Source organism: Uloborus diversus, chromosome 9 (assembly GCF_026930045.1).
Source record: "Uloborus diversus isolate 005 chromosome 9, Udiv.v.3.1, whole genome shotgun sequence".
In the NCBI taxonomy this organism is placed as follows: domain Eukaryota; kingdom Metazoa; phylum Arthropoda; class Arachnida; order Araneae; family Uloboridae; genus Uloborus; species Uloborus diversus.
The window spans coordinates 59475934-59620112 of NC_072739.1; the positions used below are offsets into that span (position 1 = coordinate 59475934).

General features: G+C 32.4%; 1 protein-coding gene across 1 annotated transcript; it reads right to left on the reverse strand.

Annotated features, from left to right (window-relative positions):
- Positions 1-52007: 52007 nt before the first annotated feature.
- Positions 52008-111468, reverse strand: LOC129230253 (dorsal root ganglia homeobox protein-like). The gene is made up of 7 exons (XM_054864654.1): positions 111372-111468; positions 101613-101704; positions 98489-98590; positions 74725-75114; positions 61073-61293; positions 54223-54356; positions 52008-52207 (listed from the first exon to the last, which is right to left on the reverse strand). Exons 1-7 carry the CDS (start codon positions 111466-111468, stop codon positions 52008-52010), a joined length of 1236 nt encoding a protein of 411 aa, XP_054720629.1.
- Positions 111469-144179: the final 32711 nt, after the last annotated feature.

Here is a 144179-nt window from a genome sequence, read left to right on the forward strand (position 1 = left end):
ATGAAAATATTGCCTAAAAGACTTAGAAAGAATATATTATGTTAAAAATCATTATATAAAATGATTTGGAGCTGTGCTAATAACATTCGAAATTTATATTTACATTAGAAAATTGGCCGTCGCATAGTTCTAAGTAAAGTCTAGAGACGTAATGTGATAAGTAATAGATGGATTAGCACAGGTGATTTAAATACCGTGTTACGTGTGGAAATCTTAATTTAAAGTGCCGAAAAGTATATCTTAAGTAAAAAAAAATATTACATAAAGTGATAAGCTTAAGCTATGCTAATAATAGAGATTATCACATGCAATTGATTCACGGTATTATGCATGAAAATCTTATCTAAAAGTGTTGGAAAGGATATGTATTGTAAAAAATCGTTATATAAAACTGATAAAGCTACGCTGATAATATTAAAATTTGTTTTTACATTTAGATATTGACCGCCGCATATTTCCAACTGATAAGTTAAGATCTAGAGATGTAATATGTTAAGCTGGAGACGTACAGATGGATTAGCACATGTTCTTTAAGTGCCGTGTTACATGTGAAAATCTTGTAAAAAGTGCCAGAAAGGATATGTAAAGGGGAAAAAATCTTATACCGTTCTAAAAATACGTTTAAGTAAAGATGTCGATTTGTAAGATTGTCAAAGTATGTGCTTTCCAAGATTAAAACTAATTAAAGGAGTTTATGCTTTAATTTTTCCAAGTAGTTAGTTTAGCTTTATGTCGTAACGAAAATCTGATGTGAAAACTACATGACTTCTTTGTGCGTGTACTAAATAATCCATATTTCTAACAACTAAATCTAAGATTGGATACGTCTTAAAACGCACGTATGATCACACGCACTCACTTAGTTTTCCCCACATATTAAAAAAAAAAGAGTAAGGCTAAAGAAATTGTAGAAGGGAAGTCTGTGGCCGGCTTGCGTAGAGAAGACCCCATTGCACCTGAAGCCTTGAAATTTTCTACAAAATGACTTCGAGCCCCGAGGATGTGCGTCTGGGGTTTTATATTTTAAATTTTGAATTAGTTTTTTCTTTGGTCATCAATCTTTTAAGCTTAAATTTCACGTAAATTGCCTATTAAAGGTATGAAAGATTTACCATACCCCTTAACATACGATGTCGTTAAAAAGAGATTTTTTTCTGAATCAAATCAAGCTTGTTCTAACTTTCTGAATCAATTTGAGCAGCATATAGAGTTTTTTTTCTTTAAACGGAAAATCCAAGGCTGAACTCAATTCAAGTCCTTAACTAAAGAGCAAAACATATTACTAGAGACCACGAAATTGAAAGCGACCTTTCGATCGTACAAAACTGCCGTTTTGCAATGCTAAGGAGCACCTTAGCACCTATAGCCGTGCAAGTTGGTACAAGTTAGTTTGGAACTTGGGAAAGGGGGGGGGGGGCTCTTCAAAGAATTTTTTTCTTCAATTTGTCTTTTTGTTGGAGCAGTATTGTGTTCTAATTATGAACTCTTTTCTTAAATTCCATTTTATACGGCAGGGAGAGGGGGATTTTCATTTTGTTCGAAATTGGAACTCGGAACGCGGTTTTTTTTCCTGATTCTTTCTCATAGATGATTTAAATCTTTGTAAATCAAATAAGATTGCGAAGCAATCTTCGGGGGTTGGTGAGCGTCAGTCAGTAGGGGGTGGAGCTTCCTAGTAGTTATCAAAAGTTATAAATTATTTAATATTCGTGCAAATAATTTTGGTGCATATGGGTGCTGCTTATTTCAAACTAAAGATGAAATTTCGTCTTAAAAAAAAGGTTGGCGGATTTCTGTCCTTTAATCTTCAATAATCCTCATATAAATAATAGCCGATGATCGAGCAACCCGCGTGCTTCAACAATGAAATTTCGGCATGATAATTTGATAATATGTTTTGGTAATGTCTGACATGCAGGGAAAGGTTTTGTTGCGACAAGGCTAAACTCGATCCAGTAATTTAACTTTTTTTATTGGTAAGACTGTATTTCAGGGGAATGAAGAAACTAAAAAACGGTCAACAAAATGAACTCTACCTACTGGAGTTTAGGGCTAATCCACTGGAGTTAGGGTTACAAGTTCAACTATCAAAATAGCATCAAACAGGCAATGGCTTCGTTCAAATGTAGAAGCAATTCTCACCCGTCATACCTTGACGGGCGACTTTTTAGTAATAATAATAATAACAATGATAATATTAAATAATAATAATAAACAATAACAATACCAATAATAACAACAGCAATAGTAACGGTAATAGTAATAGTGATTATAGTAATAAAGTAATAATAATAGTAGTAATAGTAATAATAATAATAATAGTAGTAGTAATATTAATAGTAATAGTAATAAATAATAATAGTAATAATAACAATAGTAGTAATAACAATAGAAATAATAATAATAATCATAGAAATCATAGTAATAATAATAATTTATGTAATAAATAGTAATAACAATAATAATAATCGCAATAATAAAAATAAATTCTAATTAAAAACCTCTTAATTGCAGGATGGAAATTCGTCAGTAGATTTTCTTTAAAAAGGCGAAATTCCATCTTCAGTACTGAAAAGTCGCACTCATATACATGACGCGGTAATGGTATTGATTTTTGTTATTAATTTTTTCCTATGTCATGAAACCAAAAATTGAAAATTAATTCAGAATCTGCACAAATTTTTCGATTTTTGGTGCCAAAAAAGTATGTTTTCCTGCCGTCAAACTCTTAGATAAAATGGTTTGAAATTCAGCCATAGGTGTTAGTGTTAAACAAAATCTGAATTTTTCAAAAAATACCCTTAAAATAGCCAAATCGAAAAAAAAAATCTTCAGAGGAAGGTGAGGTGCAGCGAGACGAAAAGTATAAAATTAAAGACATTTGAATACTTTGATTCGTTAAGAAAATTTTTTGGTGGATTTATAATGCTGCTTAAGCATACAAACTTTTGAGACACAAAAACATTTCATTAATATTTAAAGTTTTTGAGATAATAAAAAAAAAGGAAACGTAAAATTTTGCCTCACTGTACCCCACGCCTGGGGCACAGCATACGGGTACAGAGAGGTAGCATACAAGGCACTAGGCAGACAGCATGTAGGGTTGAGTGAAACTTATATGTTCAACGTTTAAAATCAAATTTAAATCACAACGAAAAAAAATATTCCAGTTTTATCGTACATCTAAATAAAAATCGATACTTTCAAAACACAAAAAAGATTCATTCCGCTTTGTATCGTTTCTTTTCGTAGGAGCTGTTATCAACCATTTATTATTTTTATTCGGAACAGATGCAACATCTGGTACAGATGGTCAATTAAAACGAGTCAAAATGGTTTTACTTTTGTGCAAAAACTAATGTACAAGTCTCCATCGTTATAAGCTACTATTAGGACAGTTTCAACGTAAAAGTATTTCTATTTAACGGCAAATTCTATCAGAACAAAGTCTCGTTCAAGTCTCACACGATATAACTTTTCAAAAACAGAAAGTATATTTTCGCATGTGTCAATATGGTCAGATAAAATGTCAGATCCAACAATTAATTTCTTTACCTCATCAGTTGTCTTAAAAAAGGCCTAGATCTGTTCAATACTTTTTGATTTTTTTTCTTTAAAGTTTCTAGTTTTATGTTTTCTAATTCAAAAATTTGCTTTTCTGGAGAATCAATTGCAATGATACTATTATACCCTTTTCTACACTTTCTTCATTACTCAACCTTTTCTCTCTTCGGTTTGTGGCTATCCTCTGAAACTCTACGAAAATACTCACTGCTACACTGAAACAAGAGGGCTCTTTGTATCAGCTTTATCTATAATTTGAAAGTTATTATGATCTACTTTATCTGAAATGCCACTTGAAATTAGAAGGTGAGTTACAAATGAATTTCTCAAAGAATTTCCAAAAAATGTCCCTATTTTCACCTTACGTGGTTTAATTCGCATTTTTTTTTTCTTTTTGATGAGGTTCAAGCTGGGGCACAGTGGGACAGTCTCACCCTACCCCAACTACGACTGTCTCATTGCACCCCACTCCGCGTTTTTCTTCTAATTCGACATTTTAAGGTGTTCTTTTAGAGCATATCCTAAGTATTTTGAATAAAAATTAGCTACATAGGAAATCAATGAAAGTGATCAGATGGCTCATTTTTATTCATAAAAGAAAATTTTATAAATCGATGCATGCGGAAGTGAAAAAAAAAAAAAAAAAAAACCGGTTATTTAATTGCAAACACAAGCAACAACTTTATGTCCCAGAATCCATCGATTATAATTAAAAACATCCAAAAAATAGCTTTGTCTCAGTGTGTCCCACCCTCCCCTAAGTGTTCTTTTTCAATATTTTTTTTTCAACCAATTTTATTCTAAGCATATCCGTCCTTAAGTTCGGAATCTATATTTACCTTAAATTTCCCTACAGGCACTAATGTTTTCTTGAACGGATCAAAATTAAATTAAAAAAAAATCAATGAAATAGGGGCAGGAAGTATCTTTGCCGAGATCTTTCGAACAAAAATAAAGTTCGCTCGAACCGAACTATTCCCTCAATAGTTGTTAAGAAACAGGTATACAGACCGACAGACTGACTGACACACATTTTCCCCATCTCGAAACTCTACTTTCCCATTTTAAATTTTTCTATATTTGTTCAATAATTTTATTTATTTATTTATCATTTTTTTCGTTCTTTGCGATAGATCTTTGCTCAACTTCTATTCCTTTTTTCCCCCTCAAGCGTGGCATTTTTTTTTTTTTTTGTGCAATTTTGATTTTTTACTTGCTGCTTCGCCTCACGTTTCATGGGCTACATCGAAAATAAAAGTGATGTCAGGTGACACATGATCAACACTCATGCCTAAAGTAAAAAGAAGTTGAGTTTAAAATTTCTAGTATATAAAAATCGTTATAGTCCCCAAAATCGCAGGTAGAATAAGGATCTTAGTCCCTAAAACATTCCCTTTCGAACAATTAAAACGGTTCCTAACCTTCCTACCAGGGAATATCAAGCATAGTGTAATAATGCAATAAATAAATAAACAAGTAGCAATCAAAAGTGCTTAGTGATACATATTTTGACACATAAAATATTTGCCGCTATTTCCACATTATCGAGATATAGGGTCTTAAAATATGGCTACATTTTGAGAACTTTCGCCTAATTTGTCAGCTTTTGGTGAAGCGTAACGTTCTGGAAACTGATTAAACTGTCAATATCTTTAATATTAACAAAGTTACGGTAACAGTTTTAGAATATCCCATTCTTGGCAATGTAAAAAAGTCTCGATTACTGCATAAAGCAAATGAAATCAAAGGTTTAAGATAAGAACCGAGTTTAGTTTGTAATGCAGCAGTAGCTTTTCTTCTTATGAGTCAGAAATTCCTTGAGTTCCGGTGTTTCCGGTACAACACGAATTTATCGTCTGTCTCTGCAGGACACTTCATTCTTATTTTAGCCTCTGTGTAAAGCATGTGTTATACTGCCGTGCTAAGCACAGATGTGGTATCTGCAGTAGAGCTCAAAATGAGAAATTGATGATTAAAGTTTTACAACTCGTTTCTTCGATTTATGACTTAATTAAATGCTCAACTTGCGGTAGTTGTTTCGTAAATAACTTATCTAAAAACCGTAAGAGAGTATTTTTGCAAAAATCTTAATTTAAAATTAATAAATGTAGTTACGACAAATTTTCTTTTCAAAACCTTTTCATATACTAAGCTATTTTCACCGTTAGTCACAATTACTAGGCATTTTTAGGGGTATCTGCACAGATACGACAAAAATAGATAAGTAAAACGTACTCAATGTATCATTAAATAATACTGAAAACATCTGTTTTCTTTGGACTTAGTTGTTTCGCTTTATTTTTTTAATATAAATCTATCAGAAACTAGCTTCTGAAAGATACCATTTTCAAACCTCTGGACAGTTAAAACTGTAATCCATAACAATTTTTTGTTTCTTATATTCAAAGAATGTGTTTTTCATAATGTTTTATTTTCTAGATTCATTTTTACCGAGCATGAAGATAATTTTGACAGCAGACGATACCTAAATAAAAATATTACTGGCCGTAGAATAAAATGCGTTTTTTTTTTTTTTTTTTGCATGAAAGAATTAGATATGAATATTTTACATGCATTTCATTTTTAGAATTTGCATTTTAAATAAACATTTAAACAGAAAAAGCTGAATATTTACTTTAACAATTATGCAAAGTTGTATTAATTTTTATTATCAACCTGTATCAACTATTCGACGGTAAACAATTTTAATATTCTGTGTTACAATATACCGCTACATTATTAAATATGCTGCTTTACGAAGGTATAAAAGTCGTATCTACAAATTACTAAGTAAAAAAGTGGTAACTGCGCAGATACCACTTTCAAGGCTTAATATTTGTCACTTACGTTCAAATTGCCTTAGCAAATTAAGCAAATTTGCAGTTACGACTTTTTTCTTAAAGCTTTTTTTTAATATTTCGCGTTCACAAATCGCCAAAAAAACTTGACATTTAGGTAAATTAAAATACTAACGACCACCTGGTGACAATAACTCAATTTTGATAAACTGTGCAGATACCACATTTGTGCTTAGCACGGCAGTATAGTGAGAGCTGATTAATCCTTTATTTTGTTGTTCTGAAGTAATCAGTCACAATCACCACCATTGTAGTTTCTGCACTAGATTTATTCGTGTAGGGGAATGTGGGACAAGTGACATAGCGGGGAAAAGTGAAAAGGTGAAACATTTTCTCTGCTTTTAGCGCCTTCTATCTAGTAATATTTTAACAATGTGGTAAGATATGTAGTCTATTCCAGTCAAGAAAAAATTATTTCTGAAAATCAAAGAATATAATAATATAAGCCATTTTCATTAAGTGATACTCCTATTATAATATTTTGTAGTAAGTCAAAAATTATTTTTGTTATTATTAAATCATAAAGTTCTTGTGATTAACATTTTAAATGTTAATTGAGACCTACTAACACTCAATACAGTATTTATTTGTTTAATATTAAGCTTTTTTGTATTTTATATGCTTTGTAGAGTTAGTCAAGTGGATGTGGCAAAGTGAAACGATTTGATTCATTTACTTGTTGATTCTTTTGTCAAATCTCTTACGCAATTATTTATTATTAATTCTTTTATTTTCGTTCCTTCATTAAATAATTTTCTTATTTATTCATTCATTCACTTATTTATTCATTCGTTCACTTATTTTCTTATTCAATCACTATTTTATTAACTGATTTAATTTTTCTCACTTATTAACTTACTAATTAATTTATTTACTCGTTTATTATCTCATTTAATCATTATTTCTATTTTTACTCCTTTATTTGACCAAAAATATCTTTAACCATCGAATAAAAATATTTCATCAAAAAAATATTTTTATTTTTCACTTTGCCCCACGAAAAGAAAAAAAATTTCCACTTTTTTTGGAGGTATACTTTTACTGTCAAAAATAAAAAACAATGTTTCAATGCAAGTTGTATCATAAAATATGTTGTTCTTTCTTTACGTACCGTAAGTTTTAGAGCGAATTTCCAAATAGTTAATTTTGAGAAAAGTCGGTTAACCATTTCCCATTTCCTCACATTCCCCTGCATGAAATATTCGTGGTGCCACATTTTTCTATGTTTCAATCTTGTTTTGTTTTTTTTTTCAGTATAATACTCGCCAGAAGTATTATTTTTGTTTGTTTGATTTTTTAAATTTTTAAATTACTACATCTATTATTTGCATTTGTTTTAATCTGATTCTTCAAATTTTAAAAATAAAAATAGTAAGTTTCTTCTACATTTATATTACCTTAAATAACGTAGAAAACTCTAAGATTCTGTACTTCGATAACATAGAGATGCAGACAAATATCTCATGCGTCCAAATGCATGTCTTACTGTGCTTTTTTGTTTGCCTCTTATGTTTAGATTATTACATTAAAAGTATGTTTTTATCTTTACTAATAATAAAGCTCTAAGTCTCTCTGTCTGGAGAATGTCTGTAGGATATCTGCATCTCTGACGCGCATAGCGCCTGGACCGTTCGGTCGATTTTCATGAAATTTGGCCCAAAGTTAGTTTGTAGCATGGAGTTGTGCACCTTGAAGCGATTTTTCAAAAATTCGATTTTGTTCTTTTTCTATTTCAATTTTAAGACCATTTTCCGGAGCAAAATTATCATAAGATGGATGAGTAAATTACAAAATTATCATGACGTGGAGTGGGAGAGCGAATGAACATAGCCAATTGGCGAGATATTCGTCATCAATTATTTGTAAATATACAGGCGAACCGAATGACCTTTTAATTTTAAACTACGGGCAAAGCCGTGCGGGTACCACTAGTGATAAATAAAGTCAACACTCTATTTAAAAATCCTAACACCAATAAGACTGTACTCAGCGTTTGTCTCGCTATCTTATTTCTTGGCATTAAAAAGAATTGAGGACAAGTGAAGTGTGGTAACATTTTTCTTTGGTAACATTTTCCCTGAAAAAAAAAAGGAAAAAAGACTAGTCTCTTGTACGTTCCTCCATACGAGCTTCATAGAATGAGAACAAAAAACCCCAAATGGAAAAAAAACCCTTTAGAATCACAGCATTTGTTTCAAAAAAAAAAAAAAACCTCATTAAAGTAGGGAAAACAATCTTTAAAAATCCCCACCACAGTGATAACAACAGTCCTTAAAAGTCACCATCAGAATGAAAACAGAATTTCTTAAATAACTCCAACGGTTCCTATCAAAAATCCCAATCAGATTCAACGCAATAATTTCCGAAAATTCCCATTTGAATGAAAGCAAAAGTCCCCATAAGTTTCCATTAGAAAAAAAATAAACAGCTCATAAATTTCCCATTAATATAAAGAAGTTAGATACTGATAGAATAAAGGGGGAAGTTTCCGAACATCTTCAACAGTTCGTTTGGCAGGGAAGGAAAATAGTTTTCAAAATCCTCTCGCAAAAAAAAAAAAAATTTTTTTAAATAAAAATAACATTAGCAGTTTCTCTAAAAACAACAAAAGAATAAGGGCAACATTCCTTAAATAATTTCCTTTTGAATAAAGACAAGACTCTCCAAAAGTCTCCATTCAACCCCTAAAATAATCATCTGAATCATCAATTCTAAAAATACTTAATCCTCTTCAGTAAAAAAAAATATTTAGAAATTTCTTATAGCAATTTTTTTTTATCTTGCTTCTTAACACATGCATTTAATTTAAATGACATATTTTAATTAGAACAAGCTCTACGTAGATTTAAAACGGTTACATATTTTACAACTACTCTGTGCACATATTTTTTATTTATAAACGCTTAAAAATAATTTTAAAGATCTAGTAAGGTCTCTCCATTTTTGATTTTATCAAATTTTTAAAATACATTTCATATTTACAATGCTGCGTGCTCAAGTTTTCTAGTTTTTAGTTGTTGGTAAAGAAAGGTATTTCGCTTTTATTTTATAATGTACTCTAGATTCCACTCTGCATGCATACAGTGGTAGTGGTATACATATTTCATGAAGACAAATTATAAAACGGATGGCTTCGTTTTCCTTTTGGAGCACTTTAAATTAAAAGAAAGAAAATCAGGAAAATAAATGCTTGCAGTTTTTCGATGAGTTTTCTTGATTGAAAGTAATTTCAAATATCAGCTGAGATGAATCTGGAACGAACGTAAATCTTAAAGCATTCCCCATCTTGAGGAGATTCGCTTATTTCAAATTACTTTCCGATTAACTCCAAGAATTTAGCAGTGCGAAAAAATGTTTCTGAAAATGTTGTTTTATGACCACTTTTATTAATATGAAGGGGTGCCGGATGTTTATATCAATATCGAAGCAACTGCGGCGGAAAAGCGGCCCCATTATCGTATCAGGGAATTAGAAAGACTGCTCATCCAAATCTACTTCCGCTATAATTCCATTTGGCTACCTAATTCGATTTGCAGGTGGCGCTGCCGTCTATTAGAGAGAGTTAATTTGCGTGCGCAACGCCGCGCCTATGCAAATGAGACAACCGCAGTGCATATTTAATGAGGCTGCCTTCCAATTAACTTCGGCTGCGAGGCACTAATGCCTTGAATCATTTAACAATTTGATCGTCTGCTCTGCAAAAAGAAGACTGCCTACCGTATTAATTGGCAGCATTATTAAAGTTGCAACAGCTAGTGCTTTACAAATTGAGTTTTTGTACGTCGTTCTTTTTTAACCGTATTTAATCGTCAGGAATATTTTTTTCTACAAGCCGAAAATTGATCAGAATGCTTCTAAAAATACTTTTATAACATTAAAGACAATTATTACTTTCCATTTTTTCATTACTTCTTAAGTTTTCCAAATACACTAATCAGCCGAAAGAAATGATTTGTTCTTTTTTCCCTTTCTCGCAGACGATATTTTTTACTCTTTTCCGTTTTTTCATTATTACTTAAAGTTTCACGGTACGAGTGGCAACGCTGAGCAAAACTTATAAAAAGACGACCTCATGCTTACAAAGAACAACAAAATCTGGTTTTCGAAGGAGAAAAAAAGCAAAACGACATGCTTTTTTTTCACAAAAAGCTTTAAGTAACTTAAGCTTTAAAAAGAAAAATAACATTTCTTTTCGGAAGATAATGTGGTTATTGAAAAAGAAAGTTTCGTTCCGGTAGAGGTTTTAAAACATACCTGACAGTGAAATCTCCAGTTTTATATGGTTAGTGTCACTTTTTTATTTATGTGCACAGAAATGGAATCCATTATGCTCAAGATTATGACAGGTTGAATACTGCAGTATTTACGCAGACGTTAATGTTTGGTGCTCAGAAAAAAAACGCTATTTAATTTTTTTGTGACTTAGCATGAATATTTATAGAAAAATACGAAAAAAGCTTAGACTTTGACTTTGAAATATTGTATTTACTGCTGCGATTCTGAATAAAAGTTGTGCAACTGTTTTTGAAGAGAAATAAGGAAAGAGAAAAGAAATAAAAATAAATAACCGTTAATTTAACATTTAAATCGTTTTTTAAAGTTTTGACATTAGTATGGGCTCAATTATATCAATTGTACATAAATCAAACTTTTAGATGCATCAAAAGACTCATAAATTCTTTAATTATCTTTGGCCTTTTCTTTTCTTTATTTTTTTTTCTTCAATATTTCAAATCAATGCTTTTAACATTTTCGAGGAAACAAGCGATTTCTTTTGAAAAATGAATAATTCATAAATTCATTTCATTTCAAATAATTTCTCAAATATTAATTAGAACCAACTAAAAATATCAAAATATTAAATTTATTATAATTTATTAGTGACAGCATTCATTGCGATCGTCACCTTAGTCACCGTCTTTGCCATGAATTTCTACTTTTCCTCCTCATAATCATCATTAATATTATCAATTAATTTGTTTGTTTATTTTCTCTTGTTTTCGCTAGCTGATAAGTATCTGGGAAAAGTTATTGAAATATCAACAGGAAATAAAACTTAAAAAATAAACGGACAGGGAAAACGTTTCCGCCTAGTTAGTACACTTGCAACAAAGCAACTTTTACAGATTAGAAATTTTTCAAATTTCGTTGAGGATAAGGTAATAAAATTAATAACTTTGACAATGTTACTATTTTAGTGTGATATGTTTGGCATTAAGTACAACAAAAATTTTATTTCATCTTGAATATTTTACCAATATTCAAGATGACCAAGATGTGTTGGGTCATACATGATATAATTCATGTATGACCCAACACATTTTAGAACTTCACAATTATCAAGTAGGAGAAATAAAATAATAACAGTAATAATAATATTGATAACAATAAATCGTGATTGAAATTTAAAAGTAAAAATATTACTGAAAAAATATCGAAATATGACTTGAAATAAAATTGAAATAAAAAAAATAATAAAAACAAATAAGGAAAGCTTACTACTGAAATCTACTTGATCTTACATCTAATTCAAGTAACACATTTTTTCTATTTGACCATGGTTGAGTTCTCTGTGTTCGAAAATATTTTGGGTCATACCTGAGGATTAGATAAATAGATAGAAAATAAAATAAAATCTTAGTTTCACTTGATGTCAAATATTACCCACAAATATAGTCATAGTGCAGTGGAACCTGTGTAAATTGACCACTTGCGGTGCAGTATTTTGGTGGTCAACATAGACAGGTGGTCAACTTATAGAAGGTAGTATTGAAAACTTTTTTTTTTTTGTCATTTCTTGCCCCATGCATTCATTTTTTAACTAATTAGAATACTTCAAACTCACTTTCATTGTTTAACATTACTTTAAAACAATAAGAAAAAATGCTGTTTAAATATTTTTAGAGATTATTTACCAGAATGACGTGTAAAGTATCATACTAATTTAAAACTTCTGAAAAATGGATCAAAAAAAAAAAAGAAAGAAAGAAAAAATTGTCTTATTGCTTATGAAAAACTTACTTACTTCATATTAACAATTCATAACAAATCAAAAGTGACTCAAATTCTTCATTTGATTTTTTCTTGTACATTTGTAACCGTGTTAATCTACTTTTCAACAAAATAACTCCTTATTGAAGTTAGGCGTATTTTCTGGGACTTAACGTTAGCCCAATGTTTTTCGATGGCAACATAAATATTCACAGGTTTTTTCTTAAATGTTTGGTTGCTTATTTGAGGCAGTGAGGCATAACTGATTAAACTTTTAGTACAATCTAATGATTCTATCAAGTGGTCAATTTACAAAGGTTTTTTATAATACTCCAAACCAAAGCTGGTGTATATTAGTGGTCAAGATAGAGAGGTGGTCAAGTTACAGAGGTTTTCCTTCATTATGTAAGATAGGACTAATTCCGTTCTTGACAAAAGCGGTCAACTTAGACAAGTGGTCAACTTTACAGGCTTTACTGTATCCTATTATCAAAGCAACGTGCAAAAGCGTCCAAAATTTCAAATCTGTAAATGTTGCTTTGTTGCAAGGGTCCTAACTATGCGGTTAAGCCAAGCTTTCTTTCTAGTATTTAGAAAAGAAAAGTATTATCTGTCAAACAGCATATCAATGCAAATATAGAAAAAAAAAAGAGTTGACACGTTTTAAGATTACAAGAGATACTTCTATTTATAAAAGGCAAGCTGCATGAAACAAATTCAAAACATTTAAGATATACTATAATACGTTAAAATTTTTCCTGTTATTATAATAACTATTATTATAGTTATTTTTATTATTATTAGTATTATTTTTATAGTTCATTATTATTATGTTTATTATTAATATTATTATAGCTATTATTAGTATTATTACAGTTATTATTATAGTTATTATTTTTATAGTTATTATTATTGTTGTTTTTGCTATTATTATTTTTTTCTATTATTATTATTGCTATTATTATTATTATTATTATTATTATCGTTTTTGTTATTGCTGCTATTATTAGTAAAAAATAAATATTATTGTTATTTTTTTTATTGTTGTTATTATTATCTTTATTGTTTTTATTGTTGCTATTATTAGTATTATTAAAATTATTGTTATTGTTATTATTATTATTATTGCTACTATTATTATTATTATTAAAAATATTATTGCTATCATATTATTTTTGCTATTATTATCTTTTTTATATTATTATTATTATTATTATTATTATTATTATTATTATTATTATTATTATTATTATTTAGCAATCAACAAAAGAACTGTTTATTACTCTAACTTGAACAAGTTGATGTTCCTTTGATTTGTGGATCCGTGCTCTCTGCGAGTACCACCTATACCTGCAGGTGTTACTCTTTTGATCCTAAGTCTAAACCAGCAGTACTCTTCACTGGAATTCGCTCCACCTGAGCGGTAGCGTCCATGTCCTGCACACTCATGCCTACACACACACACACACACACACACGCCTACACACACACACACACACACACACACACGCCTAACACACCTCTGTCCAGGAGCAAGGACATGCTCGAGGCCCCTGGAACAGAGGACATTGACGTCACTTCTCAGAGAGAGGGGGACATACTCTCAAATTTTTTATGTGCTGGACGCAATTTTTGTCTAAAAGAGTATTGCGCAAAATCGAGAGGTCGCGTATTATTAAAGTCGATTGCTGCGGGGGGGGGGGGGTAGCACGAACCGTTGTAGAACAATAAACCCAACAAATTGCAATTTGATGGGTTTATTTTCACAATAAAAACAAAACTGCAAAGTAGGGGCCTTTTGCAACTCGTCATTCGAAAAACATACATAATTGAAATTCAATATATCTGTTTAAAATTAGATTTTATATTTATATTTTCATTTCAATTATTATCATTATTATTATTACTACTACTACCGCTTTCATAAAAATTCTTTCTCAGTAAAACCTGCTTCAGCTATTAAAAGGATCTCCCAGAGTTTGGAAAAAAAAATCCCACGTAATGTTTACTTATTTATTTATCACACTAAAATGCATGCGTATCATGAGTTCTCTACTTGAAATGAATTTTCCTCAAATTCACTTTCTTAAATCAACTCTGTTAGAACGTTACATTTGCAGTAATCAAAGTATTTTTCAAGTGCAGAGAAAAAGCAGAACTAATTTAATTTTTTTAAATTTATTGATTTATAAGGATCAATAATTTGTTGTAAATATCTTTATGTTCGGAGAACTGAATTAATGCATCATGATTAAGCTCTTTCTTATTTTATCTCCCCTAAAGTACAGTTCATACAATTATCATTATACTTACGAGGAAGTTAATTACTTTGTTTAAAAATAACACGTCATTAAATATTTTTCGTGCCAATCTGTATGACTTTTGAATTATTTTCTGTGGTTCTGAGGAATGATTCCTAAACTTTAGTAAAACACTCATCTGTTTGGGTTGCATTGGTTCTAGATTGCTTGCTGCTTGAGTTTTCATTAACTTCAAGAAGAAACGCCGCACCACGAAAAAATGTGTTAAGAAAATTTAAAACCCTCAGAAGCCGCATAACCGTAAACGCCGCACTTAAAATCGATGATTAACTCATTCAAGGTATTTCAGAGCTGAAAATACCCATTAAAAAGCGTATTAAAAACAATGAACTTACAGTACATACTTGCGTATTCAACAAATTCCAAAGAGAAAATTAGCAAAAAAAGGGGGGGGGGGATCTTGCGTTTAACTCGATTTTTGTTTTTTGGAGAAAAATCGTTTAACGTTTTGCCGCGTTTATTTATTTATTTATTTGCAAATAAACTCTGGACAAAGAAAGAAAATGCAATTTTATAACCATGTTTACAATCTAGATCGAATAATAATAATATTTCTGTATGAAAAGTTCGTTTCGCGATTTTGTTTCAAATGTTTCGTTTTCACAAATTTCTGTTATGTGTCACTTTTATTCTATACTAGTGGTACCCGCACGGCTTTACCCGTAGTAGAAAATTAAGAGGTCATTTGGTTCACCTGTATATTTACAAATAATGGATGATGAATTTCTCGCCAATTGGCTATGTTCATTTGCTCGCCCATGTTACGGTTCCACGTTATGATAATTTCGTAATCTGCTCTTCCACGTTATGATAATTTGCTGGGTAAAATGTTCTTAAAATTGGAATAGAAAAGGAACAAAATCGAATTTACGAAAAATCTTTTTGAGGTGCACACCCCCATGCTACAAACTAACTTTGTGCCAAATTTCATGAAAATGGCCGAACGATCTAGGCGCTATGCGCGTCACAGAGATCCAGATACCCTGACAGAGAGACTTTCAGCTTTATTATTAGTGAAGACTAACATCAATAAAATATGTACAGGTTTTTTATCTTTTGCTTATTTAAATTCCTTTCAAGGTTTTACAGAACCTTCTTCTTCAATAAACGAGGTCCCTTTTATTTGTAATCAACTATACGAAAAATTCAGAAAAACTTCCTTTTTCGAAATGTTACTCGTATAAATATAATAGTTTCTTTGAGGAATTTTTTTTTGGATATGATTGAAAAAAGTTGAGAAGAAAAATCTGATATCATTCAATGACGTTTGATATTGGTTTAGAATTACTGCCAGATAGATCTTTGATTATGATCAATAATGGTATTTTCATCGAGTTCAAACGGAAAAATCAGACTTTTTGAAGAAAACCGAAACAGCTTCGATCAAGACGAGACGAAACATCCAAAAAAGGAATAAGACGAAAACTTCAAATCTACGATTCACCCCCGCCTACCCCCCCCCCCACACGTGCGCTGCCCTGCTGGTAGACGAAAAAAATCGGGGCAAACGAAAATCGCGCGCTGCCTTCGGAGTTCGAGGAGCGGGGATGGGGTGGTAAATTGATTTGCTCCCCATTGAGCGAGCCCAAATGAGGTGACATGCAGAAGAAATCGAATCACCTGTGGCTGACGATAGTGCTGGCCTGAGCTGGAAGGGTTATAGGAAAAAGTCGCCACGGCGCCAGTATGTTCGCCAATTTATAGAACGTATTGTCAATTTTTATCTATCTACTTAAAGGATGAGAAACATATTTGTTACCAAATACACATTTCTATTATTTTTAATAATCAATTAGTTAAATTTAAAATATTACTACTTTAAAAAGGGGTTAGAGAAAAGGGGGCACTTGTAAACATTTTTTTTACATTATTTGAAAAATATTATCCATTCTTCAGCGTAAAAAATGTCCTCTTGATTGAATAATATTTTCTTTGCTTCATGAAATGTTTAAAGATTTTTTCAAAAATTATTTCTCTACTTTATGGTATATTTAAAAAAAATCTTCAGTTGTTCACATGTGCTCCTATAGGGGGCACATGTGAAAACCTGGGGCACATATGTACACGATTAAAAAATGCTGGATAAGAATCTTATTAAAAAAAAAATTTTGTACGAAATATAGGGGAGGGTGGCCCAAAGCGAGTAGGTTTTCGAAGAACGCTATAAAATTGTAGTTTTTGGATTTTAATAACAACAATTTCGGTTTTATTTCCTAGCAGGGTTCTTGAACTTCAAAATAAAAAGTGATTTTTGTATTATTTCCAACCCAATGTTTATATATTATCAAACTTAACAAACATGTGAAAAACCTGCTTTGCCCTACCATTCAGCCCACAGCGGGTAAGCTTAACTAATTGTGGTTTGGTACATTTTCCAATCAAATATAAAGTTATAAATGATTAAAATAGTTGACTAGCTAATTTATATAAAAAATACAAAACAGTTGTAATTATCTAATTTAAAGTCAGTACATTTGTTTATAAAACATGAAGAAATAACTGAGTTAATTAATAGACTAGTTAATTGTCCTCCGAAAAAATAACTTTTTGAAGTTATACTTATCCTATTGAAAGAGAAAATCTAAGTCAGCACACGAATCAAGAAATTTTAAATAAATATATGATTAAATCCTATATCCGCTTTGCCCAACCCGCTTTGCCCAAAGGTACGTTTTTTATTTCAATAATTATAACCTTAAATTAATAATTAAAAAAACGAAATGACCATCGTAGTACACAAGTTACAAAACTTTTTTTTAATGTATCATGTTTTTTTAATTCAAAGCCTGATTGCGCCATTCCGCTTCACTGCTGCTTCGCTGGGACTGATGATAACTCGGGGGTGTTTCGATAAACACGACGTACGTATTCATCGCCGCTAACACACCATCGCGGGGGGGGGGGGGAAATACCCACATTGGGCCACCCTCTCCTATACGCATCTACCAATTGCATTGAAAGACTTTTAACCTATATTATATCAATTTAAATTGTGTAGTAAAGGTGCCATAGGGATTTTTTTTTTCAAATATAACTTTACTCACTGTAAAATTTTAAAGTCTCGTAGTGTGTTCTGATTACTAGGTCGACACGAAAAAACCAATAAGACTACATAGTACAAAAAATAGTTTATTACGTAAAGATTGTTTTTATTATATATTTGTTTTAAGCTTCAGATAAGGTATGATAGTGCATTTGAAATTGAATTTAAACTGCAGTTTTTAATTGAATGAAAATATTTTGCGCATTTTCATTTCTATTGTAAGTATTATTTATTAACACTAATTGTATGATCATCTTCAGTGTATCCCGCAATGGCATTATGATTTCATCAAATCCTCTCAATTTCTGTCTTCCTTATAATTGCACGATCTCTTCAATTGGTTTGTGGTTTTGGAGAGCTGACTGATGCTCTTGATTCCTGGAAGAAGCTCATATTTTGATTGAACATTTTAATATTGCACAAAGATCTCCACCCTGCTCCTTTCGCCAGCTTTAAGGTAAGTCTTCAGTAGCTGATTGATATTTGTGAACGATATTGGGCATATTTCGATAAATTTGGCGGTATAGTTGCCTTTAAGTTCCTAAGCTGCCATCAACGGCAGTGACTTGGAAATAAATCGCCAAATTTGAAGTCAGAAGGGCAATTTCTCCCTCAAATTTAGCACGTGACTTGGCTACACGTCACCAAATTTGGTGCTACCTGGATAATATTTAATAATGTTAATGGCATAATTTTTGACTAATATCTACTGAATGTGAGGACATAAAGGGATGAGTCTAGGTGAAATGGCTTCCTCTGAATGTCTTTTATGCAACATAAATGGAGTAAATATTGTTTAAGGCTAGACAGAATAAAATGTGAGCACATTCTTAAATCCCTACTTGCTAGACTACAGCTAACTAAAATATGGTGAGAGAGAGCAACGAGCTGAGATCGTGACACGCCGAAATTTCAACTTCTAGTGGCACATTGTTTATTTGCAATTGCATTTGATAGCGCTCATATGACAATAACCCTCTGATTTTAACTAAAAATGTTCTCCGACGGGAATTTTGGAAGATGCTTAGTGCAGCCCATGTTGTTTTGTTTCAGACCTTTTTTTTTAACTCCTGATATTTTCCTACGTAATATCGTTTACTGAAAATTGAAGAAAAACGAGCTGATGTGTGCATCACATGACTTCCTTTTACTCCAATTTTCCCATTATTGGCACTTTTAATGTGATTCAATAGTTTACTCCCTAAATATCACCAACAGTGGTCAAATTGAAACCAGATTTTAAAAAAAATCGCCAAATTTGTTGTCAACTTGGCGAAAAATTTGGATTTCAAATTTTGTCAAAGTGGATATTTTACGTGTCTATAGGTTCTTAGGCACTTATCCACGTGTGATCGACTCGAAAAAAAAAAAACTCTACTTTGAATTCCGAAACTTTGAATTCAAATTATGTTTTTCGCAATCACGAGTTGCGACAAGACTCTACTGGTTAGAGTTATTGTTTCTAGAAATGGCTCCCCCGCCCAAGCATGTCCCTCCTCCTGGGTGCTTACGTGTATATAGTTGTGTGCGTGTGTGTGTAGGCTTACGTGTGTGCACGTAGGCGTGTGTATGTGTGTAAAGGCGTGCGCGCGTAAGCGAGTGTGTATGCGCATGCGTGTGTAGGACATGGACGCCACCGCCCAGCAAAAGTGGATTCCGGGGGACGGTGCTCAGGACCAGCCGCGCCGCCGCCGGTGGACGGTGGTGCTGCAGGCCTGGTCCTAGCTGAAAAAGGAACCGGAACATCAAGGACTGTCAAGTGAGAACAATAAGCAATCGTGATTGCTCAAAAAAAAAAAAAAAAACTCAACATTTATTCGGGAGTGAGTAAAATGAAAGTTAAGGTCGATTTTTGAGTGAAAATTCTTTTGCGAATACAGTACTTCCTTTTTTGTAAAAGGAAGTAAGAAAAGGCTCTAATGATTTAATTTATCCAAGCCTTTTAAAACTGTAAATTGATTTACTTAAAAGCTTTTTGTCTGGTGACATAAATTCAACTCATTTTCAATACAAATTACAACCTAAAACAAACAAAAGTTTCGTCAACAATAATTTTGATTTAGGTTTAATTGTAGAAATCTGCTGTGTTTGGCGACTAAACTATATATAATGTCATAGAAAACAGAAAAATACGGTAATCATTTTTAAAAATGAAAAGATCAGTTGAAACTACAAAACCAATTCAACGTTGGTAAGCACAAATTATGTGAAAATGAAACGTTACTCCTCTTTCTTCCTGTGTAAAAGAGACATATATCTCTAAATTGAATTCCTACTTTGACACTGCAAGTATTGCATTAGATAATACGTATTTTGGTTCAACGGTAATCACTCATAAAAGAGTTATTGACAAGAAAATAGAAAAAAAAACTTAATAAAAAATATTCTTTAATCACAAATCAAATCCTAGTTATAAGGAATATTTTAAACTCTGTTTTTAGAGTAATGATTTTGACTTTCTCCCACGATTAGTCCGATATAAATTCCATTGGTAGCTGTGTATTATGGAAAGAGAGGCGTGCTTTTTGATTCTGAATCCAAACATAAAAGTTATAAATTCATTGACTAAACGGAGCAACAGGATCTGAGGAAAATGTTTTTCTAAATCCATAGAAATGGATCGGAATTTTTTTATATTTTTATCCACGAAAAAGACTCTGACAAACGAGAATGTTTTGAATATTTAGACATTTTGAAATTTGACGATGGATTTGCTGCGAATTTCTTTTTACCCTTTGTCGATGACAAGCCAAATTTGAAGCCAAAAATGATATTTCAAATTGAATGTCAGCTTGCAATATTTGTCAACAACTCCATGGAACATCATGATAAAACCTTAGATGACAAATCCTATTAAAAATTCCCGTAAAAGTTTTTCTTGCTAATAACTGTCGAGAAACTTTAGACCTTGGCAATGAATTGGCTGACCATTTGGCTATATGTCACTAACTTCGGCTTCAAAAATGATATTCCAAATCCAGTGTTCAAGAATAATCAAGAGACTACCAGGTTTGGACACAGATTAAGAGACCATTCGACAGTATGTCGTCAGGTTTAGTTATTATTTGCCGATATATCGCCCCATCTGATGGATTTTTCACCATATCAAGCCAAAATTCGAAGGCTACAAATGATGTTTCAAATCCAAAAGATAGCTTGGCGATATATGGCGCATATTCACTTCGGGATCCGTAGAATCCCATGTCTTCGCGCACAATGTATGTCAAAAAATCTTCCAATAAAGTTTTTACAGAGCAAATCCGCCTTTTATTTCTAGATTTGTATATGCTTTAAATTTTTATGAAGGAACTAATGTTAGTTTTGTTCTGAACTATAAAAATAATAAGCATATAAGTAAAAAACATATCAATCTTTTTTTTTGGGGGGGGGGGGCACATTTTACCTCAATTAATTCTTTTCTTTTGCGCTTGTTCGAAGCAAATCCACCATTCAGTTCGGGACTTGTGTCTTAAATTCCAGAGAAGGCGTTTATGTTATTGAATATTTTTATTAACAGTTCAAAATTGAACTAAAATTGTTAAAAGAAATGTAAAATTGAGATATCAAGATCGCTTTTATAAGTATCGCCTTTTATCAGTCGCCTTTGTAAAATGCACTGTATAGAGTGCGAAACAAAAAATGGAAAAGCCTAGTATCCGTAGTAGCCGTCAACATGAATCATGTTAAGATGACATCCAAATGTATCCCCCCCCCTCCCAAATCAAAATATTGCCTGAGATTGTTTGACATTTTTTTGCTGCTATGAGATTATGATTAGGTGTGGCAAGCTATCAATAACTTTGTCATGCATTTTGTCTACCCTAAGTCGAAAAAAAGTCATTTCCATGCCACTTTTAAATCGCTATCAACATCATAACTCCAAATGGACAGTTCTTGAACCTACATTATAATGTTTCCACCCTAATCCCCCAGATTACCTCATGAGAAGTTATGCAGGTGGTTGATTATAAGTGACTTTTTAGCTCAAATATCGGTATGGGTGTAACAATATGGTACACCACAATAAAGTAATATTTACACGTTGTGTAAGTAAGTACCAGAGATGCAGCCAAGATTTATTTCAAGGTGGTAAATACTCTTTGGCAATTTTAAAGGAATTAAAATTTATTTTGGAGGAGTTAAATATATGAAAACAGTGAAGACCATAATAATGATCAATTACAGCAAGTACTCTCTCTAAGGACAAAATCGAATGTGTCAAGATGTACTATTTGTTTTTAATGATTTTAAATGTTTAACAGTTTAAATGAAAAAAGATATTGAAATGTAATATTTTTAAAAATTCAGTTCCTTTTTTTATTTCCATTTCCTACGATTCTAAATTCTTAATTATAATAAAACGAGAGGAAAACTCTTGAGTAACTATTCGAGGCATATTTCAGATTTTTATTGCATGAAATACGCTTGCAGTGGCGTGAAAAATACCTCTGCTAAGTTTTATTGCAGCACGGTTAAAATAAATCAAATATTGTATTTTAAATTTATAAAGTTCGCTTTTTTTGCAGTAAGAATGTATGTTCTTTATTTTTTAAACAAGATAATAAATAAATAAATGAATATTAGTTTTGTCGTCGTCAGTACGCCAAAGAAGGAGAGATTCGGTGCCAAAAAATGACCTCGGCAGCCGTTCCAACGTAGCTCCAATGGCCTGATTTGATTTCTAACCCGGACGGGAGCGAGAGAAGGAGAGGGCTGGAGAGGGAACGAAGGAAAAAGCGAGGCCAATTTCATCACGGACCCTGACGTTCCCATTTGGAGGCGCTTGATCGAGTCAATGAAGGCAATTTGGGCTGCAAATTTGTTTTGAGAGCAGTGCAAAACGATGATTGAATTTGTGATTCAATTTGCCCGCGAAGCACAGAAGAAAATGCCCGCTCCCAGAAATACGATCAAGGAATTGATAGATAGTATTAGGGACCGTCCGTTTGTGCGCGTTCCTCTATGCTCCATGCTTGGTCCGAACCTGGCCCCTGCCACTGCGGACTCCCTTTCTTACTTCGTATTTTCGTTTTTTTTTTTCCCCTTCTTTTTTTTTTCTTTTTCTTTGCTCTCTGCAGTGAGAGAAAAATAAATCCGTTCTAAGCATTTTTATTTTGTCATTTCAAGACTTGAGTTCACTTTTTTTTTGCATGAATTGTTTTTCTGACATTTATTTTAGGTTTAAAATCCGTTAGTATTATCAATAAAATTTTCATCATTAAATAAATAGAAAAAAAGCCATACGATAATTTTTTTTCATACATAGAAAAATAAAAATTACATTGTTGAGGCAATCTTGTGTTTTCTTTCCCCACAACTTGAAAGACATGTTATTCAAAATACGGAGACAGAATGATTCGATCATTTTAAAGCTTGTTTTGCACAGTTGATGTTTTAATGTTTCACCCCAAACCAGATTTTTTTTTCCAAAAAAGTCAAAGCATTTTGTTCTATAGTAATAGCGTAAATTTAGAGCTTAGCACAAAGTCAGGCTTTTTTCACACAGAAAATAAAATGACTTTTCCCTTTGGACTCGCCGCGCCGGTCAGGTCAATCTAGCCTCAAAAGCAAAATAGAAAAGTACCATAAGTCCAGTCTCTGAGCATTAAGATAAATAAAAAAATAATGAAAACGTGCTCATCTCTGACGGCTTCTAAAATAGGGGCCGAAAAATTATATTATTGTTTTAAATAAATAATTTTTAGCAAATACTCATATTTTTTCCCATTACATTATGTCTATGTATTAAGTATTGGTTTATAATTATTGATCAAGTTTATAGAATAGAATCTTAAGTATAGTACAGAAAGAAAAAAAAAACTAGTTAAAAGACTTGAAAAAAAAGTGTTTTATCATGAAAAATATATTAAAATTTTCTAACTAATAAAAGCCATTTTGGTTATTTCATAATATGGTCCAGTGGCGACTTATGAGGAGTACTGCAATATACAATATATATATTTTTGTTTTGAGACGTCCACGGAGTGTTGCTGTCAATATCTCATTTGTTCATAAAAATAAATAAAAATTTTGTAGATTGCTCTTCAAATGCTACTTTATTATAAAGTAATTATAACAATAAATATTTACTAACTGTATCGTCAAAATAAATTATCGAAATTATGAGTTATCATTTGTATCGAATTAACTCACCCCCCCCCCCCCCTTAAATTCCTCTTGTTTTCCTTGCAGCGTAAGTTCTTTACGACGTTCAAAGAGTACCATGTGAAAATAAAATATTGTTTTTTCGTTTTTAAAAAAAAGTAGTTCATTATTTATGCTTATGATGAAAATCACTTAATTTTACAAAACATGTAAAATGATTTTGCAAGAAAGCCTGACGTGATAACAGTAAACAGTTTGAAAATTTAGATTCACAACACCTATATTATGTAAAAACACTTTTAGTGTTACATGCAAAAATCAAAAAGTTGGAATTCACTGACCAGAGGTTTGTTACGATTCGGTAAAACCGCTTCGGCGCAGATGTTTTGGCGCTAAATTTTTGCAGTCTGAACTTTTTGAATTTCAGAAATATTAGTTTAAAAAAATTAGGGGGAAGGGGGGTGGGGCACTGGTGAAAGTGGTATGTTATACGAAACCATGATACACGTTGCCACGATAACTAAATGTACTAACTAAACGTACTGGGACTTCCATTACTTGAGAATGGAAATTGGGGCACTGGTGAAAGTGGTATGTTATACGAAACTATGATACACGTTGCCACGATAACTAAATGTACTAAATAAACGTACTGGGACTTCCATTCTCAAGCAATGGAAGTCCCAGTCCTACCTCCGTGTAAAACTGCAATGCTGAGCCATATTGTGTTTCTGTGGTGATACCTTCCTTGTTCAAGCAGTCGTGGTAAATAATTTCATCACTGCCGTCTTCAATTTAAAACCCTTTTTAAACTAATTAAAAAGCTAAATTTCATTATTAAAAACCATTGTATGAACGTTCAGGTAATTGCAGAACAATGTTTGAATTATTTTAAATTGAGTAAAGAATTATTTATTTTTGAAAGTTATTTTTAAACATTTTAAGTTATTATTTTTATATGGCCAATTTATAAATTCATTGTTGATTACCGCTTAATTTATTTTTATTTATCTTCATTTGTTTACTTATTATAGGAATTATTATTTTTTGAGTTACTAAAATAGTTTGTCGAAAAGCGAAGTGAATAAAAAGGCGCAAAATATTTTATTTAAAACAAAAAGTTTAAAATCATTTTCAATAGCTTATCTTACTCTTTTTGAAGAGTAAAAGCAATATATATTAGAATAATTTTTGAAACTTTAAAACTTGAAAGTAAACAAGGTTATATTCAGTAAGATACCGCCCTGTAGCCGGGCTAAGGCAGAAATACATGAAATACACCGCCAGCTCAGTCAATTCCAGCCGAGGACTGCAGTTTCGTGCTTATTAGCACTCATCAGCCCTGCATAGGAGTGACTGAGCTGGAGGTAGAAAACCTCAAAGGAAGCCTAGAGTGCCAAACAAACTGGTAGCTAATACAGAATTAGCACTGACCAGAGGATTGACCGAAACAATGATTCGGTTCAACTCAAGGTTTTCCACATACAGCTCAGTCACTCCTATGCCGGGCTGATGAGTGCTAATAAGCACGAAACTGCTGTCCTCAGCTGGAATTGACCGAGCTGGCGGTGTATTTCAAGGTTATATGTTTCGCAAAAAAATATTTTATTATTGACACATTCCTTTTCAATTTAAACTGACACAATATGGGTTAGAAATCCTTCATTGTAATTCGTATCTGCGTAAAAGTTTCATATTATTAATGTGTTTTCTTGGAAATATGATAATTGTCCTGTTTTTTTGACCTTGTTCATGTGTGTCCAAGTTTATTCACACGTTCTTCTTACAGAGGCACATGTGAACAATTGAAAACATTTATTAAAATAATATTAAGTAAAGAAACATATATATATATTTTTAATTTAACAAAAAATCCAAGGCACAAAGAAAAAACTATTCAATCCTTGGGACATTTTGGCTCACAGTAATTTATAATATTTTTTGAAAAATAAAGAAATGAAAAAAAAAATAATTCACATATGCCTCCCTTTATCCCACATATCGTCGCCTCATCGCAACTCTAAGACATCTAATCCCAGGAATAATAGTAAGATGTCCGACAGTTGCTCTGAGGCGACTATATGTACAAAATTAAGTTCAGGAAAAATATCGTTTTAATAAATTATTTTCTTCAGCAGATTTCTGATACAAATTTCCATGAATATATAATCTGAGATATAGTTCTTTTATTATTAAAATTAGGAAACAGGACATTAGTTTTAATTTGGTAAATCGTAGTATAATTTTTTTTCAAACATTATAACTAAATAGAGGCATCAGTTTCTAATTTATTTTGTTCCTTTATAAAGCTTTAGCGTATAGCACACCGAAATAGAAGTATACTAGCCCAGTTTGTTACAGTGTCATGTTAATACTACGAAAGTCGGGAAATCCATCCTCTCACGGACCAGAAAATTTAGATTTTGAGCGACTAATTTTCTTCAACTAAATTCTGATTGAAATTTCCAGAATTATAGTCTAAGCTTATTGAGGGCAGGAATCTAGACCACAGTTGTGTTGTTAAGTTAAACTCAAAAAAAAAAGTTTTTTTTTTTTTGAACAATCACGATTACTTACTGTTATTATTTGACTGTCTGAATTCCTATCATTTTATTTTCCCACCAGCATTCTCTGCCAGCACCACCGTCGCGTCGATCGGCCTAACGATGCTGCTCCTCTTGCGAAAACCGTCTCCAGGTTGCGTCCAACACGCATACACACACATACGCATATACACACTCTCATGCCTGCGCACAGACACAAACACACACTCATGCCTGCGCACAGACACAAACACGCACTCATACACACACACACATACACACTCATGCCTGCACACAGACACAAGCACATATGCCTACATACACACACACACACAGGCACCCACACACATGCGCCGACACAAATACAGACACATACGCCTACACACACGCGCATTCATACGCACACACTCTCGTGATTGCGAAAAACATAATTTGAATTCAAGATGCCAAAAACTCAAATATATATATATATATATATATATATATATATATATATATATATATATATATATATATATATATATATATATATATATATATATATATATATATATATATATATATATATATATATATATATATATATATATATATATATATATTTAACATAGCAATTTGCAGTATGATATATATTATTCCTCAAAGATGTTTTTTGGTGAGTACGCCATAACTTGCTTAATTTTTCATCAAACTTCAAGCGTAAGACATTATTTAAAGATTTTGTCACTGCTATAAGCGAAAAATAAACAAGTCATATGTTTGCTTTTATTCAAAGAATTATTATAAAATCGTTTTTCTGCTTCTTAAATTCATTTTGGCGAGTTCGAATGCTTTGCACGGGTCAGTTACGATTTTTTTTCATGTAATGAAGACATCAGAATCTCAGTATCAGCACGAAAAAAAGATATATTGTAATTGTTTTCTTTTTTTTTTTTTTTTTGAAAACTTCTCAAAACTACAATACTCTACTTTGTAGCTTATGAACTTCCAAAGGTGAGGACCCAACAAGTGGCAAAGGGCGATCTAAAGTTGGTATCAAAATAGTAGAAAGGGGAAAAAAAAGAAAAAAAGAAACAAAATACTAAACATAGGTCCATCCAGAAAATGCTTTAATTCTAGAACACTAGATCAAATAACTACACATAAAATTGAAACAATCATAAGATATGAACATATGTCAAAATTACTAGTAAAGAGCGATAACAAGGTGCACTAATTGGATCTAAACAAGGCCTTAAATGTCGGAAACTTGAACCATAATTGCATGAAAAGTCTTGCATTCGGTTTCCAGTTATTGAGCCACTTATAAATCAGTAAGTTTGTTTTTATTCTGAAGTCTCGTTTACGTCAGAAAAAAAATCGCTTTTTACTTTTCTTCCCCATGTCTCTTGGTAACTTTAATCCATATATAAACTAGTTTTATGTCGAATTTCAGAGGTCACTTTCCGACGAACTAATAGGGGCAATGTGAGAATATCATAACATTGATGCCTGCTAATACACTATTAGCGAATTGCATCGTTCCGTCAAGAGTAAATCAATACTTTTCTAGTCCGATGTGTTGACGATTGCTCCGTTAATGGAAACTTCGTCTTGAAATTTATATTAGTGCATGTTTTAGAAATTAACATTTTATTTTTGAGCAATCCTAAATTTTTCATCTTCGATTTTCTAAATAAAGAGGAAGCTTATGGCACTACCTTAATTAACGCATTTGAAAAAAAAGCGCCCTAGAAAGTTTCAGAGTAATTCTAGGGCTTGATTTTAACTTTCTAGGATTATACGTTCTAAGTTGTTACTTTCTAGATACTTGAACTCCTGTTTAACTTAGTATCGTACAATTGATCTCTCAATTATTTTCAATGCTTGGACCACACTAATTACTTCATGGTATGGCATTAATTAATGTATTTGAAAATAAAATGTCCTATGAAGTTCTAGTGACTTTTTAGGGTTGTGCATTCAAGGTTGTTACATTCTTGATAGTTGAACTTCTGTTCAGCTAAGTTTTGTACAATTGAACTCTCAATCATTTTCAATGCTTCGACCATACTAATTGTCTGGCCTCCTTTCCCCCCCCCCTTACTAAAGGCCCCTATGAACATTCCCCTGAAAGGCCCCTATTACATTGCCCCTATGAACATTAATTTTCATCAAATCGCTAAAAATCTTGGTAGGCAATATGCAAATATTAAGATGTTAATAGCATTTTGAAAGCAATGTGTGAATGAGCATTGCATTGACTTTTCGTTTGTTGGAGTTTAAATGTAAATTTTCTGATTTAATAAGAGCCGAATGAAGAGGATTATTAGAGTTTCAATGCGGAATCCTAGCTAGAGCGAGGACTCATGATTGTCCATTGAAATATTGGAAATTTTTGATGAATTCAACGTTTTTTGATCCACATTGTCAAAAGCACCGATAATAATATACTGGGGTTGCACAAAACAATGGAAAACCCACGCGAAAAAAATGTTTTTCTCCTAATATATAGAGCGAGTTTCTTGGGCAATTAAAAGCGCTTGAATCTTCTTTGGAATGGACATAAACAAGGTTTGGATGGTGGTAAGTGGAATGATGTACCATTTTTCAAGGAGGAACTGCTCTTGCTCCTGGAGAGACACAGGAGTATAACGGGATCTTTCTCTGTTTTCCAGAGCAGACCACAAGGGCTCTATTGGGGGGCTCCAGGGGGGCTAAATCTGTTTTCTGCGTGAATTTGACCATATTGTTGAAATAAAGTCAATGATTTTTTTTTTAATTGGTTCTGCCATTTCTGGGCGCATGTTTTTGTTTTTTAACGTAAATTTAGGACAAAACTTTTTATAATTAAGTTTTCAAACATGAACATTTCCCGTTTTTATTAACGTACTTACCCGTGAATATCAATAAAAGAAAAGCAGTCATGAGATAAAGCTTAATTTATCCCAAAAATATCGCTAAAACGAAAAAAAACGTCAGAAATAAATAAAATAATCAAATAAATGTTGAAAAATTATAAATTGGAAAGTAGGGTTTTGAGGTCGGGAAAATTTCTGTCTGTCAGTCTCTGCCTCCTCCCCAATAACTTTTAAATGACTAGTCCGATTCGAACTTACTTTTTTTTTTGTTCGAATGATTTCGAGGTAGACAAATCACTGCCATGTCATCCCTTTTTTATTTGAACAATATCTCGTTCAATTTTGATCAGTTCAAAGAAACTTAATATAAGAGATTACGGGCAAAATTAAGGCAAACAAAGATCCCTAACTTAAAGACAGATTTGTTTCAAACAACCTATGTTGGAAAAAGCTTTTGATGAAGAACATGTATAGAAAATATCTTTTGAACATGCATAGAAAATATCCTTTTGATTTGAGCAAATTTTCGTTCACTTTTGAACAGTTTAAAAAACCTCAACATTAGTGCCTTCGGAGAAACTTAAGGTCAGTATTGATCCCGAAATTAAAGGTGGATTTGCTTCAAACTGGCGGATTGCAAACCGATCGATTTTTCAGGACCTTGTTTTTCAGCAAATGTTAACTGCTAATCATCCAAAAACCTAGCCTAACACAATCCTTTTTGATTCAAAATTTTTGCCCCGAGTGAGTTGCAAAAGCTTTGCAACTCACTTAGCTTTGACTCTGAAATTAAATCAGTAATACGTGGTCAAATTGTAAGATTTTTATTGTTAGTATCACCTTTGAAAACTCATTTTTCAGCAAACCAGAGGTAAGTGTAATTTATACGACTTACCTTTTTTCCAAGATCTAAAATTCTCTACAACTGTTTTCGTCCATCCCTTGACAGTTATTTTCCTTCTTTCTATTTCTTGTATACTATATAGTTTTATAATAAATTTTTTCTTTAAGAAAAAAAAATAGCGCAAAATTAGGAAGGAGAAAAAATCAGTTTCGAATAGCAAAGATAAACTAAAGAAGTGATTCAATTAAAATGGTTAAATATATGACTCGGTGGTTGCGCATTGTGCGTCCACGCCACAGGCCCGGGTTTAATTCCCGGCTTCGGCACAGTGGACTACCACGGTGATGTAGATGACTGGTGGTTGGGCGTGGTGATGATGTTCAAGCATCTAACAAAAGTTGTTGTTTTTTTTTATCTACCGGATGCAATTCCTCAAGATTTTTTTTTCTGAATTAAAAAAAAAAAGAAAATCCCTACTCAGCACGTACCTGAGAAAAAATAATCACTACCTATCGTAGTTTTTGTTAAATGTGTGTTCGCATATGTTTTTTTTTTTTTTTTTTGAGTAGGAAAAGAGGTTTCCTGTAACCTCAAAGTACGTGATTGCAGTTCTTATTGGTATTTGTGCAACCTTAACGGATTATAATGGTTGTAATAAAACGGTAAGCAAGTATTCGTAACTCTAAAGGTTCGTTACACAGTATGAATATGATAAGAAGACATCTGACCTTGATCGAGTTTTTTTCTGCTTGAGGAGAAAAAGCAGGAGGTATTATGCAGAAAACCGATAATTATCACGGTACTAGCAATGCGTTCCTCCTTTTTAACACGCTTTATTAGCTTCACCTGTATGTATGTATGTATGTACGTATCTTGTGACGGAATCTTGCACAACTTCAACTTTACCCACTTCCTGCGATCGGATTCTTTTGAAATTTGGCACGCGACCTCAGACCCGATGACAATGCAATATTCTATAATCAAATTAATTAACTATTAATTGTTAGTTTGTTCCAATTTTAATCAATATTTTGGCCTTAATTCCAACAATGAAAAAGAAAAATGAAAAAAATATGTATTAAAAAATGCTCGCAAAAATTATTTAAAAATATCTATAAAAAAACTTTGATTTTTCTGCATCAGTCAAAATTGGTTTCATTGTTCCAAGGTAATTAGAACATGAATTATTATTGTTTTTAACTAACTTCATGCTGAAACTTGGGTGAGCCTTCAATTGTCAATTCATTGCTGATCGGGCCACTGTTGAACAATACTTTTATTAAAATGTGTCTCAAATTTTCAAAGTAATGTAAATATAATTTCCGCACATATACATCTGTGACTGAGATGGATTAGCTGGATTAGACAATTACTCGAAAGGCAGTTTATCAGGGCAGTTGAATGTTTTTAGAGCTCGGCTATTTTTTCCCAATTTCCATAAATGAAATCGTTTAATACTCCGTCCATCGAAGTTGAAGTTATCAGAGTCAAACTATACATGTGTTTCTGTTTACATGCTAACTGTTATTCATGATTTCCAATAAATTATATGCACCTAGTTGAAATTTATAATTATGTAACTTGACGAGTAGCTCATGTCTGGAAAGGGAGCCGCACCACACCCCAGTGCAATATCGGTATGGCCCCGTCGCTCAGCAATGGCGTAAAAAAGTAGTTCCAAGACGAACAACTGTCAGCCGCCGGACGGAAGCGCGGAAGAACGGAGCCTGCTAGAATGGAGGACAACTTATTTTAGCCGAAGAGAAATGCCATTCTCTGCTCTCTACGAACAAGAAACTAATGGCCTCCCAATTTCTATTCTATTCCATTTTTAGGGGGCCGGAAAATGCGTTTTTAGCTTCTTTCCGTTCTGCGAACTTAAGGAAAACCCATTTAAATTCCATTCGAATGTAAATACGCCTCTATTTGAAGACGTTCTATTATGTTCCAGTCCCTTAGTTTAGGGAGATGTCGGGTTGGAATCTTTTTTCTTATGAAAAGAAATCGCGTCCCAGCTAAATTTGAGCTCTTTTGTGTCGGTTTTTATTCGAATATGTTCTCTTTATTATTTTTCCGATTGTCGAATGTTATGGTATGCATGATTACGTGAGTAAACATGCATATATGGATTGGAACATTCCGCGTACAATGGAAGCGACTTGAATGGAATTTAAGAACGCGGTCTGTTGGAAAAGTTGACAAATAATCGATATTCTATACAAAAGAATTGGAAGCTCCATTTAAGGAACTGAAGATTTAATCATTGCCGCAATAACGTTTTTATGAATGCCTCTCAGTGAATCGTAACATGCTAGAGAAGATGTATTGAATTCTGGGACAGAAATTAAGTTTCAAAGTACTACTTTAGGGCGTATTTCCAAATTTCGATTGTTTTCTATAAAACTAATTTCATACTAATGTTAAATGAATCAATTAACCAACATTGCGATGCACAAAAGTTGCAAATTGCTGCAGGCACGTGTTTCAGTACATAAAGTACATAAAATACACCGCCAGCTCAGGCATTCCATCCGAGGACTGCAGTTTCGTGCTTATTAGCACTCATCAGCCCATAATAGGAAGGGACTGAGCTGGAGTTGGAAAACCTCTTAATGGAGCTAAGATAGCCAAACAAACTGGTAGCTAATGTAGAATTAGCACAGACCAGACGAGTGATCGAAACAATGGTTCGGTTCAACTCGAAGATTGAAGGCAAGGCATGATAACAAGACGAGTTGCCATTGTTTCGGTTACTCGTCTGGTCAGTGCTAATTTTATATTAGCTACCAGTTTGTTGGGTTATCTTGGCACCATTAAGAGGTTTTCCACTTCCAGCTCAGTCACTTCCTATTCCGGGCTAACGAGTGCTAATAAGCACGAAAAAGCAGTCCTCGGCTCGAATGACTGAGCTGGCGGTGTATTTCATGTATTTCTGCCTTAGCCCTGGCTATAGGGCTGTAACTTTCTGAAAATACGTGTTTCGGTGTCACAAGGCAACTTTTTACAATGCAAAGAAGTGTGAGCTTTTGGATGAAAAATCATCTGAGGATGTACTTTTCTAGGATGACTTTTCATCCGAAAGCTCACACTTCTTTGCATAGAAAAGGTGTTCCTTGTAACACCAAAACACGTGTCTGCAGTAATTTTCAATTTTTGTACATCAAAATGTTGGTTATTTGATTCATTTAATTTTCGATCACAAAGATATTTTTTCCTTACATATTAATGTATTAGTAGTTCAACTACAATGTAGAAAAGGAAATTATTTGCAATTCTTGCTACTACTTAATTTCACATAGCATCCTAAATGAATGAGAGTTTTGTGGGTGACAGTTGGTGTTCCAAAAGAATTAAGGAACCATTTTTATGAGTCAAAAATGACTTCCCAAAATCCAATTAGATAATATTTTATGGGTGATGCATAATTTTCTAAGAATATTGCAAGCTGGACTTTGTACTGGTGAAATTCCTTTTTTTCTGAAATTTTATAGATTTACATTTCAGAGCTAAAAAAATTCCAATGAATAGTTTTTTATTTAAAGCTTATCTTTTTTAGTTTAAAAAAGTGATAAAAACCTTCAGTCAGTTAGATAATACACCTTTTGAGAATTTTTTTTTTTTTTATAAGTGGTACATAATTGATGAAGGGCAATGCCACGGAAAGTGATTCTGACACACCAAAAATATTTTTTCACATAATATAGAAACAAACCCTATTTGTTGACAAAAAAAGAAAAAAAATCTGCTCTTTTCAATTCCAGCATTAATTTTGAGTTGAAAATATATTTTAATTTCTGATTTTAGCCTTATTTAATAACATTTAGACGAAGTAAAAAAAAAAGCATTAATAGTGAAATAAATGTAAGAGCAATTTTTTTACTTTACGGAAGTCTTTTCGTCCATGAGCTCATTTCTTTTGCTTCGAAAAAGGCGTTCCTTGTACCGCCGACATACGAGTCTGCAGTAATCCGCAGTTTGTGTTTTTTGACGAAGTTATTTCTTATTTTACTTTTTATGTGCAAAGGGATTTATTTAACTTAGAGTATTTCAGTGTTGTGAGTGATAGCAAATGGGACCTTAAATCTCAGTATGCACGGATACCTTTCTAATATGCAGAAATGCATTTGCAGGGATAGCTTCCTTTTTTCTAATGTGCAGACTTGTCAATGTGTAGAAATTTCCAATGAGTAGGAACGCCTATGAAGAAGTACTTTCAAATAGGTTCATATTCTGAAGTCTTTGACTGAGTGTAGAAAAAAATATCCTATAAATACATTTCATGAACGGCGTTTTAATCATTATGGCATTCTACTTTTCGTAGAACTTAAGCTTTAAAGCTATAAAATTCTTGTGACTTGAGATAGACTATCTTTATGCGTCAGTTAAAACTATTTTCTTATTTATTTATTTGCTTTAGTAATTAATTTTTCTTACCATATTCATTATGCTTAATTAATTTTTTCTCCACTCATTTATTTTATTTCATTTTATTATGTAATTGCTGTTCGTGTTTGAAATGGGAAAACTAGAACACGAATGCAAAAAAAATGACAGAAAAAACACGATTAGATAAAAATACAATAGATTTAACAGAAAAAAAAACGAAAAAAAAAATCCTAATCAGACAAACGTAGTTCCTTCGAAATTCGACGGGCAAAAAAGCATAAAATTTATTCCCGAGATGGCGTTTTTCTCCTATTCTAACTATTGCTATTGCCAGATCCTAAAACATTATTATCCTTCCACTAGAAACAAAGGAAGAAAAAACGTGGCCCATCCGCTAACACACGTCCGCGGCTGCCAGTTAAGAAACCGGCGCTTCCTTTCTGCGATTGGCCATTGAATTGCGTGGAGGGTTTCTATGTGATCGAATTCCGGCGATCTGGGTAATTCGCGTTGCCCTTTATTGCGACGTCCGTCCGTCCTGTCTCCGGAGGATCTAATCGAATGAGGGACGCCAAATTACTCCCGTGTCAAGCGATCAATGTGTCCTGATTCAATTGTGCTTTCGAATTAGGCTTCGGCCTGCCCTGCGACGTCACCTGGGGAAGAGGCGGGCCTGATGTTTCAGTTTTTTCTCGTTCTATTTCGCGGCATTTTCCAGACAGACAGTTCAATCCTTTCACAAACGCATCTAAACTTGCTAAGATAGAGTTCATGTGCACTACGTATTGCGTGTTTTTATGACCAAGCAATATTTAGCCCCTTGAAGCACCGATTTTATTTCGGAAAAGCTGGCAAAAAATGATCGATTTTCATTTGGAGAAAAAAAAAATATATACATATTTATATATAAATGTACGTTATTTTTTACAATTTCAGCTGTAGGAGGGAGATGACTTAAGTACATACTGATTTCATAGCATTTTAATTTTGAATTTCCAACTACTGGAATCAAATCAAATTGTTATACTTGCAATCATTAGAATTGCTAAAAATTCGGTTTGGCAATAAAAATTGACGCTCACAAGAGGCTTCTTTCCTTAGAATTTATAAAAAGCAGCTGTTTAATTGATTGACAACCGAGTGCCCCTTTCTTCATATAATTTTAGCATATGTTTTATCTGTGCATTTTGAATTGAAAAGGTCAATGTTTGCATTTATATAAACTTCACCATTTATGAAGAACAGACTAACACGGAAAGTTTCTTTGGACAAAATTGAGGCAAACATTTTCATTTAATTTTGTTCCAAACTTTGTTTTAAAGAAATCAAATGATACTAATGTGGGTATCAGAAAGCTAAAACTGAAATCTCCTATATGGGAATTAACCAAGACAAAGTTCTGTAATTTTTACTGCCGTAAAAATTCCTTCACTTCTCGTACACGTAGCAAATATTTAAACACATAACTTTTCAAATGACGACGTAAGGCTTCAGATCTATGTCGGTTGGTTGGTATGTCCGACCCTTCCCTCAATAAATTTTGATGTCCTATTCTTTTTTTAAAAAAAAGGGTTTTCTTTTTTTAAATTTTTTCTTTTATGTATTTTTACCCGGAACAAAGAGCTGCAAATGATTTTATTTTGATGAACATTATTTATTTAAGTAGACTTATATTTATTTATTTATTTATCCTCCAAAATTACAACTTTTTTAAAATTAGATATATTAGATCTATTTATTATTAGATATAGAAATTTTTGGTTGGAAAGCCAACGTATTAGTTGTTTTTGTATGGTTTGAAAGGTACTTCTACTTCGTTAATTTATTTATTTTTTATTGATTCAGATTTGAAATTGCAAGTTGGGAGAAATATTTTTCTGTAATTTTGTTCTCCAGCTTCATTTCCCTTGTGATGTTGTACCCTTAAATATTAGACAATAGAAGCAATAAATTCTACGGTAGCAAATCGATTTTTTTAACTATGAGACGCATGTTTTATGTTTATAAATCAGCCAATAAATATTAAAAAGTTATGTTTCATGTAATTTGCTTCCAAATCTAATTACGAAAATATTGATCCGATTCTAGAAAATCGTTGTTGTTAGGCGGGTAGGTAGACTTGTTTAGCTCCTGAAAGAACTTTTTGCTCAAAAAGTCTAACTTTTCAACAGCAAAAAATTAAATTTAGTCTCTACTATAAAATCCCAGTCCTTTATAACTCCTGATCTAACAGAGAGATTTGCTTTGGGCATCTTTTATCAGAAAGAATTCACACACACACACACAAAAAGAAACGTACACAGAATAGAACATTTTTGAGAAATTCAAAAATATTTAACATTATCGTCTACGGATTAAATTTAGACCTTTTTAACTTATTCATCCGTAGCTCTGTAGAGGAAAAAAAGCGAATGGGGAATTACAAGTAGCCAGTCATAGAACAGACGACCTCCTAATATTTAAAAAAATTTTATGTTTAGTTAACATAGTGTGACTTTATTAACATGATATAAAAATTGACTCAAAGAAATTGGATGAAATTTTGAAAATATTTTGGGAAAATCAGGAATGTGGAGAAAAATAAATGTTCTCTCAGAAATAAACTAGTAACTATTTATAAGTTGTAAATTATAAGAGAAAAATAATGATGAAAAAATTGATAGCATTAAAAATAATCGTTATGATCATTAATCGGCTCTGCCAAGTAATCGAACGATTATCAATAGCCTATTATTTGGAAATCGGCCAGTTTGCTTATTGGCACATCTCTAGTGTATATATATATATATATATAACCGACAAAACGACAAGTAGGAAGGCTTAAGGCTTAATGTGTCATAAAATTCTCTCAAAAAAAACAAAAAAATGTCAGAGATAGATAAAATAATTAAGTTATTGTTATTTGACTACCAGGCCAAAATTTTTGCTATCGATACCCCACTATCCTTTTAATTTTCTTACGACGATTTAAAAATTTAACCCGAATTTTCTGCGTCAGAACGTGTCAACGATTTTATTGGATGCTGCGGCACTGTCATAAAATGTTTGTTATGAAACTCACGTTGAGTTGTAACTTTACAGCAGATATGTGAAGTCGCAACTGACCGACTGTTTCGTGGATCTAATTAGTTAATAGAATTTATAAATAGTTACTAGTTTATTTCTGAGAGAATATTTATTTTTCTCCACTTTCCTAATTTTCCCAAAATATTTTAAAAATTTCATTCCATTTCTTTGAGTCAATTTTTATATTATGTTAATAAAGTTACACTATGCTAACTAAACATGATTTTTTTAAAAATATTAGGAGATCGTCTGTTCTATAACTGGCTACTAGTAATCACCCCATTCGCTTTTTTTCCTTTACAGAGCTACGGATGAATAAGTTAAAAAGGTCTAATTTAATCCGTGGACTATAATGTTAAACATTTTTTAATTTCTAAAAAAAAAGTTATGTTCTGTGTATGTTCCTTTTTTTGTGTGTGAATTCCTTCTGATAAAAGATGCCTAAAGCAAATCTCCCAGTTAGAGTAGGAGTTGTAAAGGATTGGGATTTTGTAGTAGAGACTAAATTTAATCTTTTGCTGTTGAAAAGTGAAAGAATGATTTTTTGAGTATTAAAAATTGGATTAAAAATTATAAGGTTATTTAAAAGTCCTATGCTATAGGAGAAAAATATCGACTCAAATATAATAGCATTACTTCAACCATCATTTAAAAATATAATAACAATAAGATTAGTAGGGGAACACGGGGCGAATTGAAATAGCGGAACAAAGTGAAATGGTGAAATATTTACTCTGCTTTTAGCTCCACCTATCTGGTATTAATTTAACTATGTAGTGCTATATGTAGTCTATTTCAGCCAGGAAAAAAAAAACGCCGAGGTAATACAGGCAATTAAAAAAAATAATACTCATATTGTAATATTTTGTTGTGGGTCAAAAATTATTTTCGTTACTATAAAATGAAAAAGTTCTTGTTGTTAACATTTTAAACATTAATTGAAACCTCCTAATATTCAAAGGAGTAAAAATTTAGTCAATATTGAGCTTATTTGTATTTTCAATAAATTGTACTATTAGTCAAATACATACGGGGCTACCGGGCAAAGTGGATGGGGCAAAGTGAAATAGTTTGTTTTATTTACTCACTCAATCGTTTAATATAAATCATTTACGTTTTCATTTATTAATTAATTCATTTACATTCCTTCATTTAGTAATTCACTTATTTATTCATTTATTGCCTCATTTTCTTATTCATTCATTCTTTTACTCGCTCATTGATTTTTCTTCATATATTAATCGATTTATTCATTTAAGAATTCGTTTATTCATTCATTATCTCTTCATTTATTCATGCAAACTTTTATTTACTGATTCTTTTGATCAAAAATACGTTTTATGATCAAACTGAAAATATTTCAATCGAAAAATATTTTATTTCTCACTTTGCCCCATGGAAAAAAACCGTGAAATATTTCCACGTTCTTTTTGACGACTCAAATTTACTGCCAGAAATTAAATATGCTGTTTTAACGCGAGTTTTATTATAAAATTCAATGTTCTTTCTTTATGTACTGTAATTTTCAAAAGAAATTTCCGATTTGTTCATTTTGAAAAAAAACTCAGTCATCTTAACCATTTCACTTTGCCATACGTTCCCATACATATTTTTTAAAAAAATCAAATGATTTTTAATAACAATTATTATTTGGTTGAGTAAAAAAATAAATAACCTAAATAATAAGTTGTAAAATGTATGATGTATCATACAGTGGCTCCCAAAAGTGTTCGTACACTTTGAAATTCTTTAGTAAACCAAAATAACGTTAAACTAAATTCGAATATGAAGTCCAATATTTTTTCACATCATTCCTATGTCATTCTAAATACAACCCAGTAGTATTTTCAAAATAGTGACGGATTTTATTTTTGAAATGAGTGAAAAAAAGAAGAGACAGAGAAATAACACGCCACAAAAGTCATCGTACACTCAAATATTTTCGAATAAATTCATGATTAAAATTATCATACGCCGTTTTTTCAACATTTTTGCATTGTGCTGACCCTTATAAGTCATTTGGCTTTAATTTTTTGCTTATTTATTCCTTAATATTATGCTTATTACTTTAAAATGGCTGCTATTCGTGAAAAACAACAAACACCATTCGAAATTTGAATTTTTTTCCTCACTGTAGCGGTAAATTGGTTTGAAATGTCTCTAAATTAGTTAATTTATTCCATTGCATAGTTAAGTGCTTGATAAAATGCTTTAAAGAAAATAATCGGACCGAAAACAAGGGAAGAAAAGGTCAACCGGCAAAGTTGACAAAGCGTGATCGGAGATTTAAAGTTAAAAAAATTATGAAAATTACACATTTGAGTGCTGTAAAAGTTTCTGCAGTGTTAAATGAAAATTTGTACATTTAATTTTCACCTAAAATTGTTCGCCAAGTTCTCTGGTTAGCTGGATTAAATTGCACCTCTTCCCGCAGAAATTTTCTTGGTCGTGCGAAAAAAAGAAAGCTTACGCTTTTCGTAGCAAAATCAATGATAAATAAGCTCAAAACAATTTATAATTACGTTTTACTTACAGATAAAAATGAATTCAACTTTTTTGGTTAAATTGTTGTATAATTGTAAATAGAAGAAAAAATTAGGAACTGAATCTTAAGATTTAGTTGAATCAGTTAATCAGGACGGTGCAGGTGTTCTAGTGTGAGGGTGAATATCAGCATCAGGACTTCGTAGTTCGGAATTTTTCGATAAAATAACGAATCATGCTATTCCTTTAAATATTTTAAAAACCAATTTTGAACTTTTAGCCAAAAATTTGGATATTGGAAACAACTTTTTTTTTAATCAAGATAACGATAAGAAGCACACGGTTTTCAACGTTCGCATCTAGTGCCTCGAAAATTGTCCTAAAGTTTAGAAAATACCCTCTCAATCTCCAGATTTTAACTTAATGTAACATTTTTAGAGATATCTGAAGGCTAGATTACGAAAATACGGCTTTAAAACGAAAATAGAGTTATAAAACGTAAGACTCGAAGTGTGGTTGAACACTTACTAAAAAATTACGCAAAAAAAGAAAGAAAAAGAATGAAATTAATCCCAGACGTTCAAAAGATGTGATTGATACTGCATGATATTCCACTAAATAATAACTTAATAAAGAGTTAGATTATTCAATAATTTATAGACATTTTTTAAAGTGTACGAAGGTTTTTGTGAGATAAAATTTCCGGCACTTTTTCGTTTTTCATTTTTAAAAAATTAAGTTTTAATATTTTTAAAAGACTTTTCATGTAGTTTTGTTAAAAATTGATCATAGATCTTATAATTAAATACCTATTCCGAAATATTAATTCTAAGCAGTGGATAGGGGACTATTTCACTGAAAGTCGTAGGTGTAAGAAAACTTTTGGGAGCCACTGTATGTATATTTAGAAGGAACAAAATAGCTGGAAAAAAATGTGCCATCAAAGGCTGATATTTTAATATTTCATTTTAGTTTTAAGAACTTTCTAAACTATTTGTTTTGTTTTTACTCTGTGCACTTTCATACTACATGTTATAGTAATGTTTGCAGGAAATTACATTTATTTAACGTTAACAAATGGATTCATTACAGTTTCTTGTTGAAAGTAAGAAGGTAAGGACTAAAAAAATATATTTTGGAAAATATTTTTTCAACCGATTAGTTGGCAAAATGTATCCGATTATAAACAATCGGCAAAGTGGCCGATTATGACCGAATAAATGGCACATCCATAATAAAAATATACCCACGGGGAAATGGACGAAAAAAAGGGAAATTGTTGCTTAATGGATAGAAAAAGATGGTATCCTCTGTAAAGTTGTTTTCTTTTCGAGGGAACTACACTTGCAGTATAATAACATTTACGGATTACCTTGCCCCGTTTCTAATTCTCCACTTGTTTCGGATATTATTTGTACGACGTTGATTAATAAGTACATTGTGTGAGTAACTTTTGTACTACAAAAATTTTTAGTACTAAGTACTTTGTAATTTTTTAATACTCTTTTTCATATTTATCTTTTCTTCACAATATTATATGCAGCGTACTAATTATTCGTACTCTAAATCAGTTAATGCTTTAACTTTCTAAAGGTTACACTAGTCAACAAAAAATAACTTTTTTTCTACATCCTGGGTTTAAACAATCAATTCCTACTAATTTTGGGTCGAGAAAAACCTGGATTTTTTTATTACCGCTTGTTTTCAAGATACATAAAAGCTCACTGAAGAAAGAAACACAATAATCCCACATTGATTTAAAGGAAATGTTAAAAAGGAAAAAAAAAATCCTGTGCAATAAATATTATCAAATCGGTCCTGTTTTATTAAACAATGCTTATTTTTGGAAAGCAGTGGTTACTTTCGGCTTATTGCTGTAAACGCTTCATTTTCAATTGTTTTTTGTGCGTCAAAGAAGGACTATCTCTTGTAAGAGTTCAGCAGCCTTTGGTGAGCAGTAACTCAACCCAATGACCCTGATATCTGCGTTACATTGGAAAGATATCTCAGAGAAACCTTTCCTCAAGCTCACTGCTGACAGCTTTAGTTTTTAAACAAAATATCCTAGAATTATATGCTTTCTAGAAGAAGTAAACAAAATAGAGTTCCAGAGGCACATCATTCATCAACGGTCAAGGAACTTCCGCAGGGAAACCAACTGTTTTTAGCTCTCGTCTTCTCTGCTGCTTAGAAATACTTGTAATATACCCTTAAAGGCTTCTTGGGTGTTTTTTTTTCTCCCCCTAGCAATTAAAAAAAATTTAAAACACTGATTTTTATAATTTCGTGTATTTGAAAGGCCGTTAAAAATTCTCTCCTTAACCCTAGCTTCAATATATCTTGGAAATTTCCGTCGAAGGTATTGCAAAATTGTCTTTGCTCACAGCTTTCACGAAGTTCTTCATTATTCCCAGCAGAATGAGCATGGGTGGAAGCAGAAATGTGTGAATCTACCTAGAACTCCAAATTTTGGCTGATTTTGGGCATTTCTCTTCCCAGAATTTAAATTTATTGTAGTCCATTTCGTTTTCCACGTAGTGAGATTTTCTATCCCAAGCTAGGGGCGAAGTTTAGAGGACAGTCAGCCCCTTGGGGGGTGTTTCTATCTGCTAGGAAAAAAAGAGCATTAGTGAGAATTCACTATCCTAGTTGGTCCTGTATCTTTAGAACTGGAGCTAATCTCAACTTTTTAGGGTGATTTTCATGTTTAGCGATGCAAAATACTTTGGAAATAGCTATTTTTGAGCTGGATGCATTTTTGGCGTTGACTAGTGTTATTATTTATCACGTACGATATTTTTGAGTACGTAATAACTCGTTTCTGTTTGTTTAATTGAGGTGCGGTATTTCCGGGTCGACAGACTAATAGACAGGCCGAGATACGTACATATCCCAATCTCAATACAATATTTTCATTTTCTAATATTTATTTTATGTATATCTGACTCTTTTGTGTGTTTTTAGAAATACTTATCATAAAACTAAATAGTAAATTTAGAAACACTTATTTTTACTTTTACAATTAAGGTATTTAGTTTGTTCTTGTTTCTAGATGTATCGCACCTCCTCAAAGAAAGCGTCACAACTCAAAAAGAAAAACAGCATTCGGGAAAATCAAAGTCTTACGCAATAGTTGTTTTAAGCAATTTATTCCGAAACATTACAATACGAGAAAAAACATTATGTGATATTTACTGGTTAATCTTTGTTGTCTAAACTAGTAATTCATTCTTAAAGTTCTAAATTTTTTCTTCTAAATTATGAAATTTAAATGATGTTTCACTATTGATTTTATCACTTTTACGCCACCACGCACTAGGTATGTTAGCTAACATCGTGCGAGTTTTCGGCAAAAAAAAAGCATTAAATTTAAATTTTAAATCAATAGATAGTACGTTTTCCCCAAATTTTGAATTATGTCATTTTCCCTGGTGCGGTGTGGTAGATTGGGATTATAGCAAAAAAAAAATGTTTTTAGTTTTGAAATTGGAACCAAATTAATTTTTTGCAAACTAAATTTGTTTATGCTCATTGTTATGGTATGAAAAATTTAACTGTTGATAAACATTCCTCTGAAATCATTACTAACTGGTAAAAACGTTTGGTTTTAGTATAGACTTGTTGTAGATCATCCAAAAAACTGTTCTTCGTAAAAAAAAAAAAAAAGTGCGTCACGAGACGCTCGGCAGAAGTGATAACTTTCATAGGATTAAATTATTATCATTATTTAATCCTATGAAAGTAACAATTGGCTTATGGTAGCTATAATAAGCAACGAAATTTTTGCATTGTATGTTATCTAAAAATCTTGCAAAGACTGCATCAAGTACAGTTCCGTGACTTGTAGTGGTTTCTTCTGGCTTATTAATCATTTGTAATTGTAATTTGGATTGTAGAAAAGATAGTAAATTTGTAGCTCGATCAGAAGCAAAATTAACATTAAAATCTCCGGTTAAAATTAAAGGAATTGTACAATAATCTTCAACTAAAACGGAACCTTCTTATGTATAATTTAAAAGCTGTTTATGAATAAATTGAATAATACTTGAAATACTTTTATTTGGAGATATATATATGTTGGCAATAAAAATTTGTTGCTTTGCTTCATTGAGACGACTTCAAAACTGCTCTAAATGAAAAATAGTTTTATTTTTTGATCACCATTCAGACTACTTTTAAACATATGTCTTAATGTCGGCATAAAAGCAATAGATTAAATAACGCGTCGTTTCTAAATATTTCGTTTATCAGAAAAAACACTCAAACTTACGAAGCATTTTAGATTTTACTCTGTGATGAACAAATTAAATGTTTACTTATTATTTTTGTTTTCTCGGCTGTCTCCTAACCTCGCGTTGCGGAGTCTGCGAGGATGTACCGTATTACTCCGCATTAGCCGACATGCCGGAAAAAATCGAGGTGGACCAGCGTGCCGGGAAATTCGAATTTCCGGCATACTGTATAATTCAAAGTTTATTTTGAAACTACACAAAAGTAAATTTTCCCCTCTGTTTCAACCACAAAGCAAACTCTACAAGGAGAAATAATAATAAATTCCCAAAGTAATCTCCTTTTCAAAAACGAACCAATAAATTTCAGATCGTCGACATGAAAAAGTTTGTGGTAGTAGTGATGATGCGTTATCTTACTATAGGTAATAAATATTTGTACAAAATTAAACTGTTTAAAACTCGCCTATACTGCCGGGCTAAGCACAAAAATGGAATCTGCAGCTGAGCTCAAAATGAGAAATCACTTTTTAAATTTTTATGCCTCCATGTATTTTATTTAGATGCCACTTTTTCAGGAATTTTATTTTAATATTTCCCATTCACAAATATTCATAAAACAATGTATTTAGGTAGTGTATGTTACAAAGAATCACCTAGTGACAATAATTTGAATAAAAAGTGTAGATACGAATTATACTCATTCGCTTAACACACCAGTATAGAACTTATATTATTTTTTAAAAAAAGTTAAATATATATTTGTTATAGTATTAAATTGTTATATATATGATTCTTTTAACCTTGTTTTTTCCGGCATGCCTGAAAGAGTTGTTAAAAATCTGGTGACCCACATATTTTGCGGCATGCCGGCAAATGCGGGGCATTACGGAAGTTTGTTCTAATTATGTACACCTTTTCACAGTTCAAAACTCTTAATGAAACGAGATACTTTTAGTGTAACTAATCGCAACAATATTTTTGTTTTGAAAAAAAATTAAAGATTTAATACTGTTTTAAAATGTTAATTGTAAATAAGCGTTATTACCATAAACAAACCACAAGGTTAAGCTTAAATCTGAAACTATAAAATTGGCGTATTATTACGACCAGGTTAGGATCTATATTTGCCCCCCCCCTGCAAAAATCACTAGGGCCCGTAACCGCACACTTTATTGGAATCCCCCCCCCCTCTAAATAACTAACTTTTTGACGAGTGATTGTTTTAAAGTTAAATTCAGTTTAGATTTTATTCTGTGATGCACAAATTGAATGATTGTTTATTATTTTTTGTTTTCTCGGCCGTCCTTAACCCCCGCGTTACGGAGTCTGCGAGGATGAAGTTTGTTAAAAATATGTACACCTTATCACAGTTCAAAACCCTAAATGAAGCGAGATATTTTTAGAATAACTAATCGCAAAAATGTTTTGTTTTGAAAATAAATTTAAAGATTAAATGCTGTTTTGAATATATATTGTTTACAATGTTATTGGTATTATATTGTATTGTTAAACTCACCTTTCTTTAGGAGATTGCGTTATGTGACGACGATCATCCATCTTCTGTCAGTTTCATTACTTTTCCTACTATCACTTAACGCTTAAAGCTCACCCAAAGAGTAAAGAAACAGAATTTCCCCGAGCATGCGCGCTTCTGTCGTATGCGCGAACGAAAGGAATGCCAGACGAGAGTTGCGCCGTTACGCGTTATGTCACTAGTCGGTTTACCCTCCCATAAGAAGTCATTACTTCAAAAGTCGGGGGGGGGGGGGAGGACACGTTGAACCAAAGTATGGAGTTATTTTGATGGATGAAAATGATGGTCATATTTTTACTACATTTTGTTGCAAGAGACACAGGCGAGTACTAAATCTTGCGTATGTTGCACCAAAATATGTTAAAAATTATGCATCATCCTATGGAGCAAACAAACACACAGTGTAGAAATGTAAGAATAAAGTTTAAAGTTATATTTATTATGTCGTATTTTCTGAAGTGGAGCAATTAGGGGCTTAACTAAATGCTATATGATATTGTTACAAATTAATGTTAATTTCGTTTAATCTAGTTAAATTTGTTAATCTTGCTAAATTTGGTATTTATTTCTTTAATTTCCATTCAGAACTACTACGATTTTTGAAACTTTACTTATGTGTTGTTTTCCCTGCTTTGACTGACACCGGTTTAATGTGGGAGTGTATGAGCTTAGTGAGAAGGTTATGAGATATCGGCTAGTTGATATCAATGATGGTAACTTGTTTCTGACGCCAAACTTGGCAAGGAATTGCTAAGTGTTATCTAGTTTGTCAGCATTTGGCGACTTATAGAACATATATTATTACATGATTGTATATTCTTTTGGAGTTTTCCAGTGTTTACTGTCCGATTGATAATCAACGGTAGATAATCATTGATATTATTTCTTTAACAAAATAATAAACAAAAAAATACTATTTTCTTTTCATTTATATTTTTTTGTTTAAGTTTACATTAATTTTGGAAGTCAATTTAATACAAATTAATAGCCTGTTTTTGAGGTATTTTCGAAACGAACTTTTTCCCCCCAAATGCTTCTATTTATTAAAATTTTTTCTTTCAGATTTTTTTTAGTTTACCAACTTACTTGTTTATTACAGTTAAGTCGTATTCAACCCTTTTATTTACTTTTATTTTTATCGGAAAGTAGACGAAAAAGAAAACGAAGTTTAAAAAAAAAAAAACTTTAAAAAAATGTTTTTTTGCGTAATTTTGCTTTGACAAATTTTTTCTGCTAGGTTAACCAACATTGCTTGACTTTGCTCTAGGTAATGACTTGTTTTATAGCAAATGACCGTATTTTCAGATTTTCGTTAGGAAAAAAAATATTAAAAGCATGTTACCAATATACAGAATTAAGAAACTAGAAGAAGAAAAATAAGAAGCCTTGGGAAAAATTTCTTCGCCAGCTCAGAACGACAGAACTCCAATCTCATAAACATATAATAGCCAAGTCACTGATCGAGTAACTCTGACGTCACGAACAATGAAAATCGTGCATAGCATGATAATTTGATAACACTTTCTGGCAAAGTTTGACATCCAGGGAAATGCTTTATTTTTACAAGGCTGAACTGGATCCAGTCACTGAACTGTTTTACTGGTAAGACTGTCATTTCAAGAGAATGAAGAAACGAAAAAGTGGTCCACAATAAAAGCTATCTACTGGAACTGGGGGTTAATGCACTGGAGTTACGCTTAAAATGCCAACGTTCAAGATATCATCAAACAGGTAATGACTTCGTTCAAATGTAGAAGCAATTTTCACACTTCATACCTTGACGGGCGATTTCCTAGTCTTGATAAGAAACATGAAAACAAAATCAGTATGGTTCTGAAAGTGTGTAGTATGGTTTTAAGCGAAAAAAGCTGATGAATTAACGAGACAGTGCGAATGAAAACAACAACAAAGCAGTATCTCAAACATGTGAAGAATTTATTAAACAGATATAACGAATATCTAGGGATTGGTTTATATACAAATACTTAACAAGATTCTTACGAATAAACACTGAGTATTAATTACACTTTATGATTCAACAGGAAATGATCGAACATTTACTAAGTATGATAATAAAAATGTTTCAAGTACAAAACTTTTATACTACAAAAAAGAATACCTTTATATATTTTTTCGAAACAATTTTTGGTCTAATCACAGGAAAGAGCAAAATAGCATGAAAAAAAATTGGCAAGTTTCAATTTCAAGAAAAATTTAGTCCATGCGTTAACATTCGTTGCCTCTGTTGTCTTGATGTTTCAATCATAAACAAAATTCCTACACTAAAAATAACGTAAAATGTTGTAATAATTTAGGTTTACTATTTGATATGACAATTAATGGAAATGTAGGCATGAATATAAAGTTTTGTTCATTAACATAAATGACTAGAAAACAAGAAAGCACTGAACAATTACATTTTCAATCAAAAATTTCAACAAAATACAGCTGATAGCAATTAATTGTTTACGTGAACATACAAATAAACTATTTAAAAAATTAACAAATTTTCAGAATGTGTTTCATCACATGACTATATATGTTTTCAAATAATTAATACACGAAATATTTGCGCGTTTTTTCACTCACATTTTTAACACTCACTGAAAAGTACATGGAACAAATATTTAAAAAATAAATAAATGAAATCTAAGTGGACAGAGCATGCTTAATCGTAAATCAATAGGGGTAATTGATCATTGCCAATGCACGTACCAGGATGTTCAATAAATTTTAATAAGTCAAAAGCTGGTTTGTGATTGAAATCAACATCAACTAAATTATCACCATTCAGTTTCTGCGCCTGCGCAAATTTTTAAAGCTAGAATATTGAAAACAGTATGAAAAAGGAAGCCTAGAGTGACAAAGCTTTTTCCCGCTATCGCTTCTAACCGAGAATCAGCTTAAGAATGACGCAAATCCTTAATTAATCTTTTTAAAACTATTGTAAGGTATACCTTCTTTTGTTTATCAATCATGTATGCGGGGCAAATTTGTACTGGAAGATAATGTACTTAATATTTTCATACTTAATTTACTATACCATAATCAAAAGTGAGAGTTAAAGGTAAATCAATTAATTAATTATCAAAATCAATTTTTGTGTCTTTCTGACTTAAAAAGGACAAGCTTGACGTGCCCATCTACAAGGCTTTAAAAAAAATCAACCAATTTTAATAGAATGGTGACTTTGTACATTGCAATTTTCAGCTTTGTAATTAGAGTTTATAAATCATCCTGGAATATTTTCATTGATTTTTTGACCTGGTATTCAAAATAGCAAACTCCGACTGGATTAAAAGGAAAACAGTTTACAAGAATAAATGTACGTAGGGTTAAAAGAAATAAAATAAGTAGATATTTCAATGAGTTGCTCGTTAAAGCTCGACATTTTCGCATTATTTGAAACATATTTTACAATCCCTATAAGTTTATACCTTTTCAAAAAGCATTAAGTCAAAATTTTAGTTTATAAAAATAACAAATGTGTAAAAGAGGAAACGAATAAACATTAACAAACTAACTTAAACAAAAACATTATTGCACCTCAATAAAAATCATATTTTACACGATGCAATAGAAGTTTGACTTCTCAAAGTAGATGACATAAATTCAATTTAAGAATTTCTAATTAAATATAATCAGAACTGAACTTTACATTGAATAAAAGTTTTTAATTTATATTTTCATTATTACATCGACTCTCTACCAAATATTACGCGGTATTTTCATGAAAAATTATCTCTATTTATGATAGTTTTAGAAAATGTGATTATTCAAAGGGCGGTTGTAATAAGCAATTGACTTAAACAAATTTACCCTGCTTAGTAATTTAACTCCATAGTAATTCGAATTCTATTGAAACGATATGTAATATTTAAGATTTGCATTTAAGTACAGTTTTAATTTAGTTATTTATATCGATTTTGTTTAATTGCACCGCTGTTGTTTTGAGTTATCATATCAATGTTAATATAATATTTGAAACGGTTTAAACTATTTTTTATTTATGTAATTCTCGATCAGACATGTTTAGAGTATTGAGAGACCAGGCGGGACCTGTCTAAACGCCTTCATTAATGATGAGAATTCAGAAACATTATTAACACCAATTGCGTCCATAAATAGATTAGGGACAATTACTGGCGTTTCTATTTATAATGCATGTTAGAAATTTAAGTATTCGATATCAGCCTCAACAAATACAATAATAGACGCTTTCTGATCATACATATAGCAGATTAACAAATTATAGTATTTTTAATAACAAAACTGAACGTCACTGCAGGTGAAAAGAGCCATTACTGGACAAACTTTGATGCTAAAATCAGGCTTGTGGCTTTAAAGATTTTCTGGGCTTAGTTTTCTTTAAAAAATGCAAAAAAAGAAACGTATGTTATGAAATTTTTTTCAGTGTGTACGCTCTCCATAGGCCAAAGTCTGTTTTCCGGTAATTGGTTGAAGATCCTGCTCTAGAGTAAGGTCTTAAACTTGATCTCTGCAGAACCCTAGGTTTTCCCGTTTCTTTGAGAGAGGTTCAACAAACGATCTCTATTTGCTTACTCAAAGTGCCAAAAGATTCATCAAAATTTGAAGTTTTATTTTATAAGGGTGTGGAGCTGGCCTTGTTAGGCAGGATCTTTAATGACTTTTCAATACGTAGTTTACTACAAAATATTCAGATCTGCCGGTGATATTGAAAAACCGTAACAACTATTTGGTCGAGAAGTCGTAGCCAACTAATGAAAGGAAAATTCAAAAGTTTTGTTCTAAAATATTAATTTTGGTTCTTGGAAGTTTACTGTATTACATTATATTCGTCGTTGTGAAGAAATACTCATTGATTCCTTATGGACGTCCAATCGTAATTAAAGAGTCTAATTTGTATGAAAAAAAAAACTCCATAATGTTTATTGCAATGTAATAGTTAAAACCTCAAATGTTAACACTTTTCTGAGTAATTTTTCACTGTGTTATAAATGTTCAGTAAAAACTTTTCAAGTTAAAGCAAACAGAGGGGAGATAAATAAACTGTCATCAACACATTAAACCTCCATCCATCGTTTCGAAGAGAAATAGAAAAACGATGCATACTGTTTCATACTATATAAGGAGAATTAGTTAACTTTACAATTTACAAGTGCCTTAAGATACGAGTAGAGGCTACTTTTATGGGATAAAATACTAAACCACATAATTAATAAGTTTGAATTGCTGGATTAAAAATTTAGACCACATTTATTTAATAAAAAGTATTTATTTTAACACAAGTCTTTGTAATCTGTATGAATCACTTAAAAGCAAAAGGGTGCAAGTTCCGAGATAAAAAGTTTGGAGATAATTAGTACACATGGTAGAAGAAATTCTCATATGTTTTAATAGTGGCCAGAGATGGTACTAGTAGCAGTAGTAGGTGCTACTACACAGCATAACTTAGAAAAAAAATTAATGAGGGTCTGCCTACGGTCTGAATTTTGAACGCGCTTTGCTCATACTTTAAGAAGTACATTCGTCCCTTTGCTTCTCATTGCGTCACACATTCTACTGCACTAGAGCAAAAATACTTCATTGAAGAAATTTGCACTGAATTTGATATGATTAGTAACAGTTAGTTTATTGAAAGCAAAGGTGAAAAAAAATGCGTGCGTACGAAGTAAATTCTGCCATGTGGTAGAACATGACGCTACCACGTGACTGATAACTGATTTTTCCTCGAGTACTTCAAAAGTGATTTGATATTATTGTAAACTAACCCATTTCATCGGCATTCACATGACCTATTTTAGATGTGCCATCAAAACGCCAATTTTAGTAATATTTCTTTGCCTCGAAACGATGGATCAGGGGTCCGTGTACTTAAAGGTTCGTAGTACCAGAAATATCAGCTTGAATATCACTACAATTGAAAGAAAATCCTCCTAGTGAGAAGTCTAGATGTTTTAAGGAACATCAGTCGATGCCTGGAACTGAGCAAGCGAAATATTTCACCAAGAGTCCTTTAGTCAGTGTGGATTAGTCCATTTGGGATGGTGTGACGCAAGTCTTATCCCACATCCTAAAAAAATCTCGCTTTGTATCCTCTGTTACTAAATATGAAAGAATTCAAATGTTCGGCTGGAATTTATTCACTATCAGACTGTTCCATCAGGCAAAGGCTCGGGGAAACCCATATAGCGGGATTCCCAGGAATCGGGCGTCATGCTGGATCTTGTTGGTGGTGGTGGTTGTTGCTGCTGCTGTTCAGGATAGCGGATTGCAGTAAGGCCTGGGAATGCTCCCTCGCCTTTCTGCGCAAGTCTGTAACGCTAGTGGACGTCACGTCCGGTGACGAACTTTGTGATGTCACTGTGGAGGAAGTCACGGGTTTTGGAAGACAACACGCGCAGAAGGGAAATGCTGTGGAGGAAGAGAAACAAATTCTTAGAAAGTACCTTAAGTAGCAGATATAATTCGAAACAAATGCAAATAAATTTAAGAACTCATAACATTATTTAATAATGATGACATGTGTGATTGTCTCTAGATGATAATTGATATGAAAATATGACAATAATTTCGTATTTTAACCAGATGGACAATAGCTTGATGATATTTAGCATCCATGACAGTAACAGTTGCTTGAAAAATATTCTGTACAAGCAGGCGATGTTGTGGATACTATAATTTCATTCATAAAAAATAATTGAGGCAGTGAGAAACAAAGGAACGTAAGTGAACATTTTCAAGTTTTCAGTAAAACGTGTTTAAAGTTGCGATCCTAGGTAGACTTTCATTGAAAAGTTTTTTTTTTTAATTATGCATAGCAGCATCCACCAGAGCTACTAGTAACATCGCTTGCTCCAAAACAGAGTAGAGGCTCGCCTACTATTTGTACTAGTTATCTCCAAATTTTTAATTGTGGTACTTATATACTTTGCTTCTCACTGCCTCAATTATAAAGTATTTGCCATTTCCAGGACAAGTTTTAAGCAGAAAAAAGTTCATTTTCCTCGAAGCAATAAAGCATTTCTTTTCCCTTTCGGTGATAAGTCATCCTGCTAACCAAGTTTTAGTTACAGTAAATTTAATAAGAAAACTCACTAAAGCCTTTTAGAGGCTAATTTGTTTCATAATTGTTCACGCATGCGACCTTTCTAGGATGGGACTTCATATTTACACTTATGGTGTCATTTAACTCTAGACTTGGAATAGTTCCATACTTCGTAAGTTAACTGAGTGTAAATATTTAAAATACATATTTTTCAGTTTTATAAATAGTTTTATGCATGTAAAGAGTTCTGCATTAACTTGCAATTCAGTAGAAACGGAATGTAGACATATTTTAATAGTTTAACATGAGTTACGGATTTAAAGGATAATTTTGCAAAAGGTTGCCAACATAAATTTTTAAAAGTATTCATTTAACTGTGGTATTTATAATGACAACAAAATATTTTTTAAGAGTATAATTTTAAAAATTTTAGTTGTCCCTATTTTTTGAGAAAGCGTACTTAAAAAAAAATGAAGTATAGATAATTAGTTATTAAATTTTAATTCATAAAATTTAGTTTTCAGTACTTAAGTTCTTATTTATAATTTTAATTTATAAATCCTTCTATATGTTAATGCGTTAAAGGATGAATATACATCAAGTTGACTCTTTTTTTCCACTTTTTAACGCAGAACTCTACAATTTGAAATTTAGTATATACCATAAAAAAATCACCCAAAAGGTTTTCAAGCAATTGTGAAGTCTAAAAACACTTAAATAGGTTTCGATAATTGAAATGTCGACGAAAAACCATATAACAATTCATATAACAATTTCATCTTGAACATACAACCGACACTCACATAGCGAGTAAATCAACGCGGGTGGAATGCATGTTTGAATATTTATCATCAAACGCTTTGTCGAGACACCAAATCGTAGAAAAATATTGCGTTTTAAAAACTTTTCGATGAAGTAGTGATTCTGCGAGACGGTTTTGGGGTCGATTCCCCGCGAGCATTTGGTTTGAACGAATGTCACCACTCCTAATAAGGTAGTTTATAAACACACATGAAATATTATGACCCCCCTCCCCTCTCCTGAAGGTAAATTCTCGTTGTGCCAATGCCATGAAGCATACTCCAAAATAAAATCTTTCTAAATTTATCACCTTAAATGGCTTTTAATGATCATCTTTGAAGAAAATGGAACAGCTCGTTTGCTGGTAACAACATAATGCATCACTTCCCAAAAAGATGAAATGCAAAATGCTCGAGTGCCACTACTAAAGCACTGGCCACTACTGGTGTGTTTAGCTTACAGCGTTATCAAATAAGTTTTATGAATTAAAAATTGTTCAATAGAATTTCACAAAGTATTTAAAATCAAAGGGAATAGGATGATGAAGTATAGTTGGGGATACGTACACAGTTCCACTGACCTTTGAAGGGCAGACTAGTGGGTGCAAACTGGTGGCTCAGATGATGAGGAAAGTACATGGGAGGCAATGGAAACCTCCCGTGATTAGCTGGGTTCATCATGCTTTCCATGCAAGCTTGACTGCTCAAAGGACCCCTAAGAAGAAAACAGTCCGTACGTCTATGAAAGGTCCAATACAAGTCGTTAATAAAAATATTTATAATAATAATATTATGTACATTTCATCGCAATATTGTTTAATCATCATACATATAATAGCCAATGATCGAGTATCCCGCTAGTTTCAACAATGAAACTCGCGCCACGGCATGATCATTTGATAATATGTTTTGGTAATGTTTAACATGCAGGGAAAATCTTTATTGTGACAAGGCTGAACTCGATCCGGTCACTTAACTGTTTTACTGGTAAGACTGTGTCATTTCAGGAGAATGAAGAAACGAGAAAAAGGTTAACAATGAACGCTTTCTACTGGAGTTTAGGGCTCCTCCACTGGAGTTAGGTTTACATTTTCAACTATCAAAATATCACCAAACAGTAATGGCTTCGTTCACTGTTTTACTGGTAAGACTGTGTCATTTCAGGAGAATGAAGAAACAAAAAAAAAGGTCAACAATGAACTCTTTCTACTGGAGTTTAGGATTCCTCCACTGGAGTTAGGTTTACATTTTCAACCATCAAAATATCACCAAACAGGCAATGGCTTCGTTCAAATGTAGAAGCAATTTTAACCCATCATACCTTGACGGGCGATTTTCTAGTATAATAATAATTATTATTATTTAATATTGTAGTAATGACAAAAGTTATTGTAGTCGAAGGTACCACAATACATTTTCACCACACCCCTGTTTTTAAACAAAACACTTCTTTAATACTTATGATTAGAGAACCATGTTTCTGCCAGGTTGTCGATCAAAATATGGAAGGAAGCGGAGGAACTCGCACCGCCATGTTGGATTTTAGGGCCGTGTTTACAGTTTTCGTTTCACTTCCAGGGCCGAATCTAGGGTAGGGCATGGCGGAACCCTTTCCTCAGACGGCAAACTTACTCTAGTTCTGTGTTTCCGTTGATTCCGTTAACTCGATCGAAAAATTTGAAAAAAGATGGGTAAACGGTGGCAGTTTCAAGTTTTTTCCTCTTCTCTGAAAAATCGTAGATCCGGCAATGTTCACTTCTCAAAAACAATTTATTTGAAAATATTAAAGAACGTAAAATTACCTTTAAAAAGGTGTTTTTATTTGTTGTAGTTGTAGCAGGTGCGGGATTTTTTAGTTTTAAAGTTTGAGAACTAAGAAGTGGAGTAACCGAGCTAAAAAGAAAATTATTTTGTAATCCTTTCGCAGTGTCTCAAAAATAAAACTGGGAAAGGGGGGGGGGCGGAGGGTAGTAAATTTTTCAGTAATTCACGTAATTTGAAATTTAATATCTCTTCAGCTCTTACACCTACAATACAAAAACAAACACCGTTTTAAAGGTAGTTTTATGTCCTTCCATTTGTCCACAAACAAGTTTAATTGCAAGTAAATACTTTTTGAGATATTAAACGGAATGGAAAAAATTAACCTAAAATTCAAGATGGAGGGGCGGATCCCCCCCCCCCCTTTGTCGAGCCATATTTTGGCAAACAACAAGGCAAAAACATATTCATTTTCTCATAAATATTTATAAAAATTGCATTTTATTAAAAAAAAACAAAAACAGATGGGCTGTAATATTACAAATTATATAACAAAAGTCCGACGCATTGCATTACTTTCATTGACTAAACTCTGAAATTATTAACCAGTGGGGGGGGTTTTCAAACGCTCTAACGAAGTAATGAAGAGCTTCAGCACTGTGCAATAAATAAAATCTAATTGATTATTATTGATATTTCTGCGTAGAAAAGTTTTAATTTTTTAAAAATGTTAACTGAAACTGTGAAGTAATACAGTTTTCAAAAATATTTTATTGTGTGCACTGAGTTATACTTTTCTATAAATACAATTTTAAATTTTCAATTAATCAAAATACTTTTCTACCGAGAAATTTAGAAAATTTTTTGTTTCTTTAAAACGTATTAATATGTTCAATAATATATTTCAAAGACGCTTTTCACTGTAAATGAATAAAGTTGCTTATATATTAACTACTCTCACAGTGACAAACAATATCATCAAAACTATGATGGAAAACTAATTTAAAATTCTTAAGTAACTACATTTTTTTAAAAAAAATTTTATGTGATGGTTCATTTTTTTGTATACGTGTATGTAGCTTTTAAAAAAAGCAAAAATTATGAGTTCTGAATCAGTGTACTTCTCAAATAAATAATTTCATTTCTGAAACTTATTCATAAATTTCTTTGTAGAAGTTACTAATTTATTACTTTTCTTATGTAAATAAATGTATACAAAATAAATTCAATTGCTCATACACTGAGCATTTTTGTCTGAGAAAAAAAAAATAATCTCTGAAAAATTTCCAGTCAATTTAATAAGCCGCTTTTTAACAACATTATCTGAGTTAAATATTTTTATCGCGATATAAACTTCTTATAATTGAAATTAACAGACGTTAATTTAAATAGCTCGCCAATATTTTTGATTTTCCGTGCTAAATAAAATCTAAATACACGAAGAGCAATTCGATACTCTAATGCAAAGAATTACGATACAATTAGGTAGCTACAAAGTTAAGCTTTAATAAAAACCGTCTGCGACCAAATGCCGAGAAAGTTAAAAGTTTTGATAAAAGCCTGAATGGAATACTCTTTAATAAATCACCTTACGAAAGTCTGGAAATAAAGCAATCCTCGCTTCTTTCAAAACATTTTCTTTGAAAATGAAAAATTCCTTGAACACGAAGTTAAAAGGAAAAGTACATAATGAAAAATCCATTTGCAGCAAGCGGCCTAATGCTCGTGTTTTAATTCGATTAATTGAGGGTTATTTACGACTATGTACTTCCTTTAATTACCACAAAGAGCAGCTTTGCTTGCTTTTTTCCCACCTCTACACGTTCCATTATGCCTCCCCGACCTTAAGCCTTATTCTTGTTAGGGCGCGCTGAAGAAAACAAACGGAATCAAGTTAAGAGAGTGCAAAGTCTTAATTCGATTCAATTAAAAATACTTCGCCTTTTCCCCTTGTTCCGCGATAATTGCGTTGCCATTCGCCGGCGAGCAAAACATCGTGGAGTTCTCGATTTTTGGAAGAAGCGACCGAATTAGAATGTGATTGAAAGTCGAGCCGCCCGTCCTGACGCGTAGGGCTGTCAAAACGAAGATGATTCCAAGATACAGAAAACATCGACAGCGAAAAGAAACAGTTCTGGGGGAGGATAATGGAATTAGAACAACAGAGAAGGGCACATTAATGTTCCGTCGAACACGGCAGAAATTTTCATTGACTAATAGGAATCGAAGAGATTACGTTACTTGCTGAGAGGTGCATTACCAGCAAAATTTTGAAGCTCTGCTATCATTTCGTAGAAGAATACTTCACTCGATATGTTATTTTAAGGACATCTATGAAGATCCTTTTTAGTCAATTATACTTTTAGGAACAAATTCAAAATGATATGTATTAGTGTTCCTTTTTAATAATAGATCTGCTTCCGAGATTTCTACGCAAGTCTCATTTGTATAGAACATATTAGTACTGGGAGAGTTGAGATGTTTAAAATGGATATTCATTTACTTCGTAAAGCAGGCGTTAGATAAAATATGTTTTCAGATCTTTCATTCGACTATAAAGGAAACTAGAATAATAGAATGTGTTGAATACGTTCGTGAGTTAATCTTCCATATTCACGAATTCGTTTTATAATGGATATACTATTTCCTTTAATTATTTAAAATATTGCAAACATATCTGAATTTTGTTTATTATTTATCTGTATGGAACAAAAGGGTTAGGTTTACAGGCTAAAATAAGACACTTGCTAAATCTTAAGTACGATATGGTTGCCGGATGTTGTCATTTAAATGACGAAAAGAATTCGTACGATATGTGCTAATGAACTAAAGATAATTTCTTGAACATCTACTTATATGAAGAATTAACACAAATACGATTCAATATTGCATGCAAAAATCCACATTATTTATAAATTACTTTTTTTCAGAAATTGGGAAATGCATTCGGTTTTTAATTTTGCTTTAATTATTTTTCAAGGTTTTTTTTTTTTTTTCATCGTTTAACTTTTTTTCAGTTCAACTGAATATAATTCTGCGTACAGCTCTATGATCACCATCGTAAAGAAAACAAACCAAATTAAGTTTGGTAATTTGGTTGTGAACGTGAAGAAAAAAGTTTTGCGAAAAGTACTATTTAACCACCTTCAAGTTCAGTGGCATAAAGAGGGAAAAAATTCGGAGGTGGGGGGATATGTTGGAATTTCGGTGGAGGATATGGGATAAATTTTGTCGTTTTCTATGGTCAAGCAAGAAAAATTTCTGAGTTTAGGAAAGGAGTGTATCCTCAAATCTATCCCCATGGATACGCCACAATTGAAGTTCATGAAAAGATATCCCACTTTACTGTTCAATTTCTTGAAAAGATATCTCGCAGATAGGCTTCCTAACCCTTTGAAGACCTTACGATTTGAATTAGAATATTGAATGCGGGGTTTTTGAATATCATCATCATAGCTGACTAAATAGTCCACTTATGGATCAATGCCTTCCTTTGAAGATTTTCCCATAATGACCTCTGATTATTCTTTGATTTCCAGTACTTTTCATTGATTGCGAAAAAATCAGATTCTACCGAATCAACCCATCTCAACCGCAGTCTTTAAAGCCTTCTAGTTAGAGTTTGTCTAAAAAGCAATTCCCTTTTTATCGTACTGTCAACATGCATTCAAATCACATTGGCCATTCAGTTCATTCTATTTACTTTAATATATTTAAGAATGTCATGTTGTTTATATATATATAGGGTAGACCGGAGCACGTTTACGTGGATTTTTTTCAATGAATTTTCTGATGTTTATGCTTTAACTTAGGAAAGTTTCGACATGGCGATTTTATGAAGCAGTTAATGGAGTCAAAACTGGTACATTCAATTGTTGCTCAGTTTGTGTTTTTAACAGTTAAAAAAAAATATTTTTGAGCCCAAGTCGTTTGCTTAACATGCCCCGGATACGGGGCACGTTTACACATTGTATTTATTTTGACACCTAATGTGGTTCTGTTAGTGTTTTGAACATAATATCTTACTATCCTTAAAGTAAAGCAAATTTGTTACAGACTGAATAGCGTAAAAAGTTGAAACTGAAAGGGCATGAGAACAGCATTATATGATTGTAACCTATAAGGTACAAATTTTTAACTCAATTAAAAAAAAATATATTGATTTTCAAAAATAAATAGCCTGAAAATACTAAAAATGTTTGAGACATGTTCGGATCAAAAAAAGCGCTAGGGCACGTTTAGAAGTAAGACACCGTAAGAAAGTGCGTAAAGGTGCTCCGACGTCAACGCGTAAACTTGCCTCGCCGCCAAGTTAGGATTTATTTTTAACATGAAAAAAAAAATATATATATATATATATATATATAAAATTTCAGTTCATACAAGTACAATTCTCAAGAAAAGGATAACATTCTGCTAGTTTTTATGTATTTGTTCTTTTGTAACTAAGTATTATTTGTTCACAATAAGCTTTAAAACGTTCAACGCAAAACTTACTCAGCTTGGTAGAAAACAGATTCTTATTTCTGCATGTTAGACCGAAGCTCGACTGATGCTCAAAAACTTGAAATGACTGTTGGCTCACCAGTTATTATTATTCGTTGGGAAAAAAGGGCACCGCGTAAAGGTGCTCTACGCGTAAACGTGCCCCGGTCTACCCTGCTACATAGTTCAAAATTGAATCTTCCTTCCCAATTACCAATTTCATCTATACCACCAAGTACACTACCACTCTTTACTTACGCTTGAGCAGATCTGTATCTGCCCAGTGGCTATCGAGTGGAACAGTGAGTAGGCAATGGGCACCACCGGAGTCAGGTCTGTACCTGGGTCCACGGTGTCTAGAGTCGTAAGTGGTTTAGATCTCGTTCCCTTATGGGTAAGGGGGCCCCGGCCGAAAGGTCCGTTCTCTGGAAGCCCCAGATGGCATAGCAGAGCGGGGTTCCCTATTGTGTACCACCAAGTACACATCACAGAATCTTCCTTTCAAAACTGCAATTGTGCTTATTTTTAAAGATAGAGTATTTTTTTAGTACAATAAACTTTTTTTTTGCCACTAATGATGTTTGATAAACATGTAAAAAAATAATAATTTATAAATTATTTGTATCCAAAAATTTACGAAAGAAACTCGAACTGAAGAGCCATATACGTCCCATAATGGGATTTAACTGGTTAAAGAACACATACATATTTTTAAAATCTCCAGAAAACACAAAAGGCTTATCTTCAAGGAAAAACCATAATTTTGTCAATCAAAATGGAAGTCAACTTACGTGGTACATCCTAAGAGGAAGTATTTGAGTATAGAGAGAAATTCTTATTTGGAATCGCGAGAAAACACCGCGAAGATCTGTCATTTTTTTCATTCTTACGGGACAAGTCTTCGCAATCACTTAGCACAGAAATTCATTGTTAATTATTAATGAGTTAACTGCGTCAACTCGTTTTATTCAAAATATTTCTCGCTAAAAATGGGATATATATCACTCTAACTTCATTGGAAAATGTCACATGACAATCAAACAAAAACCCATTTTGTGTTCGCGACTGAAATAGCAAACATTAACTTTCTCTACAAGGTACCTGTTCGCACTATGTGAGATTAATTAAACTGATTTTTTTTTTTTTTTTTTTAACGTTGAATAAGAAAATTATTGAGATTCTTACCCAGAAGATAATGACGAAAATAGGGATGACCTAAGGAAGGAGCCAGGCCTTAAGCACCCAGAGGGATCCTTCAGAAGGTTTGAATCAGCAAAAGATGCCATAGGAGACCGAGACAGAAGAAGGGACGGGAAATCACCTAGGTGGTCGGATGTTCCACCCAAGAGCAAGGAAGACTCCGCAGACGAAGAGGAAGATGTTTTGGACAGTAAAGCTAAGGATCCCTAAAGAGGAAAAAAACAGCAAATTAATCTATTTAAAATCCAACCAGAGTAAATGTTTGGCTCTTTCTAGTTGTAATACAATACATAGGATTAAATGCTGAAATTGAACCGTTCATTTCAAAAACCAGTCAAGCGCCAAGCTTAAAATTTCGAAAAAGCATTTTTACCATCAATTTAAAATAATTTGATAAGGATTAGAATATTTTCATCTGAAAGGGATACACACACACATACATTTTTAGGCATATTTGTTTTCAATAAAGCATCGTAGTTCCAATTGAATAATTTGATATAATAAGATATTTTTTTTTTTTGCATGAAATTAGAAATTTTAGCGTTTGAGCGGTGTTTGAAATAAATGATTCAATGAAGCGTGAGAAAAACCGAGAAATTTTGTGAAAAAAATATCCATGTTTATATAGTTAGAACTATTATTGCACAAAAGGCGAACGAAAAACAAGGTTTGCCGTAAGGGCCAGTCCATAAATGAAGTCACACTTTTTTTCAATGTTTCAAGCCCCCGCCCCACTCTCTCCTTTGTCAAATAATGTCACACCCTTACTCCCCCCCCCAACCATCCCTCTTTGTCTGACGTCACGCTATTTTATTTAAGCATATTCTTCTCTAAAAAGTATGTGATGTCACATTTTTTACTATTCCCTTCCTCCCCCTTGCCACATAATGTCACGATATCGCAAACCTCCCTCCCCTTCTCAGAACGTGACATTATTTGCAGATAGTCCAAATGATTCATCTGGTTTCAAAGAACTGTTTATTTACAAGTGTACAATTGACCCGTACAAACATTTGTCATGCATGCAAAGATACATACTCCCCAAGTTTCTGGTATATGCTACAAATGTTCAATATGTTCGACCCATTGCACACATCAAGCAGGTGTTTCATTTGTCTTCAAATGTTCAGCAGCATGTCCCCACACGGCATCATTGAAACGTCCCTTCAGTTCTTGTATGTGATTTTTTCCTTAACGTTTTGTGAAAGACAATGTTTTAGCACCGCCAATGCCTACCCTGCTGTTAAGTACTACATTAACGCAACAGCACATATGTGTCGTACATGGACCGAAATATGATATTGGATGTTTGCAGGAAGCTTAATTAATGTTGGAATGCGTGCTAGGTATACAAAGATAAATACATTGAACATTTGTAGTTTGTACCAGAAACTTTTTATGTCGGATTTCACCAGATCTTTTCATGCATTATTTAGTTTTGTACGTCGTGTACTTGTAAAGAATAATTCTTTGGAGCCAGATTAATCATTCAGGCAAACCTTGTAGCGTTGGTTTGATTAGAAAAAAAAAACATTAAAACTCGTTTTCTGTTCAAAAACATTTAGAAAGCTCTAAAGTATCCTATGTTTAGTAGAATTTATTACCTTTTTATTTCGTTTCTGGGTATAGTGAACTAAAAAAAGTATTATATTCAAAAATATACCGCACACACTCACACACACAAAAGGAAGAAAGAAAGAAAAGTGCCCATTATATCGCCTCCTTAGAGCAACAGTAAGACATCTAATTCTAAGAATAACAGTAAGATATCCTGTTGTTGCTTTGAAGCACACGATATACAAAAATCAATTGAAATGTAATGAACGATTTCATAGTTCCTTGCTAATAACGTAGATGATGATAACTGAAATCTGCTAGAATAGCAATTCCTGTTCTAATTGCTTGTTTTCTCTAAGAAAAAATGAACTCTCTAAAAGTTGTGCCTCCTCTTATTAAAGTCAGGTGACAATCAAGTTAGAAAGGGGAATTTTTTTTTTCCAAAGAAGTGGGTTTAGTTAGTTGCATTGCAAACAAAGCTGTGATCCTTACAAATAGCGGTATTCAAATGTTAAAAAAATAAGCTCATTGCAGAACCATTCTTTTTCGATCCATCACATTTTTTACAATCTTGAACGACTTTGTAACTAATAATTTGTTTAGGTCGTATGAAGAAAATTAAATCGATCATACAACCTACAGCACATTGAAATTGAACATGTAATTTTTATTTACAAAATAAAGAAGTCAAGTTTATTTATTTTTGAAAATAAACAGTAATAAACTACTTCATTTCTTTGTTTAAGACTAATAAGTGGTATATTTCAATAAATAACTGTAACTTTCTCCGCACAAGAATGAGAAAAATCCCAACTGGGAATTCCATTAGAATCATCTAACGCGAATTAGGTTTATTAAAACGAATAAGAAGGAAGAAGTTGATTTTTAGAAGATTGCTAATGAACTTGATTAGAACAGATCAACAGAATGACTAACTGGATTAGCGGGAGATGGCAGAGCAAATCGACTGATAAAAACTGTTCTAATTATGTTACAGTAATTTGCATTATTCCATTGGCTCATCGTGCCATTTCGCCAGTGAAGGATTATTAATGTTGCAAACGTAAGCTGCCTCAATGAATGCCATTTAAAGGAGGTTGAGGTTTTGGAATGAATGCACGAACTTTTGCCGTAAACACCGATGTGGTTTTAATGTATTAAATTAATTTTGGAAACAAATAATAGCAATGTAATTGGATCAATTTTTGCAGTTGAATAGGTGATTAGCGTTCGTTTAAAAACGGTTATATTTCAAGTAAGCACCATTAATTGTGTGCATTATAACATGAAATAATTGTGACACGTTAAGTTAGAGGAAGACTTTCATGTTTAATTATAAAAATTAATTAAATAATAACAATAATGACAATTATAATGAATGATAAATTAATGAAACAGAAAAATAAAATAAGGAAATGAAGATATGGTTTAATGATGCCCTGAATATATTTAATTAAATATTATCTGAATATTGAAGTATAAAATATAGTCCTAATTTATTATTAAAAATTATTTAGAAAAATCCATTCATTCAGGAACATTATGTTCTAACTTCAACTTTAATTTGTACCTCAGAGCCAGACTAACTTAAGTCTAAAAATGGCAATTTTTAGTTTATTAATGCATCGTATGTCGAATCCTATTCCGCATCAACCCCTAAGAACGTAATTCTATATGTTAAAAAAATCCCTCACAATTATTTACCAGTGTTATAAGAGCTTGTGTATCAACCATTTTATGCACCAGACGATTGTTTTTACGCTGTCCTGAAAGGTAGTGATGCTGTGACTTACGTTAGTCTGACTTTGAGGTACAGAAATTAAGGCGACGGGTTTTTCATTATTGATCAAGCTATTTATATCGATATTTGCGTGATAGATAGCTTTAATAATTTTAAAAGTTGAAACCTTCTGTTAATGTTTTTACACAAATAATTAGTTTAATAACTTTTATAGTTTGAAAGAAATTTTCTGAACAATTGTTCCTTGCATGGATATTACCATACAGTTGAATTTTTTACATAATTTATGTTCCACTTTCCCTTAGTTCTCCCTCTATGACAATATTCGTCACAGCTCATGTCCTATGTCTCTGTAATGAGCCGAATTTTTTTAATTGACAGCCCCACAACACACTGTTAGTTAACAACACACTGTTGAGTACATTATGCTCTGTTCATGGAAAAGATGGATCAAAAGTAAATAAGTAGGTTTCCAGAAGGTTTGCCACTATGCCACTTTTGGGATCTTCTCTGAAATAAAAAACTTTACCAATAGTTTTGCATTCGTTTTCTGCTTGGCACCAATTTGTTCGTGTCCAAGGCATACACGTAACTGACGTCATCAAATGACGCATTTTACTTTGTTTACATCTCGTCCATCTTTCCCGTGAATGTAATATAGTTGATTGGTGTGCAGAGTGAAGATAAGTGTTCTTTTAGTTGATTCAACTAATCGAAATGGGCACGTAAGTGGCACATGTGCTTAATGTACTGGGCGAGTTGACTGCACGCGAAACGGTTCAACTATTCTTTTTTACATTTTTCTTAAAGCATATAGGACGCCATTTAGAAAACAACGCTCAGTGATTTTTAACCAAAATATCTGAACGCCACAAAGAGAGAGATGAAGATGGGAAGGAAAATTTAAATGCGAAATTTCTAAGAGATTTTTTCCATTTGGACCCACAACATGAGGAAAAAGATTTCACTTCACTTCATTTCGGTGCGAAAGCGCAGTATTAATGAAATTAAGCGGTCAGATTTAAAAAACAAATAGGAAAGGGGGTGGGGTAGGTAAACGACGAAAGAAAAAACTATTTTCATACAAATACAGGAAAATAAACGATAGAAAAATCTAAAATTTTGCTGTGTGCTTTTGAAATTCAAACATTTGTTTTTCACGTGACTTTCAAATAATGTTTCATTATTAGAAAAAGGTGTCTTTCGTGCACATTTATCTATCCGTTCTTCAAGGGCTTGTTTCTTTAAAAAGTATGCTTTTATTATTTATTTCATTTGCATTTTGTTCCATTGAAACGAAAGCGTTAACTCCTTCTTTCATAGGACAAAGTATAACAAAGCAGTTTATTTGATTTTAGTGAATGGCAACATTTTATAAGCAATAGGTTTTTCACAAATTTACCGTTTATGTCCTGAGGTTTTTAAATTCGTCTTTCATTTCGGCTGAAGCAAAAATAATCATGTTCTAAGTTCGGAAATTTCAACTTTCTATTATCTCTATTTTTTAAATAGTAGTTTCAAGATTCGAAACAGAAGTTAATTAAAACAAATAACTACAAGAATTTCTTTGAATAAACAATGAAATTCTGATACAAGAGTTGCAAACATTTTGTGAGCAATTTTTTCATTTATATTACATGTATTTATTTACTTCTATTCCTTTTAATAACATTTTTTACTCATGCTTAATTTCTAAGAATTTGCTTAAAACAATTCTTTAATTTTATGAAAACAAAACAGAACTAACTTTACATTTCTATTTCAAAAAACTAAAACATAAAACACCAAGTTGCTATTAGGAAATATTTATTTACTTAAAAAAGAAAACTGCTGCGAAACTAATATCTTGCCTGTTAAAGATGCAGTTAACGCCACTTACTGTTCATGACAAAGAAAACATATTTTAACCGTTCTAATCGCGGTTAAATTTATTTCTAAACAGTCTTATTGTATTAAATCTTAAAAATTGAATTTCCTTTTATTAAATTTTGCTTTCTTCAATGAACGAAACCTAAAAAATCTCCATTTATTTACTTTGCCGATCAATGTGCCTTCGAATTCATCTCAACAAAGACTCGTTACATTCAAAATCTTTAATATTATAACTGACAATAAGTCAACTTCTTTTTCAGAGAAATGAGGTATGAGAATCAATGCAACATTATTTTCCCAAACAATAAAAAGATTACGCTATTCAATAAAAATCGCGAAATTTAACCGCACATATTTCCTTTTACAATTAAGAAAATATCTTTATTGAATGCTTACACAAGCGTAGTTTAGGGAATTGAAGATGTTTATGCAGATAATATTCACTTTTTAAAAAAGGTTTCAAAAGCTCTAAGCGGCTCAGTTATTTTGGTTTCAGTAGCACTAATTTTTGGTAAAAGAGAAACACATTGAATTATTTTTATTAAATCTTACCTATCTAAATTTTAGCAAAATGGAGTTACTCCAAATAAATATTATGAATGTTTTTAATAATTAAATAATTGTTTGGTACTGTTTCATTATTGAAAATGTTTCTTCTTTGTTAAATATTATGTCATCATTAAAATATTCATTTCCTTTTATTATAGCAACAATTCTTTCTCTCTGAAAAACTTTTCTTCATTTTTTGCTTTCATGTGTGTTAAAAAATTTATAGCTGTGATGTAATAGAAAACCTCTAAATACGAAGAATAATGGGGCACGAAATTATAGTCCATTATAAACTAAGTAAGGGAAGAAAAAGTTTATGTGTTTAATGTTCTAAGGGGGAGAAGAAAATGTTGGTAGCTTCATTAGAAGATATATAGATAGAAGGATAGTAGGAGAGAGTCCAGAAGGGTGGAACACCTAGAATTACGTTAAAAACAAATGTTATTTTTAAGTTCTGCCTGTTTTATCAGATGGAACATAGCACCATATTTGTTGTAGTAAATCATTTTAGCTACATGGTTCTGCAAAATTAATTTAAGAAAAGATTATTTCACATCACCAAAAGTAAATATCTACTTCTTTTTCAATGTAAGATTTTCAGCTCCTTTACTAACGCTAACGTAACTGATATTAATGTATTATACAGCTAACAATAAGTTAAGCCAAAGCTATAGCATACTTCTATAGTAAGAAGTCGTTTTATTGAAATGTTGTGCAAAAGGAGGAATGGCACGGTGTGGTTCGGGGAGGTCCAATTATTCCTCATCCAATTAAACTGAGTCTGAATTATGTTTTATTATACTATTTATTGATTTAAAAAATTATTTCAAAGTTAAGCATATTTTTAAACAAGTTAAAATGTTTTAATTCAAAGTTCTGAAATTTACAATGTTGTAGCAATATGAATAATCTCTAAAAAACATTTTTATCAAAATTGTTCCATCCCTTCCGAGTCTCCCCTACTGTAAGTGTAAAAACCCATGCATGCCTTGCCTCATAGCTCCTAAATGAATAAACCGATTTTGATAATTCCTTAACATATTAGTACCAATTGAATGAGCGAATTTTTCTGCGCGTGATGGGATTCGTTTGGAACTTCCAAGTTATATAAAGCAGGAATTATATAACCTTTGTACTAGATTTTGAGTGCAGTTCTTAGTCTTTATTCACGCAATTGCTAATGATTTCATTATTGACAGATATGGAGAGAAAAAGATATCAAAGATTTAAAATGCTGATCTGTTGTCATTTTCTAATTGTTAGATAAAATGAAATACTTGTGGTATTATAGTACATAAAATTAAAGCTTTTAAATTGACTTTGAATTTTTCCTTTTGATTCAGTTTTTGTGACTACCAATACTTAGTAGCACAGTCGAGTCCTGACTTACGCGAGGGATGAGTTCCAAGACTCCTCGCGTAAGTCGAAATTTCGCGTTGTAGAAAAATGTATGTATACAATTTTTTTTAGAAACATACCAAATTCTTTTAGACACTGTTAAACACCTTTTAACTGCTTTAAAGCATTCCTCAACTATACATTACAGTTTCTTACATAAAGAGCTGACCTTTTATTATTTTTAAAAAACAAAAAAGCCGTTTTATTCAGCATGAAATACTGTAAGATGCACTAAATTAATAATCAATGGGAGAGAAAGACATAAAATAAAACACGGTACGCGCACAATATGTAATAATCGTAAAAGCTGCACTTTAGTAGTACTGTACAGTAGATACAATAATAATATTCATGAGTTGAAAAATAAAGATGGTGGTGATTTATGTTCCATGATCAGGTCGTTATTCTTTTTTAATACATTTTTAATTAGGATTGCTTCGCCTTTTCTTTTATTACGTTTCCATTTATGCAATAACCCCTCTCCCCGATCGCTTTAATGTACAAGATCAGCTTCCATTTTCATAATACATATTTACTTTGCTTAGACACTACTCTGCAAGCTTCAATATTGAAACTAAGTTCTGAATTTTTACGGATATCTTTTTGTTTTGACTTTTAATTGTACGAATAGAAGATTCATTCGTACTTATTCTAGTGCTGCCGTAGATGTTTTGTGTTTAAAAGCATATTGAGAATCGTCAACTTTTTTTTATTTGGGGCAGAAAGTTTCTTTTTCTTTCCATTTTCAAACTTTGGATGAAACAGCGTACTACGGTGTCATTATATTTCATCAACTTTAATAATTATAATGAAAAAAATAAATAAATTAAAGATGTTGAGTGGTTATTTGATGCACTAACAACGCGATGCGAAGACAAGTTTGGTGTGAGAACTTTCGCTGTCAGTGATGCTGAAGAGATGTAATAACACTTCATGAAATCAATATTTAGTAGCCGATAACAAAGCCGATACTTTCTTCCAAAAAAATTCGCGTTGTCGACGAGGAACTCACGTCAGCTCTCAAATTCGTTACTCATGAAAAATTCGTGTTATAGCCCTTTCACGTCAGTTGAATCGCGTTGTAGCGGGAGTCGACTGCAGTAATAATCTAAACCTTTCCGTGCTTTCCTTAGTTATCTAGAAAAATATTAAATATTATAAAATTGTAATTGTGAGCCAGCTCGTAAGGTTCATTTTAACAAGAAGCAAAGCGCTCAGAATCTGTGTTTTTTTTTTTCTTTAAAGTTTTTAATTTAATATTTGCTCTTGTTACTCAAAGAAATTTTTCTAAATACGTATCCTTTCAGTTTAAAAATTGAAATCTTTCTTCAAAAATTTTAACATAAGTGCGAAAATGCTTCTTCAAATTTTTATAGAGTTTGATATGATGTTTGATTTTTTTCTAAAATAGACGGTTCAGTTAATTTTAGCCCAAATTTTGCAACTGCTTAAATTATTTAATTACCACTTCCTTAGCAAATTACTTAGTAATTTTAAGATTTCCCACTATTCTTGTGTTACTCATTGCGGTTTTTATTTTTCCTTAAGTGCAATTAAATTCTCTGAAAAATCGAGAATTGGCAAAATTATCCATTTTAATCGTAATATATTATTATATTTTTAAAAAGAGATTAGTACGTAGATTACTTATTAATAACTCTCGGAATTTCCTACTGCGCATTAATTTTCTTTTTTTGTAACATACACAATATATATCATACACTATTTTTTCATACACAAATTACTTTGAGTTTTTAACACAAGTGCTAAAAAAAATGATTCTTTTGGAATTTAATTATCTCAGAAAGTGTTTCGTTTTGTACATCTAAATAACATCAAAATAGTAGATTACCAGAAACATAGGCTAAATGGGTTTTGTTACTAAGAGTATCAAAGTCGGTTAAAATATGAAACTATTTCAATTATAACCTAGGTGCTGACAATATGTGCGTCACATTTTCTCTGGAATTTAGCTAGTATTTTATGAGCAGCCACCTGGTCCTTATCAGAGAGGATGTAAGAGCGACTGCTCAAAAAATTATACTCTGTTACTCAAGAAAAGTAATAAACGGCTGGATGACTTTTTTAAATGTCTCCTTTTGTTATTTTATGTAAAGCAACTGGTACACTTTTCGACGAGAAAAGGAAAAAGAAAGAAAAACTAGAACAGCACATTTTGTTTACTTCTCGTGTCTCCCGGTAGTTTAATTTTTTAACCAAATTTTACAAATTTAAATTTTTATTGAAATATATCTTCTTTTCAAGTCGACAAAGAGCTAAAGAACATTTGGCTTGAAAGCCTCCGACTTGGTAAACGCAAATGATAAATGTCGAATTTAAACTCTGCAAATTGAAACTAAACACAACTTGCTGTTAAAAGAAAAATGCAGGGTGTGCGAAAAGAATTGACCCAATTTAAAAATTCATAGAAAAGCAGAAAACTGAAGCATAAATATGCGGTTTGCGCTACTATACTTCAGAAGTTCAAGAATTTTTTATAACATCGCAAAAAAAGGAAAAGAAAAATAGAAAAAATGTAATAATAAGTAATCGTTGTATCGTCGCAGAAAAAAAAACATATAAAAATTTCTTTAAAAATTTTTTAAAAAAAAACATGATTTGAGGTGTTTAATCATTTTAATCTTTTTATTTAACAAAAAGCAATACCTTTCATTGCCAGAGTTCAATGTGTTTACCGTTTGTAGACATGGGATGAACTTGACGACCGTTTTGAATGTGGTGTGAGCAACGTACAGAGCACACATTGAACTATGGCAATGAAAGGTTTCGTTTTCTGTTAAATGAAATGATTTAACACCTCACACAACGTTTGTTTTCCTTACTGTGAAAATACAACGATTAGTTATAATTATATATATTTTTTCTTTTTTTCCGCTTTGTTACGATGCCATAAAAAATTTTTGAACCTGTGAAGCATTATGGCCAAAACTGCATATTCATACGACAATTTGTTTCTTTTCTGTGAATTTTTAAATATATCAAGGACTTTTTGGACACCCTGTACATTTCTATTTCTTTGTACCATAATGGTAATCGTTCTAAATATTTACAACGATTTTACTACAAAAATGCAGACATTAAGCATTGGTGATTTCTTTTTCCAATGTTAAACTTTTAGCTTAAGCCTTAAGCAGGAGGAACTGATAAAAATTAATTTTCCGAAAGTTAAAACTTGTTTTCTTATCCTTATACAGTGACTCGTGCGCACTAGCGCATGAGTCACTGTATAAGGACAGAAGATATTATGTATATAGAAGATATTATGTATATATGAAGATATATTATATCCAGAATTTATGTGTGTGCGGGGGGGAGGGGGAGTGAGAAGCTCATAAAAGTCCTTAAATGTTAATGAAACGAATAATAAGATTGAAAATATGTATTGAAACTAAGGGTCCCAGGGAGGGTTGAACCCCCCCCCCTCCTTGCTTCACGCCTGTGACCCCGACCAATTTAATTTTATCAGGTTAAAATGCTAAAACAAGCTGTATCAAGTGGGGAAATGAAACTTCCACAAATTATTCAAGGCCCTGAAAGGGGAGGGGCATCCTGAGTAACCTGCACCCAAAGCGAGCAACTGCCCCAGGATTTTCAGACCCAAAGATTTCACGAGCACGTGCTCCGAAGCATTCGGAGATTCTTTGACATTTTAGGGCTATGAACTCGGAAACATCCAATTCAGCACCTTATCCTCTAGAATCCATACGCTTGTGTGTTATCTGGTGAGTTTTTTGCTTCAGGGTGAGAAAATCATTGCAAGTATTGAAGAACGCAACATATATTGAAATGATTTGCTAATAGTTAGACGATTACTACTATAAACTGATGAAAATTTCTTGTTAGGATAGAAACAGCTGTGCGAAATTAAGGGACAAATTCAGATAGATTTGATCAGAGCGCGTTTTTTTAGCGCGTCTAGTACAAGCATTAAAAATCGGAATAACGACCCAAAGATTTGGTCAAGAATATTTTCACGGTTTGGATTTTTAGTAAAATTTAGCATCATGGAAAATGGGGATAAAAAAAATTGGAAAATTTACTTTATTACATTTGAATATTTTCCCTTTTTTTAAAGCAAAATATCTAGCAATGTGAAAAATTTGTATAGCTAGTATCTCTTGTTTCTCTATCATCTTCTATTTCATACTTGGAAAGTTTTACAATGGAATTGGTCACCTGTATGATCTTCTCAGTTTTTGTATACAATGAAATCCTGCTACAACGAATACCAATACTACAAAATAAATTTTCAGTCCCAATTTTTCTATTACATTGTTTGAATTCCATTGCAATGAAACAAATTTGCGGTCCCTTCTAGTTTGTTGTTACTGGACTTCACTCCTTCAAAATAAATATCAATCCCTTAAAACATATCAAGGAGTGTTTTTCCGATGCCTTGAAGAAAATCCTAGCAGTATCTATGAGTTTGATTGCACGTGCAAAAATGTTCCCCTCTCAAAATTATTTTGAATGATTCGTATGGCAAACGACACTTATAACAATATTGAAGTACGTGGTGGTATGATCGGCAAGTTGTTGAACTCGTAACTGGTTAATAGAATTCCTGGTTGGATACCAGCCATATTGAAAATCCTACGTGTTCTCTAACAGTGCCTGAGACACGCTAAATACGGGGTTAGCATAAAAGAATATCCCAGTTTCAAAAATTTATATTTCATAAATTATTACACTTAGCAATATAAATGATATATAGAAATAAAGATAAACTGGAAGTTTTTTTTTCCACTAACAATTGTACGATGCATGTACCTTTCGTAACGCGTCTACGTCTAACATACATTTTGGAATGTTTCACTCAAAATTTTTCGTATTGCCACACAAATGCGATCTTTCAATTCTTGCAATGTTGTTGTCAATTGTGGTGTATAAACTGTCTTTCACGAAACTTCACTAAAAAAAATCACATGGGGTTAGTTTAGGGGATCTGGCTGGACAACGCATAAAGGGTAAATCATCATCACCTGCACGGCCAATCCAAAGTTACGGAACGTCAGTGGCGCAGCAAAGTGGGGGGGGGATAAAAGTACCCCCTCAGAGGTCTTGGTTTTAACATGTTTGCCAATCCTAATACAGTAGTTAATACACGTGTAAGGACTGTTGTGACCACAAAACCCCTTCCAGAAGGAATTTCTAACTGCGATAGTGCGGAACGTGCACGTTTAAGTAGTTACCTAGGATCGAAAAACTTGGACAGTTTGTCTTTATTTTTATGTATCGTTTATAGTGGTGTAATAATTAATGAAATATAAATTTTTAAAACCAGGATATTCTTTTATACTAACCCTGTATATTATGATCCCACTGCACATTTAACTATATGTAGTAGTCATATGAGATAGTGAGAAGCAAAGAGATGCAAGTGGCAAAATTAACAATTTGAGATAACCAGTACAAATGGTAGGTGAACCCCTCCTCTGTCTTGGGGCAAGAGATAGTACTAGAAGTCCTAGTTGGTGCTGTTGTACAGCATGATTTAGAAAAAAAAAATCAATGAAAGCCTACCTAGGAGGTAATCTTTATACGCGTTTTACTCAAAACTTGAAAATGTCCACTTTCATCCCTTTGCTTCTCACTGCCTCATATGAAATTGTGAGTTCTCATTCCAAATCAATACCTCTAGGGTGTTGAAGAAGGAGTTGTTCCGCTTCTAATTTGGATCAAAACTATTGAAATATTGATATATAGTACTTCCATCTCTATTGCGCTGCCTTGGATAAATCGGACTTCTACCTTAGTGGTGCTCTGTAAACGGAAACCGTATCTTTCTGCCTTAACTCATGTGGCAATGTCTGCTTGGGCATGGATACCCGAGAGGCTTAAGCAATAACAACAAATTAAAAAAAGAATTTAGGTCATAGGTAACGTGTTTCATTATACGAAAAGGCATGAAATGCACAATCATTTTGAAATGAACAGTTTCTGCATTCAAAACAATAAGAAATCATTCTGTGTCAGTATAAACAGCGTTCCAACAAGATAGTTTCTGTAAAAGAAATGCTTGTCTCCTTTTTGCACGAAGTTTTTCTGTTCTTAGTCTTCTAAACCAGAGGTTCCTAAACTTCAGGCCTACGCGGCCTCCCCCCCCCCCCCCCGGCGCGAAAAGAAAATGTCACAGTTAAATTAATTTCTTTCAAATATATTTTTACGCTTTTTTTTCCTTTTTTTATTTTTTTTTATTCATTGTTCTGCATATTTTTATTAATATGTAGTTACTTCGGAGATTTCCAGGGGGTGGGGGAGGCTGCATGTACTTAAGCAAGAACTTTTTTATTACTCATAAATGTGCTTTCTTTTTGATCGTTACTCGTTCTACAATTTTAATTATATATAAAGTTTTAGTTAACTACCACCACGGACCCCCTGGTATGGACTCGCATACTCTGGGGGTCCGCGGACCACAGTTTGGGAAACCCTGTTCTAACCGACAGCAGCAAAACATCGATCAGTGAAAAAAAAAAATAATAAATCTCCATCTCACCTCCACGCTCGCGTCTCCTGCGGCCACCGCAGCGTCGTCCCCGGACGCCGCGGCTGTTCCCCCGGCGCCGGCCGCAGCGGCCGCTGCGGGTCTCTCCGCCGGCGACAACAACAAGTCGTCCTCCCTTCCGCTGCCGCCGCCGCTCTCCGCATCCTCGTCGTCGCTCAGGTGGCGGAGGGGGGAGTTGGGGGAGGACGAGGACCCGGGCTTGTCCGCCAGGAGGAGGCCGGAAGGGTCGTCCGAGGGGTCCTCCGCCCCCGGAGAAGACACGTCACGGTCGTCCGATGCCTGGGGCCCGCCTTCGGAGGTCGGCAGGCGATCTTTTTCCTCGCGCTCCTTGCGCAGTCGTTCTGCCTTGCGCCACTTGGCCCTCCGATTTTGGAACCATACCTGGGGGAAGAAAAGTCAAAATAACTCTCAATTTCTTGAACACCGCCGGCAACAATATGACGTGTTTTTTACATGAACCTTTAACTGCCGTTTTTCCCCGAAAACAAGATCCAATCAGCAAACTTGTTTTAGTTTTAGCTCTACCACCCCTAAAATAAACCCAAGTTAAAAATTGTCACTCAAAAGAACACCTGTAACCTGACAGCACGGCGGGCGACTTGACAAATTAAATATAAATAAAATAAATGTAAATCTAAATTATTATGCAGTGAAAAAGTCATTCCTTTAAAAGTAAGCCCTAGCGTATCTTTTGCAACAAAAATTAATGTAAGACCAGGTTTTACTTTCAGGGAAACACGGCAGTGAGGTTTTTTTTTCTTTTTTTATATTACTTAAGTGGTGAATTGGTTGGTTTATTAATTTTTTTCTGGCGCAAGAGCCCTTGAGGGTTATACTGCGCCAAACGATTTTTTGAAATAAGTTATATAGATAAATGTAAAGTCAGGATATGATAAAAGTAAGCGCGTTTTCAGGAGAAAGGTGTAAACATGGGTAGTTTAAAATAAGTAGTAAAAAAACATGTAGACATTAAAAACATTTAAATAAACGTATGAAACAATATGTTGACAAAAAACCTTGAATAACAAGAAAAGGAAAAATCACATTTTGGCGGCACAGACACTAAATTAAAAAGGAGAATCCAATCTCCTGGAGAAAGGAGCATAAATTCGAAAATTAGCAAACTACGAGCTAGAAACTTTCTTTTTTTTAAACCATTTCTTAGTATAATATCCAAGTTGCAAGTGAAACCGTATTGGGAATGACTTACAATGCGCCATTTTTGTAAACATTTGAATGCAAACACTCAATTCTTCTGACGTGTAAAACATCCCATCTCCCTCTGTAAGAGTTCAGAATTCGGCAAAGACATAGTGCTCTTAAAATAAATATATATTCAGCAATCCCTCGTATAACACGGTTAATTTGCTCCGTGTAGTGTGGAAACTGTGTTATACGAGACTTATAAAAATAATGTGAATTCATGGATGTGTACCGTGTTACATCGAAACCAAGTTTCAAAAAACCAAGTAAAAACTTATTACAGTTATTATCAAACATTAACAAAATGTATTAAACAAAGATGAAATTCCATTTTTTTTAAAAATATCTTTCGTGTTATGTCAAAACCATGAAGTTTTGAATTCACGTTTCGTACCGTGTAATATCGAAACCGTGCTGTACATGTACCGTGTTATACGAGGGACGCGTGTATATATAAAAAAATATATTCCCCCAGCCCAATAAAAAAAAAAAAAATTAGGAGCCCAAAATCTAGAGACGTTTTACTTCATATAATTACAATAACAACATAACTGTTATTTTTTTTTAAATAAACAAATAATATTAAAATTAAACAATTTACGCTTTAAAAAACACTTGATTATATAGCAATTAAAAACGTAATAGAACTTTTTAAGCATTTTTTTTTTTTTTCATTTTTTCACATTGAAATCTATAAGAAAATGTATGAATATTCTATTTAGCTTTTTACTGGCGGACCTGTGTTATCTGTATAATTAACAAGAACACCAATGCGTTAATTAAATAAATTAAAACTAAGTAGCTAAAAAAATCGAACTATCGATTTAATTAAAAGTATAAACCGAACAATTACCAAGCTGTGAACTAATTTTACGAGCTAAATTCTAACTGCTCAACAGTAAAGTGAAAATAAAACTTCTTAATTAGGGATTTTCCTTTCGTTCGGTAATTAAGATATCTGTTCTACTTTCCGCTTAACGTATCGGAATCCCCTGCTAGAGAAACAGTGCTATTGAAGTAGGTTTGATAATTAAGAGCTTCTATTTGCAAAGGACGGAATTAGGTAATTGAGATGATTACACACTAATGTGTAATCATTTCAATAATTGAAATCATATATTAGGAATAAATGATTTCAATTGATAAAATTTATAACTTATTGTAACATTTTGAAACAAAAGTGTCTGTTTTTTCCCCATCGGGTTACTGTGTAAAAGCACTAATGGGGTTGTTTCAATCAGTCAACAGTACTACTTTTAGTCTCTGAAGTTGATAGAATGAGCAAAAAAAAAAAAAAAAAGTGGAGCGAAAAAAATCTTTTGTATTCAAAACGTTTAATTTTCAATTAATTTTTTTAAATGTTCGATTTTTCAAATAATCCGTGGTCTTTATGATGTCACAAGTGATGAATTTTGACACCCTACTCCACTGGCGAACTGAATGCTTACGCGTGCTGTCTACCGTGTTTCCACATTATGATAATTAAGAAGCTATTTAAATATTGTCCTCTACGCTAATGGCATCAGTGAATGGCAGTTCATCACTTGTGATGTAATGCGCAGAAGCGCAAAAAATAAAATTAAATCTGCGCGCCAAACAGAATAATTTTTCAAAAATATTAAACTTTGTCAATTTTTTTTAAAAGTGGTCAAATTCTATGTTTTAAACATGCTCTTTCAGAAAAAAATACTTTTAAAATTTTTGAAACAACCCCATTGATGAATTTATAATTTATTGTAATATTTTGAAAAAAAAATACCTATTTTACCCCGTCGGGTTACTTCCTTAAAGTGTACGAAAGGCGTAACTAGTTAGCAAAATCCTTTCCTCCAAAGCCAAGACGCAGCCTATTTTATAAACCTAATGTGGCAATAAAATATTCAATAGTTTTCATCTTCCACAAATTAAAAAATACGACGTTTAGCCCTTTGAGGTTAAAAAAAAAGTGACGACTAATTAAAAAACGTGACTACTAATAAAATTATTTCTACTGAACACTGGCGAAAGAGTAATTCTACTTAGCTTCGCCCTATATTTATCAATCACTTAATTGCTTATTTCAAAACATTTCGTTATAGTTAAAATTTCCGAGTTGAATGGTTTACTTACCTTAAGTAACGCTGCCATAAATTACCTTCGGGGTGGGGTTTTTTGTCACAACCGCCTTGATATGTATATCAGGGTGTCCCAAAAAATGAAAGTTGATTTTTCAAGTCGAACAGCCTCTTATATTTTTCCTTTTATGTCAAAATAAATCTAAAAATAGTTTCCTTTTATTTGAACAGCGGCAACTAGTGCCTATTGCGCCTGAAAGTAAACCAGCTTTGTGTACTAGGCAGAATCCTTTTTTTTTCTTCCGGAAGTTCGAAATTTCATGTTGGTTAAACATTGCCCCTCAAACCCCACATGTACCGAAAAACATTTATGCAAATTAAAAAAAAAAAAAAAAAAAAGGTGTCCCGCAAAAGGTCTAAAATTTAAAATTTTCTTTAAAAATAGATATTTTTCTTTTTTTTTAAATATAAGATAAATTTTAAGAAATTATCCAGCTGAAAAATTAAAATAGTAAAGTAGGTAGTTAGCGTTAAATAGAAATATTTGTTATCTTGCAATATTTAATCTCCTACACAGTACACAAAGATATGGATTTTTATTATTTATTTGCATTATTTGTTTATTATTCAAGATTTCTAAGTAAGGGAATGTGGGGCAAAGTGTAATGGTGAAATATTTACTGTTTTTAGTGCCACCTATCTGGTAATATTTTAATTATGTAGTAACACATGTAATCTATTCCAATCAAGAAAAAGAAATCTGTGAAGATCAAGGAATATGATAGTACAAGCAATCTTTAAAAATGGATTCTCGTGTTTATATATTCTCGTGTGTAATATTTTGTTGCGTGATAAAAATTATTTTTTTTTATAAAAAATGACAAAGTTCTTACTATTTATATTTAAAATACTAATTACGTTCTTCAAATATTTGGTGTAGCATTTGTTTATTTAATGTTAAGTTAATTTTTATTTTGAATGTTTAGTACAATTAGTCAAGTGCATTCAGGGGAAAGTTATAGCTCAATTTTTTTACATTCCTTTGCTTAATAATTCACTTATATTCATTCATTTATTTATTTATTTATTTATTATTTTCTTCCCGCATTTTTTTCTCTCACTTATTGATTAATTATTTTATTCATTTTTTTTATCTTCCTTATTTATTCATTATTCTTTCATGTCATTCATGTGATTATGTCATATATGAACTGTTTTATTAGAAAAAATTTCCTTTTTCAGTTTTCCCCAAGAAAAAATATTGAAAAATTTCCACTATTTTTATGATGCATATTTACTGCCAAAATATCAAAAGCATTATTTCAATAAAAGTTTTATCACAAAATTTATTCTTCTTTCTTTAAGTACTGTAATTTCCCAAACAAATTTCTATTTTTTTTCATTTTGAAACAAGAAGTTCCGTCCAAAACTAAACGCACCTACTTTCACTTGTACCAATATCGATTTTCTAGTATCTGATCAATATTCTCAAAATTATCAAAAATCGCAAATTTTTTCAAACGTAACTTTTTAACATTTTAACCTGATTTCTAGATATAAAGTATACTTTGCTAATCTGAAGAAAGCAATGCATAAAAAATAAATAAACGAAAAAATAAAGTAGAAGCACCTTTTAAACAAAGCTGCTAATATATTTTTCCATCCATAAAATCTTTAATCACTTTTAAAAGGAAAAAAATTAAAAAAAAGACTGAAAAAATAATAAGCTCATTAAAACAAATACATTACGTCAAAAAAAATCGTTTGTTTTTACTCTGATGCCAAAAATAATTTAAAAAATTAATAAATGTACTTCTTTACTAATAATAAAACTCAAAGTCTCTCTGTCTGGATATCTGTATAGGATGTTTGGATCTCTGTGACGCGCATAGCGGCTAGACCGTTCGGCCGATTTTCATGAAATTTAGCACAAAGTTATTTGAAGCATGAGGGTATGCACTTCGAAGCAATTTTTCAAAAATTCGATTTTGTTCTTTTTTTGTTTCAATTTTTAGAACATTTTCCGGAGCAAAATTATCATAAGATGGACAAGTAAATTACGAAATTATCATGACGTGGAATGGGAGAGCGAATGAACATAGCCAATTGGCGAGAAATTCGTCATCCATTATTTGTAAATATACAGGCTAACCGAATGACCTTTTAATTTTCAAGTACGGGCAAAGCCGTGCGTGTACCACTAGTTCAAAATAATTAATAAACAACAAAATGTCTGCTTAAAAGAATAGTTTTTATAAAACGTCTGCGTATAGCCTTATGTGGAAACATAAAGGATTCCGAATTTCTCCGCCAAACACTGAATACATAAACTAAAACTTAAATGTTAAATTAGAAACAAATCATATCAAGAATATTTGTTTCAAAGTAAAAACCCTGACTTAGGAGTCGGAGTTAATCTCATTTTAAGGTAACAGAGTCAGATTCGGGAGTCGAAGGATTTTAATTTAAAGACTCGGAGTCGGAATCGGTTATTTTCCTTAATTTCCGCAACTCTGCCAAAGTTTGCGAAGTCAAGTCGGCCTTATTTTGGGATAAAGTGACTAAACTTTCCCGAATCAGACTGTTCACTCAAAAATTATTGGGGGGGGGGGGATACAGACCGACAGACATTTTTCTCCATCTCAGTACTCTATACTTTCGAATTTTTAATTTTTCGATATTATTTTATTTTTTTTAATTTATTTTTTCCTTTTTTTTTCTTTTTATTGTTTTTCGCGATACTTTAAAGATGCATTAAGCCTTCTTTCATGCTTTTTTCTTCCTTCTTTGACTTTTACTAAAAAAATAGGGAAAAAAGTAAGTTATATTAACTTTTTCACTTTGCCCCACATTCCCTTACGAATCATGGAACACTCAACACAATTCACAAATCACAAATAGTGAGACTAAAAACTTGATCCAATGGTTTTTCCTCCGTGAGCTAATTTTTCGCTCCTAACGCGTGTATACAATTCTTGTGGCCATATGTGTTATTCTAACATCCTTGTCATACTTTAAACTTATCATACAAAAGTAAACATTTCATGTTTAATTAAATTCTAATTTAAATTTCATTAAAGAAATCTTTATTTTATACTTTTTCTCTCGTCACCTGATTAAAGTTTTTAGTTGTCAACTTATAAGCACGCTAACCCAGGACATGTTTACAGAAATAAATATATCAAAAATATGCTCGCTGCTCCAGAGACAATAGTTCAGTTGCTCCCTCGTGGAATTCTCCTCCCCCTTTTATACAATTAAGTCTAATTTCATTAGAGTTAATTCTGTAAAATTAAAGTCTAATGCAATTACAATTGCAATAAAGTCTATTGTCTTGCTATGCCAACAAAGCTTTGGTACGAAATTTAATAATACATTTTGAGAATGTTGACATAACGTTTAGCAATTTTATTCATCAAATTGAAAATCTCGTATTTATACTTCACAAAAGTAGGTAAATGAATTACTTTAAATTACCTTCACATAACGCTGTGTACTTTCATGTCTGAAAAGTTGCTTAAATGAATATATATAATAGTAAACTAAATTATTATTTTAAGTATGGTGAAACTATCATCTATCTTGCAGTCAAACAAAGGTTCTACGATGATATTGCTTCATTAATTTTTGAAATAACTACGCAATTAGGCTCTTTGAGAAAGTTTCGTTCAAAAAATTCTTCATGAGGTTCTACGACGGATCCACTAACACTTTAATAGAACCATTATAAGAAATACACGAGGCAGTAAGAAGCAAAGGGGTTTAGGAGAACTTTTTAAAATTTGAGCAAAAACACGTTTAATGTTCAGATCTTAAAGTAAGCTTTCATTATTACTTTCTTTTACAAAAAAGGAAGTATTGTATTCGCGAAAAAATTTTCACTCAAAAATCGCCCTTAATTTTCATTTTGCTCACCCACGAATGAATGTTGAGGTTTTTTTTTCGACTCGACCACACGTGGATCAGTGCCAAAGAAGGTATAGACACGCGAAATATCCATTTTGACGATTCCCGAATTTCTTACAACGAGTTTTCTCGTGACATCTGTATGTACTTATGCATGTGCGTATGTGTGTCGCATAACGCAAGAACGGTATGTCCTAGAAAGTTGAAATTTGGTACGTAGACTCCTAGTGGGATCTAGTTGTGCACCTCCCCTTTTGGTTGCATTCTGGTGTTTCTAAAGGGGTCTTTTGCCCCTTTTCGGGGGGAAATCATTGTTAATCACTCAAGTGGTGTTATAATTTGGCGGACACTTGGCGATATATCGCCAGTCTTTCGGTCGCCAAGTTTTGTTGCCAAATTGGCGACAAATTTGGCGATGTTTTTTTAAAATCTGGTTTGAATTTAGCCACTGTTGGTGATATTTAGAGAGTAAAGTATTGAATCACATTAAAATTACCAATAATTGGAAAATTACATTAAATTGGAGTAAAAGGAAGTCATGTGAGGCACACATCAGCTCGTTTTTTTTTCTAAATCCTGCTGTATAGCAGCATCTACCAGAGCTACTAGTACCATACATTGTCGTAAAACAGAGGAGAGATTCTCCTAGCATTAGCATTGATTAGCTCCTTTTTTTTAATTTTGGCACTTACATCCCTTGACTTCTCACATGTCTACTAAGTTCAAGCCCATTTTATAAATTATTGAAAACAAGTAATTTGTAAATTACATTTTTTCATGATAATACGACATCAGAGTTAATATTAGCAGCAAAAAAAAAAAAGTTAAATACAGTATTTTTTTCCTTTCGAAAATCTGAAAAGGTCAATCTTTTACTTCAAAGCTTATGATCTTCAAAGGGTTAGTAAAACCTGATTAAGCATTCTTTAATCAAACTTCATTAGGAACTTTTGAACAAGGTTTGAATAAAAATCTTTTAATAAGTGTTAATGAAATAACCTTCCAAAAAGTTACAATACTGTCTTTTAATTTTTATTTATTTTATTTTATTTTTATTTATTTATTTATTTTTTTGTTATCGGCTCATTTAGGACATTTTTAGTAAAACTCGGTTGGGGTTTTTAAAAAAAACTACGACTTCATTAAATCTCCTCACATAGGGTTTTTTTAATTAACGGTCAATTAGAGCTTTTAAAATATGGCTCGATGAAAGATTTTTTAAGCAATTCCAATTTAGAAGTACTTTATGAGGATTGGTTGCACACTCTTAGAAGTTTTGTTAAGATCTTCTTTTAATAATGCAAGACTCAATAAAGTCTAGTTTAATAAGGCTCGAGTAAATGAGGCTCACCAAAATAAGTATAATAATGCTTGTTTTTGAATTACACTCAATAAATTCTTTAATATGACAATATTCTTTGATTAGATTCGATTAAGTCTAAATTAGTTACGTGTAGCTAGATAAGTTTCCTTTAACAATGTACGATTTTAAATCCTGTAAAGAGATTCCTTCGAAAATACTGCAAAATGATTATATTGTCATCCTCAATACGGTTCAATTAAGGCTCATTTCTTGAGTTGCGTCATCGTAGGATGCTCCACTACTTTGGTTTAGATTTCATAACTTCATAAAAAGTGGTCTAGTTTCAAAAGATAAAGGATATTAAAATAGAAATCTTTAAAATGTTTGCTTCCTTACCAGAAGATTTTTTAGTTAAATTTCATTGTGTTTTTCCACTGAGTCATCATTTTTTTGGCTTCAATATTACTCTATACTGCTGTGGGCAGGTAACTGCAAATTTTTAATTTTAACTTTTTTTTTAATTTTTAATTTTTAATTTCTTAAAATTTTGTTATTATTATTAGTTGTTGTTATTATTATTATTATTATTATTATTATTATTATTATTGAATTTTTGTCAACTATTGTACGTTAGCTTTACTGCACAAGATAGCTCATTTGGATAACTCTAAGAAAAAAGTGCGAGAAAAACCGTCTAATTCCAACATTTCCCTATTGTTAGTATTGAATTCCAAGTGCGTTTCTTCAAATGTCTGGAAAACTAATTTCTGCAGATACTGCCGTTTACCGGACCACAGTATACTAAACTTACCATTTTTTCACTTTAAGTTTTTATTAAGTGGATTTGTTTTTAGATTTTCAACTTGCTCTATAAATCTTGCTGTTCTTACCTCTTTTAAGATCTATTTACATTAATAATCATAAAATTTTAAATAACCCTCACCGGCTCCAAATGACGCAAATAATCTGTCGCGTCACTTTCCAAATATTTGTCCCGAAGCTACATCATACCGTTTGCAATGATTATATAAAAGTAAACATTTATTATCATTATTAACTGCCCAAACACTGAAATACAAATCTTGCGAATGTAGCAATCATAATACATTTAAATTCGTTTCAGAAAACTAATAGATTGTTAATGAACCAAGATACATTGATCAACACAAAATTACATTAATGGATTGTATTACTAAATTTCGTATACAATAATATTCAAATTCAGCGTAATTCCTAATGTACAACTGTTGACTTGTGTTCCTAATTAGCAATTTATATTGTACATACAAATTTTCGTAGTTTGTGCTATGGTTGTCTACGCAACCCTGGTTTTAAATATTTTAATACTCGCAGCTGTACGAAAATTTTGAGTTGTTAAATGCAAGGTAAACGTAGTGATTTGAGGGAAAAAAATAACCTTTAATCGCATAATCTGAAGTAATGGGGTCGTTTCCAAAATTTTAAAAGTATTTTTTTCTGAAACAGCATTCTTAAAAATAAAGGATCTGGCCATTTTTTTAAAACTTGTTCAAGTTTAATATTTAAAAAAAATTATTTAAATCGGCGCGCTTTCATTGTTTACGTTTCTGTCGTGTGACATCACAAATGATGAAATGCCATTCAGTGTTGCCATTCATGGAGAAAAATATTTAATTCGCGTCTTTACTCACGTGTATTTGCAACGATATGGATGATAGCAAGCGTAGAGCGCATAGACTAATAATAAGAATAGACCGAGCTATGGCAACCCTTTTGCTGCTCATAAACCAAACCATGTGACTGGTGGATATCCTAGCGACAGCGGGCGTTGATCGTAGCAGTCGATCAACGGCCGCGAGAAATAAAATAAATAGAATTGATGGAACACGGAAGAATGATCTTTTATGGAGTCCGATTTGTAAATTTGTTATTCTAAGTTGTAAATAGTTTGGTAATGTAGTGAGTTTTTCGTTTAGATAGTACTGTGCCTTTTCTTTAGTCAATTTCAAAAACTGTCTAAGCAATTAAAGATGCAAGCGGCCAAAAAGAATCGGCAAAAGGTAAGATTTTTTCCTACAATTTCAATTAAAGACACCGATTAGTACATTTTTGCGTTAACGCAAAACGTTCACGCCATTACGTTCACGCCAACGCTGCCGTAGCAGTTCCCAATGAAATAAAAGTTACTGAAAACTGTGATCAAAAACTAAATACTAATGTCAAAAAAATGCATAACTAAAAGAAAAACAGTTCAATCTCTGCACCTGGAAAAAAATTATAATGAAAACACATTACGTCTTAAAATACATGTCGGGTGCCAAACTATAGATAATGTTGCCATCTAGCAACCATGATGGCATAGTTTTCGCCAAGCCTTCCACCAGTCACATGATGTATCCATGAACCAATTTTTTCATCAGCAAGTCTGGGAAAGCTCGGTCTATTCTTATTATTAGTCTATGGTAGAGCGCAATGTTAATTCGCTGCTTGATTACCATAACGTGGAAACGTAGTAGAAAGATGCGGAAAAGTGCATCATTTGTGACGTCATAAAGACCACGCCTTTTTTTCAAAATCGGACATTTTAAAAAATTAATTTAAAAAATAACTGTTGAGAAACTAAAAAACATTTCTGGGTCCATGTTATTTTTTTTAATCATTCTATCAATTTCAGCGACTAAAAGTAGTACTTTTGACTGAAGGAAACAACCCCATTCCAAGAGACTTATAATAGTTTCTAAAAACTAAAATCCGGATGTCGAACGGAAAGCGCAAAATGATAAAAATCAACGTGATCTATTGCAACAAAGAAATGATTATTGTGAATCAAAGAATTTCTTTTCATATTCTATGTTCTTTCATTATTATACCGCTCTACCCTGCCCTTTCCCCGATGTAAACGCTGTTTTTGTTCTTTTTTCAAAGGAACTTAGCCCTTTTGTTTTTTAACAATAATAATAAAAAATAACATTATCATTATTATTACATAAGTATGTTGTTATTACTGCTATTGTAATTATAATTATTGTTGTTATAATTAGTATATTGTTATTATTGTTGTTGTTGATGTTATTATTACATGAAGTATGTTGTTATTACTGTTATTACTATTGAAATAATTATTTTTGTTATTATGATTATTATTATTGTTAGTTATTATTATTTTTAAGAGTAGTATATTAATATTACTAAGTTTAATATATTATTATTGTTATCTTTAGTATGTTGTTATTATTGTTATTGTTATTATCTTTATTACTGTTATTATCTTTATTACTGTTATTATTATTGTTGTTATTACTATTAAGTTTAGTATAATATTATTATTTTTATTGTTTTTATCATTAGTTAATAAGACCAATATTGATTATCATATTATAATTATGTTATCTATAACTATTATTACCGTGTTTATAATTGTTAGTTAATAATACCAATATTAATTATCATATTATAATTATTTTATCTATAATTATTATTACCATCATTATTACTATTAATTGCACAATAAGATATTATAGTTACCTGCCTTTGATTTTGATACGAAAGGTAGGTACTGACTGGTCGTCCGACTGGTACGTTCGAAAATAAATTCAAAGATAACAGACTGACTCCCTTGTGGTCATTATAAATGAAAAAGTTAAAAAAAATGTGTCAAAAATGGCACTGCGGATTTCAGTAGAAACGTTCAAAAGTCTCGTTCAGCAGAAACGAGAAAAAAAATCGATTTTTAATTTTATTTTTGTAAAACTTCAGACATCTTGTAAAAAAAAAAAGTTTAACAAGTCACTGCCTTTAAGTTTTGCACGTTAATTTACTGTACATATCTGTAGAAGAAATGTTTCTTAACACCACTAAGAACGCTGGGAATTTTTCTGAAAACAAATCAGTGTTTTTTAACCATATTTTAGAAATTTTACAGTCAGAAGGAACAGAAGAATTTATTGAGAAGAAAACGTTATTCAAGAGCTCTAAAATTTCCTAAAAAATTTAAAAGAAAAATAATAATTTTTTCTTAGATTTTCAATTAAGTTAATACCAATTCCTGCAACCAGTAGCGCAGCTAGAAATTAACTTCAAGGTGAGATTTTTGGTCATAACCGCCTTCATTAAAGCGATTGCATTAGGATTGGCAATATGTTTCTAATCAAGAGTTTTGTGAGGCGTTTTGATTGCAAAATCTACCGCCGCATAAGCCCCTGCCCGCAGCCTAGATTCTAGTCAAATTGCAGTTTTGAAAATTCATAAGATAATAAAAATAATTATAATTAACTGCTTCAAAACAAGAACAATCATTCCAGTGATTTTAAGATAATTATTTTCCGCACGATTACAAAATACTTTTGTGAACCTGAAAAGTTTTTGAAAGTTTTACCATGTGCTTCTTCTAGTGGCGCCACGAAGGGGGTGGTCCGCCCCGGGTGTCACCCGTTTGGGGGTTACATCCATAGTGGGATTGCAAGTTTTTTTAAAAACATGACGCTAAAATCCATTTTTAAGACTACAAATTTGAAATCATTCCTGGGAGGGAGGACACTCGGACTCCCCTTACTCCCCCACATCATGGAGCGAATATTATACTCAGAATTAAGTTCATATTGTCAAAACTCAGACCTATTAGTGACTTCCGCTCAAACTAAAAAACTGAAACCCATTATTTTCTCCTGTGTTTGAGATAGGTTTGAACTAATTAAGGACCCATCAATTTCATACTCTTTTTTAGGCCGTGCAACGGCTCTACACATATGCGTCTAGGGGAAAGTTGTATGAAAAGCGTTCATAGTTTTTATTTGTCTTTTGTACATTAACATACTTAAAATTTCATAAAACCACAAATGAAGTTGCTTCTGAAAATTGTGTGAATTTCATGTTTTCATAGAACATTAACACTTTTTTTCCCGTTTGTTGGGGGCGATGGGGGTAACACCACAAATTACCTCCCCGGGTATCACCCATGATCGTTATGCCACTGCTTCTTCATTTCCATACTGATTTAATACACTCACTGTCCAATGAATTAGAAAACTTTGAGAGAAACTTCTTGCCTTACTCGCACTGTGCAAGGATCTAGATGGAGGTAACACGATTCTTTGAGGGTAAATAAACAGCCATGCGATATCTAGATATACTGGCAGTTTAAGCGCACCCTTCAGTGTTGCATTTTTATCCTGATGGCAACGGATACTTCATGGACGATAATGCAACTATACATCGTTTCAGAAGTGTTGAAAATTAGTTCGCTGAGCATAAGTCTGACTTCCAACCCCTTACCTAGCCACCGCATAGCCGAATCTTGACCCCATAGAAAATGTGTTGGATATGGTGGAAAGTCGCATCCGACAGAACTCTCCTCTTCCATCTCATCTACAAGATCTAAAAAGTCGCATCCAGAGAATATATGGTATTCTCTGGATGCAAATGCACTCCAGAAGCTTGTAGACTGGATGCCCAAACGAATCACGGCAGTTATCCGTGCAAAAGGTGGTCCAATAAAATACTGATCTTGGGTTTCTAATTCATTGGCCAGTAAGTAGTTTTCCCATGATAATGAAAAGTATTTATGTTTTTTACCACAATTGAAGAAAAAATTATAACAATGATCAGCTCAAAGCGGAGTATTTACTTTTTCTGTTAAAATCATTTAAGTAGTTTCGCAATGGAGGTATCACTGCTCAGTTTACCAAATTTCGACACCGCAAAGTGCGTTCCGAAGCTGAAGTTGCCCGCTTTCGGATACAAGCACCTTGACCTTGATCATTTCTAAGGAGATGACTTTTATATACAGGGTGTTCCGTTTTAACCTGCAATACCTTTAATTTCGCAACCGTTAGTCCTAGATGGATACTTCCAATTGCGAAAATGTTCAAAGTCAGATGCAGAGATAAGATATTGAAAGTTTAAAGCAAAAATAAAAACGAGTCAAAAAATACAAAATTTAACTTTTTATACGGGCCCTAAGTCCCCTAACTGATATTTAGAGAAATAATCTTCATTGAAAACTATTACTAACACAAAAAACTTGACATTTGTGCGACCAAAACTCAAGGAGATTTTACAGTTTAAAATTTTAGGGGACCATACAGAAGATGAGATTGGAACTAATCGTTCTTTCGGAAGAATGACAGGTCATCAAAGAAAGAGAAACAAGGTGTTTATATTTTTCATTGCTATTCAAAAACAAATGCAAATGTTATGCCGTGATACTCAGAAACACACTACAAAACAACGAATAATTTGAAAAATCACACTTTATGCAAATATGTAATTTTAAACACTTGTTAACCACTATATTTTCCCCGAAATGGTGTTATTGACGGTGAGTGAAAATTTGTTTAAGTCACAAAACGCTGCGTTTCATATCTCGATGGATATTGGTCGTACTAATTTCAAACTTTTTGAGATGGAATTATTTTTCAATGGAGATTATTTCACTAAACATAAGTTTGGGGCTCTGGGGCCCGTATAAAAAGTTAAATTTTGTGTTTTCGACTTATTCTTACTTTCACTTCAAACTTTCAATATCTTAACTTTGCATCTGATTTTGAACATTTTTGCAATTGGAAGTATACATCTAGGATTAACGGTTGCGAAAATAAAGGTTTTTTGCAGGTTAAAACGGAACACCCTGTATACATACGTCAAAGTCAAGGCACCTACCTGATCGAGAGGGCGACTAAAAAAATTGTCTTGGTCCCTAGTTATTTTAGAAGCCCTGTTGCACTGAATTCACCTATAAACTCTAAGAAATAATTTTCCTAGAGCCTAAAAATTTTTCCTCTCGCCTTAGAATTACGGTTTTTTTTTTTTGGTCTCTATGCACACCCATGGAAATGTAAACGCCTAATATGCAATCACATTGGCTTAAGCTTCCTGATATGCTTCATCGTCGTTACAATTACTTAATTTTTCTAAGCTTTATGTATCATGACTGAAAAGTACTCAATTGGAGTTTTTTTTTTCCTCATTCTTTAACCTACATTAAAACTATACAGCTGGAATTTAGAAAAGCAAGCAAAATGTAATGAATGCGTTTTCAATTAAAAAGCTTATACAATTTAAACTTCGGGCTGAACCGTCTTTGCTCCGACTCACTCTCACTTCTTCAAGCAGGAATATAATAAAATTTGCCCACTAAATGTATAAAAGTAAAGAGTTGAACCAGATGCACTCATTTAAGTAGTTTAATAAATACAGGTTGATAAGCAAAGTTTAATCCACATCGTTTCATAAGCAAAGTATAATAAGCAGTTTAATAAGTATAGGTTAAATAAGCAAATATTATTCAGCATTTTAAAAAGCATAAAAAATAAACAGTTTAATCATCATGGACAAAGTGTTTCAAGCAGTTTAATAATCATAAGTCGAATAAAAATAATTCAGTTTAGCATATTTCAATAAGGTGTTTAATAAGCACAGGATAATAAACATAGTTTACTCAGAATAGTTTAGTAAGTAATGTGAACTTAGCAGTTTAATATGTTAATAAACATAGTTTACTCAGAATAGTTTAGTAAGTAATGTGAACTTAGCAGTTTAATATGTTAAAAAACATAGTTTACTCAGCTTCAATTAGCAAAGTGTACTAAGCAGCTTAATGGATTAATAAACGTAGTTTAATCAGCATAGTTCAATAAGCAAAGTACTTAGCAGTTTAATAGGTTAATCAGCATATTATATAACAAGAATTGTTTAATCAGCATAGTTTAACGAGTCAACTGTACTAAGCAGTTTCATAGGTTAAATTAGCATATTATATAATAAAAATTGTTTAATCAGCAATGTTTAACGTGCAAATTTTTGAGCATAGTTTACTAAGGAAGGTATATTAAAATAGCCCCTGACTGAAAAGTTTGATGCGCAGAGAGAATTTCTTCACCAACATTCAAACCGTCGACCCAGATATTTCCATAACTGGACAAACCGCATTCGGAATCAATCACTCATTTTTACGATCATCGATTCCGAGTTCGCGGACGGGCCAAATCCACATCCCGTCATGCATCAGCACGCGGGGGGCGATAATGAAGAGCCCCCCCCCCCGGGTGGCCCTAGGGATCCGCCTTAACCCTCGCCGCCTTAATCTGCCTGCAGCATCGTTAGTGTCAGTCGGCCCGGCCAGGCCTCTCCATCACACACCCGAGTGGAATGGGGCCCTCGGGAATCAGGGCCCCGTGCCCGAAACGAGATTTTCGTCAAAATTAAGCAACTCCTCTGCTCGCTAATCTCTCTGGCGCTCTCCGAAGAATTCGTTCGGGAGGTTGAATTTTCATGCTTGAGAGCCGGGATGCTTCGCTGCCGTGTGCGGACGCTTGTGTTTACGGGAGGCTGAAGATAATGACGGGATGCCTGTCACTGAATAAATTTAGTTTCGGAATCATCTGAACTAATCGCTGCAACAGGGATCTTTGGGTTAGATTTTATTGTCTAAGCGACATTTCTTTATTTTCTTGTTGTCACTAGAAAATAAGAAATTTGCGTGATATTACGTACTTTTTCTTCTTTCGAAATTTATTTGTTTTTAATAACATTTAAAGTATCGCCTTTCCATATTAGTTCAGATAGTCATTACGAGATACCTCTAACTGAGTAAATTCAGTTTCGTAGTTATCTTAACTAATCACCACAACAGGGATCTTTCGGTTAAATTTTACTGCCTGGGAGACTTTTCTTTCGTTTATTGATGTCATTAGAAAATAAACAATTTGCTTGTTGTTGTAATTTTTTGTTTTCTTTTTATTTTTTCGTACTTTATTTGTTATACATTTCAGTAAATAACGTTTTTAAGAATCACTTTTCCTTATAAGTTGAGGTAGTCATGACGAGATGTTTATCACTGAAAAACTACTGTTTCACTATCATCTTAACTAACCGCCACAACAGGAACGTTTGACTTAAAATTTTTTTGTCTGAGAGACTTTTGTTTCGTTTCTTGTTGTCATTAGAAAATAAACAATTTGCTTGCTATTATAAGCTTTTTTTCTCCGACCCTAATTTGTTTTAATCTTCAATAAATAACCTTTTTAATACTCCAACTTTTGAGCATAATTCAGTTAAAGGTATTGTAGGGTTGGTTGGGTTAAGTGGGACCCCTTTTGAGAACAGTTCCTTTTTGAAACTTCATACAAAAGTTTTGAAACAAAAGGATTTAAATTTATTGTCTTATTTTATCTTGTACGTTATTAATGAACTGATGTTCATCATTACTTTCTAAAATAATGCTTTAAATATTCTTAACGATTAAAACATTTTTTAAAAAATCAGATGGGTGTCTCACTTACCCCATTATAAAGGGTAAAGAACTCGCAAGATTTTTTTTTTCTTTTTTTTTTTTTTTTTTTTTGACTAAGTGATATCACCTAGAAAAAAAATCCACAAACCCAAATATATGCAAAACCAAGCACTGTGATGAAATTTAACATGGTCAGTGCAAAAAAGTTTGAAAATTTTATCCATATTTCAGTTTTAAGGGGGTCCCACTTCCCCCAACCATCCCTAACTTAGAACTTTTAGTTTCTACATTGCTGCTACATTAAAACACATTGTTACAAAAAAAACACTAATTTAGAGTGTTAGTGAAATTTGTCTCAAAGAACAAGCCTTAAATTCAATCATTAGGGGGTCCCACTTCCCCCAACCATCCCTAACTTAGAACTTCTAGTTTCTACATTGCTGCTACATTAAAACACATTGTTACAAAAAAACACTAATTTAGAGTGTTAGTGAAATTTGTCTCAAAGAACAAGCCTTAAATTCAAACATTATGTAAGGAAATAAGTTATTGGCGTTGTCTTCTGGCATTAGATTTACACCTATATTTTTAATAGGAATCTTACCTATCTATCTATTATTAACTATTAGGATTTTCTTAGTTTCCAGATTTTTACTATATGGTTATCATAATTTTTTCTTTAGGCATAAGGATACTGCTTTTATCCATACATTTTTTTTTGGGGGGGGGAGGTTTAGAATTTTTCTCTACTCTTTATTCATTAATATTTTTCCTATCGCCATTAACTGCTTTCTAATGACTAAGAGAAAAATCTTAAGATTTTCCCCTTAGTAATTAAGGTTTTCTCTATACTCACCGTGATTTTTTTTAGACATTAGGCTTTTACCTCAACTACTAGGATTTGTTTCATTAGTCATTAGATTTTGCAATAATCATCAGGATTTTACTCTTAGTCATTACGTTTTATAAATTACTTACTTTTAGAATGTGTAGGTAATTATTTTTAGAATTTTCACCTCTTCCCACCATCTTTAGCCTCTTGTACCTATGAACTCATGCTCATTGTGTCCCTTTATAAAGGTAGTTTTCACTCTACCGAGAGAGCTGTTGTTATCACAGACGATTTTTGCATACCATATGAATTAAACTCGAAATTAAATCTCATTTTCTAATTTTCATAAATCTCTGCTCTTTCGAGCATATTTCGCTCCTCTTTGGTACTTTTTTACTATAATACAAATGTACCAGGAAGTCCCAAATGAAATTATCTCCAGGAAGAAGCAAACGAACTTCCCCCAGTGAGACTTGCCATTCTCTTGCGACTTGGAGTCAGAGCGCCGTACCATGAAATTTTATTGCATTAAATTCAAATAAAAATGCAAAATTTTACAGAGAAAATCCGCTTTTCATCTTAATTTTGACAGTAGCGTTTCCATTATAGCATTTACTTTCTCATATTTTGATTCGGGTAGAAATTGTTAAATAACATTATTTTATGAGTAAAATTTTGTCCCTCTTGTATGTGTTCAGTACTGTGTGTCACACCTTTTGTGCAGTATTTTAATCTGCTCCAAAATGAACGCAGTATGGTGGTACAATTTTCAGATGACCTTTTTAAATACACAGTACCTCGCTAATTTTATAGATAAGTCAAATATTAAATTTCTGAATTCATTCTTTTTGATTATTGAAATTCTCCTCTAATTGAAAGATATGTTCAATAGATTAAATCTACTTGCTCTGAAAATAATAAATATCGCTTGAAAGACGACAACTTACTATACGTCTTATTAATTTGTTGATAATTATACGTCGTCGGAGAAAAAAATTGATTTCACAGCATCTGATTATTAAACAGTAAACGTCATGAAAATCTGTGAATAAAAAAATAATATATCGTTTAAAAGCGATAAATGAAAAAAAAATAAAGATGAATATGCGTAGTTAAGCAATATATATATATATATATATATATATATATAACAAAATTTTGACCACACATGAGTTTTTTTTATTTTTATTTTTTTTTATTGTTGAAAACAAAACAACAAACTTTCTGTTTTGTTTTCAACAATTAATCTTAACTTTCTTTTTCATTGCTTCAAAATTAAGGCAAGAAATATCAAAATTAAACTAAGTATGATAAAAATATTCTTCAAAGTACTCAGATTCAAAAGTTTCAGAATCCTTTTAATTATCTTAAAATTTGTTTTGAAATGAAAAATGCTTCTGTCGAAGTACTAAAGTTTTAATTAATAGTATACAGTATATTTTTGTTATTAAATTAAAATATGCCTCTAAAACTGATTATTATGTAACTTAAATTCTTAAATTATTTTTATGCATTAGCGTTTAGTTAGGATTTCCGTTTCAGGAACAAGTGCAGTTTTATAACTGTCGCAATATCTTTCGAATTTTGCTTTCTAAGAAATTTCGTAATGTTAAATAAAAATTCCAAGTTTTTTTCTTTTTTTTTTAATGCTATGTGAATATTTTATAAGTTCCAAAAATCAATTTTCAATTCTTTCAAATATTTTATTCTTTGAAGACTGTTGAATTGTTTTTAGTAAAATTAAACTTTAGTAAACTGATGTAATCCCCGACTCCCATTATGTACGAATATAAATATTTTACACAGGTAACATATACGTTAAAAATAATTTTGCAAACTTTTTTTCTAATTTGTACTTTTTTTTAAGTTAAAAGTTTTGTAACCAATAATAGAATAGATCCTGCTAATGAAGATTTTTAAATGAACAATTTTCATAATTATTTCACGAGTGTTCAGTAAATAGTAATACAAAACGCTCACGAATATTCGAAGTAATTCGAAGTTTATTTTATTAGGAGGCTAAAGTGCCTCAGAGGCTATGAAACTCCAAACGCCAGCTTCCCATCCCTAAAAAGTTGTCGAGATTAAAATTGATGAAAAACCGGCAATCTTTCCGAATTGCCACTCCGAAATCTCGGAATACATTCCGTCTTAATTTATACCAAACCCTCATTGAATTTGAAGACAACTTACGGAGCGTACGTATTTGCAAGCACACAGGCTATGAAAGAAGCATAATGTTAAAAAGCTCACGTTTCCCAAAAAGAGAGGGAAGTATTAAGGAATAAGCCTCATTTTTTGGTCATGAGTTTTGTTGGAATGCAAGAGGCAGAAGTGCTCCAAATGAAATGATGTCTTCCCACCAACAAGTGCGGCTCAGAAATTCACTCACCGAAAAGGGAGGTTTGGAAGGATGTGAAGACATAAAAAATTGCTCGGATGGAATAGAAAAAGTGCTTTATTCCCATTTCGGAACAACCCAATCAAATTAGTGGTTTTTCAGGAATGGCGTGGATTTTGTGAAATCCGTCTCACAATGCTCTCGAGCAAATCTATCTAGGCCGCCAAATACAGCGGCATGACGTAACGTGCGAGCCGAAAAAAAGGTTTTGAAAAACACCGCAGAAATGAATAATGTACTGAAAAAAACGCGTAAGTAAATAATAAAAATGTATAGCAGGTTTTCAGCGTGTTTCCCTGGTGAAATATTTGCATTTGGTCGAGATAGGAGCTTTTAAAAACTTGCTGCGACACTGTCATGTTTTATTAAAATTACAAATTAGTATTACTAAAAATCTCTCTGAAAAGATAAAAGCAAGTAAAAATATGAGAAAAAAGCACGTACTGGAATGTATAATTGATTTCTTGAGCCAAGAAAGTCACTAATATTTTTATAAGATTTTCTCTGTCAAGAAAGCGAAGTGAAATAAAGCAAAAAGAATGGCTGAAGAAGAAGTACGCGAGAGGGGAAAAAATGGCGAAAGCGGAAGCTGATAATAAAGAAGGAAGTGGCATTTTACAGGCACAAACGCCGCGTTCATGAATAGTTCATACGGATTAGAGACTGCAACTAACGAAATTAAAACTTTTTTACGAAGTCTACGTAATTATGCAGCATTTGCGACGCACTTACTTCTTCCTGGCAGCTAAAAAGAATGCGAAAAAAAAAGTGTTCCATGACGGCGAAAAAAAAAATGGCGAAGCCGATGGTACGAAGAAAATCGGAAGAGGCGAAGGTATCGCTGCAAAGAAGCGCTAAAATGATTATACGTTCTTTCCCAGCGCCAAGTTTAATCCAAATTACTGATGAACATTGCCGAATTAGATTTTTTTTTACAAGCTGCGCTTTCCTAACGACGTTATCTGCCGCCTTTAATGTACCTAAGAAGCGATGCTGCTTCTTCTTGCTTAGTCTACTATTCTCTTTGTAGTCGGCCATATTAGCTTCCCGCCAGAATTAACGTTTTCGTAAAAGCTTTAAACTGTTTAAGTAGACCGAGAATAGAATTTCCGCTAAGTACCTCACTCCGATCAAGAATTAGAATAAGCGCAAGCAACTCAGAGCAACAAAAACAAAAAGGGAAAAAAGTCTTTTAATTAAGTATAAGAGAAGAAAAAAAGAGCGCAGATTTTTTTTCAAATAGAAAATTAAGCCTCGGCAGTGTTTTCGTCATTGCATAACGAGATGATAGCCAAAGAACATTACGGTTCCGAGTAAAACAACTCCTAATAGAGTTTTTTGTCATAGTCTGTCATTACAACAAATGTGCGAAAAACGGAACGGTTAATTCGATTGGTTTTTTAAGAACTGCAACTTCAATTGCAGCGTGAGCATCGATAATTTGTGGCAAAATCAGTTTTTGCCCGCTTTCTATACCTCATTAATTAGCTCATTTTGTTTCTTTGAAGGAGTTTTTGCATAAATGCAAATTTCTTTATGCGTTTTCGTTGCACTCGTAATTGCTTTTTAATGCATTGTCGGCTGCGCCGTGATTTTGTTAGAACTTGCGTTTGTGAAAGTGTTAAAATTTGGAAGAATTCATTATGATGTAAATATTTTTTTCTGCGTTATGAATCTTTGATAATTTGTTTGGTCTTCTTCATAAATTATGTATTTGTCTTCATCTTGCCGACCAATTACAATGCTAATAAAAAGGCTTAGGATTCTTCTCTCGCGTTTGTTTGCTTTGAAAGTTTTGACGAAAATAAGCCAACACCTATTACCACAAGACCTAAATACGTATTAAATATTTAATCACTATGCAAAATTTAGTAATGGATGCGGAGAAAAAGTGTTTTAACCTGGGCTTCAAACATTTTTTTGGATAATCACACGAGTAGATTACAAATCATATTAAAATTCTGCGGAACGTGAATTTATTATTTTTTATGGGTCTTTACTTGTTTTTCAAATGCACGATGTCACTTATTTGTTTTCATGATGCTTTAAAATACTAACTCTCTGATATGTTTTCTAAATATCGGTCTTGAAAAAATACAAAGTTAGTGGAAATGATTCACTGGGTCTCAAAGAAATGTATATTTACAAGAGTGCTACGTACAAAGACGGGTGATACGTGGAAAGATTAACACATTTTCTGAATTCAGTGTGAACTTTTCGGAAACTACGCGGAAGCTCGAGACTCCTTCCCCCCCGTAAAAACTCTTCAAATATGCTTACAAAAATCACTGAAATCATTAAAAAAAGGACTATTTGAATTTTTTACATTTTTTTAGCTTTAGGTTTTTCTAAAAATAATTTTTCAGTTTTAGAATGTGTTGTCAGCCCAAAACTTTCGGAAACGGCAACCCAAAATTTTCGGAAATTTTAGATCACGAACACCACTGCTTAAAGATATTACACATATTCATTAAGTTTAAGACAAATACTAAAGGGTGTTTGAAAAATTGCACAAGATTTGGATTAAATAAATACTTTGCCAATTTAGTAACGAAAAAAGGAAACAGTATGACAGCTGAGAGCTAAGCGCTAATAAAAAAGGTGTGCCATACTTTTCGCCTGCACTAAATTTCTTACCACCCTCCCCTCCCCCGTTTTTTCTAAATATTTTTGTTAGGTTGTGATTACCAGTGAATTAATCTACATTTCTACATGATTCTGGTAAATTATTATCCTTCATCGAATGTTTCTTTTTGCCTCAAGGACAAGAAGCATTACCATTTTATAAGAGATAAAAACCAATTCTAAGTCATATTCCCCCACAACATTTTTAATGTAAAATTTTTACCTGGACTCTTGCTTCTGTTAGGTTAATTTTCATGGCGAGGTCCTCCCTCGTGAACACATCGGGATAGTGCGTCTGTGCAAATGCTTTCTCTAATTCTTCCAGCTAAATAAAAATTCAAAATGTTTCCTAATTAGTAATGTGAGATAAAACTTCCGTAGTTTCTGGTAAGAATATCAGTACTTCAATGCTCCATATATAAGTTGCTAAAATACAAATACAAAACTTCACTTGCAAGGATCAAAAGGGTAGCAAACATTTCTGACCATTAGAAAATTACATTAAAATGTGTGGTTGCTTTCTTTATGTCTAAAAACAATTCTGAATAATGGAAACCAGTTAAGTTTTAATTACAAAACAAAAATATTTTTGAATAATTAAATATTTCTGTAAAATATTATTCTGTATATTTTTGATAAACCTTTTAATGCCAGATGTAAATATGGAACATTGCTTACGATTAAATAATTTTATAACTAATGGCGAAAGTTCAAATCGTAATACTTTTCCGTAGAGTACTTTTTGTTTATCAAAATTAATCAAATTAAAAACAAATTGTTGATATTTAGTGGAAAATATATTTAACAAACAATTTTCAGAAACTTTCTCTAAATGTTAAATGAAAGCACGAGGTTTAAATAAAGCAAAATATTGAACATTTTTAAAAAATGCATTAAAATTCAAAATAGGGTAAAATAGCGAAATGAATATTTTGATTTAATGTTTGAGAATGTAGTACACTTTCATTGCAATTAATGCAGAAAACAAAAATCTGTTATTGTTTCTCATAGATAATTTTTTCCGAAATATGTAAATGAATTAAAACCCTTAAATGAAAATACGAGGTTTACATAAAGTAACAATATTGATCATTTTTAAAAAATGCATTAAAATTCAAAATGGGGTAAAATACCGAACTGAATATTTTGATTTAATGTTTGAGAATGTAGTACACTTTCATTGCAATTAATGTAGAAAACAAAAATCTGTTATTGTTTTGCATAAATAATTTTTTCCGAAATATGTAAATGAATTAAAACCCTTAAATTAAAATATAAGGTTTACATAAAGCAACAATATTGATCATGTTTAAAAAATGCATTAAAATTTAAAATAGAGTAAAATACCGAACAGAATATTTTGATTTAATGTTTGAGAATGTAGTACACTTTCATTGCAATTAATGTGAAAAGCAAAAATCTGTTACTGTTTTTCATAAATAATATTATCCAAAATGTGTAAATGAATTAAAACCATTTTTTAATCTTTAAAATAATTTTGAATCTCTAAAAAATGAACAATTTAATTTCTTTAACCTAATTTAAAAAATGAATTAAATCCTAAAGAAATAATAAGGATAGAAATAACAATAAAAAAGAAAATTTGAATTTTTGACATCTTGAATTCAAATCATGTTTTTCGCAATCACGAGTGTCTGTGCGTATATAGGCGCACGTTTGTGTGTGGGTGGGTGTGTATGTATGTGTGTACACGCGCGGGTGTGTAGGCGTTCATGTATGTAAGCGTGCGTGTGTGTATTGCACGTGTATGTGTAGGATGTGGACGCAACCTGGAGGCAATACTCGCTAGAGGAGGGAGGGGTTGGTCGACGGTGGTGCTGCAGAGGAAGGCGGGGGAAAAATCAAAAGACATCATTCAACAGTCAAATGAAAACAATAAGCAATCCGTGAGTGCTCAATACATAAGAAAATATAGGTCGAATGTTCCTTAACTAATTAAGCATTCCATTCCATTTGAAAATATTACAAATAGTAGTTAGTTACAAGAGCAATAACGCAACACATATTTAAAGTAATCTTCTATTTTTCGCTTAGCTAAATGATCTTTTGCAGCGTTCTGTTGTGAAGTAAAACAACTGATAAATATACATAGATGCTATGCATATTGTCAATGAAATCTTCAACTAAAAATAAAAGAGAGATGATTTTGCTATACAAATAACTATGCTTCAATGGAATTCTTTGAGACTATAAGGGAAGCACCTAGTTGATATAAGAAGTCATAAATGAAAAATATTCATCGGCAAGAAATAGGGATTAATTGAGTCAGTAACAAACTACAAGTAACATATTTAAATTCGTAATACACTAGCGTTTGCATTTAAGAAAGAGAAAAGTCTTCTTTATGTGCTTGTCCGTGTTTTGTAAACATTAGGATCATAAAATAATTTTGCATATTGCTCCCTAACCTTTTTTATATTGCAGCCGAATTTTGTTTAATAACACCAACTTTGTCCAATATCACCTAACTCTGTCTATTGCCTTCTAGCATTTATTGCCACTTAAGTATGTCAATAACCTTTGAACTTTTTCAATTGTCTTCTAAATTTGTCCATTGCTAAAATTAGCAAATCTGACTTTGACGCTTCATCATCGTCATTATTATTATTATTATTATTATTATTATTGTTATTATTATTTTTGATGTTGTTGTTGTTGCTTCATCGTAGCACAAAAATCGAAAGTAATAACTAAGCTTTTATCATAAGGGGTAAAAAGTTTCAATTTTATTTCTTCCGAACTTTTAGAATAATCGACAGGAACTATCTTCAGAAATATTATTTTGCTATCTATTCATAGCTTTCGTACAATAACAGTTTTCCTTCAAATAGTAAAAAAAAAATAAAAAAAAAACTGCGCGCTCATGCAAAAACAAACACAAAAAGTTCTCAATAGTTTTTTGAAACCAAGAGTACAAAAGCTTTCATTTTAGATCTACGATTGAATAAACTATTTTTTGAAGAACTTGAGACCTTAAATTCCATCCATGAAGTTTTCGAATTTCCTTATTTTGAACTCCCCGCGAAAAGAATTCCACACAGTCCCTGCTTCAGGAAACACAAATATGGACACAACACATATTGTTCCAGGGAAAGAACTCTTACATCTCAACCTGAGCAAGAGTTTTAACATTGTTCCCGCAGACGACATCTTTGCGTTGCCAACCAGCACAAACGCAATTTCGTATAGGATTCCACGAGAGCATAGAGCATGGAATTCTGCTCAGGTGCAGGTTTAGATGATGGGAGAAATTGGGTGGGGTAAATGCTCAATTTTCCTTCTTCTATTGAAATGTGGCAGGAAATAGAATGTTCGTCTGCATTTACCTGTTGAACGGTGAACGTTGTCCTATTTCGCCTTTGTTTTCTCCTCACGAAATTGTCGTCGTGGAGGTCGGACTGGTAACCGTAACCGCTGTCTGAAATGAGATCAAGAAAGTACGAACATGAGTTTAAGCAACGTGAGCGGAATAGTTCTACAATAGACAAAAAGGGGGGGAACCAATTCCAAACAAAATGGTGCGGAAACTTCTGGCTTTTTTCGCCGTAAGATGCATTTTATTGGCACAATATTCATACATTAAAACACAAAGTATTCAAAAATTAAATCCTAATGAAAATGTTTTGTTTTTTAAGTACACGTAATTAAATGAGTGTTAAAATAGCAATGATTTAAATTTTGCACATATAAATAAAAATAATAATAACAACAACAACAACAATAAAAACAATAATAATAAAAAGAATAATAATAAAAAAACAATAATAATAATCATACTAATAATAAAAAAAATAATAAGATAAGATACGATTTATTAACAAAAACACACATACATAACAAACAGTAAGCAAAATAAAATAAAGTAAAGTTAAAACATACAACGTGAATTATAAAACATAAATTACAAACGTCAATCGCAAAACATTATGAAATTCTTGATTATAGTTCAAGATGAGTTAGTAGTAAAAATTCAACACTAAAGAGCGCGAAAAATTAATAATAATAATAATAATAATAATAATACAGTGGACGCTTAGTTGAATCGACGGATAATTGAATCAACCGCTTCAATGAATCAAATTTGCTAAAACAATAAAATCCAGCTGTATTGAATTTACCGCTTTATCGAATCAGCCGCTTTATAAAATTAAAACTGTTTAGAACAAACGTGAATCATATAATCGGCGGCCACTGTAATAATAATAATAACACGTTATTAATCTTCAAAAAAGCAGGAAAAATCACAATATAGTGTACAATGAATAGACATAAACGACTAAAAATTAAAGTCTTTAAACAATTATCATTTTATGTTTGAATATCTTCGCGTAAACAATTTCAATACCATCAGGATATTTGTTGTATAATTTCTCCAACTTATTTAGTGCATAATCACTAAGATAATTTATATGAATCGCGTTTAATTATAAGCGCGATGGATGATACCAATTTCATTAAGACGATCTGAGCATTTAATTTTATAGTGATAAATCATTAGTAGAAATTCAACTACACGGCAACAAAAATAAAGTGCTTCTGACACTACTTCCTCCTGATTCTTATGTTTAATGATCCCCTGAATCCAAATGTGATCACCGATTTCCCCCATCGCTCTCTACTTTCTGGTTCACCTCCTCTCCTTCCCCCCTTTTTTTTAGTATTCGACTGTTCAGCAGCCGTTGTTTTCATTTAGGGCATTATATTAAGAGTTACCATTCTTTTGAAAAGCTAGAGAGGTGAAAACTACAAAAACACGAACAGTTTTAGCTAGGAGGGGGACATATGGGGGCGGGTGGCATTCCCACCTAAAATTGTTTAAAATGATACAAGACGATGATTTTTTAGTTGGTTTTGCGATTTTTTTTCACTTTTTTACGTTGGAAAACCAGAGTATTCAACATATCGCCCCATATCTGAAAATATGTTCAGCTATGGAGAGACGCCACGTATTAAGCAGCGCAATATAGGGACGCATAATAATCTGCTACGGCCTGTCAAGCGGTATGTATGCGAAAACACACTTCAAAATGAAATGGAGCAACGGATTATGCCGAATTCTACGAATCCGTTTTGAAGCGCTTGTTCCTGCGCATCCAACGTGTTAACCCACAGTTGTACAGGACTGGAAAGTGGTGTCTGATGCATGACAACGTTCGCCCCCAAACTGCGCCCTGTGTAAGCACCTTCTTGGCCCACCGCTTTGTAATTGCTACTGCACATCCACCGTTCTTGCTTGATCTGGCTCCTGCAGACTTCTTTTTGTTCCCCTACCTCAAGGGAGCGTGCCCCCTTGAGGGTGGCCTTTTAGAAAAGGCACACGTTTTTCAGATATTTGACGACGTGAGACAACGGTTTTTTCGATCGATCCTGAAAGAGGCTTTCGTCAACTCATTCCAGCAACTTTATCAACGATGTCAAAAGTGCATTGTGGCCAACGGATGTTACGTTGAAGGTACATAAAGATATTTTGTTTACACAGTTTTTTTTATTTGCTTAATGTGTCTATTCCCCGAACTTTTTATACGTTCCTTGTACATATATTCAAGTTATATTCATAGATATAATTTAGATTAAAGATGAAGTACGGAGTATGTTTATAATTTTGCATTGTACTGAATTGAATTGAGCTGAATCAACTTAAAAGTTGACTTAACGCATCGGGATGAAAATGGTAGCGACACATATGCGACTGTCGTGGGAAGGATGCAGAGAGATTTCTTATTTTTTCTACCAGGTTACACTTCCTAATAACCACCTGTACAAAAGTTGGTTCAACTAAACTGCCTCGTGTATAGGAGACCTTAGAGGACTGTTTCAAGTAGTCCTATGACTTATGTGAATCCGAATATCCCAATCTCTTATCATTATATACGGCTTTTCAGTAAAACGTTTCAGAATTTTTAGCAGGTGTAGGGGACACGATGCCGATTCGGAATCACATAGCATTTGCAAGGTCAAAAATAGCAAGGTTGAGGAGTCGGACTAAATTAGAGGCAAAATAGTCGGAGTCAGAAGTTGAAAGTTTAAAATTCCAAGATTCGGGGTCAGTCGATTCATAGTAGGAGTCTGAATGATTTTGGGGTGAAGGAGTCCGAGTCGAAGGTTCTAAAATTCCAAGAGTCGGAGTCGGAGCCGATAATTTTCCTTTAAACTCCGTAGCCCTGGAAAACATTTCCTTCTTATGGCAGAGGGGGTTGTGCGAGACATCGAAAGAACAACATTTTCCCCTTTAAATAATAAATGCTTTGAAATACTTTACTTTAAAAGATAAAATCTACAAAATCAAAACCAAACATTTTCAGATCTGTTGCACTTTCATGTTTTAACTAATGAGGCAGAAAAAGCATAGGGGAAGGTTGCTATCAATGAACCGGCTCCATGACTAGACCGCGAAGATATTTCCCGTACCAGAGTTTTTGCAGACACGTAATCAGTTTTAGTACCTGTCTTTGTCTGAAAACAATCTACTGCAGAGTCCTCAAGTAGCTAAAATTATTTAATCATATTGTTAATCGGTCAGAAAAGATTTCTGCCATTGTCTTACTAATTATTGAGATTTTCATTTAGCTATAACATGCTTTGAATATCACAGATCAATTCAACGTAAACATTGACTTAAAAGAGTGCCTTTTCAAGTACAATTCCCCATACTTCATGTTTCATCATAATTCGTCACAGCAGTAACACCAATAAGAATATTCAAAATGACGCAGTTGCTATCATTGGACCACTAGGTGTTTCCACGAATGAACCACCTGACAAAGTGGTTAATTCATGCAAAATCTCAAATATTATTGTAACTTCAGCTCAATTACCTTTGAAAATTCCTCAATTGTTTTAAAATAAATATGACACTGGAAAAATAATCTCAGTAATTCATGAAAATTCTTATACAATCATAATTTTAAGTCAATTTTTTATAAAATTTTTAAAAAAAATTCAATTATAATAATACAGTTTAAAATATTTTTGCTGTTCCAAAAAGAAAAAAATCCAAAGTTAATAAAATATGACCAGTGGACAAGTAAGAGTATGTAATGTGCTACAGTAGCTTATAGAAATGATGGCATGTGCCTTAGTGAAGTCTGCCTACAAGATAGAGTCCCAAAACCAACTTTAAACAGTCGCATGGAAAATAAAACTGGTTTGTAGTTGCCTTAGTCATTTATTAAAAATTAAGGAGATAAGCCCTCCAAAATAGGAATACGATTAGTGAATCATATTCTGAAACTAGAGCAGAAGTTTTTGAATTACTTTAGAAAAATTGGGGGACTTGGGGACTTGGCCTGTCAAGAGGCTGACAATAACATGTCTCACAAATTTAATAAAGTCTGTTAGTACTATATTCTCTAGTAGTTTGAGACTTAATTTTTTGGTTTCAGTATTAAAATGGTCAAAAATGTTCTCTGACATTTTAGAGAGCAAGTATAATCTTGCTTCGAACGAAAATTTTCAAAATCGATTTTAAAAAATTCTTAGCAGTTCAAAAGAGGTTGAAAAGATTTTAGCAAAGTACAGTGTTGCACAGGTTGGGAAAATTTCAAGTCGTGAACCAGATGTGATGACAATAGCTGTATGTTGTGTGAGTGCTGGGTTCCTTTTATGTTCCTCTTATCCAAAAATAAAACATTTTAGAAAATAAATCTATTTTTCTATCACTAATTGTTACTTGTATTTTTTATTGATCACCTGTTATAAATATTTGTAAGTTACGTATTGATTTTTTAATTTGACATTGGAAACTCGATGGTTCATCCATAGCAACCGGTAGCCATGAGTGGACCACATGCTGAAATATTTATTTTTAATTTTCATTCTTTATTGTGTATATTTATCATAAAAGTGAATATTATTTTTAAAAGAGAAATATACTGAGAAATTGTTTCTTTAATTAACGTGAAATTAGAGTTGGATTTCCTTTCTAAAAAAATTGAAAACTGTTATGTAGTTCATTGATGGCAACCTTCCCCTACTACGCTAGAGTTTACTGCGCTAAGCATCCCTCAACAAAGAAGCATGCTTGTTTTATTTTATTTAAAAAGTTTATTTTAGTATTACATTTGTAGCATTTCACAGAAAGACTGCGAACATATTAAATCAAACTGTCTCTCTGCGTTCAGAAGCCAAAGGAAAAACGTTTGAGTCTTCGAATCCCATGGAACAGCCTCTACACTGTAGAGGGTGCTCCACGGAAATTCGAAGAAGCTACTTTCAACTCTGCAATGCTGTTTGATTCCGAATCTTCATCGTATCTCCTACTCTTCTTGGAAGCTCTGAAGCGTTTAACTGAAACACTCTGTATTTGGAGTTTTATAGATTTTAACCATTGTACCATGTTATGTCGCCGCCTTAGAGCAGGAATTAGTAAATGGAGGGAGCAAGTCCAATCATTTGCTTAGCAAAAGCTGAAGCAAAAACTCCAAGTCACGTGACTCAACAACGACGAATGGTTGACACGTCTTGCGTGAAACAGCGAAGAAACCGGATTTCTTCCAATGCTTTGATTTAAAATTTATCACGAGACTTGGGATCTTTGCATCACGAATGAAACTCTTCGCTCCCTCCAACTTATATCTTCTCAATGGTCTCTGCAACTTATTGTCCAAGCAGTTTATTTCATCTGCGTTCAAGTAAGGCTTACTAGTTCCATCTTAAACGTTTGATCAACTATTGTAAACAGTTAGAATTTTCAAACAGTTCTTTTTCAAAAGGAAATAATTGTACATGTGTAAAGTTATGTTAATATTTCTACTGTAAGAAGCAAAAATGTGTAAACAAATTTTTCCTACTTGTACAAATATTTCTAAATTAAATTCAGTTATATCTCAAAACTAGAATTTTGGATCGTTACTTAAACTTTCAAAATTTTATTCTTTTTGAGTTTTTTTTACCCCTATTCAAAATATTTATAATGTTTCTTTTTCTATCTCATCCAGACGAATGTCGATTTGAGGACGGTTAAAATCATTTTAAAATATCATGCAAATAAATTGGAAAATTTCATATAAGTAACAAATTAAAATAATCGTTATTATGAATGTTTTATTTTAGTTCCCTTTATGTGCGCTCAAAGCTTTCGGCTAAAATTCAACGATGTAAAGTACACAAAAGAAGTATGTATTAAAAATGTAAAACATACTAAAATTGAAAACAAGTTCTCGCAAGTGCAAACTTTACATTTCTCGTTAAAATTCGATCACCCCCAATTTTATTCGAATAAAGGGACCAATCTTGCTTGCGAATCCCAATCGTCAATATTAAAAACAGAAAGAGGAAAAAATCGTTAAATGAAAAAGATTTCATCGATAACGTGGCAACACATCTATACGGAGGCAATTGCTCGCACGGAATCGAATCAAAATCCGCAATTGAAGGGCGTCCTAAGTTCATTACGCCCTTCAAACGCCGCGCCCCTAGGGCACCCCCTCTTCCCCGGCAACGCCAGCCAATAAAAAGGCGAGGGGGATGTCGGGGGCGGGGAAAAAATAGGTGTTTGACTAATGCAACGCGGTCGCGCTTTTTCAAAAGAAAATTTCTTGCGAGAGGAAGCTTGGCGATCTGAAATTTTCCGAGGATAATGCAAATATGAGGATAAGGGCACCGTGGTTCATCAGTCCCGCGCAAACAACCCGTAGGCGCGAACACCGGAGGGGGGGTTTTGTCGTCACCACCCCCTTCAATCGAACGCCTGCCCGCGGGCAGCATCGGAAAATTCGCTTTTCAGCCGTGCGCGCCGATGCTGATTTGAAAAGAATTTCGGTGTTTGTCGGCTCCACGATATATTTGCAGAAGCGGGGGCGGCGGGAAGGGGGGCAGGCGGAGCACCTCGAAGAATACCCAATTGAATAAGCGCGATCGACACAAAAGTTATTACCATCCGTACCTCCAAACGAGTGACGAGTTTGTTACAAGGATATAGATATATGCGCGCGGATGGATGGATGGGGAAAAAAAAACTCTGCCGAGGCGAAATCTTTGATGTCATAACAACATTCGAGGCTTTGTTGCTAAATATTGACTCTAGACCCCAAACGCGGCTGCAATGTAAATTCGGAATTTGTGTTTGCGGTTGCGGCGAATGTGGATTCCCAGCCAACAAAAGTAAACTCGTTAGCATCACAAAGCGGATTGAGGCGCCAGGTCTTCCTATAATGACGTCATTTATTCACAGGCACTTAAACCGACCGCGATCCTAATCGCCTAACTAATACTCCTAAAAGAGAACTGTTTTCAAAAAGCAGTAGCAGCGCCCTGGGGTCATGTATTAAAGCCCAAACATTCTTAGTAAAACCTTCCCAAAATGTTTACATTTCGCAATTCGATGTGTCTGGAGGGCAAGCATTGATTTCGTTGCTATTGTGCTTCCAAGATGCTGCCCCTCCCCACTAATAACCAACACTTTCTTAGCAAAACTTCTCGAGTGAAATCATTTTTATCTCCTCTGCTTTTGTCTCACTTTTCGTTAGGTTTTAAAGAGAAGAGCAAATAAAGGGACTTGCACTTTCACTTTTAAATCTCGCGAGTCGGAAAATAAAATTTCGAATTCGGGCGAAAATTTTCGATCGTTATTTCTCTTGCTGAGATTGAATTTTTCGGGAGTCTTTTGTTACTAAATGACACTGGTGGTTGCTGACTTGGAACATTTTGAGGCGAAAAGTGTCTTCGAAAAAAATGTGGTTAATGTTTTGTTTCCGTAAGGCTTTTAGATGTGTATATACCTAAAGTTTTAATTCCTGTAACAGCAAGCTCTTGCTACGTAAGCAGTGCCCTTAAAAATCACAAGCCAAACTTTAAGGTATGGTGAAACGCACATAAATAAGACATTTTTGTACAGATATATTGTTTTGAAAATGAACAGTGATTTTCAAAACACAAGAAATACAGCCAAAATAAAAAAGCTTTTTTTTTTTTTTTTGTACTCAAATGATTACGAAGAAATTATACTTCTTTAAGGTGTGGTTTAACTTTCCTTACAACTTCCCTATGAATTTAGGACCAATGTCTAAACTAAAACTTAAATTACTTTTTATTAGTTGTGAAACTGTTTTCCGTCTCCTCTTTCTCGTTCTAATTATATTATTTTATGATTTCCAGATTCTGTTTAACGTTTTTTTTAGACTTACTGAAGATCGATTTTTGTAATTTTTTTATGGAAATACATTGAAGTTTTTGTTACTGTACCGACATTTATTGGATTTACTCAATAGTTATTTTTGACCTAACAAAAATGCACCATGCAAAAAAATCATTCAATTACAAAGTTTTCTTTGAATTTATAATTTTTTCTTGTCAGCAACTAAAATATGACAATTCTTACAAAAAATACAGGATGAAAAACAAAGTATGAAAACAGTATTAATGACTAAATGCAATTTCATGAAATTTTTACCAAAAAAAAAAAAAACTTCGAATTAGGAAACAATATTTTAACTTCTTTCTCCTGAAAATTTTTGGACCACAATCATTGCTATTCCAGAAACTTACTTTCAAAACACTTTGGTTTGAGGCATCAAAGTTTTAAATTTCCAGAAAATGCTTTAAAGGCAGCTGATTCATAAATATAAATTTAAATGGTAGTAAAAGGGTTACAGCAATAACAATAAGCAGGCTTATGAGTTATGAAAACAGTGTGGGAGATGAAAAACATCAATGCTAGTGAAAGTCTAATTCTGGGCAGTTGGCGAGAGGATAATGATTAAGTCGAAAAATGGTAGTAAATGTAAGTCAAACTGCATTAATGAAGCTCCAAATACGTGATATGATATGACAATTGGGTGTTTCCCATTTTTCGAAAACATTTTTTTTTTTTTTCTGAAAGAGCATGGTCAAAAACATGGGGTAAGTGACTTTTTTTTTTTTCTTAGTTTTAACTTATTTTTTTTTCTTAAAAAATAATCTTAAAATACGTTCAGTCGCTGTTTCATTTTTGCTGCTGATGTCATAAATGAACAAGTCACTAGGGTTACCGCAAAAAAATTTCAGGACATTGCCCAACTTCGCCAAATGAATATTTTATTTAACTAAAATTCTCGTTCGGCCAATAATTGCTCGCACTGAAAAATCACCAAAAGCCGAAATCTTGCCAGAAAATACAACCACGCTATCCGATCCAAGATGTTTGTCTTCACTTGAGACATCACACGATGAAGCATCTTGCCTTAGAAATCTGACATTTAAGGAAAAAAATAGTTAAAAATTAAATGTTAGTTCAGAAAAAAAAAAATTTCTGGCGACATGGTTTTTTTTTTTTTTTTGGCTTATTCTTTTAATTGGAGAGACTAAAAGTATTACTTCTGAGTAAAGGAAACACCCCCATTTTTGGTGAAACTTTTTCTTTTGCGAGTGGCTGAGCTGTAAGTATTACACTCAATGCTTATCAATCGCGAAGAATAGAATATTTAATTCACGCTCTCTACAAAGAATCTCAGTGAAGCGATTCAAAACGTAAATGATTATATTTCAGCAAAGGAAAGTCAGTTCGATCGACTGGGATAACTTTGCCATATACGGAGAGAATTAGCTCATTTTTTAAATGTTAGTTTGCACCATTTCTGAAGCTTGACAGCAATCGTAAGGGTTATTTATACCTTTCATTCAAAAAGTTCTTCTATCTAAACGAAGAAAAAAAGTTGTAAAGCTCCAGAAATAATACAAACTCACATTTGAAATGTGAACAAGCTCACACTATGGCCTCGTTTGATGGTATAATGAGTCGCGAATCAGGGGTCACTTTAAAATGAGCACGGAAATTTTATTTGAAAAAAAGAAAAGAAAAAAGAATTTGCTGAAGTCCTAAAATATTAAATTTTTAAAAAACTGAAAGTGCGAAAAATACATTCAAGAGATGTCCAAAATGAAATTAATAATAGCAGTCATTTCAATTAACTAATTTCACTAAGTAAACACTGCAAACCAAAATGACGGACGCTTTTTACGCTTTTGTTCCAAAATATAATACTTTATTAAAAAACGAAAAACTTGGGACACGTATACATGACCCAGAGAAATAGTTTAAATGCACTTTCAAGCAATTGTAGTTGAATAAATATACAGAATTCAGCTTGGTACTATAATATGGTACTTACAAGGTGAAACAGCTGAGTAGACAGAGAATGGCAGAGGAGGTGGTCTAGGAGCTACTGAAGTCGGAGGAACAGTCAGGGGGCAGTGGTAACAAAACATCTAAAAGAAAAAATATATCGATCAGTACTAGCCCTTGAATACATGGCATGTTATAGTAGAGTTTAGAAACAAAAATTTTACCTTTTCACAAAAACATAAAATGAAAAATACAATGTACTAATTACATAAATTTTTTACATTGAAAAATTATTGCAGACAAATATTACGGTTTCAGAGATAATCTTCGTAAATTCCTAGTTCCGAAGCAGGTACGTAATAATTTAGAAATGTGTTCTTTAATAGCATTGTTCGGCTCATTTAATGTTATAGAGTTTCCCTAAAATAGATCGAAGCGAAAAGAAGGAAAAGAAACTCGTAAACACAAAAAAAAAAGAAGCAGAGACAAAAGTGTGTGACCAAACTGCACTGATGAAATTACACAATCAAAAAACGCTCACAGTGCAAAAAATTTAAAGTAATCCCTAAATGACAGGAGCCATCAATATATTGTGTCACAAGATATACGCAAATATTTTACTGCCGAAGAAATGAGACACTAGAGGGTAGAAATTCTGCGCGGATTCGGGCAAGGCGTCATTAAACACAGTAGCTTACATGTCACAAGGAGTATATTTTTCTACACTCAGTTTTAAAATTGCATAAAGAGGTCAAAGCACAGTTCCTGAAACAAATGTAAATATGCGTTACTGAATTAAAATCAATTTCGTAGAAACTTGATGGTTTGCGGATTTTTTCCTGCGAGAATACTATGGCTGCAGTGAAACGCAATTTACAGCTTCTGTGCGCATTGTGCAGTCAGGTCGATTACGCAACGGACCCCTCACGTAAATCCAAATTTTGTGCGGTGAAAAAGGGTACAAAGGGTGAGGGAGGAGTGATTAACCGACGCAAATATTTTAAACAGTTGTAAACTCTCCTCAGGCTGTTTTAAGCTATTTCTTAACTATCCCGTTACCATTTCCAATATAAAGAACTGAATTTATGCTGTATTATTATTTTTTCTTAAAACCCGTGTTATTCAACATAAAATACCACCTCAGTAGCTTAGAAAGTTCAAAATCAAGATTAATCAAATCTGTGGCTCATAAGTTGCATGCAACTTGCTGAATTGTCCAAATATCATCTGACATCCATTTAAAAAGAAAAATCACAATAAATAAATAAATAAATAACGTGCAGAATTAATGTAAAATACGTATAAAACTGAAATTTCCGTCAACATTTTCTTTTTCCAGAAAAAAAAATGGAGAAACTGAAAACTTCGTTTTTACCATTTTCCCCATAGTATTTATAGGGTAAATGGGAATTGAAATTGCCCATCACAAATAGCTGGGAAGGTGAAATTCATAATTAAATGGTTTTTAGAAATCTACCACATGGGAGGTAAACCTAGTTTAAACAAGTTATTTTGCTTTCGTATGCCTGCAGGAACGGAAAATGTAAAATCATTAAACTTTTTAAAAAACAATTTTTTTTTCACAATGCCATCTTTAAACAATAATGACGCTCACAAAATTGTTAGAAACACTCGGGACTCTGAGAATATCTTTTTATATTACCTAGTCATCACTCAAGATCAATTTAGTTAAAAAGACAGCACAAGTCATGTATAGTTTGTTTTCATTTGCCTCATGTTTCCTTCGTCCCTAGGTGACAATACTAAAATTCGGTTTCTTTTGAAATCGACCTATTTAAATCATAAGTTTTAAATTTTCATAAAATACGTTAGTTTACGTGGCAAAAGAGAAGCCTCTTCATTAGCCATCAAAAACCAAGAGTTTTTGGAAACGATGGGCAAATACGCATTCTTGAGTTGAAATCTCTTTTGGAGAAGTAAGGCTCTCCATGAGTTTTTCTGCATGAATACTATGCTAGCAGTGAAACACGATTTACAGCTTCAATGATGGGGATGGAATGCAATGGAGTTCGGTTTCTTTTGAGAACGACCTATTTAAATCAACAGTTTAAAATTTTAATTAAATACAGTTGTTCACAGTTCACAAGGAACCTATTCTTCAATGCTGAAAAAAGGAGCAGTTCTTAAACTAAGTGAAAATATGCGTTATTGAATAGAACTCTGTTTCGGAGATATTTGGTATTCTGTGAGTTTTTCTGCATGAAGACTATGCTGTCATATATATATATATATATATATATATATATATATATATATATATATATATATATATATATATATATATCGACCTATTGAAATCAAAATTTTGAATCCTTAATTAAACACACTTGTTTACAGGTCGCAAGGAACCTCTTCTTCAATAGAAAAAACTAGAACACAGTTTCTAAAACAGAGTGCATATATGCGTTGTTGAATTGAAATCAGTTTTGGAGAAATAAGGTTATCCATGAGTTTTTCTGCAAGAGTTCTAAGCTAGCAGTGAAACAATTTACAGCTTCTCCAAATGAAGGACATGTAATGGAATTTGGATTTCTTATGAGTTCGACCAATTTAAATCAAAAGTTTGAAATCTTAATTTACGAGAGTTGTTTACAAGTCGTAAAAAACCTCTTCTTCAGTGCTCAAAAATAAATGCTTCTAAAACGAAGAGCAAGTATGCGTTGTTGTAGTGTATTGTTTTGGAGAAATTTGGTTCGTCATGAGTTTTTCTGCCAGAAAACTATGGTAGAAGTGAAACCCGATTTACAGCTCCCATGCATGACGAAGACAACGGAAATTGTTTTTATTTTATTTTATTTTATTTTTATTATTATTATTATTATTTTTTAAGTGGATCTGTGTAAGTTAAAAGATTAAAATCTGAATTAAGTAAAACTATTTTCAGGGCACGAAGAAGCTCTTCTTCAATGCTCGGCAATAAAACAGAGTTTCTAAATCAAAGTGCAAGTATGCGGTGTAGGATTGAAATCTAGTATATATTTGAGATTTTTAAGGGGGGGGGGGAGACCAGTTTTGACGGGTCAAAAAATCCGATTTTTTTTAATGTCATAAAATGTTAGTAGAACTATTCAAGAATATGCTGAAAAAATTTCAATTCAAAATTCCTTTTAGTTCCGATACTATGAGCACTTAAAGAACTGGAAGATTCGAAAATGTTCAGAGCAGTTTTTTTCAATCGCGTTTTTCTCGAACGACTTTTTTTCAACTGGTGTGCATTCTAGCACAAAACATTATCGGCCACTCATTCTGAAGTTTTGTGAGAATATTATTTATACAATCACCCTCTATATAAACCTAATTCTGGGATGATGTCATTATTAAAAATATTTTTTAATTCGAAAAAAAGTGAACAAAAATGGTAGAAAAAAGTGAATTTTGTGATCAAACGCCTCAAAAGCATGAAATGTTTTATTTTTGTAACCAGAATAAGGTTCACATTCTAAAGAAATATGTTGTTAACGATAAAAAAAATTTGTAATGATTACAGATAAAAATTATAACTTCAGGAATACACATCAGCAACAAGCTCTGATTGCGACCATCCATCAGCTTCTAACTCTTTCTTTCTGGCAGAAATGACTTGAAAAAATTACGAAGTGTACTTAAAGATATGAATAAAATATCCTTCAAGTTTGATAAAATTGTAATTATTCTTTCCCTGTTGAAAGAATTCAGGAAAAACACTAAAATTTCCGCCTCCTAAACTGGTTTCCCCCTTTAATATTAGCGAGTTTTTCTGCATGAGTACTATGGTAGCAGTGAAACCCGATTTACAGCATCAATGCATTACGAAGACATAATTGAAATTGGTTTTCTTTTTAAGTGGACCTGTTTAAATCAAAAGTTTAAAATCTTAATAAAGGACAACTGGTTGCAGGGCGCCAAGAACCTCTTCTTCCATGTTCGGCAATAAAACAAAGTTTCTAAAACGAAATGTATGTATGCGGTGTAGGATTAAAATCTAGTACATATACAGCTCCCAAAATTTTTCGTACACTTTGAATTATTTTTAGTAAAGCCAAAATAAAGCAAAAACTAAATTCTAATATGAAATCCAATGTTTTTTTCACATCATTCCTATACCCTTCTAAATACAACCCAGTAGTTTTTCAAAATATGGACGGATCGTCTTTTTGAAATGGGTGAAAAAACGAAGAGACAGAGAAATAACGCCACAAAAGTCATCGTACACTCAAATATTTTCAAATAAATTCATGATTAAAATTACCATATGCCGTTTTTTCAATATTTTTGCATTGTGTTGACCCTTATAAGTCATTTGGCTTTCATTTTTTGTTTACTCCATAATATTCTGCTTATTACTTTAAAATGGCTGCTATTCGTGAAAAACAACAAACATCATTCGAAGTTTGAATTTTTTCCTCTCAATAGCGGTAAATTGGTTTGAAATGACTCTAAATTAGTTAATTTATTCCATTCTATAGTAAACTGCTTGATAAAAAATTATAAATTTACCTATTTGAGTGCTGTAAAAGTTTCTGCAGAGTTAAATGAAAACAATTACACTTAATTTTCACCTAAAATTGTTCGCCAAGTTCTCCGATTAGCTGGATTAAATTGGACCTCTTCCCGCAGAAATTTTCTTGGTCGTGCGAAAAAAAAAAAAGAAAGCTTACGCTTTTCGTCGCAAAATCAATGATAAATAAGCTCAAAACATTTTAGAATTGCGTCTTACTTACAGATAAAAATGAATTTAACATTTTTGGTTAAATTGTTGTGTAATTGTAAGTAGAAGAAAAAATCAGGAACTGAATCTTAAGAACTTAGTTGGATCAGTTAATCAGGACAGTGGAGGTGTTCTAGTGTGAGGGTGCATATCAGCATCAGGACTTGGTAGTTTGGAATTTTTTGATGAAATAATGAATCATGCTATTCCTTTAAATATTTTGAAAACCAATTTTGAACTTTTAGCCAAAAATTTGTTTATTTGAAACAACTTTGTTTTTTATCAAGATAACGATAAGAAGAACACGGTTTTCAACGTTTGCGTCTAGCGCCTGAAAAATTGCCCTAAAATTTAGAAAATTCCCCTTCAATCTCCAGATATGAACTTAATGTAACATATTTAGAGATATCTGGTGGCTATCTTACGAAAATACGGCTTTGAAACGAAAATAGAGCTAGAAACAGTAAGACTCGAAGTGTGGTTGAACACTTGCTAAAAAATTACGCAAAAAAAAAGAAAGAAAAAAGAATTCAATCTATTCCCAGACGTTCAAAACGTGTTATTGATACTTCATGATGTTCTACTACTAAATAATAATTTAATAAAAAGTTAGATTATTCAATAATATATATAGACATTTTTTTAACATGTACCAAGACTTATGTGAGATGAAATTTCCGGCAATTTTTGGTTTTCGATTTTTAAAAAATTAAGTTTCAATATTTTTTTTAAAACTTTTATGTAGTTTTGTTAAAAAATGATCGTAGATCTTATAATTAAATACCTATTTCGAAATATTAATTCTAACCAATGGGTAAGAGCCTATTTCGTTGAAAGTTGTAGGTGTACGAAGACTTTTGGGAGCCACTGTGTTTGAGATTTTTAATACACGTAGGGAGTTTTTCTGCATGAACACTATATGATAGTAGTGAAACGCGATTTACAGCTTCCGTTCTTTAATATGGCATATTGAGTATCAATTCTTCAACCGGTGGGTCCCTAGAGAATTTTGCTTGTTACGTTAAAAAATGTTCCTTATTTAAAAAAAAAATGGAAACCTCATCATATTAAATATAATTTCTTACAAGATATCTTTTACGTGAGTTTTGTGATTAATTTCTGCAGTTTTCTATTGTTTTTCAGCAATGTTTATTACTTCTGTATAATTGTTACAGTAAGTACTTGCATTATTCTTAGCATTTAAATAGTGTATGTAACAGTTATTTAACAACAAGTTCTATTAATACATTTATTCTGTTTTGTAAAAATAGGGGGGGGGGGGAACCCTCAGTTGTACGCAAATGCTTTTCACGAGTTTTAACGGTCCTCAAGTCGAGTGTTTCTTTTACCTTAAAAAAAAGAGGGGGGGGGGAACTCACCGGCCGGTAAAGAAAACTCACATGTAAAAATAAAAACCAACAACGTTATAGCGCACAAAATTAGCAGATTACTGCATGCACGTGTTTCGGGGTTTTAGGGAATCCCCGTTTGATTGCAAAATAATGAGCTCTGCGATGTGAAGACATCCGGAAAAAGCGATCCCGTTTAGCTTTTACTGGATGTCTTTACATCCAAAAACTCGTTAATTTACATTTAGAAAGGTGTTCCCTGAAACCCCAAAACACGTGTATGCAAGAATCTGCTAATTTGTGCGTTTGTTGATTTTTATTTACTTCTCTACGCAAAGGGTATTTATTTATTTCTTAAAATTCATATGTTTTAAAGTGTTCACAAATGCAGGAGTTTTTTTTTTTTTTTCGAAATTAAAAAGAAAGAGAGGAGAAGGGGGGAGAGGCGAGAAGAAGAGATAAAAAACCATAACCGATCCGTGCGTTTTTTTTTTTTTTTTTTTTGTTTTTTTTTTAATCTCTTGTCGGTCCGCTAGTCAAAATAAGTTGAAAAACGTTGATATAAAGGAATTTGGTTTTCTTTTTAAGTCACCCTGTTTAAATAAAAAGTTTGAATTCTTAATCAAATACAGCTTTTTGCAAGTCACAAGGAACTTTTCCTTCAATTCTCAGCATTATAAGAGTTTCTGAAACGAAATGCAAACATCCGTTATTAAACTCTACTTTGGGAGTGAGAAAAAAACTCTTTGTGATCTTTTCAGCAACAATACTATTTCAACAGTTTCAAAAGCTTTAAATCTTCATTAAATACATTAATTTATATTTCATAAGGAACCTTGTCTTCAATACTTGTCAATGAAACAGTTTCTTAAACTAAGTGCGAGTATGCGTTATTGAATTGAAATCAGTTTTAGAGAAAATTGGTAGTGAGTGACAATGAAACAAAAATCACTTCATGTGTTGTTGAACCTTCGCTGGCTCCAGGTTCTCATCACAGAAGCAACTTTTAGGCAAGGCAACACTTATTTTGGTATTTCATGATGTCAAGTTTTTATTGTTGTTTTCGGAATCTCTTGTTTTGTTCTGGGATGATTTTGAGATATTTTTTGAGAAATTAGCATTTTCAGGCTATTCTTGAGGTAAAAAAGTTAGATGTCTCAATTTTACAATGCTTTATGTCTACTAGTGTAAATTAAAATTATGTATTTTTTTTTACTTTAATTTCATCCTAACAAAATTCTCGAACTAAAAAAAATGTGTAACCATTGCGTATTCAAGTTGTAAATGCAGAGAAAAAACTCAAATAAATATTTTCCAATGAATAGGTGTTAAACTACCTATTTGGAATGAGTATTGTTTTATTTTAAACTTACTTAATTGTTCATTTTATTATTTTTTAAAGCTTATTTATTGATTTCATTTGTTTATTTTTGTGCAGAAATTTTAAAGAAACAAAAAAAAAAAAAAAAACTAAACTCGAGTGTTCGTCATCAAAAGTACAATCATTTGTGCGAAATATCCAAAAGTGTATTCTCAACAGCTAAGTGGTTAATAAACTACTTACTTCAGAACAAAATGCTACCTTTTTTTCTATTTCTCTCTTAAATGGAGTTTTTAAACCAAGAAAGCCTAAATGACAATTTCCGTTGCCTTTTTTAAGTTCGAAAAAATATAGTAAATGAGAAGAAAACCCGTAAAATTTATTTCCTACAAACCTACTCTTCATTTCGGCTTTATAATGAGTTCTACACTAAATTGAGACTTAGAACACCGAAAGCGCTTTCGCAAATCAGTCAAGAACGCGTTCCTCGTTACACAGATCGGCCCTATCCAATATCTCATATATTTCACATTCTAAATAGCAGGAAGAACATGATACATGCAGCTATTGGCTGAAAGATTTTCCTTTGGAAAATCAGGCCTTTCGTTCTAATAGCCCCGACGATTCTTGTGCCCTGGGGCAGGGCAGGGCAAGTCGCAATTTGTGAAAAGTCGTCTTCAGCCCTGCGGCACCGGCAGCGTTAACAAGTATCAGGATAAAGAGAGCGAGCGCTCGCAGTTGCCGGCAGATGGCGCTGGGGAGTCAATGTCGTTATCTTCCCACCAGTTTCTTTTTCCGTTTTGGCTAGATTAATGAGGTAGCTAAACGCATTAACTGAAGGAGAGAGAACGAAAGAGAGGATGACTTTTAACTGCAGACTAATTAACCCACCCTTCATTAACACTTGATTAAATTCCGAGCTGACAGTTTTCAGATTGGCCCCGATAAAATTTCGCCGGCATTGCGAGAAAAACAACCTCCATCCACCCACCCGCTTTCCCTCTCCTTCACTTTCTCTTGCGCTTCTTCAACAAGTTACTGCAATTCTGAAGAGGAATCAGCTTCAGTTATAAAATATGAAACTTCTGAACTGTTAGTGATTCGCTACTATTTAAAGTTTGAAAATTTTAAAGACTCATGGAAAAATCGAAAATGGATTTTTGTAAGGAACATCCAATGACCTACTAAATAATGTTATAAGAATATCTTACGAAGCTATGAAATCGGCATACAACATAATTAAGTTATGAATCACTCTTGTAAAACTAACAAGTGTTATTCCATTGTTACAGCTGAAATTCAGTACACAGAACAAGTTTAGCGAAATTTTTTAAACACAATTAGTAGGGAAAATGATAAAGCTTCTGGAAAATAGCTTGGACCATCTAAAAATTGTATGTTGCTTAAAACAAATTTTAAAAAGCTTACGAAGTAATAAGCAAATAAAAGATAAGAAATACATCTTAATACTTTTACAGTCTTATACCATAATTTTTTTGTTACTATAAAAAATTAGCAATTATTTTCAATAATTAACAACACACAAGTTATAAATCAGCAGAGCGGCGTCTGATGATAATTTTTTGAATTAACTCTACTATTTTATAATCATTAAATTATTATTTACTCAGGATTTGTTTTTGCGGAGGAACCGGGATACTCTGTTATGCTAATCCTGTAATTTTTGTTAATAAAAACTATTAAACTAGCCTAAGTGTTAGTTGACTGATGTTTAAGAACGTTTTTGCTGATTTTTCCTAATTTCTGCTTGGACTCGAACATCACCAGAGTTTCTCAAATGGTCAATGTTGTAAATCAAATAGATAAAATAATAGCTAGACATGTTAATAAGGTACCATAGTCACAGGAAAAGAAAATGATTATAAATACATTTGAATGGTAGTAAATTGAATAAATGATAATGAGTGAAAGAAAATAACAAACAAAAAAAGAAAGAAAGAAAGAAAATGGAGGCAAACAAAACACACTTAACATCTATACAGACCTGCTCTTAGACACTTGAATAACAGACGAATAAATGAATAACCAATTCTGTAGATAGGTGCATTTATAAGTAAGGAAAGTAAACTAAACAAGAAAATTGAGAAATTGATATGTAAATAGTCAACAGCTTATTGCCTGAATAATAAAAAAAGTGTGGAATTGGATATATAAGAGATAACTATGAAAGAACGTATATATTAATAAAAATAGATAAACATGGCAAATTTTAGAAATAAAAATAAATATGAATGATTATAAGACAAATAATAAACCATATGGTATTAGGGAGTGTCACATAACGTTTCGGTGTATTATGTGTATGTATTATACAATATACGAGTAAGTCCACAGATTTGCATGAAAGCTATTTTTGACTAGGCGTTAGATCAGGTGGGATATGATAGATTGGGGACTGTTTACCATACTTTTGCTGTTGCAGCTAAAGCTTCACTTCATATGTCCCCCCCCCCCCAGTTTCCAGGAAAACCAATGGCTATTATTTCTTCTAAGGAAAGCATTTCTTCAGAAACTTTCGTTATTTTTGGAACACCCTACGTTGTAGCTATTTAGCGTCTGTCAGATCATTACATTAGTATAGACTATGAAGAAAAATGCATTCCCACTTTGCAAAAAAAAAGAGGAGGACAAATAAACTCTTTACTGAAAACCAGGGCTTCGGAGTCGAGGGTTTAAAGTTCCAAAAGTCGGACTCGGTCATTTTCCATCATATACTCTGCCAGTGCATGGAGAATCGGAGTCGGACGGATTTTGAGGTAAAGGAGCCGGAGGTAGTTGAGAGTTCTAAAATTTTCGGAGTCGGAGTTGGTCCTTCTGACTCCGTCGCCCTGCTGAAAACCTGCCCGTTCATTGAGTTATTAAAGGAAAAAAAGTAATGGTTTAGCGACAGCAAAGCCCGTCGTATCTGTAACCCTCTCTGAATCAAATATTGAATATGTGATTTATAAATTCAGCTGGTTGCAGATTTTACTAAATATGCTTTGTCTTTATCTCAAATTGTGTAGCTCAAGCTATAAATTAAGCATTCATAAAAAAAAAAACCCTGCATACAATTATTATAGTTTTTTCTCTTCCCTCTCTCTCTTAACGAATGCTTACCTTCTTTCAATCTCTTCTCCTCTCTCGAAAATTATGAATCTTTGATGAATATTTTTTGCTTCGGCGCTCTCAAAAATATGTATTTTAATTTGAAACACCTTGCATAAACATCTATGATGAGGATATTTGAACTGCACACACGTTCCTCATCATTTTTACAAATTAAAAATAAAAGGAAGTTTAAACATTTAATCTTTAAATTCAATCAAAGATGAAACAAACGGAATTAAAATTACAAAATATCTGTCGATCCGGTATAATTAAAATTTTAGAAAATGTCCGAAATAATTATTTTAAATTGAGGTTGATATTGATGATTTTCCTAATTTTTCTTAATCAAAAAAACCTCGTTTGTCTATGGCGTTGAATTTATTAAAGCTCTTAATTGAAATTTCAACTTTAATTCCCGTTAGCTGACTACGAAATGAAAAGAAAAATCTACAATTTAAATTACTGCATTCGTTTTATAAAAAAAAACCCTGCATTTTTTAGAAGAAAAAAGAAATAAAATTGCAAAAATTTCTCTTAAGTAGATATTATTTTAATTATCGAATAAAAATTCGCAAGTTAGTGAATAATTTATTGAATAGAACTCGTAGTACTGAATAGGCGCTTCGTTTTTATGATAAAAATACTTATTGAAACGGAATTATAAATGAGATTTATTATTCGCTCGAACCAATGAAATTATTAATAGAGATTTCTTACATTAAGAAAGCTCTTTGTTCAATTTCTGCACTGAACATAGTCTGAAAAAGTAAAAATAAAAACTACTTTACACAATTGGTAAGAAAATGTTCGAGTAAGGCTGTATATTTTTTAAATAAAGAAAATGCTAAATCGTTTGCACAGTTGATAAGAAAATAAACTATTTTACTTCATTAAAATTAATGATTCTGCTCTTTATAAACTTAGATGAAGCAAATTATTACAGAAAGTTTTTTACTGTTTCAAACGCCTCCTGGTGGCATTATCGAGAAAAATTGCTGAAGAGAAATTCAAAGGTTGCAAGAGCATTTTTAAAAATAAAAAGAAAAATTATAAAGTTGTAGTTTTTTACTGAGCAGACAAAGAATGATTCCATAACTAGTTTATTTAATTAACTAAAAAGAAAAAAACTAACAAAATATTTTTTGACCCCAATTGATTAACATTTTTAAAAAATACTTTTCTTACGCTACTAGAAATTTATGGTAAGCATTTTCTCTTTAATTTACGAATGTTTGCTAATTATAATAATAGTAATTAATTCACAAAATATAAAATGATGCAAGACTTTCATTAATGGTTTTAATCGTGTTCATTGTCTTTACTTTAAATAGTTTACTTTTGCGGTTATTTTTTAATTACTTGAGAGGATTTTTCCAAAAAAAAAAAACCCTTCCACTAATAAGTATTTTCAGTTATTATGTTGCACAATTTATGTGTTAAAAAACAGCATTGACTAATAAAAGTTTTTAATCGGTTTTGAGTTCTCAGATGTGTTGTGAAACCTGTAAAAACTGTTTTCATATCAAAGGAAAAAAAGTATGTCCTGCAATATCGACGCTAACAAATTTTTCAAAATTGCTGAAAAAAAATATTAAGCTTTTTGACTATTCAGTTTTTTTATTGATTAATCTTTTTCATTAAATTAATAAGTTTAGATTGGGATGGAAGCACTATTAAAATAAAAATAAGTTTAACAAAATAAATAAATTTTCTATGACCAAAACTAAAACTCAGTTTTAACTAGGGTATTTTGGATTTCGTCTATTTTTTCATAAATAATTTGGTTGCGAATCAACGAACAGCTGGATTTTTTCTTCTAAATGTGTCATAAATGTTTCTTGAAGTTTCTGAAAAAAAAGGGAATGCAATGATTTTCAATTCTTAGCATCCGTAAGTGAGAAGCTTCTTAACCATATGTTTCATTCATTAGGGGAAGTTTCGTAGGGGAGACCGGATGTAGTTCATAAGCATTACACATTTTGAGTTTTCTAATTTCTTACCAATGTTATGCACCAAAATAAAATTTATCTTCCATTATCATTCTTTTCCTATCAAATAATGATTTCGAAACCTTTGTTGGCCTAACCTTTTTTTCAAATAAAAAAAATCTTCAAAATTAATTCAAAAGTATCAGTTTGGCCCAACGTGGTTCATTCTGACGTGATAATCCATGAAATGTAGTTTTTATGTAGAAGAGTTGTTTTTAAAGAAATGTTTGAAGTACTAATCTGAGTTTGATGAAAAACGAAATCTGATTTGTTGTTAAAACAAGCATAAATATGGCTCTCTTCTCTAAAATAGGCTCTTTCAAATTTTTCCAAAAAAATTTCTCTCCTTTCAAAAAAAATTTATTTTTTTTTGGGGTCGTTTCAAAGCATCTATGAAAGAAGGAAAACGTTTAAAAACGTGTGAGTTAAATTATTACACGTATCAGCTTGATTCAGTCGCGATGTATCAACTTGAAGCTAACAACCAAACAACGCCATTACATTTACCGTAAAGTGGGACTACTTGCGACTCCAGGTGCTACTTGAACCCATGAGAAAAAAGTGTTTTAAAATCCATCCTCGTCCTATATAACTCAATGTATAGACTTAAAATACTTCCTTCATGACAGGTAGCAGTACTAGGTGGAGGCTGGAGCATGAAACAAAGTTTCTGCTATTCCCACCTTTTTCTGATTAAGGTTATGATTGCAAGTTGTCTAAACAGTTGTTTTTTTGTGTCTGCAAACTTTCACATGTAAGTTCATGGAGACATCTGATATCATCAAGGTCAAGATAGTTTTAAGTTTGTATTCTATTTCTTAATGAAATAACAGTGTTTTAAGGTTATAGCTGTATAATCAACACAGTAACTAATATAAGTTAGTAAAAGGGCACTGGTTGCCTTAAAACAGGGCTTCTTGAACCCAGCGTTCAAACATCCCCAAACGGAGATTTCATCACTAAATTATGTTAAGTAAGGTTTGTAATCTTTTAAAATAAAGAGGTCAGTTACTATTTATACCCGTTTTTTGCAGAGCTGGGGATGAAAAGTGTCCGAAAGTAAAAGAGAACCCCTTGAAGTAGGAAATAATGAGGATTATTAAGAGGAAAAATTACAATTGTGTCCAAGTTCAACTAATTCTGGAGAAATGTCTTAGAGAGTGGCATCAGTCCATTTTGACTTAAGTTATCAACTCTAAAAAGGAAATTAAAAGATCGTTCACAAAACAAGCCTGGGCATCCTGTAGTATTTAGTGACTAGGAAAAGTAGGTATTAAATAATATCGGAGAAAAAAAATCCACCCAAGCCATTTAATTGATGGGTTTTCATTCTTTCTAAGTTTAAATAATGTGTACTTCAATTGGTTTTAGCTGTAGTTAGATTATGTTTCTATTTGAGAAATTATGTTTGCCAAAAAATATGTTTTTATGTATGCATTGATTTTGTATTAATTTATATAAATAATTTGCAATTTATAAAAATAGTTTGCTCACTAGAATGTACGTTTTGAGTTTATTTTTCAAAATCATTGGTCCTTCTTGATATCACCATTTGTTTTATAGCTTTTTCTAATGGATTTGCTGAGTGGGACAAAGTAGCCCCAGCGCGGGGCTACTTGAACCCAATTTTTAAAAATAGAAAAACAATATAAAGATTTAAAATTGTTGTTTAAAAAATGCTTAAAGTGGTAGCAGAACGTATGAAAAGTGGTAAAAACGAGGTTATTAGTTCACATTATGGGTTTAACAAGCATTTAGTGTAAAACTCGCAAAAATTATGAAATTTTGGGTTCAAGTAGCCCCACTTTACGGTACTCAAAAAGATGACAGAACAGCTTCGAATACAAGCAATTTCCATTGGAAAAAATCACGCCTACTATTCAAGTGATACAGTAGTGTCCTCGAAAAATACTATACTCTGAAACCTCCTCTACGACAATTGGAAACAAACCATAAAAATTAACTTTTGTGTGCAAAATAAGATTACTTTAGAATAACTCTCAAATTAAAAAAAAAAATTAGTTTACATTTTGACATCTTGAATTCAAAAGTGTCTGTGTCTGTGTGAAGGCGTGAGTGTGTGGGTATGTGTGTGTAAGTGTGGGTATGTATGTGTGTGTGTGTAGGATATGGACGCGACCTGGAGACGGTTTTTGCTAGAGGAACAGCATCAGGATGGGCCGGTCGGCCGACGGTGGTGCTGCAGAGGGAGGCGGCGGGGGGGGGAATAAAATCATAGGACATCAAAACCGTCAAGTGAGAACAATAAGCAATCGTGATGATTGCTCAAAAAACAAGTTTTTCCGCGTACGTTGGTAGAATCAGCATATTTCGGTTACTTCCTCATAAAACTCTCAACTTGGGTTCCATACGCACTCGAGAATTAAAGCTTTTTTCTATCGACTTTACAAATCAACAACAATATCGACTTTTATCAACAGGAAAATACAAGTTTTAGGCACGATTTGGGATCTCCGAAAAATATTTCATGACAGACATTCAAAGTGCCATGTATGCTATGAACGTCTGTCGTATTTTAGAGACATTAATTACTTAATATACTTTATTCTTCTTTACTAACCACTAGTTATTTTTTAAAAAATTATAAAGTTTTCACACAGTATCATCATATATATGTATAATATCGAATTCACTGATCGAGTAACGCGCTGACGACATCAACAATGAAACACGCGCCATAGTATGATAATTTGATAATATGTTTTGGTAATGTTTAACATGCAGGGAAAAGCTTTGTTGTGACAAGGCTGATCTGGATCCGACCTGTCTTACTGGTTCATTTTAGGAGAATGAAGAAACTAAAAAGTGTTCAACAATCACCTTTATCTACTGGAGTTTAGAGTTAATCCACTGAAGTTAGGGTTTAAATTTCAACTATCAAAATATCACCAAACAGGTAAATGCTTCGTCCCAATGTAGAAGCAATTTCCACCCGTCGTGCCTTGACTGGCGATTTTCTAGTGTTGTCATGTTTGTAAGTTTCTTTAGAATGGGGTCGTTTCCAAAATTTTAAAAGTATTTTTTTTTCTGAAAGAGCATGCTTAAAAACATAGGCTCTGACCATTTTTTGATAAATTTGCTTACGTTTGATATTTAAAAAAAATACTTAAATCGGAACGCTTTCATTGTTTACTGCTTCTGCCGTAACAATGTTCATCACAAATGATGAAATCTATTCACTGTTGCCATTCACAGCGCAAAATATTTAATTCGCATCTTTACTCACGTGTATTGGCAACGATATGGTTGATAGCAAGCGTAGAGCGCAATTTTAATTCGCTGCTTGATTATCATAACGTAGAAACGTAGCAGAAAGATGCGGCAAAGTGCATCCTTTGTGACGTCACCAAGACCACGCCTTGTTTAAAAAATCGGTCATTTAAAAAAATTAATTTAAAAAAACTATTGGGAAAATGAAAGTATTTTCTGTGTTTATGTTATTTTTTTTTATTATTTTTTTTTATTTATTTATTTTTTTTTTTTTTTTTTTTTTTTGCTCATTCTATCCATTTCAGTGACTAAAAGTAGTACTTTTGACTGAGGGAAATCACCCCATTACAATGTTTTGCATCGAGTACTTGTGTACTTGTGTTCTTGCTATTGGTTCTTTCTGAAGTTCAATAAGAGTAACCGCTTCTTTGTACATCTAAGAAGCATCAGTTAGATGCGTTCGCAAAAATTGTCAGGTTTGAAGGCAGGACTTAGTTTCCAATCAAGTGCAGAAACCTATAGCTTTCTATGTTTATCATCACATGTAAACAGCATAAACTCCGTCTAACATGTAACAGTCCATGCAATATAGGGAAGAAGTGCAGAAACGGAGCTCTCATGCAAATTTAGCACTGTCCGAGGGTAGAGGAACAAAAACTTGCTAACTTACATGTAAGTAATATTTGAGAATAGCCAAGAAAAATTGTACAGATTAAATATTATTTGTAATCATTATATTTATTAGTTTGCTGTTATTACTACTGTCTTACTTTTACTGATATTATTAGTTTATCCCCAGTTTCACCGACATTTAAAATTTCCCTACCCTCCCCTAAATATATTAAAAGGTATGATTGAAACTGAAAAATATGGGAGTGGGGGATTTCGTGTCGGTGAAAGTGAAAGGACACCATATTATTTGTAGTAATTGCATTATCATTATGATACATTATTTAATTTTTTTTAAGAACTACTGGTACTTTTATAATATTTATAAACGAGAGCTAACTAAACAAGTCATTTAAAAGCAGGAGGCTCAACATTTTAAATTAAATTGATTTTGATTTTGTACCCAAGCAGTTATGAAAAACACAGCAACAGAAATACTTGACTTCAAAGAGAAATAAAATTTCTTCCATTTTTACAACAATAAAAAAGTAATTTTGATTCAGAATTACAAAGCAATAATAGAATTATTTTAAATAATATTCAAACTTCGTCTCGTTACTGAAACTGAAAAATTTATTCGGCACGGTGTGATGAAATTCGGCAGACTCCACCCATTACGTTACGATTCACGTTTGGGTGCTTTTTCTGCTGTCTATTAAATATTTACTGGGACCGCGCTAGAAGCGAGCCACTTATTACGGCAACCGAAATGAAAGATAGGGTTATGCCCAAAAGAACGGAAGTGAAAAGAGAAAATGTTTTTATTTCTCCTCTCCCGAATAACAGAAAGAATGAACAAGCGAAAATCCTTCGCAATTAAATTAACAGCACAGGGATCTGAACGGGATTGGATAATTCGATTTGGTCGTTGTTCATTTGTAATCAAAGGCATAAAGAATTTAGCTGTTCCTTAATTAAATTGTCGAAAGAAATATACAAGATAATGTGTTTTATGCGGAAATCTTACTGCCTAATTGGCGGACATGTTTTCTGATAGCATTGTGTCCTGGGCGTGATTATGTTCTTTATGAACTGCGAATGGACCTGAAACGCGTTTGGAAAAGGGAAAGTTAATTGATAATCGACTGTTTTATTGACCGATACCATCGTCTTATCACGGAAAATTTATTTGATAATTGACTGCTATACCGATTGGTATCATAGTCTTGCGTGACGGAAAAGTTAATTGATAATCGACTGTTGTATCGGCTGATATCGAATCTATCACCGAAAAGTTAATCAATAATTGACTGTTATGCCGACTGGTATCATGTTCTTGTATCACAGAAAAAATAATTGATAATCGACTGCTATATCAGCTGATGATATCATCGACTTGTATCATGGAAATTGACTTTTATACCGACATCAGGTATCATAGTCTTGTATCACGAAAAACTTCATTGATAATCGACTGTTGTATTGGCTGATATCATTGACTTCTATCGCGGAAAAGTTAATTGATAATTGGCTATTATACCGATTGGTCTTGTATCAAGGAAAAGTCAATTGATAATCGACTTTTATATCGGCTGATATTATCTACTAGTATCCCCGAAAAGTTAATTGATAATTGACTGTTTTACCGATTGGTATCATAACCTTCTCATCACGGAAAAGTCAATTGATAATCAATTTTTATACCAACTGATATTATCGACTACTATCACGGAAAAGTTCATTGATAATTTACTGTTTTACCGACTAATGCCATCGTCTTGTATCACGGAAAAGTTAATTGTTAGTCGCCAACTATACCGACTGAAATCGTGATCTTGAATCTCAGAAAAGTTAATTGATAATCGACTGTTATACCGACTGAAATCATCGACATCCATCACAACCAGGTGCGAAAATATATCTTTTTCCCACGAAATAAGGGATCACACGCAAAATAAATGGATAGTTTATAACATTATAAAATACACTCCGCAAAAAGAAAGATATAGGATAAATAATCGATAAGATAAAATGATAGATAAAAGTTCCATAATGTTAAATAGATAATTTATAGGCATTTAGTATAATGTTTTGACCGATTAAAATGTAGTATACATAGGAAATAGACACAGATTTAGATACAATAATCCCGTAGTTCCCTTTGATGTGTCCGTAACTACACGTTTCTCCTGTAGTAGTGTATTTCAGAGACACCCTATTCCCGTTCAAAAACAAAATAAACTTTTAAAAAATATTCCCTAACATTTTTCATATAATTGAAATAGGAGAGGGGAGCTCCTTTTATATCCTCGGAATGGAGCGCTCGTTACTGTAGCTGAGTGGAGTAGTTGGCGGGAGAGAGGGAGAATTATTAAAAGGGGGAGGAAATATTACGTACCGGGATTTGGGAAACACGCGACCGCACGTGACATTTGCGTGGTGTGACAATCAACTTTCGTTTTTAACTCTGAGGCATGTGGTCCGAAATAAAGGCGAAAAGTGCTTTTTTTTTCTTTTTGAAGAAAAAGCTGAAATTTAAATTTGACTCATATAACTTGTGAATATTTAATGTAGACTCGAAAAGAGCTTTTTTTTTCAGGTTGGTTTGTTATTACGGATTTTAAATTATTTATAACATCTTACAATTTTCTAATAACAAATTATTTCATTTCCCTTTCTGCATTAAAATTTGCACTTTTACTTATTTAAATAATTTATTATGCTTCCTATTTATGACGCGGCTCGAAGTTAACCAAAATGGCAGGATAACTTTGTTGTTGATGTTGTTGCTGCTGCTGCTGTTGTTGCTTAAGCCGCTCAGTTATCCGAGTCCGAGTAGACAATGCTAATCGGTTTAAGACAGAAAAGTACAACTTCCATTTACAGAGCACCACTAGATCGAAGTCCGATTTAGCTCTGACAACAATTGATAGATGGAACTGCAATCTATCAAACTTTCGATAATTTTAATCCAAACTAGAAGCCGAACAACTCCTGTCTCAGAACCCACAAAGGTATAATGATAACTTAGAACCTGACTCATAATTGGTTTTAAATGGTTTTAATAATTATTATTTCTTAATTTTGAATAACTATGGAACACATTATGCGTACTTCTTTCGTTTTATATCAATAAATACTACTGATTGTTTCCAAAGGACAGATAAAAATCCGACTCGGTTTTTAAATGCTGAAAGTAATATAAAAAGACATGTATTTAGAGACTTCTGGGCATTTTTTAATTTTTGATTCAAGAAATTGTATCAGATTTCTCTGGCTATTAAATAACAAATTAAAATCTAAAATGAAAAAGGTTAATTATTTAATAAAGGGAAATTATAAGTATTCCAAATAAGAGTTTATACGGTCTGAGGAAACGGGACGACGAATGAAAGAGACCTGAAACTTTATCTTCTGCAAGGAGTAAACCGTAATTAAGAAACAGGCTTTGTTGGAATTAAAGTGAATTATGGGAGTCTGATCTTCGTAATCGGGAAGCAGAAGTTGCACCTCAATTAATGGAAGGAGAGAAAACCTTAATTAGGAAATTCAACTCTTTGTTTGCCGTTCATTTTAGGTTTGGAAGCATTTACGTTGCACCGAAGCTCGAAAATTCTTACAGTTTGTGATTTTCAACTTGAATATGTTAGCTTTTAAATTAAGACTTAGAAATATTATTTGTAGATTTGATTTGTACCTTTTTTTGCTTATTTAATTTATGGAATTCATTCTGTAATGTATGCGAATTTAATTCATTGATATATAATATGAAAAATGGGTAAAATTATACGAATTCATGTGCCTAGATATTGTCATTATTTTGTCATAATTGAAAGTCGTATCTTAATTCTGAAGTTTGACAATAAAATAATATATTTGTATTTGCTGCTTTGTAACTCTAATGGCCATATTAGGCCATGTGGTCTTGGCCATATCCCTATCCTTGAATTTTGTGTTCAAAAGAAAAAAAAGGCTTATCAGACTAAATCAAGAGTGAACATTTTCCAGTTACTATAAAATCGTCTGCGAGACTGTTCTGCTACAACTCAGCTCATAGAATCGGAACAAAATTATTTCATTTTTGATTCAATATAGCTAGTTTACTTTCTGACAGGATGAGCTCTGGAAATGAGCATTATTGCTTTAGTCTTAGTACAGGGAAGTAAAAACTTAGTATGATACTGAGAAACAAGACAAATTAAGATAACCAATTACTGAAAAACATAACAAATTAAGATAACCAATTACTGAGAAAACAAACAAAATTAAGGTAACCAATCACTAAAAAATATTAAGATGACCGAATTTTAATGAGTTTAAGTGATGCAAAAATGATACACTTTTTGTGTGCAAGAAATATTGCACATGCATATATTTCTATAACTTATACTTCATAGATTTAAGCAGAGGGATGTAATGAAAAACAAATGGAAAATAATGCATTTTTGTTTAGAAACTCAAGTACCTAACATATGCAATTTAGGAACATTTAAAAAATACTTGATTGTTTATAACCAAAAAATTTATTAATAATTTTAATTTTTTGAAGTAAATATAGCTTTTAATTACATTGGAAGATTAAAACGCAACTCATTTTCTTTATACTAAAAGCAATAAAGAAAGGGCTTCTCATATAACAAGCGAAATATATTTGTTTTTTGCTAGAAAAGGTGGTGAAAAAAAGTTAAAACATGTAAAACACACACACACACACACACACACACACACACACGCGCGCGCGCGCGCGCGCGAAAAAACCAAGTACTGAGGTTTCTCCAAATAAGATACTGAATAATAAAGTATTGACAAAAAGCAGATTTCTTTACAGTAGATTTCTTTACAGTAAGTAATAATAGATGTAACTTTAAACTATATTCTTTTTATTTTTTAAATAAAGAACTTTTTTTTTTTACATCTAGCACTTGTAAATTGTGGCGCATTTACTTTATACAAAGCTATAAAATAAATAATCCTAACGGAAGGACAACTTATTTTTGCTTAAAATAAGAAAGAAAGCATGGAGTTTTAGGACACTCATTCTTATGTGAAAAAATGTTCAAAGAAGTTTTAATCACATATGAGGGCAACGTATTTTCTGTTATTTATGCTATGTAATCAACCAAAAGAAACGAAACATTAACATTTTTGGCTGTACTGTATACTAAATAAGGACCACCTAAGAACAGTATCATCCTTTAAATAAAATGCTGTAAAGGTTACGAGAGAACAACATTTTCTTTTAAGTAAAGATGCTATGGAATAAAATTAATAACGTTTCGTTTTATTTTATGTTTTATCTCCTGATTTATTGATTTTAAATTTTTATGTGCTTTAAAACAACTGAGAGCAATTTCACAGCAGCGTACATTATTTAATGAAATAAATATAGTTTCTTTGGTATTATCTTGTACTTGTCTTTTCCCCTTTTCAAATTTTGCATTTTTGATATTTTTATCATTTTGCAATTCATTAACATGTTGCGTACTTCTGATACGTTTTTACCATATATTAATTTCTTAATAATTTGTTTTCCTGAACATTTTTGTACTTTTTTTTTCTAGCAGCTTAGTACTGACACAACAGTTGATATTTGGTTATATTTTACATCGGTAAATTCTTTCACTTTTTGGAATATGTTCATATATATATATATATATACATTATGAATAAATGTATTGAAATAAATTCAGTACACTTAAAGGACAGGCAAAGGAGCGGTATTTTTTTAAAATGAACTATAATTATTGCAATTACAAATATTAACCTAATTTCATTTGCATGATAGCGATACATTTTCCTTGTCTGCCAAAAATGCAGCATTTTTTAAAGAAAAAAAATGCTTGAAAAGATTAAGAAACTCTCTTCTACAGACTATGCAATAATAACCATTGTTTTTAGCAGGAGCGGCAATGAGGAAGGAAACAACGTGTGATCCCAACTACAGATCTTTATCCTACTCTGTGATCAAATTCATAAATAATCATTAAATTATCCCCGGCGGAATATGACAAAAAGTACATTTCATCAAAAATTCATCGACATCATAATAGGATAAAAAAAACCGGGGGGATTTTCTCCGTCTGGCAAATGTTCCGACAAGCTTTCGGCAACCCCGCACTTGTTCCGAAGTGGGTTCTCTATCATTCACCGCAGTAGGGGGTTGACATAGAGGATTATGGGGTCATTAGTTCGCGTTCGAAACTTGTGTACCACCAACCGTCACCCCCATTTGTCAAGTAGGTGTTGGGTTTCACCCTGACGCCTCCGAGAGTTCCCTCCACCGCTTTGTAGTTTGCTACTGTTCATTGTACAGGAAGTTGAAGTAGTAGTTGTTCGAGTGGAATTGATTTTATTCTCTGTGGTATATGGATGAAATAGAAGAGTCCTCTTTGCCAGGAAAATTGATTTGAGGCCATTCAGTATTTAATTTAATAATTAAAAAAATAACACACAAATTACTCTTTATCTCGTAATGAACCGAATCAAATAGAAATGGTTTGTCAAGTTTTAACGAAGTAGTGAAAATGAGTATATAAGCCTAAATAAACACCAGTTTCTATAGTTTCATTTTAAAGTTATCGATAAGTACCGGTTACGAAACAAATATTGAAAATGCAGTAAATCGGAAAATTTCTGAGCTCAAATTAATCGAAATGTTTTACCATCCACGTTTGTGAGAGAAATTCCTCTGAAAACCCTCGTGATACGGGTTCATAGTTCTTACATCTTAATGCAATTTTCCTTTGTATGGCATTTATTTTGCTTTTGTACGGCAGTTAATCAAAATAATGGGAAATGATTATGTAATACATAAAAGCCATTTAAAAAAGTATCTCAAATCATGATAGTCGATATTTTTCTTCATTTTAATCCAGCCAATTTTATTGCGAGAAAGCACACGATTCATTTTAGTTGTCACATCTATTTAACTGGCGGAGCTGAAAGAGCCGGTTCTGTTTGCGATATCTGTAAATAATCTTTTCCAGTAATGACTGAACTTTACAATCTTGATTATCCAAAACTCTCTGAACTGGAATCTCGTTGAATCAGTTTCCGTTTTTCTGACAGCAGTTTGAAGGAGTTTATTTATTTATTTATATATTTTGGTTTGGTTTAGAAAACAATACCACTGCAAAATCACCAGAGGAAGCCATTCCTAATGAATTTACCGCATTATTCTTACACTTCTATGTCTTCTATTTTTTCCCTCAAACTCACTACAAAATTTTTGGAGCACTAAATACCTTTACATTTAAAAAAAAAATATTCCATTCGAAGGCGATTAAATAAAGTAAGGTTTTATTTAGTTGTCTTTTTTTTTTTTTTAACTTCGTACATATCTTTAGAACTAAATAGCAAAACATAAAATTAATTTCGTTCTCAATAAAACAATAAAGATTAAAGCCCACCATTACAATCTTATTGATTTTGCATGAATTTTCTAACATATGCGACAAGTATTGAACAATTATATGCTTATGATTACAATAGGTATGTAAGCAGAGTTATTTTACAAATGTAGAAATGTTTAAGTACAAAGCTACCTGACACACGTTTTTATGTACTTCGTTTTATTCACAATTTTCGATATGCCAAAGGTAGTTTGGGTCCGATTATTTTGATAAATCGCTATTCTATCGTGTTCTCTGCTATTTTGTACATCGCTTCATCCTGTTTTAAAGCATTAAAAATAATTTGTTATCACTTTTTTAGAGCTGGCTCATTTTTTTTTTTTTTTTTTTGAGCAATCACGAATTGCTAATTGTTTTCATTTGACCGAATGGTCAGATTCACAATTTCAAATGGACCGAATTACTTTTCTATGCCTATAGTGCAGGCGTTCGTGTGCCTCGGAATCGAGTTATTTATAAACAACCTTCTCGACTTTACACAATCATTCTTACGCGAAATCCAGCGTAAATTGTGCGTATCCACCACACAACAACCAGCCCCTGGCATTCATTTGAGTTTTGACGTCTTGAATTCAAATCATGGTTGCGATAAAAGCCATTAGTAGAAACAAGAAATAAATCGAGTAGGGTCCTATTGCAATTTGTGATTGTGAAAAACATAATTTGAGAATTCAAGATTTCAAAAATCAAACTTATTTTTTCCGGTTTCATTTTAGAAACTTTTTGTAAATCGTAGTTTTCGAATTGAAGTGATTGATTTTTATACATTTTTTGCTTCTCCTCATTTTCTAAACTTGCTATAGTTGCTAATGAAAGTCATAAATGCAGTATTTTTCAAAAGGAAGGCAACTTTAAGTCAAAACTTAAAAATCATACTCATAAAATAAGAAATAACAACGCCGAATAGCACAAAATCCAGATTACTACAAATACGTGTTTCGGCATTACAGGGCCTTTCTCAATGCAAAATAAATGAGCTTACGGATGAAAAGACATCCGAAATTTGTCTTTGCCGACGGGTGTCTTTTCATCCATAAGCTCATTTGTTTTGCATTGAGAAAGGCGTTCCCTGAAACGCCGAAACAAGTGTATGCAGTAATCTGCATTTTGTGCTTTATGCACAAAGGTATTTATTCAACTTATCACGCTCATGTTTACTCTTTTTCCTCTAAATTTGTTACAAAGTAACTGGCAATCAAAAATTGCAGGGCTGCTTAGAAGAGAGTGTTCCAGGAAAAAATACTCCAGTAAAATTTGATGCATTTCAGGAAAGGATAGGATAATTTACAAATAATTATCCTAACCAATCATCACAAGTTACTTTCCAGAATAAGCAATTAAACCCATCTGTTACCCAATTTTCTCCGAGTCATAAAAATGCTAAATTAATTACCAGTCTGTGTAGTAACAGTTCCAAAAATTGCAGAAAACTGTTTTCCGGGCCCGTGTTCGAGGGGTATTTGTCAGACGATTTCCGCGGTGAATCACACCCGCGAACAGTGGTTCATGAAGTACCGCTTCCGGGAGCCTTGATGGGATTAGAGCACGAAGCCAGTTCTAATTCGCCCCGACCCTTTTCACTAGAGCTCTAGGCGAGTGTGTTCTTTTTAGGGATCTAGTTAATGTTGTTTCACGTTCAATGGCGTTTGCTTAAGGGCATGCTAATACTTTTGTTCTGAAATAAAATTCTAAAAGCTGATCATTAAATAAACCTGAAATGGATCAGAATGTTAAGATAGTAAATGTAGACAAAATTACAATCGATATTTTATTGATCGAAATTACAACTGACTTATATTTAGCTAATCAGTTGTCATGCAGAAACTTTTAAGACCATTTTTTAATTATGTTTAACCTCCTTCACTCTCTTAATTTTTAAGACCCAGTTTCTGTATTTTATCCTTTTTGTGGCTTGTAATCATAAACAGGGCTGCGGAGTCGAGCTGATTTTTGGTTGGGTAAAGAGTCAGAGTCGGGAGTCGAAGTTTTAATTTTTCAAGGGTCCGAGTCGGAGTTATTCATTTTCTCTCAAAGTTCGCAACTCTGCCAGTCCTTCTGGAGTCGAAGTTGGACTGATTTTGGAGTACAGGAGTTAGAGTCAGAGTCGACAGTCAACATTTTAAGTTTTCAAGAGTCGGTGTCGGTCATTTTTCCTCAAATTCCACAACTATGCCAGTGTTTTCAGAATCAGACTGATTTTGGGGTAAAGAAGTCGGAGTAGGAGGCGAAGGCTCTAAAGTTTTCGGAGTCGGAGTCGGTCACTTTTCCTCCGACTCCACGTCTCTGATCGTAGGCATAGCGATTACTCAAATATTTTTCTTATTTAATTTTCAAATATTTGCCATTGAATAAGAATAATCATAATTGTAAATTCTATCCCGTTCAAAACCTTTCTTTTTAGTGATCAGTTTTCATGCAATCACATTATAACTCTTATTATTATTGTTAATTTGAGCATTCAAAGTTTAGTGCTTTCACTACCACAGCTGTTGTTTGTTTTTCATTCGTTTTGTGATTGCTAGAAAGCAAGTCACACGATTCATTGCTGTTGTTTAAATAGCTAATTTACCAATATCACTTGTGACGAACGAAATTTATATAAATTATACCATTGAGGGGAGAAATACGTGGTTTTCTTTTTTTTCCGCATGTAAAGTTCTTTTTTTGAGCAATCACAATTGCTTACTGTTCTCATTTGACTCTTTTGAATTCATATCATTCTATTTTCCCACCAGCACCCTCTGCCAGCACCACCGTCGCGTCGACCGATGCTGCTCCTCTTGCGAAAACCGTCTACAGGTTGCGTCCATATCCTACACACACACACATACACACTCATGCCTGCGCACAGACACAAACACACACTCATACACACACATACACATACACACACTCATGCCTGCACACAAACACATGCCTACATACACACACACACGAACACCTACACACACACACACGCGCGCGTACACACACAGCACTGCATACACAACACGCACACACATGCATACATACACACATACACACGCACCAACACACATGCGCCTACACAAACACTCACGCGCATTCATACACACAGACGCTCGTGATTGCGAAAAACATAATTTGAATTCAAGATGCCAAAAATTCAAATTAATATAATTTTTTTTTCGTGTAGTTTCATTACGATTGGATTTTTTTTTCTGTTTTAGTTGTTATTATGTAGTTGTTAGATTATTCTTTGACTCGCGTCTAACTGAAGAGTTTTCTTGCATCGAAGTTGTTTAAATCTTAATTTTGTCTACTTTGAAATAAAAATTTTATTTTTCAAATAAAAATTTTTAATGCTGCAATTTTTCGACCGTATCTTTCATGTAAAATTACAGCTGTGCACATTTATTATTGCATTTTTTTTTTTTTTTTTTGGATGATAAATAAAAAAAAAAAAATTGTAAAGATGTACTGAAATTTAGGCAAAAATATAACTCTTAGAAACACGGAGTAACAAAATGCAAAGCATCAAAATTTGGAAAAAATGAAAAATAAAACAGTTTCAAAATCTGACTTTCTATTTTCTTTCTTTTTCTTTCTTTTTTTAATATCATAAAATAAAAAATATTCCATTTATAAAAGTCTTTAAAAAAAATCGTATGACAAAAAAAAAAAAAATATATATTCAACATGTGGTACGAGAAATTGGGGGGGGGGGGGGGTTATTGAAGAAACAGAAAAACTTTTTTACAGGTATACTCCTTGTCCCTGCTCTCCCCTAAAATATTGCACCATTCACAAGAGAAGCAAGTATACTCTCTCTATAAGGGTAATTTTATTCTAATAGTTATACTAAAGCTTGACAATTATACGTCAACAAGTTTTTTCTTTCACCTTTTATATTTTATTAATAGATGAAAAAAATAGTGTTTTTCATATTGAAGAAATTTGTTTGTTCGAGCATTTCTCGTCGTACCAAAAGTGATCAAAGGCTAAAAGGCTGCCCTAGGCAGTTCGTTCTCTTCGCTCATCCCCCCCCCTCCCTTCATCATTGGTGGCCGAACGGGAAACAAACACAGAGTCCCAATCTTATTATCGATTGAAGTTGTCGTTTCCCCCCCCCCCCCCTTTTGCATCTCTCCTATCGTTATAATCCCTCTTTTCCACCCCTCATGTTACCGTATCAAAAGATTATTGAAAATATAACACTGTTCATATCTTACTTAAATTTTATTGTATAATTTAACAATCAGCGATTGCAATAGCAATATCTTCTAATTCTGTATATTCTCTCTCTATCTCTATTCCCTTTTTATCGCTTTTAATGATATCGATCTTTAGGTTTTTATTGTAATCCCAATAACAAAGATTGTCGAAATTGCTTTTATAATCATATGACAAACTACCAACTAGTTGAAAAATAGCTTTAAAATTAATTGATAACCTATTTAAATGCTTAATTATTGCGATTGATTTTTTGTCCATTATTATGTTTCTTCTATATACTCCAGTTTGAATTTCGTTACGGATTTATTTTCTGGGTGTGTCGAACCGCAATCGGAAAGATTTCTGAAAATGTTCTTACAATCTCATCAAAAGTTACAAACTACGCTATTTTTCAAAAAATCAGCAGCTAACAATAATATTAGCACAAATCGTAAAAAGGAAAGTTATCGGAGCAAAATTTGCACATGTAACTTGCAATGAAGTGCAAAACAATATTTCGCATATCACATGGCTGCGTAACGAGATATATATTAAATTCATTTCAGACTTTGCCATTTCTTTCGTTGCGTTGAATGTTACGTTTCCTAGGTACTCATTTCTGCCATTCTTTGTTTCAAATATTTCAAACAGAATTTGCATCTCCTGTATATGTGGTACCACACCCAACTGATAAATGTTTCCAATTCAACATTTTTTGCACGAGTTAGTTACATCATTGTTTATTCCTTTTATTTTGCAACTAATTGGCATTTCCCTCTGTTATTTTGCGTGTCGTTTCCTCTTCTTCTATTCCACAGCCTGTGAAAACTTCAGTGCATTTCAATAAATTGTTTTCATTTTTAACCTTGCATGTTTTCCGGAATACAGTTAAAATGTGAACGAAAATGTATTACAGTAAATACATCGTAAAAAATAATAGTTTAAAAAACTAAAAAAAAAAACACGCTGTAGTAGCAAAATGAACTAAAAAGCTAAAAATAATCTTTGGATGAATAAGTACATAAAGTAATTGATCAAACACTTAATTTTACTGTAATAAAAAAGAAGCGTGGGGGGCTGCCTATTTACATTTTTGCATGGATTACAAGTTGAAGAAATTTAAAACAATTGATAAGAAGCAACCACGCTTTTTTTTCTATTACAGTAAAATTAAGTGCTTGCTCAATTACTTTATATACTTGTCATCCAAAGAATATTTTTAACTTTCTAGTTCATTTTGCTACCAAAGCGTTTTTTTTTTTTTTAGTTTTTTAAACTATTATTTTATTTTTTACTTTTTAGTCCATTTTGCTACAAAAGCATGTTTTTTTAGTTTTTTAAATTATTATTTTATTTATTTCTGAAAAATATAAAATCCTTATTACTGTTTTTTTTTTCAAATAAGATTTAGATACTAAAAATTGCTAACACTTGTAACTCTTAAATGATATCTTTGTGCTTGTGATCGATTTTTATAATGAAATGTATCTTAGTATTCTATTGCATTATTTGCATCAGACATTTTGAATGCTTTCTGTTAAATTCATGTGCAATCATTGTTACACCTCGCAGCTCCGATTTGTACGCTGTAAGTAATTCTAATAAGCCACTGGCTATTTGCCCAAAAGAAAGTTGGACCCACAAACATACAAGTTAAGATAATAAAAGCGTGTTAATTAGAAAAAACTAATAAACTTATCGTTAATAAATTTGACTATAGAATATTGCATTGTCATCGGGTCTGAGGTTGCATTCCAAATTTTAATGGAACCCGATCCCAAAAAGTGGGTGAAAATTGAGTTGCAAGATTATAAATTTAATTTCGGTGCAGACGGGGTTAGAACACACGCCCAATGATTCCCGGAGGTGGACGTCAGCGAAGACCCGCGCCTTAGACCGCTCGGCCACAAACACTCATAAAGTGGTGCAATGTACTAACAGTAATAAGCCACTAGCTCTTAGTCCAAAGGAGGGTTACTCACAAATATACAAGTGAAGTTAATAACAGCGGGTTAAAAAGCAGTTTTTTTAATGTGGCTAGATCTGTATTCCTTTTTTTTAACAATCGTTTTCGTATGAAAATTATTTACGTTGCAATTAAATATGTAACGTAATTATGCTATTAAGTAATTGTAATCGCGTTAATAATAATTCATCATTTGCTACAATTCAAAAACAATTTTGAACAAGTATATAGTGAGAAAAAAAAAAAAACTTTGAAAACGCTTAAACTGGTGACTTAATTTGAATCAAAACAAAATTTTGAAAACTAGTAATATTTGAAAAGTTTCAAATGCTCAAAATCCACAACTCGTCTTCTACGTTTGCTTAAACTTTGCTTCAAAATTAGTTTGTTAACTTTATTAACAAAATTAACATTATAATTAATGTTATTTTTCTTTGGTAACAGTTAAAAAGTGCAATCGGCAGACAGAGAAAGTAACTTAAGAAAGTCTTTAATAATAATTACAATTATTAATATTCTTATTATATCCTCTCCAAGAAAAAAAGTCGAATCCGTTTTCGTTCATTAAAGTAAAAACTTCGTGAAAGTGTTCACATGAAACGTGTATCGCGCGGATGATTTAAGTGTCTTGAAATAAATGTATATCATTGCAATAACGGTTACATGGGATTATGATTACTTTAGATGATAAACAAAATACAAAAATTATAAGTGAAAATGTAAAAACGAGGACTAGGAACAGGCTCTGGGTCCATCTGAGCAGGCCTGCTTATGCTGTAAAACAGAAACTATTGAAACTGGGATTCCTTAAACATTTCCAGTAACCGAAACACAATCTTCTAAGTAAGTATCCTTACGAAGAAGCTGTATTGGTTACTAGATAATTCTGGAATTCTAGTTTCCTAGAGGTATTATAGGGTAACGGCAAACAAGGGTCCAGTAACAGACAGTCGTAAGTTAGGATTTAAATAGTAATAATCATTTTACGCTGGAAAAACTGATGCGACCATCAAGTATTATCAGAGTGAATTTTATGAGCCAATTGGTATTTACAAGGCAGTGGTGGAAGGTTATTGAACGGCCGCCACATGGTCTGCCGGTGTTTAATCTTCATTTGAATTTATTAAGGTTTTAGATCTAAAATTAAGAACTTTTGCACATTTTGAAGAGAAATGGAGAATCCTGTCCATTACTCATCCTTTCCTCATCCTATCTGTTACTGGGTATCATCAGATTTTTCGGTGTCTGTTACTGGGGGGTCGGAACTTTTTTCGAAATTAAGCAAATAAAAATAGAATTAACCAATACAGAAGATCCAGAAGCAGCCAAACGTTAGATGCGATGTAGTTGCATGAGCGAAAAATGGTTTTAAAAGTCTAAATACATTAAAAGGCTCAGAAAATTGAGTTAACCTGAGAGCGATGTCTTGAGCATATCTGACTGGTAACCGCTTACGAATACTACAAAAAGACTTGCCATTTCTGATATCACGATCATGGGGACGGTTCTAATTTTAAACTAACTTGAGAAGGAATTGATTTTGATTTTAGGTAAGATTGCGTAGGGCAAGAGATTTCACCCACTTCAAATATAAACTTCCAAATTTCAGGATAATTGAAATGTACAATTACCTGTGTACCGCATCGCCAATTCCTTTTGTACAGTAAAAAATCGAAGGCTGCTATAATCTTCCCTACAGCAGTGACTCTTTCATAGAAAAACCGACATTTTGTCTACCACACGACTGAGCTGGCGATGTATTTTAAGTATTTCTGCCTTAGCCCTGGCTTTAGGGCGGTAACTTGCTACAAAATACCATGCTTTGCCATCAATCTTTGAGTTGAACCGCACCATTGCTGCGGTCGCTCATCTGGTTTGCTCATTCTGCATTAGCTACCAGTTTGTTTGGCTCTCTTGGCTCCCTTAAGAGGTTTTTCGCCTCCAGCTCATGTGATTCCTATTCCGGGCTGATGAGTGCTAAAAAGCACGAAACTGCAGTCCTCGGATGGAATAACTGAGCTGGCGGTGTATTTTAAGTAAACACGACTGACTGCTAAAATATTTCATTTAAAATAATAATATAAAAGGGTAATGAACAGAATTTTATTGCTTAAGAAATCACAAACGCATGTGGGATTTCTTAAGCAAAAACTTTCGTTTATTAAATTTTAAACTTATTACTTTTTAATGAAGTATATGAGATGTCACGAGCGGGAAAAAATGGCGTCTTTTCGTGGAAATGGGAAGTGATACAAAGTTAACGGATATTGTTCAAATTTACAGCCATGACAAAATGGCGTCATTTTCGTGGAATAGCCTTCAACGGTTTCTTTTAAAGTGCAACATGCGAAAATATAGGAAGTAATGAAAAGTTACGGACATTGTTCAAATTTACTAAAAATGACAATAAGGATAAGTTTATAACAAGGATAATGAAAGCATAAATTAGGTTTTTTGAAACAAATTTCTTTTTACCTGCAATACATCAAGAAAAACGTTATATTGGCAATACATTTTGTCATTTCGTGTGTACGTACTCCACCCTTTCATGCATCCCCGGCGAAGTACTCATAATTTGAGCAGAGGAAACCATGTGTGACGTACACCGTAGCGTCTGCTTCGTCGCAAACCAGATTTACGATTTCCGCAATCACTGCAAATGACACTTTTTCTTTCGTTTTACCAGCCATTAAGAGGCGGCGTATTAATTCATGTGTCAACACTGCGAATACTAATTTGGTGCACTCGGAATTTACGACGCCTCGCCGGTGATAAAGAGCCAATTATGGCAGTCGGTATATATAAGCGCTTTAAGTGGGAGCCCTAAATTGATTCTTGATAGAAAAGAATTGATTTACCTGCGTTCGGGAAGAAATTTCCTTCAGTTAAAAGGATAATTTTGGTGAGAGTGCAATAAGAAAATAAAGATAAAACTCAAATTCATTTCCAAAATACAATATTCATGTTATTCATTTACCAGTGTATT

What these genes read in the sequence shown, in the direction of transcription:
- LOC129230253 (XM_054864654.1), bottom strand. Translation starts at nt 111,468, where the DNA reads ATGTTTTGTTACCACTGCCCCCTGACTGTTCCTCCGACTTCAGTAGCT. An exon ending in CAGGAGACGCGAGCGTGGAG is followed by an intron (nt 61,294 to 74,724) that starts GTGAGATGGAGA and finishes TTTCCTCTTTAG; the next exon opens with GGATCCTTAGCTTTACTGTC. An exon ending in TTTTCGTCATTATCTTCTGG is followed by an intron (nt 54,357 to 61,072) that starts GTAAGAATCTCA and finishes TTTTCTTCTTAG; the next exon opens with GGGTCCTTTGAGCAGTCAAG.